We start from the raw sequence: 143,486 nt of genomic DNA on the forward strand, positions 1-143,486 counted from the left end.
CTAGATGACTGATGAAACTAAGTGAGCATCCTGTGTGTGTGTCTGACTAACACACCTCTGATCAGTTAAAGCTGCTGGTTAACCACAGTGTGCTGAGAGGATAAAGGATGCCAGGCTTCTTTTTATTTCTGTTTCTGCTGTCATGGGCAAAGTGCATCAGAGAGATTAATTATTTTACTGTCAGTGAGCTGCAGTGTGTTTCCTGTTTCTAGAGGCAATGATTCAGACGTTATTTATTTCACTAAAACTATCTACATGCATTTTCACATAATTTTGGACTATTGCAGTATAAATACAATAACAATAATAATTAGAAGAATTTGAATTGTGATTTTCTCAACCTCTCATTTAAAGATATCAGTACTTGTTTATAACATCTGTATAGACAAATTAAATATAATATGCATAAATATAAAATATATAACTTCTATACCTTTGCTGTCTTTCACAAAATGGATAGTCAAACTGAATAAAAGCACAAATACATTTAAATACATGATTTCTGTATCTTTTTTTAAACTTTATTATTAGCACTATGAATAATAAAGGTCAGATAATGAATCAGCACCATGGAGCAAATCCGCGTCGATACAGTTTATGTATGGAAAAGGTATGAAATTTAAAAACAAGGTCCCCAGGAAGAGAAGCCACAGTCAAGTCTCTAATGGTGATCTAAATTCAGCTTTAAAATAATAACTGGAAGGACTTGATGGTGGCCATATGAGGGTTTGAACCACTGACCTGATCAGTAGTCCAGAGTCTTAACCATTGTGCCACTGGTTCTACGTTATATTCTAAGTGAATACGGGTTCCTACAATTCAGCTGGAATTGTCAGGTATGTTTCTGTACAGTGGTTCAAACTGGTGCTCCATGTGCCACCTTTAAACTTTGAGCACCTGTCCCTCCAAAGGCTTCTGCACGGCCCTGCTCCTCTCTGCTCACTACCCCTCACACCAGAGATCAGGTGTCATCGTTGACCAAACCTTCTCCTTCAACCAACGCATCAAGCACACCCTTAAAAAATCATTCTACCACCTTAAAAACATGGCTGGTCTCCATCCGTCCACCTTAAAAACATGGCAAAGATAACTGTATACTAACTGGAGCTATGCTAACCGTCTATCGGTAAGCTATAAGGACTCAGAAGCCAACTTGCTAACTTAACTGTAATGCTAACTTCATCATAAGATAATTAGAAGCTAGCTATATTCAAAGCTAGCTTTAAGCCACATGGACCTCAGAGGCTCTCAGCCACATAATTTTTAGCTTGTGGATGAGGCTACCGTTAGCAGCTACATGACAGATTTTAAGGTCAGTGATTGGGTAGTCAATATGTGGAGATAAAGAGGAGCTAATCAGCTATCTGAACCCAGCATTTAAAGGGACCAAAAAATAATTGCATTCTAACTGGAACTGGGAACTAAGCTAAACAAACAAAAACATACTATCTGTAAGCTATTTGTACCCAGAAGCTAACTTAATACAGAAGTTAATGCTATGTTCACCAGCACTAGATATTAAATAGAACCTAAGCTAATGTTATACTATTTGGGTATGGATGCTAACTAGATTTTAGCCTAATTCACTGCTAACTGGTTCCATATGTCAGCTAGTTCTTTATCAAAGCTATGCTACCTGTATTAAAACATTAATGAGATCTTGATCTAACTCGATGCTAACTGGGCCCATATGCTAACTAGATCTAAAGTTAACACCATGTTAAATAGGTCTAGATGTTCCCTAGATCTTGAGCTAACTCTGTGTTAACTGGTTCCAAATAATAAGCAAGTCTTAAGCTAAGTCTATGCTAAGTGGGTCCAGATAAAAACTATGTCCTAAGCTAACTCTGTGCTATTTGGGTTAAGATGCTACCTATATCCTAAACTAACTCTGTGCTAACTGGGTGAAGATGCTACCTATGTCCTAAGCTAACTCTATGCTCACCTGATTTAACTCCATTAAACGGTGACGTTCTGTATTCTGATAATGAACTGCTGTTTATCTAAACATGCTCAAAGAAAATAAAATCTGGTACATTTTTATTATATCTCAGTTTAATCTCATAAACACAGTATCATTTAATAAACATGGAGGAAAACAATCAATTTTTATTGATGATGTGCCTTAAAGGTCAAAGGTCATGCAGACAGCAAATGCTTCACTTCCTGTTCTCAGTCGTCGCTACCAGTTTTACCTCTCTGGATAGCCTAGCTTAACACAAAGTCAAACAGGCTGTGAGCTAATAAGCTAAAGTGCATCCTGTAGTCAGTGGGTTTTACTTGACTGGACAACAAGTTAGCTCTATGTTAACATGCTAATGAAGCTAATGCTAAGTTAAATGCAGCCAGAAATTAAATGGACCTGAAGCTTTTCGATGCTAAATGGGTCTAGAATCTTAATCCTAAACTAACTTTAAGTGGACCTGAAGTAACTCTAAGCTAACTGGACCTAGAAGTTAAAAGAGCCTAAAGTTATATCTGCAAAGTGGATCTAAAATCCTAATGGAAGTGGATTGAACCTGAAGCGAACTCTAAGCTAACAGGACCTGAGACTAACTCTAAGCTAACAGGACTGTTTCCAGTGTTTGTGACTGTTTCCAGTGTTTGCTTTGAACTAGGCTAACTCCAGAAAGGATTCTGGTGTTGAGGTTGTAATACAATCTGATTGTTCCTTTAACAGATTGAGACATTTCATGAATTGTGACGACAGAAATCGTTTCATAGAGTTTCCATGTTGCTGTCTTTGTTTTTCTTCCCTTCTTTCTTTAAGACCTTATCAGACCTGAACATACTCAAGAATGTTTTTGTCAGTTCGTTTTTTTTAGACATTTCTCACATTGTGTTTGTGCTACATTTTCAGTTGTAAAAACATGTTTTTTGTGCTTTACTTCAACTGGAATTTGGTTGACTTTTCAGCATCTTTAAAAAAAATGTTGAAACAAACGCTAACTTGATACTAGTTCAAAGAAAACTAGACTGAGATGCAAACTGTAAGCTATATCTAACCCACATGGACCTAGATGCTAATTCTAAGCTAACTGTATCTTGATGCTAAGTAGACCAGAAGATAGCTAACTGTAAGTGGATCTTCAGCTTTCACTCTAACTCCAGAATAAGAACACAACATTTGAATTGAAGCTAACAGAAACCAAATCTGATTGGAGCAAAATGGTCCTATTAGCTAAGCTGAACACAAATCAAACAGCACTAAATGGACCTACAGGCTAATTATAAGTAAACTGAATATAGAGGTTAACCAAGCCTAAAACTGACTCAGAGCTAAATGGGCCTAGAAGTTCATTCTTAGCTAACTGGACTCAAAGGTTAGCGTAACCCAATGCCAACTCACACCTAAATGGGCTTTAAGCTAAAACTAAGCTAACTAAAGCCAGACATTTATTAGATCTTAGAGTAACCCTAATCTACCTGGCTTTAGAAGCTAACAAGTTAAGTGAACTCAAACCTAATTCTGTGCAAAGATGGCCTATAAGATAGCTCAACAGAACTAGAGCCAGGTGTTTGACAGCTTCATAGTTCTTTAGATTTCAGTACTGGGAACGTTTGTAGACATGTTTGCAGAACATGTTCCTTTGTAGTTGTTAGCTTGTAGCTGTTTGAACTCATTTCCCAGGCTAAACTGCTCTTTGCTGATGGTTGTCTCCAGTAGGGACTTGTGGTTTTGCAACAAGAGCAACAGAACATCTGCTCCGCCATGCTGACACTGGAGTCAAGAAATAATGTAAAGATGGGAAGGAAGTTCATTCAGAGGCAAAACATGAAGCAGGAGGACTGGATGTCTGGAATGGCCTTATTTCTCATTTAGTTCAGCGTCTCTACATTTTCTTTCATGAAAGCAAAGGAGAAACCAAAGACGTTTTATTCTGATAAACGGACACTTATTTATCGGATTGTGAAACTGAATCCTACGTTCCTCCATTTGGTGCTGAAGAACTTCTCATGTAAAACCATAGAGCTGGAATAACGGCTTCAACTGGAAGACACTAGAATTAAAACTAACAAGTTAGGGTTCTTGAATTTTGATACATGTCTTAGAAGAATGAGATTATTGAGGAGTTTCTTTGTCTTCTCTGTGGTGATGATGATAAAGAGATCAGGAGGAAGTGAAGAAGTGAAGGCCAAACGTCCCTGAAGAAGGAAGAAGGAGGAAGTGAAGTGACAAAAGCAACAAGATCAATCAGAAATAGAAATATTTGATTGATCCTGAGTAGAAATTATTCCCATTCAAAGTCTCACAAATATAAACAGGACAAAATATAAAGAGAAACCTCTGTAGAAAATATGTCCTAAAAAGATAAACTGAGGCACAAAGAGAATAAACGTAAATGTAAAATGTGCATTTTCGAAGGCAAAAAGGAATTAAACAGTATAATAGATAGTGTTAATGCTCAGGGAGGAAGCTTTAATGAGACAGTAGAGCAACTCCTGTTTGTTGTCATTTTCCATTGTTGTTGCTTTATCTGCTGTTTTCTATTGTTGTTGTTTTATGTTGTTGTTGTTGTTGTTTTATGCTGTTGTTTATGTTGTTGTTTTATGTTGTTGTTTTATGGTGTTTTTTATGATGTTGTTTTATGTTGTTGTTTTATGATGTTGTTTTATGTTGTTGTTTTATGCTGCTGTTTTATGATGTTGTTTTGAGCTGCTGTTTTCTATTGCTGTTGTTTTATGTTGTTGTTGTTTTATGCTGTTGTTGTTGTTTTGTGCTGTTTTGTTTTATGTTGTTGTTGTTTTATGTTGTTGTTGTTGTTTTATGATGTTGTTGTTTTGAGCTTCTGTTTTCTATTGTTGTTGTTTTATGCTGTTGTTGTTGTTTTATGTTGTTGTTGTTTTATGCTGTTTTTGTTTTATGTTGTTGTTTTATGCTGTTGTTGTTGTTTTATGTTGTTGTTTTATGATGTTGTTTTATGTTGTTGTTTTATGTTGTTTTATGCTGCTGTTTTATGATGTTGTTTTGAGCTGCTGTTTTCTATTGTTGTTGTTTTATGTTGTTGTTGTTTTATGCTGTTTTTGTTTTACGTTGTTGTTGTTTTATGTTGTTGTTGTTGTTTATGCTGTTGTTGTTTTATGTTGTTGTTGTTGTTGTTTTATGCTGTTGTTGTTGTTGTTTTATGCTGTTTTTGTTTTATGTTGTTGTTGTTTTATGTTGTTGTTGTTGTTTTATGCTGTTGTTGTTTTATGTTGTTGTTGTTGTTGTTGTTTTATGCTGTTTTTGTTTTATGTTGTTGTTTTATGCTGTTGTTTACTGTTGCTGTTTTATGCTGTTGTTGTTGTTTTATGTTGTTGTTGTTTTATGTTGTTGTTTTATGCTGCTGTTTTATGATGTTGTTTTGAGCTGCTGTTTTCTATTGTTGTTTTATGTTGTTGTTGTTTTATGCTGTTGTTGTTGTTTTATGCTGTTTTTGTTTTATGTTGTTGTTGTTGTTTTATGTTGCTGTTGTTTTATGATGTTGTTGTTTTGAGCTTCTGTTTTCTATTGTTGTTGTTTTATGCTGTTGTTGTTGTTTTATGTTGTTGTTGTTTATGCTGTTTTTGTTTTATGTTGTTTTATGCTGTTGTTGTTGTTTTATGTTGTTTTTTTATGATGTTGTTGTTTTATGTTGTTGTTTTATGTTGTTTTATGCTGCTGTTTTATGATGTTGTTTTGAGCTGCTGTTTTCTATTGTTGTTGTTTTATGTTGTTGTTGTTGTTGTTGTTTTATGCTGTTTTTGTTTTATGTTGTTGTTGTTTTATGTTGTTGTTGTTGTTTTATGCTGTTGTTGTTTTACATTGTTGTTGTTGTTGTTGTTGTTTTATGCTGTTTTTTATGTTGTTGTTTTATGCTGTTGTTTTATGATGTTGCTTTGAGCTGCTGTTTTCTATTGTTGTTTTATGCTGTTGTTGTTGTTTTATGCTGTTGTTGTTGTTTTATGCTGTTTTTGTTTTATGTTGTTGTTGTTGTTGTTTTATGTTGTTGTTGTTGTTTTATGATGTTGTTGTTGTTTTATGATGTTGTTGTTTTGAGCTTCTGTTTTCTATTGTTGTTTTATGCTGTTGTTGTTGTTTTATGTTGTTGTTGTTTATGCTGTTTTGTTTTATGTTGTTGTTTTATGCTGTTGTTGTTGTTTTATGTTGTTGTTGTTTATGCTGTTTTTGTTTTATGTTGTTGTTTTATGCTGTTGTTGTTATATGTTGTTTTTTATGATGTTGTTGTTTTATGTTGTTGTTTTATGTTGTTTTATGCTGTTTTTGTTTTATGCTGTTGTTGTTTTACATTGTTGTTGTTGTTGTTGTTGTTTTATGCTGTTTTTTATGTTGTTGTTTTATGCTGTTGTTTTATGATGTTGTTTTGAGCTGCTGTTTTCTATTGTTGTTTTATGCTGTTGTTGTTGTTTTATGCTGTTGTTGTTGTTTTATGCTGTTTTTGTTTTATGTTGTTGTTGTTGTTTTATGTTGTTGTTGTTGTTTTATGATGTTGTTGTTGTTTTATGATGTTGTTGTTTTGAGCTTCTGTTTTCTATTGTTGTTTTATGCTGTTGTTGTTGTTTTATGTTGTTGTTGTTTATGCTGTTTTTGTTTTATGTTGTTGTTTTATGCTGTTGTTGTTATATGTTGTTTTTTTATGATGTTGTTGTTTTATGTTGTTGTTTTATGTTGTTTTATGCTGTTTTGTTTTATGTTGTTGTTGTTGTTGTTTTATGCTGTTGTTGTTTTATGTTGTTGTTGTTGTTTTATGCTGTTTTTGTTTTATGTTGTTGTTTTATGCTGTTGTTGTTGTTTTATGTTGTTTTTTTATGATGTTGTTGTTTTATGTTGTTGTTTTATGTTGTTTTATGCTGTTTTGTTTTATGTTGTTGTTGTTTTATGTTGTTGTTGTTGTTTTATGCTGTTGTTGTTTTATGTTGTTGTTGTTGTTTTATGCTGTTTTTGTTTTATGTTGTTGTTTTATGCTGTTGTTTACTGTTGCTGTTTTATGCTGTTGTTGTTGTTTTATGTTGTTGTTGTTTTATGTTGTTGTTTTATGTTGTTGTTGTTGTTTTATGCTGTTGTTGTTGTTTTATGTTGTTGTTTTATGCTGTTTTGTTTTATGTTGTTGTTTTATGCTGCTGTTTTATGCTGTTGTTTTGAGCTGCTGTTTTCTATTGTTGTTGTTTTATGTTGTTGTTGTTTTATGCTGTTTTTGTTTTATGTTGTTGTTGTTGTTTTATGCTGTTGTTGTTGTTTTATGTTGTTGTTTTATGCTGTTTTGTTTTATGTTGTTGTTTTATGTTGTTGTTGTTTTATGTTGTTTTTTTATGATGTTGTTGTTTTATGTTGTTGTTTTATGTTGTTTTATGCTGCTGTTTTATGATGTTGTTTTGAGCTGCTGTTTTCTATTGTTGTTGTTTTATGTTGTTGTTGTTTTATGCTGTTTTCTTTTACGTTGTTGTTGTTGTTGTTGTTGTTTTATGCTGTTTTTGTTTTATGTTGTTGTTGTTGTTGTTTTATGTTGTTGTTGTTGTTGTTTTATGCTGTTGTTTTATGTTGTTGTTGTTGTTGTTTTATGCTGTTGTTGTTTTATGTTGTTGTTTTATGCTGTTGTTTACTGTTGCTGTTTTATGCTGTTGTTGTTGTTTTATGTTGTTGTTGTTTTATGATGTTGTTTTGAGCTTCTGTTTTCTATTGTTGTTGTTTTATGCTGTTGTTGTTGTTTTATGTTGTTGTTGTTTTATGTTGTTTTTTTATGATGTTGTTTTATGTTGTTGTTTTATGTTGTTTTATGCTGCTGTTTTATGATGTTGTTTTGAGCTGCTGTTTTCTATTGTTGTTGTTTTATGTTGTTGTTGTTTTATGCTGTTTTTGTTTTACGTTGTTGTTGTTGTTGTTTTATGCTGTTGTTGTTGTTGTTTATGCTGTTTTTGTTTTATGTTGTTGTTGTTGTTTTATGTTGTTGTTGTTGTTTTATGCTGTTGTTGTTTTACGTTGTTGTTGTTGTTGTTGTTGTTTATGCTGTTTTTGTTTTATGTTGTTGTTGTTGTTTTATGTTGTTGTTGTTGTTTTATGCTGTTTTTGTTTTACGTTGTTGTTGTTGTTGTTGTTGTTTTATGCTGTTGTTGTTGTTGTTTATGCTGTTTTTGTTTTATGTTGTTGTTGTTGTTTTATGTTGTTGTTGTTGTTTTATGCTGTTGTTGTTTTATGTTGTTTTATGTTGTTGTTGTTTTATGCTGTTTTGTTTTATGTTGTTGTTTTATGCTGTTGTTTACTGTTGCTGTTTTATGCTGTTGTTGTTGTTTTATGATGTTGTTGTTTTGAGCTTCTGTTTTCTATTTTTGTTGTTTTATGCTGTTGTTGTTGTTTTATGTTGTTGTTGTTGTTTTATGCTGTTTTTGTTTTATGTTGCTGTTTTATGCTGTTGTTGTCTCCGTTTCTGTTGATTTCTGTCAGAGTTTCTGTCATTTTCTGCTATAGTTGTATAATATCTGTTGGTGCTTCTGCTGCTGTTTTTATTTGTTTCTGTTATTATTTGTTTCTGTCCCTGTTTTTGTCAACCTCTACAGAGTCAGACTACATAAAGCAGCCGGACCAGACAACATGTCTCGGGTCAGTTCATGTTTTGAAGGACTCTGTGAAGGAAGAATGTCCTCCCTGACATCTCTAGCGTCTCTCTGAGTCCAGCTGGAGGTCCCATGTCTCAAACCAGCCCACCCATCCAGCTGCTAACCCTAACCCTGGCACCATCATCACAAGAAGTTCTGAGAGGCTGGTCATCCATCCATCCATCCATCCATCCATCCATCCATCCATCCATCCATCCATCCATCCATCCCCTAGACACCTGTTATTTTCTTCATATTTTATTTTGATCCTTTTTTTTAAATGTATGGCGCTAATATAAAGGTGAGAGAGAAACATCTTTTCAGTTCCTCTGCATGTCCTGGATATAGAGAGGACTTGACAATAAAAATATTCTATTCTATTGGTATTTTCTGTGACAGTTTCTGTCTTCTACTGTTTCTGTTGTGTTCTGAGGCTGTTCCTTATTGTTCTCTGATACTGTTCTCCATTGTTTTCTGTCAGTTTCTGTAGTTTGTGTCGCTGTTTTTTTATATTTAGATTTTTGTTGCACAGTTTCCTGTCATTTCTGGTCACTGTGTTCTGTTGGTGTCATTAGCTATGCTGTGACAATGTTGTCCGTTGTCTATTTCGTCTGTCTTACTCGGTAATGGTTCTCTGATATTTTCTTTCACTATTTTCTGTTATTTCACTGCTATTTTCAGTCGTTGCTTTCTGTCATTCTCCATCACTGTCTCTGTTGTTTCCTCTTGGATTTTTCTGTCTTTCCTGGTGATAACAACGGATGAAATGTCAGTGATGGGGTAGGACAGGATGTATTCTGGATGTAGATCTCTAAAGCAGATTACTAATGTCTGTTCCAGGCAGCTGATTTCTGTTTTGCTTCAGTCAGATTGAAAGACAAACATATTTCGTGGAAAAATATTTTTCATGAAGAAGAAGGGACTCACCAGGTCTTCATGCCGTCATCAGCAGACCCGTGGTCACTGCACAAACAGAGCCGGTGTTTAACTGAAGTTCAGCATTTAGTGGAGTTATCTATCAGCCACCTCATTTCTTACCGTCCTGGGAATCTGGCGGCAGCAGCGCATCCTGTCTGTTGGCCAGGACAAAGGCCAGCGTGGCCAAGATGGCATAATCAAGAACTCCCAGGATGGCCAGGATGTAGGCCCAGTGCACCGAACAGTTACCTGGAGAGAAACTGCCCACCTGAGGACAGTCAGGATGGAGAAGCATCATAGTACAGAAAGAGCAGGGGAGAAGGTCACTCATGATCTGATCATGTTTCTACTGGATCTCATCTGATACAGTCGCTAGCAGCGTCTGGAACATGTTACTGGGATTAAAGGAACTTTGTTCATGTTAATGAGGATTCTTCCACCAGAGTTAGTTGTGGAGTTCCTAAGGGTTCTGTGATAGAACCAGTATTATTTACTTCAAACATGCTCTCCTTAGACAGAATTATTAGGAAACACTCCATAAATATCCATTGTTATGCAGATGACACCCAGTTCTATTTATCTGTGGAACACCAACATGTCTGAAGGACATGAAGACCTGGAGGATCTGGAACTTTGTTCATTTAAGTCCAGAAAAACTGAAGTTCTTGTGTTTGAAACACTCCATCTAACCAGATAGTTCCTCTAGATGGGGCTGCCTCCAGTTCTCCTGTAGAGAACCTTGGAGTTCTCTCTGACCAAGATCTGTCCTTCAACATCTAAACCAGTCTGTACGAAGCTTTCTATCATCTAATGTTGTAAAATCAGGAACATCTGGTCTCAGAGTGATGCTGAGGAACTAGTCCATGCATTTAGAACTTCTAGGCTGGACTACTGTAGTTCCCGATGATCAGGAGGTCCCAATAATTCTCCTAAAAACCTCCAGCCAGAGTTCTGACAGAAACCAGGAACAGAGATCAGAGTTCTCCTGCTAGCTTCTCTTCATGGCTCACTGTAAAATCCAGGATAGAATCTAAAATCCTTCTTCTAACATCTGAACTCTGAATGAGCAGCTCCATCGTATCTTAAAGACCTGATTGGTCCAGATCATCCTATCGAAACCGTTCCCTCTCAGACTGCAGCTTCACTGCTGGTTCCAGAGGTTCCAGAAGCAGAACTGTAATATACGTTGTGTACGACGCCATGTCTGGTGATCAACAGGTCTTATTTTATTCTGTGGTCTCACAACACAGTAAGAACATGAACAAGCTACAGTGCCATCTAGGGGACAAACCGAATATTGCAGCTCTTATAATGAATACACTACATCTCCCTTTCTCAAGATAATGTTCCCCTTCCTGTAGAATAATGCTGTAACCGTTGTGAACCAGGTAAATAACTATATCACCCAAAAGTACTCAAACGTTCTACCGTCTACACATTTCCCGCGTATCGTAAAAACAATAAACTTCAACCCAACACTCCATATTTCAATTCTAACAGAACATAACTTATCCTCAAAGTCATGACAAAATCACATCATTACAATCAGTATACAGCAGTTAAATACCAACCTTTGTGTTTTTTCGTTTCTTTTAAAAAAAATATATATATATATATATACGCATACACATCTTTATTCAAACCGTGAACCAAACCATAACAGTCAGTAAGTTAGCCTATTTTAATTATTCCAAATAACGTTTTGGCACTCTTACTGGTCTTCCACAGCGTGTTGTAGTTACAGGGCTATTTACAGTCTCATCAGTCACTACTCTTGGACTGGGTGGTGCAGTGTAACAGTCAGGTGTAGGACTGGGTGTATCAGCACTTGGCAAAGTGCCTTGTCCCACATCGCCTGAGTGCTCTGATAGTGTGTCATCAGGTGTCCCTGGGAAAGATGTCTCTTTAGTTTTGAGCAAGTGTCTGCGATTCCTTCTGTACACTTGTCCTTCCGTCATTTTGACTATGTAGGATCTTGGCAAGTCATGTTTCTGTATCACTGTAGCTGATTCCCACTTGCTGCCTTGTCTAATCCTCACATGCTCACCAACCTGGAGATGAGGCAGTGTCCTGGTTCCTCGATCAAAGTAATGTTTCTGTCTTTGTTGTCTGTTAACAAGGTTGCTCCTAACATTGTCATAGAGAGCTGGCTGCAGCAATGTTTTTTGTCACCGGTAATTTTGACTTGAGCCTTCTCCCCAAGAGCATCTGAGCAGGTGAGAGGCCAAACCCGCTCAGTGGCGTGTTCCGGTATTCCAGCAGGGCCAAGTATGGGTCTCCAGAGCTGTCCTGTGCTTTTCTCAACAGGTTTTTCACTGTCTGAACAGCTCTCTCAACTTGCCCATTTGACTGTGGAAACGTCGGACTGGAGGTGGTGTGTTTAAACCCCAGTCGGTGCTGAAGTCCACCATCTCCTGACTCACGAGCTGTCTACCATTGTCTGAAAATAACTCATCTGGCACACCATGCCTTGCAAAGATAGACTTGAGTGCAACGATTACATGTTTGCTTGAGGTTCCACTCAGCTTCACAATCTCTGGAAACTTCGAAAAATAATCCACACACAAAGAAACTCTGCATCATTGAAATGAAACAAATCCACACCTATCTTTTCCCACGCTCTCTCAGGCACTGCATGTAACATGAGTGGCTCTTTAGGATTCTCATTTTTGTGTGCATTGCATACAGTACACTGAGATACAACTTCCTCTATCTGTTTTGCCATACCTGGCCAGTACAGTATGTCACGGGCTCTCTCTTTACACTTAACTATACCCATGTGTGACTCGTGGATTTTTCTGAGCATTTCACTTCTCAGTGTGTTTGGAACTACTAACCTTGAGTTGTTGAATATTAGTCCATCAATATAACACAGTTCTTCTCTGAATGTCCAGTATTGTTTGATTTTGTCTGGAAGCAGTCTCTGTTTATCCGGCCATCCTTTCAGAATTGCATTCGCGACCAGTCCCAACTTTGCATCTTCTTCCGTGGCCTTTCTGAATTCCTGCAACTTTTCCTCTGATACTGGAAGTTGCTGGCTGACAGAGTTAACTTCCAGCTCGTCATCAAGAAGTTTCTCATTTTGTTCTTTCAGAAACTCTCTGCTTAGAGCATCAGCGATACGCATTTCCTTGCCTGGTTTGTATTTGACTTCAAGACTGTACTTTTGAAACCTCAAGAGCATTCTTTGAAGCCTGGCTGGGGCGCTGAGAAGTGACTTTTTAAATATCACTTCCATTGGTTTATGATCACTTTCTACATGTACATGTATTCCATATAGATACTGGTGAAACTTCTCACAGCCAAATACAATTGCAAGCAGCTCTTTCTCAATTTGTGCATAACGTTTTTGACAGTCGGTTAACGCTCTGGAGCCATATGCCACTGGATGTCCCTCTTGAAGTAGCACAGCTCCCAAACCCTCAGAACTCGCATCAACAGACAATGTTACTGGCTTGTCGACATCATAGTACTTGAGTACTGGTGCTCGGCTTACAAGAACTTTTAGTTTGTCAAAACTTTGTTGTTGTTCTGTCCCCCAGTGCCATTCTGCATTTCCTTCCAGCTTCCTCAGAGGGGCGCTGATATCCGAGAGGTTAGGGATGAACTTGGAGAGGTATTGAAGTAACCCAGTGAACCTCTGGAGCGCAGCTTTATCTTCTGGTGCAGGCATGTCTTGAATCGCTCTGATCTTTTCAGGATCAGGCTTGAGTCCTTCCTCACTGAGCACATGTCCAATGTAAGTGATTTCAGTCATTCTTATTTTACACTTACTTTTGTTCAGTTTCAGATTAATGCTTCTGAGGCGATCTAGCAGTTGCCTCAAACGAATGTCATGCTGCTCTATGCTCTCTCCCCAAACTAGAATATCATCCATTACATTGACTACACCTTCTAGCCCTTCTAGGTGTCTGGCCATGCACCTCTGGAACACCTCTGGTGCTGATGATATACCAAATGGAAGCTTTTTAAATCGATATCTCCCAAATGGTGTATTGAAGGTACACAGGTATCTAGTTGGATTTGCCAAAATCCATGATTTGCATCCAAAACTGAAAAGCATTTGGCATTTCAGCTACCACTCCTTCTATTGTGCATAGTGGGTGGTGTTCTCTCTTAATGGCTTTATTGAGGTCTTGTGGGTCAATACAGATCCGGACTTTGTTAGGTTTTGTTACAGTCACCATCCCCAGATAGCAAACTATGGGTGAATCAATGTTGAATCTATGTTGAGACCTAATGTAGAAATTATACAGAAAGCGCAAGGTTGATAAAATGTTGAGTCAACGTTTGCTTACATAGATTACATGTTTGCAAACATAGATTCAACATTAATTAAACATTGACCTGTCAAACATTTTAATTAAACCAAAATACAACGTAGATTCAATGGAATCTTTTAAACACAAACTTCAATGTTGACAAAATGTTGTTGAATCAACGTTGATCCAACCATCAGTCTTCAACCGTAACCACAATTCAACCTTCTTAACCCTAATTCAACATTGATTTAACATCTTTTGCTATCTGGGTAAAGTGTGATTTATGGTTGAAAAGCAAACGTTGACTCAACATTTTATCAACCTTGCGCTTTCTCTATAATTTCTACGTTAGGTCTCAACATAGATTCAACATTGATTCACCCATAGTTTGCTATCTGGGTACTGTTTACCCAATCTGTAGGTTCAGTTTGTTTGGTTATCACCCCTAAACTTTCCATTCTCTTCTGTTGTGTCTCAGTCTTGTCTTTTAGTGCGACAGGAACTTTCCTGGGTGCATGAACAACTGGAGTAAGATCTGGATTCGTCTTGATGTGGTGCACACCTGGTATGCAGCCTAATCCCGTGAACAAGTCCTCATATTCACTAAGAATGTCACTCTCTATTTTAAGTACATGTAGTCTTTTGACAAGACCCATTTCTTCACATGACTGTCCTCCCAGGATTGCAGGTGCCTTGTTCTTTATTACTTCAAATTCCACATCATACTTGTTATCTTTGTACTGACAGGTCAGCATGATTCTTCCTTTAGCTTGAATTTTGTGACCTGCATATGCAACAAGCTTGGAATGTGATTTGCTCATCTTTTTGTCCAATCTCAGCTTTCTGAGGTCACTCACAGAATGACGTTACAGTCAGCTCCTGTATCCAGCCTGAATTTCAAAACTTTCTGGTTGACAATCAAATTTTCTTGCCACTTTTCTTTCTTTGTATCCACAGTATTGATCTGTGAGACTGGGTTGTCATGTTTTTCTGCTCGGATTGAGCCAATAAAGAGTTCATCATCGGCCTCTGCTTTGTTTATCTGTTGCACTTTATGGTTATCTATGTGTCTTCTTGAATTACACATTTTTGCATAGTGATTCTTTCTGTGGCAGGCTTTGCACATTTGTCCGTAGGCAGGACATTTCCTTGGCTCATGTCTGAATCCACATCTGGTGCAGTTTCCTTGATTTTTCATCTTTGTACTCTGTGATGTGGCACCTTTAGCTTGCTGTCTGTCACGCTGTTTTTGCTTGGAGACTTTGTGAACCGGAACTTCAACCTCTTCATGTAGACTTTTGAGCTGAGTCTTGGATAGCTCACTGGCTCTACAAATATCTATTGCTTTATTCAGCGTGAGGTCAGGTTCTCTTAGAAGTCGTCCTCTAACTTGATCATTTGTGATGCCACACACAATTCGATCCCGAATCAGTGAGTCTGCGAGATGCTCAAACTCACAGTCTCTTGCCTTATTCTTCAAATCTGTCACATATGCATCAATACCTTCAGACTTTCCTTGTACTCGTGTGAAGAATAAATGTCTTAAATATGTTACATTTTTCCGTGGCTCACAATGTCGGCGAAACAGCTCTTTCAAAACGTCGTAGTCATCCACGTTTTCATCGAAGTCAAGCGTATTAAAAACTTTAATTGCTTCGTCCCCGGCCACGTGCAGGAATGTGGCTCTTTTCACTTCGTCAGACTTTTCATTAACTCCACTGGCAACAAGAAAAAGTTCAAACCTCTGGATCCAGATCCTCCAATTTTCCGCTAGATTTCCTACTAGACTTCGTGAGGTCGGGAGTTTCATCTGCTCCATGTCCTCTTCTCTGCCTCAGTTTCTAGATTCATTCTGACACCATGTAATATACGTTGTGTACGACGCCATGTCTGGTGATCAACAGGTCTCATTTTATTCTGTGGTCTCACAACACAGTAACAACATGAACAAGCTACAGTGCCATCTCGGGGACAAACCGAATATTGCAGCTCTTATAATGAATACGCTACAAGAACCTTCAGTTATCAGCTCCTCTGTGGTGGAACCAGCTCCTAGTTTGGGTTCTGGAGGCAGACAGCCTCTCTACTCTAAGATCAGGATTAGAACGTTCCTCTGTAGTTGAGCTGCTCAGGATCAGCTGATCTGTCCCTCACTTCTACTGCTGTAGATTCCCATGATGCACTGGGCTCCTCTCCATACAAGTAGATCTCACCTTTACATCCACTGACTCTGTTCTCTGGTCCTCCAGAAAGTTCACAGTTCTACTAGTACTGTTTGTTCTCCGTCTGTTTTCCATCTGTTCTTCGACTGCCCCCCCCCCACCCCCACCCCCCCCGCAGATGTCCTCCTTCCCTGAACCTGGTTCTGAAGTTGTTTTTGTCCCCCTGCCCGTCTGCTGCTCATAGGGAGTCCAAAGGCAGCTCTGAATAGTTGGGTTCTCTGTTCTCTGTTTAAGTTGTGGAATGTTTATGAATAAAACTGAACAGAGTCATCAGTGAACCTTTAACCACTAACACTGTTCCAGGCTGTAACTCCTTCAGATCTCAGTTCCTCAGACTGTTTAACATGTGCTGCTGCTAGAACCATACAATCCTTGTTTATCAACTGTTTCTGTATGAAGACTGTGTTTTAATACTAACATGAACTTTATCTGTTCCCCAACATTCAGCCCTCACAGTGTTTGTCCTCACCGAGTCACCACAAAGAGCTCTCATCTCTGGACTCTCCCACGAGTCTGGAAACAGGAGGCAGGCCAGCGCCAGGCAGAACCCTGCAGAGAGAGAGGAACCATGCTGAGAACCAGCTAGCTGCAGAGAGCCAACTACATGCAGAGAGCCAGCTACATGCAGAGAGCCAGCTACATGCAGAGAGCCAGCTACATGCAGAGAGCCAGCTACATGCAGAGAGCCAGCTAGCTGCAGAGAACCAGCTCGCTGCAGAGAACCAGCTCGCTGCAGAGAACCAGCTAGCTGGGTCATATCGACACTGTCTTTAAACTCTGGAAGATCGTGCATTAAACCTGCTGAGGTGTTGGGAAGCAGCACTGACCTGCAGTCAGCTGCAGCCAGGCGCAGATCTTGTAGACGGTTGCAGCGCTGCAGAACCTGAAGAGACAGAGACAGAGGACGCTGGTCCACACCGCCCACAGAGACACACCCACCAACACTGCCACCGACTGGAAGGACGGCAGAGGAGACAGACTGGACAGACCGCCACGACAGTCTGGGACCGGCCAATCAGACTCCAGACATACCTGACAACACACAAGTATACAGATACATGTATGCACACAGATACATGTATGCACACAAGGACATTTATGCACACAAGGACATGTATGTACACAGATACATGTATGTACACAAGGACATGTATGCACACAAGGACATGTATGTACACAAGGACATGTATGTACACAAGGACATGTATGTACACAAGGACATTTATGCACACAAGGACATGTATGCACACAAGGACATGTATGTACACAGATACATGTATGTACACAAGGACATGTATGTACACAAGGACATTTATGCACACAAGGACATGTATGTACACAAGGACATGTATGTACACAAGGACATGTATGTACACAAGGACATGTATGTACACAGATACATGTATGTACACAAGGACATGTATGTACACAAGGACATGTATGCACACAAGGACATGTATGTACACAGATACATGTATGTACACAGATACATGTATGTACACAAGGACATTTATGCACACAAGGACATGTATGTACACAAGGACATGTATGTACACAAGGACATTTATGCACACAAGGACATGTATGCACACAAGGACATGTATGTACACAGATACATGTATGTACACAAGGACATGTATGTACACAAGGACATGTATGCACACAAGGACATGTATGTACACAGATACATGTATGTACACAAGGACATGTATGTACACAAGGACATGTATGCACACAAGGACATGTATGCACACAAGGACATGTATGTACACAGACACATGTATGTACACAAGGACATTTATGCACACAAGGACATGTATGCACACAAGGACATGTATGTACACAGATACATGTATGTACACAAGGACATGTATGCACACAAGGACATGTATGCACACAAGGACATGTATGTACACAAGGACATGTATGCACACAAGGACATGTATGCATACAGGGACATGTATGTACACAGGGACATGTATGTACACAGGAACATATGTACACAGGGACATGTATGTACACAGGGACATGTATGCACACAAGGACATGTATGCACACAATGACATGTATGGACACAAGGACATGCATGCACACAATGACATGTATGGACACAGGGACATGTATGTACACAAGGACATGTATGTACACAGGGACATGGATGGACACAGGGACATTTATGCACACAAGGACATGTATGTACACAGGGACATATGTACACAGGGACATGTATGCACACAAGGACATGTATGTACACAAGGACATGTATGTACACAGGGACATGTATGTACACAGGGACATATGTACACAGGGATATGTATGCACAGGGACATGTATGCACACAAGGACATGTATGTACACAAGGACATGTATGTACACAAGGACATGTATGCACACAAGGACATGTATGCACACAAGGACATGTATGTACACAAGGACATGTATGCACACAAGGACATGTATGCACACAAGGACATGTATGCACACAAGGACATGTATGCACACAAGGACATGTATGCACACAAGGACATGTATGCACACAGGGACATGTATGCACACAGGGACATGTATGCACATAGGGACATGTATGTACACAAGGACATGTATGCACACAAGGACATGTATGGACACAGGGACATGTATGTACACAAGAACATGTATGTACACAAGGACATGTATGGACACATGGGAAATGTATGTACACAAGGACATGTATGTACACAAGGACATGTATGCACACAGGGACATGTATGTACACAATGACATGTATGCACACAGGGACATGTATGTACACAAGGACATGTATGTACACAAGGACATGTATGGACACATGGGAAATGTATGTACACAAGGACATGTATGTACACAGGGACATGTATGCACGCAGGGACATGTATGCACAAAAGGACATGTATCCACAGAAGGACATGTATGCACACAAGGACATGTATGGACACAGGAACATGTATGTACACAAGGACATGTATGCACAGAGGGACATGTATGTACACAACGACATGTATGCACACAGGGACATGTATGCACAAAAGGACATGTATCCACACAAGGACATGTATGCACACAGGGACATGTATGGACACAGGGACATGTATGTACACAAGGACATGTATGCACAGAAGGACATGTATGCACACAGGGACATGTATGCACATAAGGACATGTATGCACATAGGGACATGTATGTACACAATACATGTATGCACAAAAGGACATGTATCCACACAAGGACATGTATGCACAGAAGGACATGTATGCACACAGGGACATGTATGCACAAAAGGACATGTATCCACAGAAGGACATGTATGCACACAGGGACATGTATGGACACAGGGACATGTATGTACACAAGGACATGTATGCACAGAGGGACATGTATGTACACAATGACATGTATGCACACAGGGACATGTATGCACAAAAGGACATGTATCCACACAAGGACATGTATGCACACAGGGACATGTATGGACACAGGGACATGTATGTACACAATACATGTATGCACACAAGGACATGTATGCACACAAGGACATGTATGGACACAGGGACATGTATGCACATAGGGACATGTATGTACACAATACATGTATGCACACAAGGACATGTATGGACACAAGGACATGTATGCACACAAGGACATGTATGCACACAGGGACATGTATGCACACAGGGACATGTATGCACACAAGGACATGTATGCACACAAGGACATGTATGTATTCAAGGACATGTATGTACACGGACATACAGAGACATGTAAGAACAGAAGTACAGAGGGACACGTCAGTGATTTTCCCTGAGGTGTTTCAGGTTTAACCAACTGCTGCTGGAAGTCAGCTGTGATTGGTCAGTCACAGGTGAGGGGCGGGGTTTGTCACCTCAAACAATCCCAGGGTGCCGCTGGGCTGCGGAGGCCGGACGTCCGCGGTGCCGATCCAGGACGGCTGCACCAGGATGACCACCTGGATGATGGCGAAGCAGAGCGAGCAGACGGCCCAGAGGACGCCCACGGCTCTGGCACTGCGAACAAACTCCGTCTGGTAGAGGCGGGAAAGGTCGGAGAGGGCGGGAGACGCCGACATCACTGGGAAGGAGGAAGGAAGATGACATTTTACTGGAATCTGGAAAACATCTTCACAGACTGAACGATCAATAAGTGGAGAACCTGATCAGCATATCGATCAATAATCATGAACATCTGTGGGAAACTACAGCAGACACATTCTCTACGGCATTCTGAACTGTGTTTATCTGCACCGACAAACACAACAATAAACAACAACACAACGATAAACACAAACAACGCAATGATAAACACAGAAAGACAACAATATTTGCCCACAACCTCAGCAAGCACAGCAATAAAAAATAGTGAGTAAACAACAACAACAGACCGATAGTAAACAGTTAGCAGTAAACAACAACAGAGGAAATCAGAAGCTCCAGATGTTCTGCAGGTGTTTCATGACGTTAAGGAGCGGCAGCATCAGACTGATCCACAGCCAATCAGCAGCTGATAAACATCAAAGAGCACCGACAGATCGACGTCACACCGGGAGCTTCGAGATTTTTTTTTTAAAGAAACTGCATCCGCGTTCATCCGGTAAAACAAAAACAAAAACAAAAACAACTGAAAAACAACCGACCTGCAGCCGGAGGAGTCCGTCCGTCTGTCTGACCGTCCGTCTGACGGTCTGCGGCTGGAGGAGGACGAGGAGGACGAAGATGATGGAGGAGGAAGGATGATGGAGGGTGGAGGAGGAGGATCGAAGTCTCTGTTGCTGCTCTAATCAATAATCTGAGGATCAATAACCGAAGGTTCGATGATCTGACGGAGAAGCAGAAGAATCAGATGAAACCTGCAGCTCGTTTAGATCAGAGCTCAATGTTGCAGCAGCTCCGCCTGCAGGAGGACAGAGGAACTGCAGGAGTAGCTCTGGTACTACGAACAGTACTAGCAGTAGTACTACTGACAGTACTATGAGCTGAGTGCTACAACAAATGAACGTGTACATTTATAGAAATACTATTATTATTATTTATGAGTCTATTTGACATGAGCAGGTCCCACGAGAGTGAAACTGATCCTTAATCAATCAGATGATCAAAGATTCACAGCATCTGAACACTAGGGCTGGCCCGAATAGCAGTTTCTGGGCTCCGGATATTCAAGTCCAGCTCTACTGAACACTTTAAGCCTCCTGTTGTCCTCATTTACGGGCACCAAAAACTATTTCTTTGTCTGAAAAACAAAACAAAAATTCAGCAAAAAATTCCCCGAATTTCTGAAAATTTGCAAAACCTTCAGGAAGAAAATTCCAATAACTCCTTAAAAGTTACATTTAAAAAAAAATCCCCCAAATTTGGCAAGAAAAATCGTGAAAATATTTTCTAAAAATTAGTAAAATCTTAAAAAAATCCTAAAAATATCTAAAGTTATTACTTATATATCAGTAAAACTTCTAATATTCTCTTTAAGAACATTCACATAAAAATCAACCAAAAATTTCTCCGGATTTTGGTTGAATGTGAATGTTCTTTTTTTTTTTCTACCAAATTTTTTTTTGAAGATTTCCCAAAACTGTTGAAAATGTGAAATCAGAAGTTTCACTGTGAAAATATCTGTATTTTTTTCCACATTTTCAAACTTTAAAACGGATCAGTTTTGACCTGCGGGACGATGCCAGAGTTAACTACATGAACCTGAAGTACTTCTACATTACTTTATGCTGCATTACTGCTTATTTTACTGCAGCATTTTGTTTTACTGTTTTCAGGTAATAAAATATAAATGACAACACATTCAACAGTTATCCAGCTTTTTACTGCAGTATTTTTACTTCCCAGTACTTTAAACAACTCTGCATGTTGCTGTCATTAACTACATTACCCATAATGCCCTTCAAGCAACCTGTTCACTAAAACACCTGGAGACAGAAATGGACAGCAGGTTACCATGGAAACAGGCAGCAGCTCCATCCACTGGCGTCCCAGGAAGAGAAACATACCTCAGTCACATCCTGGTCTTCATCAGAGGACAGGAAACTCATCAATAATCAATGAAATGTAGATTTTCTCTGTACTGAACCCTCAGAGACAATTATTGATCAGGTGATCAATCACAACCAGTTTAAGAGAAACGATACAAACATTCTGACTCTTATGGCACCGAGCTCCTTTAATCAATACCAACACCAATCAATCAATGATTTATTGGATGGAATCAGCTCTTCAACATTTCAGAACCAACATAAGGACGATCAATAAACCTGCTTCCTGCTGATCAACTGATCGCTGCAGGATTTTATTATTGGAGAACAAGTTTTAAAAATGTTTCAACTTCTATAAAATTCTCTTTTTGTTTGTTCCACACAAATGTGGAGTTTTAAGCCTCGTTTCAGGAAAATGAAAATTCAGTTTGTTTCTTCACGTTAAACACAGACAGCAGCATTTGTTGTTGTTGTTGTTGTTGTTTGTTTGTTTGTTGTCCTTCTGCTGGTGATTCGTCACATTTTCTGTCAAACTGATGATGAGGAGATAAAGACCGGTTTTTAACAGGAGTGTTTTGGCAGCTGTGGGACGGCGTACGACGTCGCTGGATTTCCCACGAAGCACCGCTGATGCTGGTATCCATGGCAACGCCCTGAACCATCTATCACCGTGGAGACGGCGAGGCTTCAGCTCCACGTTGGAATCTCTTCTCCAAACTTGGCACAGTGAGCAGCGTTTTTAGCCTCCAACAGGATCTGAGCAGAAGAAACGGATCCACATGAGAATAAAGATCTAAACATCATCAGGGTGGTCCTGGACCTCCATGGAGGCTGACTGAGGGGATATTATGGGATGGGATGATGTGTGATAGAGCATCATCTACTCTTGGATAAACTTGAACTTTATTTCAGACAGCAGAACCAGGACAGACGATAGAACATCAGCAGCAGCTCAGAGGAAACAGTCCAGGCAGGCGAACTCACCTGGTTTCAGGTAAAAGTGACATCACTGTCAGGATTAGTAGATCAGTTTCTACTGATCTCTAGGAGACGACTGGTTTAAAGCTGCTGATCTTCTGATCAATACGACTGATTGTCATCAATATTCAGCAGAAACAGCTGACACCGGGTCAGACTGTTCATTTATTGATCTACTGATCAATTTATTTACTGATCTATTGATTGAAAATGATTCTGGTCTTACAAGATGAAGAATGTTTGACCTGAATAATGGAAAATCCTCAGAAGCTCCTGAGAACATCTGGTTCTTCATCTGCAGGAAATTCATCAATGACCAGAGTTCTACCTTCAGACTGGGAATATTTCCAGAGTTCCATAGAGTTGGGTCCAGATTTATCACTTTTTCAGAACTTCATCAGACCAGCAGATAGAACCATGACATTTAGGAGGAGAAACATCTGAGTTCTGGTAAAACCTGACTCTGGATCAGTTTAAATCCATCCAGGTGTCTCAGTCTGAAGAATAAATCTGGTTTCTGTTGAGTTTCTCTATAACCAGCTGTGATCATCAGTATTATGGGATGTATCCTAGTGTGATCATCAGTATTATGGGATGTATCCTGGTGTGATCATCAGTATTATGGGATGTATCCTGTTGATCATCAGTATTATGGGATGTATCCTGGTGTGATCATCAGTATTATGGGATGTATCCTGTTGATCATCAGTATTATGGGATGTATCCTAGTGATCATCAGTATTATGGGATGTATCCTAGTGTGATCATCAGTATTATGGGATGTATCCTGGTGTGATCATCAGTATTATGGGATGTATCCTGTTGATCATCAGTATTATGGGATGTATCCTAGTGACCATCAGTATTATGGGATGTATCCTGGTGTGATCATCAGTATTATGGGATGTATCCTAGTGTGACCATCAGTATTATGGGATGTATCCTTCTGTGATCATCAGTATTATGGGATGTATCCTAGTGTGATCATCAGTATTATGGGATGTATCCTAGTGATCATCAGTATTATGGGATGTATCCTGGTGTGATCATCAGTATTATGGGATGTATCCTAGTGATCATCAGTATTATGGGATGTATCCTGGTGTGATCATCAGTATTATGGGATGTATCCTAGTGACCATCAGTATTATGGGATGTATCCTGGTGTGACCATCAGTATTATGGGATGTATCCTAGTGTGATCATTAGTATTATGGGATGTATCCTAGTGACCATCAGTATTATGGGATGTATCCTGGTGTGATCATCAGTATTATGGGATGTATCCTAGTGTGATCATTAGTATTATGGGATGCATCCTAGTGACCATCAGTATTATGGGATGTATCCTGGTGTGACCATCAGTATTATGGGATGTATCCTAGTGACCATCAGTATTATGGGATGTATCCTAGTGACCATCAGTATTATGGGATGTATCCTGGTGTGATCATCAGTATTATGGGATGTATCCTAGTGTGACCATCAGTATTATGGGATGTATCCTAGTGACCATCAGTATTATGGGATGTATCCTAGTGATCATCAGTATTATGGGATGTATCCTTCTGTGACCATCAGTATTATGGGATGTATCCTAGTGATCATCAGTATTATGGGATGTATCCTGGTGTGATCATCAGTATTATGGGATGTATCCTAGTGATCATCAGTATTATGGGATGTATCCTGGTGTGATCATCAGTATTATGGGATGTATCCTAGTGTGATCATCAGTATTATGGGATGTATCCTAGTGATCATCAGTATTATGGGATGTATCCTTCTGTGATCATCAGTATTATGGGATGTATCCTTCTGTGACCATCAGTATTATGGGATGTATCCGAGTGATCATCAGTATTATGGGATGTATCCTTCTGTGACCATCAGTATTATGGGATGTATCCTAGTGTGATCATCAGTATTATGGGATGTATCCTTCTGTGATCATCAGTATTATGGGATGTATCCTAGTGACCATCAGTATTATGGGATGTATCCTTCTGTGATCATCAGTATTATGGGATGTATCCTAGTGACCATCAGTATTATGGGATGTATCCTTCTGTGATCATCAGTATTATGGGATGTATCCTAGTGACCATCAGTATTATGGGATGTATCCTAGTGTGATCATCAGTATTATGGGATGTGTCCTAGTGACCATCAGTATTATGGGATGTATCCTAGTGTGATCATCAGTATTATGGGATGTATCCTAGTGACCATCAGTATTATGGGATGTATCCTAGTGTGATCATCAGTATTATGGGATGTATCCTAGTGACCATCAGTATTATGGGATGTATCCTTCTGTGATCATCAGTATTATGGGATGTATCCTAGTGACCATCAGTATTATGGGATGTATCCTAGTGTGATCATCAGTATTATGGGATGTATCCTAGTGTGACCATCAGTATTATGGGATGTATCCTAGTGTGATCATCAGTATTATGGGATGTGTCCTAGTGACCATCAGTATTATGGGATGTATCCTAGTGTGATCATCAGTATTATGGGATGTATCCTAGTGACCATCAGTATTATGGGATGTATCCTGGTGTGATCATCAGTATTATGGGATGTATCCTAGTGTGACCATCAGTATTATGGGATGTATCCTAGTGTGATCATCAGTATTATGGGATGTATCCTTCTGTGACCATCAGTATTATGGGATGTATCCTGGTGTGATCATCAGTATTATGGGATGTATCCTAGTGATCATCAGTATTATGGGATGTATCCTAGTGATCATCAGTATTATGGGATGTATCCTGGTGTGATCATCAGTATTATGGGATGTATCCTAGTGTGACCATCAGTATTATGGGATGTATCCTAGTGACCATCAGTATTATGGGATGTATCCTGGTGTGATCATCAGTATTATGGGATGTATCCTGGTGTGATCATCAGTATTATGGGATGTATCCTGGTGATCATCAGTATTATGGGATGTATCCTCGTGTGATCATCAGTATTATGGGATGTATCCTTCTGTGACCATCAGTATTATGGGATGTATCCGAGTGATCATCAGTATTATGGGATGTATCTTTCTGTGACCATCAGTATTATGGGATGTATCCTAGTGTGATCATCAGTATTATGGGATGTATCCTTCTGTGATCATCAGTATTATGGGATGTATCCTAGTGACCATCAGTATTATGGGATGTATCCTTCTGTGATCATCAGTATTATGGGATGTATCCTAGTGACCATCAGTATTATGGGATGTATCCTTCTGTGATCATCAGTATTATGGGATGTATCCTAGTGTGATCATCAGTATTATGGGATGTGTCCTAGTGACCATCAGTATTATGGGATGTATCCTAGTGTGATCATCAGTATTATGGGATGTATCCTAGTGACCATCAGTATTATGGGATGTATCCTAGTGTGATCATCAGTATTATGGGATGTATCCTAGTGACCATCAGTATTATGGGATGTATCCTTCTGTGATCATCAGTATTATGGGATGTATCCTAGTGTGATCATCAGTATTATGGGATGTATCCTAGTGACCATCAGTATTATGGGATGTATCCTAGTGTGATCATCAGTATTATGGGATGTGTCCTAGTGACCATCAGTATTATGGGATGTATCCTAGTGTGATCATCAGTATTATGGGATGTATCCTAGTGACCATCAGTATTATGGGATGTATCCTAGTGTGATCATCAGTATTATGGGATGTATCCTAGTGTGATCATCAGTATTATGGGATGTATCCTAGTGATCATCAGTATTATGGGATGTATCCTAGTGATCATCAGTATTATGGGATGTATCCTAGTGTGATCATCAGTATTATGGGATGTATCCTAGTGATCATCAGTATTATGGGATGTATCCTAGTGACCATCAGTATTATGGGATGTATCCTAGTGTGATCATCAGTATTATGGGATGTATCCTGGTGATCATCAGTATTATGGGATGTATCCTTCTGTGATCATCAGTATTATGGGATGTATCCTAGTGTGATCATCAGTATTATGGGATGTATCCTAGTGACCATCAGTATTATGGGATGTATCCTAGTGTGACCATCAGTATTATGGGATGTATCCTTCTGTGATCATCAGTATTATGGGATGTATCCTAGTGTGATCATCAGTATTATGGGATGTATCCTAGTGATCATCAGTATTATGGGATGTATCCTAGTGACCATCAGTATTATGGGATGTATCCTAGTGTGATCATCAGTATTATGGGATGTATCCTAGTGATCATCAGTATTATGGGATGTATCCTAGTGACCATCAGTATTATGGGATGTATCCTAGTGTGATCATCAGTATTATGGGATGTATCCTGGTGATCATCAGTATTATGGGATGTATCCTTCTGTGATCATCAGTATTATGGGATGTATCCTAGTGTGATCATCAGTATTATGGGATGTATCCTAGTGATCATCAGTATTATGGGATGTATCCTAGTGACCATCAGTATTATGGGATGTATCCTAGTGTGATCATCAGTATTATGGGATGTATCCTAGTGATCATCAGTATTATGGGATGTATCCTGGTGATCATCAGTATTATGGGATGTATCCTGGTGATCATCAGTATTATGGGATGTATCCTAGTGTGATCATCAGTATTATGGGATGTGTCCTAGTGACCATCAGTATTATGGGATGTATCCTAGTGATCATCAGTATTATGGGATGTATCCTAGTGATCATCAGTATTATGGGATGTATCCTAGTGACCATCAGTATTATGGGATGTATCCTAGTGTGATCATCAGTATTATGGGATGTATCCTAGTGATCATCAGTATTATGGGATGTATCCTAGTGACCATCAGTATTATGGGATGTATCCTAGTGTGATCATCAGTATTATGGGATGTATCCTAGTGACCATCAGTATTATGGGATGTATCCTAGTGTGATCATCAGTATTATGGGATGTGTCCTAGTGACCATCAGTATTATGGGATGTATCCTAGTGATCATCAGTATTATGGGATGTATCCTAGTGATCATCAGTATTATGGGATGTATCCTAGTGACCATCAGTATTATGGGATGTATCCTAGTGTGACCATCAGTATTATGGGATGTATCCTAGTGTGATCATCAGTATTATGGGATGTATCCTAGTGATCATCAGTATTATGGGATGTATCCTAGTGACCATCAGTATTATGGGATGTATCCTAGTGTGATCATCAGTATTATGGGATGTATCCTAGTGTGATCATCAGTATTATGGGATGTATCCTAGTGTGATCATCAGTATTATGGGATGTGTCCTAGTGACCATCAGTATTATGGGATGTATCCTAGTGATCATCAGTATTATGGGATGTATCCTAGTGTGATCATCAGTATTATGGGATGTATCCTAGTGACCATCAGTATTATGGGATGTATCCTGGTGATCATCAGTATTATGGGATGTATCCTGGTGATCATCAGTATTATGGGATGTATCCTAGTGTGATCATCAGTATTATGGGATGTGTCCTAGTGACCATCAGTATTATGGGATGTATCCTAGTGATCATCAGTATTATGGGATGTATCCTAGTGATCATCAGTATTATGGGATGTATCCTAGTGTGATCATCAGTATTATGGGATGTATCCTAGTGACCATCAGTATTATGGGATGTATCCTAGTGTGATCATCAGTATTATGGGATGTATCCTAGTGACCATCAGTATTATGGGATGTATCCTAGTGATCATCAGTATTATGGGATGTATCCTGCTGATCATCAGTATTATGGGATGTATCCTAGTGATCATCAGTATTATGGGATGTATCCTAGTGACCATCAGTATTATGGGATGTATCCTGGTGATCATCAGTATTATGGGATGTATCCTAGTGTGATCATCAGTATTATGGGATGTGTCCTAGTGACCATCAGTATTATGGGATGTATCCTAGTGATCATCAGTATTATGGGATGTATCCTGGTGATCATCAGTATTATGGGATGTGTCCTAGTGACCATCAGTATTATGGGATGTATCCTAGTGATCATCAGTATTATGGGATGTATCCTAGTGATCATCAGTATTATGGGATGTATCCTAGTGTGATCATCAGTATTATGGGATGTATCCTAGTGACCATCAGTATTATGGGATGTATCCTAGTGTGATCATCAGTATTATGGGATGTATCCTAGTGACCATCAGTATTATGGGATGTATCCTAGTGTGATCATCAGTATTATGGGATGTATCCTAGTGACCATCAGTATTATGGGATGTATCCTAGTGTGATCATCAGTATTATGGGATGTATCCTAGTGACCATCAGTATTATGGGATGTATCCTAGTGTGACCATCAGTATTATGGGATGTATCCTAGTGATCATCAGTATTATGGGATGTATCCTAGTGATCATCAGTATTATGGGATGTATCCTAGTGTGACCATCAGTATTATGGGATGTATCCTGGTGTGATCATCAGTATTATGGGATGTATCCTGGTGATCATCAGTATTATGGGATGTATCCTAGTGATCATCAGTATTATGGGATGTATCCTAGTGTGATCATCAGTATTATGGGATGTATCCTAGTGACCATCAGTATTATGGGATGTATCCTAGTGTGATCATCAGTATTATGGGATGTATCCTGGTGATCATCAGTATTATGGGATGTATCCTAGTGTGACCATCAGTATTATGGGATGTATCCTAGTGATCATCAGTATTATGGGATGTATCCTAGTGATCATCAGTATTATGGGATGTATCCTAGTGTGACCATCAGTATTATGGGATGTATCCTGGTGTGATCATCAGTATTATGGGATGTATCCTAGTGTGATCATCAGTATTATGGGATGTATCCTAGTGATCATCAGTATTATGGGATGTATCCTGGTGATCATCAGTATTATGGGATGTATCCTAGTGTGACCATCAGTATTATGGGATGTATCCTGGTGATCATCAGTATTATGGGATGTATCCTAGTGATCATCAGTATTATGGGATGTATCCTAGTGATCATCAGTATTATGGGATGTATCCTAGTGTGATCATCAGTATTATGGGATGTGTCCTAGTGACCATCAGTATTATGGGATGTATCCTAGTGATCATCAGTATTATGGGATGGATCCTAGTGATCATCAGTATTATGGGATGTATCCTAGTGATCATCAGTATTATGGGATGTATCCTGGTGATCATCAGTATTATGGGATGTATCCTAGTGTGACCATCAGTATTACGGGATGTATCCTAGTGATCATCAGTATTATGGGATGTATCCTGGTGATCATCAGTATTATGGGATGTATCCTAGTGATCATCAGTATTATGGGATGTTTCCTGGTGATCATCAGTATTATGGGATGTATCCTAGTGTGAACATCAGTATTATGGGATGTATCCTAGTGTGAACATCAGTATTATGGGATGTATCCTAGTCTGACCATCAGTATTATGGGATGTATCCTAGTGTGAATATTTCAGAGTCCCAGGAACAATTATTGGTTCCTGGTTCTGGTTTATGAAAGTCATTCTGAACTTTAAGGTTCCTTCAGGAACGTAAAACAATCTGTTCTATTAAAAGGAATATGAATATGAAATGAATCTTCTGATCCATGAAGACCCTCCTCCAGTTCACTACTTATGCTACACAGCCAGGTAACAGGTAGTTGTGTTACCTGTGTGTTACCTGGTTGTGTTACCTGTGTGTTACCTGGTTGTATTACCCAATTGTGTTACCTGTGTGTGATACCTGTGTTACCTGGTTGTGTTATCTGTGTGTTACCTGGTTGTGTTACCTGTGTGTTACCTGTGTGTTACCTGGTTGTGTTACCTGATTGTGTTACCTGGTTGTGTTACCTGTGTGTTACCTGGCTGTGTTACCTGTGTGTTACCTGTGTGTTACCTGTGTGTTACCTGGTTGTGTTACCTGTGTGTTACCTGGTTGTGTTACCTGTGTGTTACCTGGTTGTGTTACCTGTGTGTTACCTGGTTGTGTTACCTGTGTGTTACCTGATTGTGTTACCTGTGTGTGATACCTGTGTTACCTGGTTGTGTTATCTGTGTGTTACCTGGTTGTGTTACCTGTGTGTTACCTGTGTGTTACCTGATTGTGTTACCTGGTTGTGTTACCTGGTTGTGTTACCTGTGTGTTACCTGTGTGTTACCTGGTTGTGTTACCTGTGTGTTACCTGGTTGTGTTACCTGTGTGTTACCTGGTTGTGTTATCTGTGTGTGATACCTGTGTTAACTGGTTGTGTTATCTGTGTGTTACCTGATTGTGTTACCTGGTTGTGTTACCTGTGTGTGACACCTGTGTTACCTGGTTGTGTTATCTGTGTGTTACCTGATTGTGTTACCTGTGTGTGATACCTGTGTTACCTGATTGTGTTACCTGTGTGTGATACCTGTGTTACCTGGCTGTGTTATCTGTGTGTTACCTGATTGTGTTACCTGATTGTGTTACCTGTGTGTTACCTGGTTGTGTTCCCTGGTTGTGTTACCTGATTGTGTTATCTGTGTGTTACCTGATTGTGTTACCTGTGTGTTACCTGGGTGTGTTACCTGGTTGATACCTGATTGTGTTACCTGTGTGTGTTACCTGTGTGTGTTACCTGGTTGTGTTACCTGTGTGTGTTACCTGTGTGTTACCTTGTTGTGTTACATGTGTGTTACCTATGTGCTAACTGTGTGTTACCTGTGTGTTACCTGGTTGTGTTACCTGTGTGTTACATGGTTGTGTTACCTGGTTGTGTTATCTGTGTGTTACCTGGTTGTGTAACCTGTGTTACCTGGTTGTGTTACATGTGTGTTACCTGTGTGTTACCTGGTTGTGTAAACTGTGTGTTACCTGGTTGTGTTACATGTGTGTTACCTGTGTGTTTCCTGGTTGTGTTACCTGTGTGTTACCTGGTTGTGTTACCTTTGTGTTTCCTGTGTGTTAACTGTGTGTTACCTGTGTGTTTCCTGTGTGTTAACTGTGTGTTAACTGTGTGTTTCCTGGTTGTGTTACCTGTGTGTTACCTGTGTGTTACCTGGGTGTGTTACCTGGTTGATACCTGATTGTGTTACCTGTGTGTGTTACCTGTGTGTTACCTGTGTGTGTTACCTGGTTGTGTTACCTGTGTGTGCTACCTGTGTGTTACCTTGTTGTGTTACATGTGTGTTACCTATGTGCTACCTGTGTGTTACCTGTGTGTTACCTGGTTGTGTTACCTGTGTGTTACATGGTTGTGTTACCTGGTTGTGTTATCTGTGTGTTACCTGGTTGTGTAACCTGTGTTACCTGGTTGTGTTACATGTGTGTTACCTGTGTGTTACCTGGTTGTGTAAACTGTGTGTTACCTGGTTGTGTTACATGTGTGTTACCTGTGTGTTACCTGGTTGTGTTACATGTGTGTTTCCTGGATGTGTTACCTGTGTGTTACCTGGTTGTGTTACCTGTGTGTTTCCTGTGTGTTAACTGTGTTTTAACTGTGTGTTTCCTGTGTGTTTCCTGTGTGTTACCTGTGTGTTTCCTGTGTGTTACCTGTGTGTTACCTGTGTGTTTCCTGGTTGTGTTACCTGTGTGTTTCCTGTGTGTTAACTGTGTGTTACCTGTGTGTTTCCTGGTTGTGTTACCTGTGTGTTACCTGGTTGTGTTACCTGTGTGTTACCTAGTTGTGTTACCTAGTTGTGTTACCTGGTTGTGGACGTACGCCTCACACAGGTAGCACCACACTGACAGATCAGAGAAGCTCAGCACCATTGGGTGTTGGGAGACGACGCCGTGAGACACCATGTGCTCGTTGACGTAGCGACCACAGAACACCTGAGGACACGTCGTTGACAGCTGAGACACTTCATGGGTCAGGGTTAGAGGGTGTGCGACAGTTGAGACGGACTACCTGGTAACAGGTGAGACAGATCCAGTTCTCAGCATCAGAGCCGCAGTCCTCACACGGCAGGAGGACATCCACACCTGAAGGTGGGAGGGGCTTCACGGCGTCCAGGTGAGGACACCACGGCAGGGGGTCGACCACATACAGAGTGGACTGCAGAGAGACAGACAGGTGGACATCAGTTCTTTATCGATGAGTGATGTCAATATTAAGCTTTCTGACACCGCCCACCAGCTCCAGAGATGTCTGAGGCTTCGACCAACCACAAGCTCCCTCTGTCTCTGGCTCCGCCCCCTCTCCTTCTGCAGCTTTGTCTCCAGCAGCGACTAACTGTGGCGTTGTCACGGTGATCTTCTGCGAATGATAGACAACATAAATCAGGAAGAGGTCAGAGTCACCAAGGGGGCGGGGTTCATCTGATGGCTCACCTGAGGTAGCTCTGCTGATTGGCTGAGCTCAGGTGTGACATCACCAGGCTCCCCTTCCGGGCTCAAGCGGACCTTTGGCCTGGCCCCGCCCACCGGCGTGGACGTAGCTGAGATCTGACTGATGTCCAAACAGGCTAATCCCTGCGTGAGCTGCTCCAGACTGCACTGCGCCTGATTGGACAAAACAGCCACACTTACGGGGTCACCTGTTCTCTGATGGGAAGCTCCGTGTGTTACCATGGCGTCTGCAGACGGCGGTCTGTTGGCGGCGTTCTGCTCCGACTTCCTGCTGGTTCCTTTCGAACTACGTTTCCCACGATGCTTTGGGGACGGCAGAGCGGCTAGCACCGACTGTGGAACTGAACAGAACGTAACATCAGCAGATGGAAACGAGTCCGACAGGACCAGAACATTGTTTCAGTAAAAATTAAAACAGGAAAAAGCTTGAAATCTTTATCAAATTTATGCTAATTCATCTCAAAAATTAAGTAAAATATTTTTACAAACAAATCAATTAATTAAAATAATAAAAATTTCATCAAAAATAACAAAAAGTAAAAACTAAAGAAACATATAAATAAAATTTATATGTAAATAAAATCTCCCTCTCTCTCCCTCTCCTGCTCAGTGTGCCACATGTTTAGTTATTCCTCTGCCTCCTTTAGTGATAACGATATGTGTAATAAGTGCAGCCTTTTTGTAGTTCTGGAGGCGAGGCTCTCTGAATTGGAATCGCGGCTCCGCACCATGGAAAATAACCCGCAAGCAGCTAGCCAGGGCCCCTTAGCCGGTGCGGACCGCAATAGCTTAGCTGCTAGTGTAGCATCTGTTAGCCGTCCCTTAGCAGCGCCCGAACAGCCGGGTGGATGGGTGACAGTTTGTAGGAAAAACAGTCCTAAACTCAAGCCTGCTGTCCCGGCTCACCACAAACCGCTTCATGTTTCTAATCGTTTTTCCCCGCTCAGCGACACACCCGCTGAGAAACCAACTGTGATCATTGGCAGCTCCATAGTCAGAAACGTGAAGCTAGCGACACCAGCGACCATAGTTAAATGCCTCCCAGGGGCCAGAGCGGGCGACATGGAAGCAAATTTGAAACTGCTGGCTAAAGATAATCATAAATATAGTAAGATTGTTATTCACGTCGGCGGTAACGACACCCGGTTACGCCAATCGGAGGTCACCAAAATTAGCGTGGCATCGGTGTGTACTTTCGCCAAAACCATGTCGGACTCCGTAGTTTTCTCTGGACCCTTGCCTGATCTGACCAGCGATGACATGTTTAGCCGCATGCCGTCGTTTCGCCGCTGGTTGTCTATGTGGTGTCCATCAAACGACGTGGGCTTTATTGATAATTGGAGCTCTTTTTGGGGAAAACCTGGTCTGATTAGGAGAGACGGCATCCATCCCACTTTGGCTGGTGCAGCTGTGGGGAATATTCATTTCAACCTATCTATCAAACAATCATGTTTTAATTCTATCTTTAGTTATAATCCATTTAATCATAAATCATCATTTGATCACATCATGTAACCAATTGTATATCAGTGTGCTTGCAACTTGTATTAACCCTATAATCAAGTATATTAGAGAGCTAATGAAAATGTTTAAGCTTCAACTTCTAACCTAAAGGAAAACGTTGACTTAAGGTAAATACTTCACGTTCTATTTAGCAAAAGGCCTGCGGTTTCATATGACTTTAAGAATAGTGCTGAGGGGAAAATTACTCGCATTCCATCCTCACCTCATCTTGACAAGCTGACACAAAAATAAGACACAGGCTGACGGTTTTAAGAGAAAAAGGTAGAACACCCGTTAAACCGGATGGAGCACCTTGAAGAACGGGGGGGCTTCTGTGGTTACAGAGATGTGCTGAGTAGGCACAGAGGACAAAGAAAGGGCTGAAAGGTTCAAACAAAGGCCAGTTGCTCAAACAAGAATAAAAGTTAAAGTATTAAACCATAAACAATATTGGGGAATTAAGATTAGAATATAATGTTCATAAGAAAAATACTTAAAAGAAAATGCAATCAACAATGTCTTAAATTAACAGTAAATTGGGGACAGGCATAGAAATCTTATATTAACCTATGAGGATCCTAGATTAAAATAGGGATCAAATCAGATTAATCTGCCTTATACAAATAATTAAATTATTGATATTGTTGTACTATTATTAAATATTAGGGGTGGGACGGTTCACAAAATACACGGTTCGGTTCATATCACGGTTTTGTGGTCACGGTTTTCGGTTCGGTACACATTAATTGTTTCAAAAGTCAATTATGTCTTTATAGTAATGTTAAAACTTAAAGAATGAGGCAGCCTGACATTTGATACATTATTGTGACAGTCTTAGGTTAAAGGGAAGTGAGATTCTGGCCCTGAAAGCTGAGACATTGGTAGTTCCAACACGCTTTTCATTTATTTGGAAAACAATATATCTAAAAAAAAAAAAGAATCTTACAAGTCAGACGGTTGAATTTGTGCATAATATGAAAGAACTTTACATTGCTGTTTTTACAACTCAGATTATACCGTCAATGTAAAGCATAAGCCCTATCATACTTAGGTTCCTTTGAAATCACCACAAAAATAACATTTTCTTCGAACACTAACCACTTGAAATTAAAGTGCAGTATTTGAAATACAATCAAACAAATGAGGCTGGAATGTTTATCAAACTTAAAGTGTCACTGTGTTATGTAAGGTAACATAAAATAAATGATCCAAATGAAGAGGTCAATAACATGAAATGCAGCGTAAACCAAACAGATACTCTACTGCACTCCCTCACACAGCTCTGCTCATTCTATTATCAAATTCTTCTGCAAGAAGATCAGCTTGTCCACGTTCTCGGCCAAGAGACGGGATCTACTTGCAGTGACAATGTCCCCTGCAGTGGAGAAAACTCTCTCACTTGGCACCGATGTACCTTGAACTGTGAGGTAACATTGTGCCAATTTAGCAATGTGAGGATATTTATGTTCATTGTCCTTCCACCATGCAAGTGGGTCTGCATCCACAGGGATGCAGCCTGTGACCCTGTATGACATGACCTCCTCCTCAGTGGTCTGGGACAGAGTTTTGGTGGTTTCCTTCTCTGTTGGAAAAAATTCCCCCAAAAATTCTGCCATGGCAGATTTTTTCTTGGGAGATGACGTCCCTGACGTCCCTGGCTCTCCAGCTGAGGATGAACTATCCACCTGGACTTCTCTGGGTTGACCCTGCATGATAAAATGACAAATAACATAGTATTTTTAGTAGTAGTAAACAGCAAGTAATAGTAAAGATGATAAAATAGATTACATTTATTAACAATTGCAAAAATAAAAACAGCAATACCTGCTCTTTAATTTCCGTGATTTCCCTGATAACATCACTGTAGATTCTCTCAACAGAGGCTTCTTCCAAGTAGGGCAGGGACTTAAATCTTGGATCCAGGGCTGCTGTTCTGTGCAGATAGTCCTGAAGCTCAGGGTTCCCGTATCTGACTTCCAGGTCTTTGGTGACGGCTGCCTTAGCATCTTTGATGGTGGAGCTGTCCTCTTCACTTGTTGTCATGGATTTTAATATCATCTTCTGCAGAGGGATGATCATCGACACTGAGGGAGATGTTTCTGTGCTCATGAGGGTTGTCACATTCTTCAGGGGTTTAAGAATCTTAATCAGATCCTCTGCCAGTTTTGCCTCACCATCATTCAAAACAGAGATGTCCTTGAGATGTTTCTTAACATCCTTCTCCATCAGAGCAGAGTAGATGGCAGCCTGCTGTTCCAAATAACGCTCCAGCATGTCATATGTTGTGTTCCAGCGGGTGGAGACATCGTGTATTAGTTTATGAGCTGGCAATTCCAGCATCCTCTGTTTGGTTTTTAGGACATGGCTGGCTGTTGTGCTGCGATGGAAGAATGTCACCACCTTCCTAATCTTCCCCAGCAGTCGCGATACCTGACTTATTGAAACTGCATTCTTAGCTGCCAGATTAACTGTATGTGCAAAGCAGCCAATTTGTGGACCCAGTCCAGCTGTTGCATTTACTGCATTCACCATATTCTTTGCATTGTCTGTAGTAACAGGGATTGTGCTGCTGTCCCTCTGCAACTTCCATTCGGTCACTGCTTCTGTCAGTGCTTCAGAGAGCTGCTCACTGGTGTGGCTCTCATAAAGGGGGCGTGTCTGTAAAACAGAACTTTTCATCTTCCACTCTGAGGGAATGTAATGGACAGTCACAGTAAGGAAACTTTCAGTTGCCCTGGATGTCCATCCATCCGTAGTAAGAGCAACACAAGCTGTGTCAGACAACTCGTTCACAAGTCTCCGCCGGGTCTCTTCATAAAGTGCGGGAATTACCGTGCAGCTGAAGTGTTTGCGGGAGGGGATTTTATATCGCGGCTCCAGTGCCTTTATCATGCACTGAAATCCTGCACCCTCAACCACGGCAAAAGGTTGCATGTCTTTAGTGATGAAACACCCCAGTGCTTTCGTTATAAATGGTAAATGGTTGTATTTATATTGCGCTTTTATCCAAAGCGCTTTACATGATATGTCACATTCACCCATTCACACACTGATGGTGGGAGCTGCCACGCAAGGCTCTAACCACAACCCACCAGGAGCAGTTAGGGGTTAGGGGTCTTGCTCAGGGACACCTCAACATGAGCACAACGGGCCGAGGATTGAACCAGCAACCTTCCAGTTACAAGACAGCCACTCTACCCACTGATCCATGCCGCCCCTTTCGTCTTGTCTGACTGGTCTTTGTACATTTGTTTAAAAGGGGAGGAGACTTTGTGCAGCCCTGGCCGGCTCCTTGCCTAGCTCTCCACCCCTCCTGCTTGCGCTGCATGTCACCGTGGGGTGATGTCTCCGCAGATGAGCCGACATGTTAGATGTGTTTCCGCTAGCGTAAGTGACACGCGTTGCACAGTGCTTGCACACTGTCGCACTTTTGTCCACAACTTTCTTACCGCTTTCGTGGGTCACCCTGAATGCAAAGTGGTCCCACACACCAGACCTATATAACGCTGCTGACGCATCTTCCAGCTCCAAGTCTTCTCCGCTCGCCATGTTCGCACCTTCTCTTCAATTGATTTCCCGGGACACACCCAAAGTTGAGCATGAGTGTGAACCGAACGGTACGCATGCGCCCCGAACCGAGACAGCCGTCCCGAACGGTTCGGGTCCGTTTCATAAACCGTCCCATCCCTATTAAATATAAATTTAATAAGCTGATTCAAAGCTCAGCATAAAGTGAGCAAGAAGCTCAGACCTGTTGTCTGCAGAGAGCCGAGTTGTCGTCTGTGCAAAGCTCACAGGAAGTCACACCTCAGGCAGCCACATACACACACATGCAAAGTACTCTGATTACAGGGTGAAGACGGCTCGGATTGGACGAAGACTGAAGACATCCGGCAGTGTGAACCAATCAGAAGACAACACCTTCTTAGTTAAAAACTCATGTAATAGTTTAGAATTCACTCTCTGTTGCGAACAGCTGCATGCAGAGGAATATTGTCTTAGTTTAGAGTCTGTCAGCTAGAACAACAGAGAGTCTGCATGCATGCATTTCTGTACTATCCAATGCGTTTTTACTAAATATTCTTAAATGAATATTTTGACTCTGAGTCATCCTTGTCTCCGAGTGTTATTCCTCATTAACAGTACCAAAGAATCCGCTCTCACACAGCTCTCATTTCTAGGAATATGGCTGATTTTATTAGTACTCCTAAAGCATGACAACCCAGAGTTAAGACCAGGATGCAGAGCTGTAGTCTTACACACCTCTCTGCAGTTTCCTCACAGCTGTCACCCTCCAGTAATTCAGTTAACTTTATTGAGACTGTGTCTGTCCCCCGACCACCAAAATTCAATAAATTAAACAAATCAAAAATATACAAAAGAAATAGTAACCACAAAAATTTAATAAAAATTAATACCACTATTTCAACAGAGCAAAGAGACAGGAAAATTAAATGTGGTCTGTTAAATATTAGATCTCTCTCGTCTAAATCTCTGCTAGTAAATGAGTTGATAACTGATCACCAGATTGATTTGTTCTGTTTGACTGAAACCTGGTTGCAGCAGGAAGAATTTGTTAGCCTAAACGAATCAACTCCCCCTCGTCATATTAACTGTCATATTCCTGGAATCACAGGCCGAGGAGGAGGAGTAGCAGCAATCTACCATTCTAGTTTAAAATTGAACCAGAGGCCTAAACCTGATTACAGCTCATTGGAAAATCTCACTCTTAGTCTCTCTCATCCAGATTTGAAAGCTCAGAAACCAGTTTTATTTGTTGTTATATATCGTCCTCCTGCTCCTTATTCTGAGTTTTTATCTCAATTCTCAGACTTTTTATCTGAATTAGTGCTCAGTTCAGACAAAGTTATTATTGTGGGTGACTTTAACATTCATGTTGACATAGACAGCGACAGCCTTACAACAGCTTTTAATTCATTATTAGACTCAACATGTAAATAAACCAACTCATAGTTTTAATCACACTCTTGACCTTGTCCTGACTTATGGCTTAGAAATTGAAGAGTTAACAGTATTTCCCCAGAACCCTCTTCTTTCTGACCATTTTATGATAACATTTCAATTTAAAGTAAAGGATTGTTTAGCAGCTGAGAACAAATATCATTACAGTAGGTGTTTGTCTGACAATTCAGTATCTAAATTTAAGGAAATAATACCCTCACTGTTTACTTCAGCAACATTTACTGATAAATCAGAAGGCAATTATTATTATTTTACCCCCACAGAAGTGGATTATTATGTTAATAATGCTTCAGCCTCACTGCGTACAACTCTTGATAGTGTTGCACCTGTAAAAAAGAAAGTTATATCTCAGAGAAGACTTGCTCCTTGGTATAATTCCAGCTGTGGACTTTAAAGCTGGAAAGAAAGTGGTATTCCACTAATTCAGAGGAAGTGTATGTGGCTTGGAAAAATAGTCTAGTAATCTATAAAAAAGCTCTTCGTAATGCCAGGACAACTTATTATTCATCTTTAATAGATGAGAACAAGAACAACCCTAGGTTTCTCTTTAGCACTGTAGCCAGGCTGACAAAGAGTCAGAGCTCTGTTGAACCTTGTATTCCTTTAGCTTTAACCAGTAACGACTTCATGAGCTTCTTTACACATAAAATAGTTCTGATTAGAGATAAAATTAATCTGGCCCTTCCTACAAATGTCACAGATGCTTTTGAATTGGCTGTTAGACCTGATGAATCTTTAGAATTCTTCACTCCTATATGTCTCTCTGAACTAATTTCAACAGTTTCTACATCCAAACCATCAACATGTCTTTTAGATCCTATCCCAACTAGACTCTTCAAGGAGATTTTACCTTTAATTAATTCTTCAATGTTAGATCTGATTAATCTCTCTCTAGTAACAGGCTATGTACCACAGGCTTTTAAGGTTGCTGTCATCAAACCTTTGCTTAAAAAGCCCACTTTAGATCCAGATGTGTTAGCTAACTATAGACCGATATCCAACCTACCATTTCTCTCTAAAATTCTGGAAAGAACAGTTGCAAATCAATTATGTGAACACTTACAAAGGAATAATTAGTTTGAAATGTTTCAGTCAGGCTTCAGAGTGCATCATAGCACAGAAACAGCTCTGGCGAAAGTTACTAATGACCTTCTCATAGCATCAGATAATGGACTAGTCTCTATACTTGTTTTGTTAGATCTTAGTGCAGCGTTTGACACAATCGACCACAACATTTTATTACAGCGTCTAGAACATTCAATTGGCATTAAAGGGACAGCACTGGACTGGTTTAAATCCTACTTATCAGATAGGTTCCAGTTTGTGCATGTCAACAATAACTCTTCTGAGCATACTAAAGTTAATCATGGAGTTCCTCAGGGTTCTGTCTTAGGACCGATACTTTTCACATTATACATGCTTCCTTTAGGCAATATTATTAGGAAGCATTGTATTAACTTCCATTGTTATGCAGATGACACACAATTGTATTTATCTATGAAGCCAGATGAAACTGATCAGTTAGCTAGACTGCAAGATTGTCTTAAGGACATTAAAACCTGGATGACTTTTAACTTCCTACTGCTAAATTCAGACAAAACTGAAGTCATTGTATTTGGCCCCAAACATCTTAGAAACTCGCTTTCAAAGCAAATAGTTACTCTGGATGGCATCACGTTGGCCTCCAGTACTACTGTGAGGAATCTTGGAGTTATTTTTGACCAGGACATGTCCTTTAACCCTTTACGCTTCAGTGCGTCGTAGGTGTACCGCCGGCGGTACACCTACTAATTTGCATAGGAATTTCAAGAATGTCCGACTGCATTCACGATTATACAAACACTATACGCCGATGGAAAGCTTAGATTCTCATGAATCCGCCGGTATAAACCACTTTCAGATGCGATTACTACAGCGGGTGAGAAAAACACATTTGTCCGACAAAAACAAATATCCATCCATCCGTTCTCTATACACGGCTTCAACGCACACAGCGAGACTCACATTTCCGGGTTCATTACTACACACAAAAAAAAGATTCCACAAAAAACGGCCATAATCCAACCTTTTACATCCAGACGACACAAGCCAGGAAACTATTTTGTCCAAAACATGTCCTGAAGTCGTATAAAATCCCCGAATCGGTCATTTTCAAGGAAATGCACCTCGTGATGCCCGTCCAATATTCCCCGTATTTTTCGTAATTTTTTTTATTTAAAAATAGAATATTAGCGATTTTTTGCACTGAAAACGGCTGGAATTGACTGAAGCTTAAAGGTTAACTCCCACATAATGCAAGTCTGTAGGACTTCCTTTTTTCACCTGCGTAATATTGTAAAAATCAGGAACATTCTGTCTCAGAGTGATGCAGAAAAACTAGTTCATGCTTTTGTTACTTCCAGGCTTGACTATTGCAATTCCTTATTATCGGGTTGTCCAAATAGCTCTCTCAAACATCTACAGTTGATCCAAAATGCTGCTGCCAGAGTACTGACAGGAGTTAGCAAAAGAGATCATATTTCCCCTATACTTGCTTCTCTTCACTGGCTTCCTGTTAAATCCAGAATAGAATTTAAAATCCTTCTTCTGACATATAAAGCTCTTAATAACCAATCTCCATCATATCTTAAAGATCTGATAGTACCTTATTATCCTAGTAGAACTCTTCGCTCTCAAGCTGCAGGCTTACTTGTTGTTCCTAGAATCTCTAAAAGTAGAATGGGAGGCAGAGCCTTCAGTTATCAGCTCCTCTCCTGTGGAACCTGCTCCCAGTTTGGGTTCTGGAGGCAGATACCCTCTCTGTTTTTAAGACCAGGCTTAAAACGTTCCTTTTTGACAAATCTTATAGTTGGGGCTGACTGGGTGACCCACAGGGGTTCGGCTTGTGTCTTCATTGCACAGCTGACTCCCTCTTGGACGTCCCTTCGTTCTGCCTCTAGTCATGCTGCTATAGGCCTATAGGCTGCTGGGGGACTTTTCTTGACGCACTGAGCCCTTCTCTATCTACCTTTACATTTAATATGTATACCGTTATTGCAGTACATTCACTCTGTTTCCCCCTGTGCTATTTCTCTGAGTGTCCCTGGTCCCAGAGCTGGATGCTTCAGATCTGCGGTTGATGTTCCACCAGCTGGTCCAGTCTCCATCATGTCCACTGTGGGATGCTGCTGCTGACCTTCCTCCAGCCCTCTGCTTCCAGCTCCCCTTTTCCACCAGTCAACTCTGCATCGCCTTCACTATCCTGTTATGCTAACTTACATACTGTTTGAATTTTACTGCTAGCTATATATGGAGTATGTTTAATGTCAGAGCCGTACATCATCAGAGTAAACTATGAGTCAGTTTTCAATGTTAGCTTATACTTTGTCTGTGTCACATATCCTGTCATGCATGTATCCAAATGTGTGTTGTGTTTTCCTTGCTTTCCCACCCCTCCCTCTTCTCCCATCCCTCCCCCTTGCCCTCCTCTGTCCCTCTCAACCCCCCGGCCAGCAGGCAGATGGGTCCCCCCTATATAGAGCCGGGTTCTGCTCGAGGTTTCTTCCCTGTTAAAAGGCTGTTTTCCTGCCACTGTCTCCTTTGGGCTGCTCTGGGGGTCAGGCATATGGGTTCTGTAAAGCGTCTTGAGACGATTTGACTGTAATTGACGCTATATAAATAAAATTGAATTGAATTGAATTAAATTAAATGAATTGAAATGAATAACACATTAGCCAAAAGTTCAAAAATAAAGAATAAAAGACAGTAAAAAAATGAAATCAGTGTCACTGACTGTGTATCTTCAGGGTCCTCCAGTAGGGAGCGTGATGACGGATGACCTCGTTGATCGTTGCCACGGCGCTGCGGTGAGGAGGGAGGAGGGGCCGTGCTAAAGATGGAGGAGGGTCTCCAAGCAACACACTGGTGCACATCGTCATGGAGTCCGAGATGGACGACAAGTTATAGCCTCCCTGGAGAGATGTCACATGACCTCATGACATCGCTAACAGTCACATGACCTCATGACATCGCTAACAGTCACATGACCTCATGACATCGCTAACAGTCACATGACCTCATGACATCGCTAACAGTCACATGACCTCATGACATCGCTAACAGTCACATGACCTCATGACATCGCTTACAGTCACATGACCTCATGACATCGCTAACAGTCACATGACCTCATGACATCGCTAACAGTCACATGACCTCATGACATCCCTAACAGTCACATGACCTCATGACATCGCTAACAGTCACATGACCTCATGACATCGCTAACAGTCACATGACCTCATGACATCACTAACAGTCACATGACCTCATGACATCGCTAACAGTCACATGACCTCATGACATCGCTAACAGTCACATGACCTCATGACATCGCTTACAGTCACATGACATCGCTAACAGTCACATGACCTCATGACATCGCTTACAGTCACATGACCTCCTGACATCACTAACAGTCACATGACCTCATGACATCGCTTACAGTCACATGACCTCATGACATCACTAACAGTCACATGACCTCATGACATCGCTTACAGTCACATGACCTCATGACATCGCTTACAGTCACATGACCTCATGACATCGCTTACAGTCACATGACCTCATGACATCGCTTACAGTCACATGACCTCATGACATCGCTTACAGTCACATGACCTCATGACATCACTAACAGTCACATGACTTCATGACATCGCTTACAGTCACATGACCTCATGACATCGCTTACAGTCACATGACCTCATGACATCGCTAACAGTCACATGACCTCATGACATCGCTTACAGTCACATGACCTCATGACATCCCTAACAGTCACATGACTTCATGACATCCCTAACAGTCACATGACCTCATGACATCCCTAACAGTCACATGACCTCATGACATCGCTAACAGTCACATGACCTCATGACATCGCTAACAGTCACATGACCTCATGACATCGCTTACAGTCACATGACCTCATGACATCGCTAACAGTCACATGACCTCATGACATCGCTAACAGTCACATGACCTCATGACATCGCTTACAGTCACATGACCTCATGACATCGCTTACAGTCACATGACATCGCTAACAGTCACATGACCTCATGACATCGCTAACAGTCACATGACCTCATGACATTGCTAACAGTCACATGACCTCATGACATCGCTAACAGTCACATGACCTCATGACATCGCTTACAGTCACATGACCCTCATGACATCGCTTACAGTCACATGACCCTCATGACATCGCTTACAGTCACATGACATCGCTAACAGTCACATGACCTCATGACATCGCTAACAGTCACATGACCTCATGACATCGCTAACAGTCACATGACCTCATGACATCGCTAACAGTCACATGACCTCATTAGGTCAGACCACATCAAATGATCATCAGTGATTGGTTGATCAGCTCACCTCCAGGATGAGCAGGAGACGCCCTCCGGCCAGTGACATCAGCATGTGTGTGAGGTGGGCGTATCCCTCTGGGGTCACAAGATATCCACCCAACGGGTCGCCCCGAGCAGCATCAAACCCAGCCGACACCAGAACCAGACCGGGGTCAAACTACAGAGACGGCAAATCAGAGGGCTGCATTAGATCAGAACAACCAATCAGAGGACAGTGTGAGGTCAGATGTTTAACTTTGACTCTTTGGATTGACTGATTGCTGCGTGTTCTTGGTCGTTACCTCGGTAGCAATCGGCATGACAATGTGGTGGAAAGCAGCCAGATAGTCGGAATCGCCCATCCGCCCTCCACTCCATGCCACGTTGACATTAAACCCCGCCCCCTTAGCCACACCCACCCTGTCAACAGCGGCATCCTCTGAAGACGGGAAGAAAGTAGCATTGTCGTAGCGATGGAGGGAAACGTACAGAACGCTAAAGACAGACAGACAGACATCAGTTCACTCATCTGCAAGAGGGAAGACGTTAAGCTCCACCCCTTTATTACCTGTCATCGTCCTCAAACATGTGCTGAGTCCCGTTGCCATGGTGAACGTCCCAGTCCAGGATCAGGACTCGCAGCAGAGGATCATGGGAGATTTTCTGGGCGTAGCGAGCGGCGAGTGCCGCTGTGTTGAAAAAACAGAACCCACAGGGAGCATCCGTCTCAGCGTGGTGACCAGGTGGACGGACAATGGCCACGCCGTTACTCACCTGCACAGGTAAACATCCAATCACTTCATCTGAACAGGTAACAGAGCAGTTCTACCATTCTAGAGTTTCATTTATCAGACCATAGGCGTCAGTTTAGGGGGGGACGGTGGGGACGTGTCCCCCCCACTTTTTGTCAGGGGTCATTTTGTCTCCAACACATTCAAATTCTTCACATGTAAGCCGTTGTAAACCTAGTTATTTTCAGCAGTATAGAAAATTCCGACGCTCCTGAATGCACCATCCGCACTCGGCCGAGAGTTGCACAGACATGCAGCACACCTTCGTGAGGTTAAAAAAAACAAAACAAAAAAAAACCCCGCGCAGATGCTAAATTTGCGCCTGTGCCAAGTGGAAGCTCCGACCCGAGGCGTGCAGGGGCAAAATTTCGGCCTGGGAGAATTAGTACTATAGCGGCCCACAGACGCCTCTTCCCGTATGTACCGATAGATCAACAGCTTGAGCCTCCGCCTTTGGTGTGGTGGTTGTGAGTTCGAGCCCAGCTTGTGGCATTTTGCCGCCGTTCTTCGACATTTTCTCAAAGTGCTGTGGTCTCCGTCCCCCCACTTTTAAAAACAAACTGACGCCCTTGTATCAGACGCTTTTATCCAAAGACGTCCATCTGACAGCAGATCCACCACATCAAGGATCTAGTCAGGAGAAACCAACTTGGAGAAGATGGAGCTCTCAGGTGTGATAACAGGACCGTGGAGTGTACAGGAAGCGTGGGAGGTGATAGGAACTGATTTTTCCAGTTTTTTGCATTCGATGAAGTGTAAAGGTGTTCAGTGAAGATCTTGTTTTGGTCTCCTTAAGACGGAGAAGGACTCTGGAGATGGAACAGAGTTTGGGAACTGGCTCCACCATGGAGTACCACAGAGAAGAGTCCAGCTGTTGAGGAGGTTGGATCAGGAACCTTTGGTTGGAGGGAGTGGAGACCTGGGGGAGAGAGTTCTGGGAGGAGAAGATGTTTTCTAGTTCTGAATGCAAGAGTCAGAGTTTGAATTTTTTTTCACTAACTGGAATCCAGGGCAGTGATTTGATCAGCGGGGTGACATGAGATATTTCTGGATGGAAACCAGATGTTCTGCTGCATTCTGGATCATCTGCAGAGGTTTGACCTCCATGAAGGGAGGCCTCCAGTAAGGAGCTGATATTAGAGACCTGGACCAGGAGCTGCATGTTCACACAGGTAGGTCTGATCTTCCTGATGTGCTACAGGATGAACCAACACCACCGAGCAGCAGAGGACTCATGAACCCTGAAGGTTAGATGGTCATCCATCATGATGCCCAAGTTCCTGGAGGACTTTGTGGGTCTGAGATGATTCCAGCTGGATGTTGGTTTCTTGTTGAATAAAGGGACTAGCTGGGAGGACAAGGAGCTCAGTCTGGGAGAGATGGAACTGAAGGTGGAGTTTGTTCATCCAGATATCTGCAAGGATGATGAGATCCATGTGGTCTTTTGAGGGAACGTTAGGAAGAGCTCGGTGTCATCGGTCTCATGGGTTTGAGAAACCAACTATTCAAAGTCAGAGAGTGAATCCAGGAAGTGCTCTGTACAAAGCGTGACTACCTGATGACAGGTCCTGATCACACTCAGAAACACTCAGCAGGTAAATGCTAACTCCTCTGTTCTACATCTCAGGTTGATCTTGCAGTTTTATCGCCCACACAGACAAGAAAAGCACTCAGAGAGCAGTGCTCCGCCAAGACGGTTCATTGCTCAATGTGTGTGTTCAGAAATCACAGCAACATAGAATCTCATACCTGCCAACTACTCTGGTTTTGCTGTAATGATTACGGTTTTCATGATCCCACTCCGGGTTACGGTTTTATTATTCAAAATACGGATTTTCACATAGCAATCAATCAAAAAACATCCAAAAACATGAAACGCATTCACGAGATCGCTAAGAACCGTATCTAAATTTAGAACAGAAACAATTGGCACTGCATGCTGCTAATATTACTTCCTGTATCTGTATTGCGCATGTGCGACAGGTCAGCCTTTTTTTACACTGGAATCGAGAAGGACTTAGGTCAGCTTAGTATGCGATTTCATCATGGAATCTGCCGGAGAAAAATTACAATCGAGCACAAAACCTAAACGAAAGTTACAGTCCTTTCATGAGGATTACTCTAAGGCATTTCCAGGAATTATTATTCGTTCAAGAAAAGGTGAAAATTACGCAAACTGCACTTTATGCCGACAAGATTTTTCGATTGGACACGGAGGAATCAGCGATGTGAAAGACCACGTGGGAACGAAAAACACAAGTCAAATGCCAATGCCTGTGACACCAGCAGCAAACTTTCTACGTTCTTCATCGCTCCATCAGATTCTTTGGAAGTCATCAATGCAGAAGTTTTATTCACGGAGGCAGTTATTGAACATGGAGCTCCAATCGCAATGGCCGATCACATGGGACAGTTGTTTAGAAGAATGTTTCCGGATTCGAAGATCGCTAAAAAATATGGATGTGGCCAAACGAAAACCTCGAACATTATTCAGTGTCTTGGCGCAGAATCATCGAAGAAAATCGCTGATGTAACTAGGAAAGCACTTGGGAGAGCGTAGACCTCCGCCAGGCCATCCTTCAATTGAGAGATAGCAGCCATCTCTCAATTGTACAGAGTCCTTCAAAAAAATCCTGGATCCAGATGGTGATCCGGATCACCTCCAAAATCTAATCGATTGTTACATTTGCTCTTCCGGACATCCTGTAAAAATTTGGTGAAAATCCGTCCATGACTTTTTGAGTTATGCTGTTTACAAACAAACTCTGATGATTACATGACCTCCGCTGGCGGAGGTAATAAAACAGAACCTTTCAGCATGTCGACTGACGGAAGTACGGACTATGATGATGTAAAACTCTACCCCATTTGTGTTCGCTATTTTGATAACGAACTTGGAAAAGTGTTGTCAGTGCTTCTTTCATTGAGAGAATGTAACACAGCATCCACGGGGGAAAATATTTTCAAAATTCTTGAGGAAGAAATGGACTCAAATGACATACCTTGGCAGAATTTAGTTTGTTTTGCAGCCGACAATGCCTCTGTGATGTTGGGATCTAAGAAAGGAGTTGCTTCGTTCATCAATGAAATATCTCCATCTACTTACATTGCAGGTATGTTTCTTTTTACGTGAATAATATTTAATTACCAGATTTGTAGGGAATAATATTGACTAGCGTTCTATTGATGACACTGTGCCAATGGGAAGTTGAAAGTAAAAAGAGTGGATTAATAAGTAAATTGTCCACATATTTTTAAAATTATTTGTAATAGTGTAACAAAAATAGCTTAATAATTTAATCTATTATTGATTGCATTCATGTACATAATTATTCTTTTTACTTTACAAAACATTAGATGAATATTTGGCAAATTTGACTTGTATTTTCATTTCAGATGGTCTATTTGTTGTGATAATTGAAGACATAATATAAACATTAATCATATAATTTACATAATATTTATAATAAATATAAAAGTCATGATAAAATTTGAAGACTAGAGTAATTGGTAGGCACTTTATTTTTCTTAACATTTATTTTTTTTCTTGATTTCTGTTTGTATGACAATGCAAAGATGATGCTTTATTTCACTTCATTTAAAGCATCAAGCGTGCGATGCTTTATCCTCTTTTAGGTAAAACAAAATATTTGATTAGAGTTACTAAAGAGACCTATTATAATCAATTTCTATCCTACATTGTTTTAACCATTTCAACAGATTTCATTTCAATTTCATTGATATTTCCATGGAAGAAAGAATACATTATCAACGAATACATCATTTTATTGGAAGTTGCTTTTGAGTATTATTTCCAGTTAACATATACTTAGGTCTATGAGACTAATAGTTTGTTATTTCACATAGATAAACGGGTTTTGTTTTGTATTTGCAGGTTGTTCCTGCCACCTGATACACTTGGCTGTGCAGAAAGGATCTAAGCAACTGCCTGTGAAGTTGGACGACTTGCTGGTCGATATCTTCTACTACCTGGAGAAGAGCAGCAAACGGAAGCAAGCTCTAAAAGCCTTTCAGGAGGAAGGAGGTTTGCCTCAAGTAAAGATCCTGAAACATGTTTCTACACGATGGTTTTCCTTGGAACACTGCTTGGAGAGACTCCTCCAACAGTGGGCAGCACTGTCCAAGTTCTTCAAGGCTGAGGTGGCAAGGGAAAAGAAAGACAAACCAAGCAGAGGAATTAAACAGTCACTTACTCAAGATGTCGAAGAGAAATCCCAAAAAGAAACAAAGAAAAGGAAGCTGAAGCATGACATTTGCAGTGACAAACCCCCTACTGCATGTGACATGAAGAAAACAAACATCCAAGCCAACTCCACGTCGAAAGAATTCAACTTGGCAAGTTATATGTTCAAGGAGAAGGAGTTGGGGGAGACGGTTAAGAAACAGAAGGAGGCCAAGGCAGCAGAAAAGAGCACACTGGACACGAATAGCAACAGCAAAGCAAGTATAATCGTTGCCAAGATGGACGATGCCAACAGCTTGTTATTTGCAAATTTCTTGATGGCAATATTACCAATTTTTAATGAGACAAACACCTTTCTACAGAAAGACGAACCCTGTATCCATCTTGTTCATCATGTGCTATGTGGTCAGTTCAGCAAGCTGGCCATGAGATTTGTGAAGCCACATGTCATCACAAGTGCATCTGACATCACGAAGATTGACTTCACTAACACAGAGAACCAGAAAGAGAATGAAGATCTCTTCGTTGGAGCAGACTGCAGGGACTACTTGGAACAACATGGGGAGAACTGTGACCTGCCTACATTCTTTTCCAGTGTGAGGAAGTTCTACAGCAGCACATGCAGCTATATGCTTGCTGCATTTCCATTTGGAGACCCTGTTCTGGTAAATGCCAGAATACTCGACATAGAGCACAGACAGCAGTGTAAGTTCAGCCAAGTGAGGTTCTTTGCTGAGAGGTACCCTCACTTCCTTACCAGGGACGACAAGAGAAGACTTGAGGAAGAATTTCTCTTGTATCAGTGTGATCCCCTCAGTCCTGCTGTCATCCAAGCAGACAGAGTTGACAAGGCTTGGCATGAACTCTCCAGACTGAAGGAGCCAGCTACAGGAAAGCCCAAGTATGAAGCACTTGTCAAGGTAGCTAAGTCTGTGTTGGTCATGTACCACAGCAATGCAGACTGTGAGCGCACATTCAGTCATGTTAACAAGAACAAAACTTAGTTCAGTACTAAAGTTCTGGGCAACTTGATGACAAGGAAAATGATGATGACAGCTTCAGGTAACAAGTGCCAGTGTGTCCCATTCAAAAGAACAACTGAAGAAAGCCAAGAGATGCACCATGGAAAATAATAATGCTTGAGAGTTGAGACTGGACTCATCCGATAAGAAGAGACTACTTCAGTTCATAGTAACTGGTCTAGTTGTGAAAAATGTGCTGACTCTACTGTTGATGTGTGCAGACTCTTTGTGAATGTTAGGCTTTGAAATGACAAGACTTATTTTACATACAGTGAGGTATTTTTGATAAGTCAATAATGTTGTTATTGGGTATAAGGATTCAAGTTATAACTTCCAAACATATCTTTTAATGAACAGAAGTAGGTAATATTTCCTAATGACTTTATGGTAAATGAAACATCAAAAAATTGTTTATTAGAATGAGAAATGTCATCACAATATTGAAAAATGTGATCTGGATGCCTGTGATATTTTGAGTTTAGTACCTGTCAAATTAAAGGAACATTCTGACAGGCTATATATTATTAAGTTTGTCCTTGATCTTTTCCATCAGCATTTATGAATTGACAGTTTAAGTAACATGGAAACATGATTCTTAGCCACATTCTAAGTTGATTTAATGCTAAAAATCATTTGGCATCGTGAACGTCCTGAACCCCCCACCAGGACTCTGTATGTTTCATAAAGATCGACCCACAAACTAAATAAATAAATACTAAATTACCTTAGGTGAGCACAGGCGTGTGTTGTACATGCGTAAGTTATGTAGTATTGATACCAAACTGCATGACCTAAATATGTAACGGGCCGAGTGAATTGTTGCAGGTAACGGACACAGCGTTCAGTAGTTGTCATGGTTACGGTGACGCCATGTCGGCCGCTACATCTCACAATGGAAAATCTTTAACAAATCCTTGGATCCAGACTATAAGCTGCATCAATGCCAAAATCTGATGAGGTGGTCCGAGTGTCATTTCTGACTTTCTCTGGAAATTTCATCCAAATCCCTTAGTCTGTTTTAGAAAAATGTTGCTGACAGACAGACAGACGTACACTGATCGTCACATAACTCCACTGCGTTCCTTGTCGGAGTAATAAATGACCAGTTCTATTGGCTGTACACCTTTGATTCCATTTCATCGTGAATCAAGCTGTTGTTAGCCTGTTAGCTGTGATTAGCCTGTCAGCTATGCTTCGCCTGTCAGCTATGCTTAGCCTGTTAGCTGTTATTAGCCTGTCAGCTATGCTTAGCCTATTAGCCTGTCAGCTATGCTTAGCCTGTTAGCTGTGATTAGCCTGTTAGCATGTTGGCCTGTCAGCTATGCTTAGCCTGTGAGCTGTGGTTAGCCTGTTAGCAGCTATTAGCCTGTCAGCTATGCTTAGCCTATTAGCCTGTCAGCTATGCTTAGCCTGTTAGCTGTGATTAGCCTGTTAGCATGTTGGCCTGTCAGCTATGCTTAGCCTGTGAGCTGTGATTAGCCTGTTAGCAGCTATTAGCCTGTCAGCTATGCTTAGCCTGTTAGCTGTGATTAGCCTGTCAGCTATGCTTAGCCTGTGAGCTGTGATTAGCCTGTTAGCAGCTATTAGCCTGTCAGCTATGCTTAGCCTGTGAGCTGTGATTAGCCTGTCAGATTTGGTAGCTCTAACAGGTGTGTCTCATCAGGACGCTGTCCTATGTTACCTGTCCACAGGTGTTACCTGTCCTCCCAGGATGCTGTCCACGGCGCTGAAGCAACCCCCAGCAGCCAGCTGGGCAGACTGGAAGCTCTGGTTGTTGATGTAGATGGAGTTGAACTCGTCCCCCAGTTTGTGCAGCTCTCTGGGCTTCATGGCCGCCGTGGCCTTCATCTGCTTGATGTGCTGCATGCTGAAAACACACAAACCATCTCTGTGAGGACCAGGACAGGTAAGATACAAACAACCCTGAGCACGTGCGTACCTGTGACACATGGACAGTTCCTCCTCTGTCGCCAAGCGGGCTGGTATCCGCCGGCAACGATCAACTAAGCCCAGCTGCTGATGTTTGGAGAAGATCTTAGAGATTCTCTGAGGCTGTTCAGGGTGATGTCTGCAACACATAATTACATCGCCATGGCGATATCAGAACATTAGAACCTGATCACATCACAGTGTTGACAGACTGGGGCCCCTCCTGGAGCGAGGATCGGGATTGGAGGAAACCAGTGTGAGTGACATGGCTGAACCCCATGTGGGGTCTCTGGGGGTGGGACTTGGGGGTCACTTGCTGTGCTGATTGGGCAGCGGCCAGGAGTAGGCACCTCGGCATGCTGCCCCCTGGTGGAGTAGACTAGATGTGGGGATGTGGAACATCTCCTCACCGGCAGGGAAGAAACCTCAGCTGGGGCAGGAAATGGACCAGTCCAAACTAGATTTACAGCGCCATGCAAAAGTGTTTGCCCCCTACAGAAATCTTCTATTTTTGCTTATTTGTCACACTTAACAGATCATCAAACAATATTTAATTCAATTCAATTCAATTCAATTCAATTTTATTTATATAGCGTCAATTACAGTCAAATCGTCTCAAGACGCTTTACAGAACCCATATGCCTGACCCCCAGAGCAAGCCCAAAGGCGACAGTGGCAAGGAAAAACACCCTTTTAACAGGGAAGAAACCTCGAGCAGAACCCGGCTCTAAATAGGGGGGACCCATCTGCCTGCTGGCCGGGCGGGTTGAGAAGGACAGAAGAGGGCAAGGGGGAGGGATGGGAGAAGAGGGAGGGGTGAGAAAGCAAGGAAAACACAACACACATTTGAATACATGCATGACAGGATATGTGACACAGACAAAGTATAAGCTAACATTGAAAACTGACTCATAGTTTACTCTTATGATGTACGGCTCTGACATTAAACATACTCCTTATATAGCTAGCAGTAAAATTCAAACAGTATGTAAGTTAGCATAACAGTATATTGAAGGCGATGCAGAGTTGACTCGTGGAAAAAGGGAATTGGAAGCAGAGGGCTGGTGGAAGGTCAGTAGCAGCATCCCACAGTGGACATGGTGGAGACTGGACCAGCTGGTGGAACATCGACCGCAGATCTGAAGCATCCAGCTCTGGGACCAGGGACACTCGGAGAAATAGCACAGGGGGAAACAGAGTGAATGTACTGCAATAACGGTATACATATTAAATGTAAAGGTAGATAGAGAAGGGCTCAGTGCGTCAAGAAAAGTCCCCCAGCAGCCTAGGCCTATAGCAGCATGACTAGGGGCAGAACGAAGGGACGTCCAAGAAGGAGTCAGCTGTACAATGAAGACACAAGCCGAACCTCTGTGGGTCACCCAGTCAGCCCCAACTATAAGATTTGTCAAAAAGGAACGCTTTAAGCCTGGTCTTAAAAATAGAGAGGGTGTCTGCCTCCCGAACCCAAACTGGGAGCAGGTTCCACAGGAGAGGCGCCTGATAACTGAAGGCTCTGCCTCCCATTCTACTTTTAGAAATTCTAGGAACAACAAGTAAGCCTGCAGTTTGAGAGCGAAGAGTTCTACTAGGATAATAAGGTACTATCAGATCTTTAAGATATGATGGAGATTGGTTATTAAGAGCTTTATATGTCAGAAGAAGGATTTTAAATTCTATTCTGGATTTAACAGGAAGCCAGTGAAGAGAAGCAAGTATAGGGGAAATATGATCTCTTTTGCTAACTCCTGTCAGTACTCTCGCAGCAGCGTTTTGGATCAACTGTAGATGTTTGAGAGAGCTATTTGGACAACCCGATAATAAGGAATTGCAATAGTCAAGCCTGGAAGTAACAAAAGCATGAACTAATTTTTCTGCATCACTCTGAGACAGAATGTTCCTGATTTTTACAATATTACGCAGGTGAAAAAAGGAAGTCCTACAGACTTGCTTTATGTGTGAGTTAAAGGACATGTCCTGGTCAAAAATAACTCCAAGATTCCTCACAGTAGTACTGGAGGCCAATGTGATGCCATCCAGAGTAACTATTTGCTTTGAAAGCGAGTTTCTAAGATGTTTGGGGCCAAATACAATGACTTCAGTTTTGTCTGAATTTAGCAGTAGGAAGTTAAAAGTCATCCAGGTTTTAATGTCCTTAAGACAATCTTGCAGTCTAGCTAACTGATCAGTTTCATCTGGCTTCATAGATAAATACAATTGTGTGTCATCTGCATAACAATGGAAGTTAATACAATGCTTCCTAATAATATTGCCTAAAGGAAGCATGTATAATGTGAAAAGTATCGGTCCTAAGACAGAACCCTGAGGAACTCCGTGATTAACTTTAGTCTGCTCAGAAGAGTTATTGTTGACATGCACAAACTGGAACCTATCTGATAAGTAGGATTTAAACCAATCCAGTGCTGTCCCTTTAATGCCAATTGAATATTCTAGACGCTGTAATAAAATTTTGTGGTCGATTGTGTCAAACGCTGCACTAAGATCTAACAAAACAAGTATAGAGACTAGTCCATTATCTGATGCTATGAGAAGGTCATTAGTAACTTTCACTAGAGCTGTTTCTGTGCTATGATGCACTCTGAAGCCTGACTGAAACATTTCAAACAAATTATTCCTTTGTAGGTGTTCACATAATTGATTTGCAACTGTTCTTTCCAGAATTTTAGAGAGAAATGGTAGGTTGGATATCGGTCTATAGTTAGCTAACACATCTGGATCTAAAGTGGGCTTTTTAAGCAAAGGTTTGATGACAGCAACCTTAAAAGCCTGTGGTACATAGCCTGTTACTAGAGAGAGATTAATCAGATCTAACATTGAAGAATTAATTAAAGGTAAAATCTCCTTGAAGAGTCTAGTTGGGATAGGATCTAAAAGACATGTTGATGGTTTGGATGTAGAAACTGTTGAAATTAGTTCAGAGAGACATATAGGAGTGAAGAATTCTAAAGATTCATCAGGTCTAACAGCCAATTCAAAAGCATCTGTGACATTTGTAGGAAGGGCCAGATTAATTTTATCTCTAATCATAACTATTTTCTGTGTAAAGAAGCTCATGAAGTCGTTACTGGTTAAAGCTAAAGGAATACAAGGTTCAACAGAGCTCTGACTCTTTGTCAGCCTGGCTACAGTGCTAAAGAGAAACCTAGGGTTGTTCTTGTTCTCATCTATTAAAGATGAATAATAAGTTGTCCTGGCATTATGAAGAGCTTTTTTATAGATTACTAGACTATTTTTCCAAGCCACATACACTACCTCTGAATTAGTGGAATACCACTTTCTTTCCAGCTTTCGGGATGCCTGCTTTAAAGTCCGCAGCTGGGAATTATACCAAGGAGCAAGTCTTCTCTGAGATATAACTTTCTTTTTTACAGGTGCAACACTATCAAGAGTTGTACGCAGTGAGGCTGAAGCATTATTAACATAATAATCCACTTCTGTGGGGGTAAAATAATAATATTTGCCTTCTGATTTATCAGTAAATGTTGCTGAAGTAAACAGTGAGGGTATTATTTCCTTAAATTTAGATACTGAATTGTCAGACAAACACCTACTGTAATGATATTTGTTCTCAGCTGCTAAACAATCCTTTACTTTAAATTGAAATGTTATCATAAAATGGTCAGAAAGAAGAGGGTTCTGGGGAAATACTGTTAACTCTTCAATTTCTAAGCCATAAGTCAGGACAAGGTCAAGAGTGTGATTAAAACTATGAGTTGGTTTATTTACATGTTGAGAAAACCCAATTGAGTCTAATAATGAATTAAAAGCTGTTGTAAGGCTGTCGCTGTCTACGTCAACATGAATGTTAAAGTCACCCACAATAATAACTTTGTCTGAACTGAGCACTAATTCAGATAAAAAGTCTGAGAATTGAGATAAAAACTCAGAATAAGGAGCAGGAGGACGATATATAACAACAAATAAAACTGGTTTCTGAGCTTTCAAATTTGGATGAGAGAGACTAAGAATGAGATTTTCAAATGAGCTGTAATCAGGTTTAGGCCTCTGGTTCAATTTTAAACTAGAATGGTAGATTGCTGCTACTCCTCCTCCTCGGCCTGTGATTCGAGGAATATGACAGTTAATATGACTAGGGGGAGTTGATTCGTTTAGGCTAACAAATTCTTCCTGCTGCAACCAGGTTTCAGTCAAACAGAACAAATCAATCTGGTGATCAGTTATCAACTCATTTACTAGCAGAGATTTAGACAAGAGAGATCTAATATTTAACAGACCACATTTAATTTTCCTGTCTCTTTGCTCTGTTGAAATAGAGGTATTAATTTTTATTAAATTTTTGTGGTTACTATTTCTTTTGTATATTTTTGATTTGATTAATTTATTGAATTTTGGTGGTCGGGGGACAGACACAGTCTCAATAAAATTAACTGAATTAACTGAATTACTGGAGGGTGACAGCTGTGAGGAAACTGCAGAGAGGTGTGTAAGACTACAGCTCTGCATCCTGGTCTTAACTCTGGGTTGTCATGCTTTAGGAGTACTAATAAAATCAGCCATATTCCTAGAAATGAGAGCTGCACCAGCCAAAGTGGGATGGATGCCGTCTCTCCTAATCAGACCAGGTTTTCCCCAAAAAGAGCTCCAATTATCAATAAAGCCCACGTCGTTTGATGGACACCACATAGACAACCAGCGGCGAAACGACGACATGCGGCTAAACATGTCATCGCTGGTCAGATCAGGCAAGGGTCCAGAGAAAACTACAGAGTCCGACATGGTTTTGGCGAAAGTACACACCGATGCCACGCTAATTTTGGTGACCTCCGATTGGCGTAACCGGGTGTCGTTACCGCCGACGTGAATAACAATCTTACTATATTTACGATTATCTTTAGCCAGCAGTTTCAAATTTGCTTCTATGTCGCCCGCTCTGGCCCCTGGGAGGCATTTAACTATGGTCGCTGGTGTCGCTAGCTTCACGTTTCTGACTATGGAGCTGCCAATGATCAGAGTTGGTTTCTCAGCGGGTGTGTCGCTGAGCGGGGAAAAACGATTAGAAACATGAAGCGGTTTGTGGTGAGCCGGGACAGCAGGCTTGAGTTTAGGACTGTTTTTCCTACGAACTGTCACCCATCCACCCGGCTGTTCGGGCGCTGCTAAGGGACGGCTAACAGATGCTACACAAGCTAAGCTATTGCGGTCCGCACCGGCTAAGGGGGCCTGGCTAGCTGCTAGCGGGTTATTTTCCATGGTGCGGAGCCGCGATTCCAATTCGGAGAGCCTCGCCTCCAGAACTACAAAAAGGCTGCACTTATTACATATATCGTTATCACTAAAGGAGGCAGAGGAATAACTAAACATGTGGCACACTGAGCAGGAGAAAGAGAGAGAGGGAGAGGGAGAGGAAGAAGCAGAAGCCATGCTAACACCACAACACAGTGCTGAAACAGGAACAGGAAATGACGCAATACGCTCACCGTAACGTCAGACGTCCAGGGAAGAGGGGAAGACAAAGACAACCCAAGAAAACACAAAACGCAGTTTTTAATGATGATTTAATTTATTGAAAGAAAAGTGATGTCCAGCCCACACTGCCCTATGCCAAAAAGTAATTGCCCCCCTAACTACCAATCCACAAAAAACATTTGTCAGCTGGGGTCAGTTTCTCCATCCACACCCACATATGATGACCAGGCTGGTTGGATCTAAATATCACTAGATAGAACCTGTCTTCATTGTGAAGCAGCTAAAGCAGGGGTGTTGAACTCCGTTCCTGGAGGGCCACTATCCTGCATGTTTTAGATGTTTCCCTCTTCCAACACACCTGATTCAAATCATCAGGCTCGTTATCAGGCTTCTGCTGAGCTTGATGATAAGCTGATCATTTGAATCAGGTGTGTTGGAAGAGGGAAACATCTAAAACATGCAGGATAGTGGCCCTCCAGGCACTGAGTTTGACACCCCTGAGCTAAAGGGTCTCAGAAAGCAGAACATGATGCCAAGTTCTACAGAGATTCAAGAACAGATGAGTAGTTGTTGACATCCATCAATCTGGAGGGCTATAAATCCACTGTTGAAGCTCTGCGTCTCCAGACACCCCAGGGAGAGATATTATCCACAAATGGAGAAACATGGAACTAGGCATGGGCCGGTTACCGGTTTTAAGGTATACCACAGTATGAAAAAGTCACGGTTTCAAAACCACTAAAATTTTCCGTCATACCGTTCCTGCGGTATGAGCTTTTTTTTTAATGTGACGTCTCATCAGGGAGAAAGTAGAGGTCCCTCACGCTGTGTGAAGCTGCAGCCTATAGCGCCCCTCCCCCCGCTCACCTGCGTTTGTTGTGAGTGACAAGCAGGCAGCTCTGCAGGCTGTGTGATGGCTGAAGGAGGCGAGCCCCCGGAACTTTTTCCGCCGTCCAAGCGGACTAAGTCGGCTGTTTGGGAATACTTCGGCTACCGTAAAAAGCCAGACGGCCACGGCTTGGAGGAAGAAGGTCGCCCGACGTGCAAAACATGCTTGAGGACAGTGGCAGCCCGAGGAGGCAATACATCGAATATGATAGCGCATCTACAGGAGCACCACCCATCGCTGTATGCTAAATTAAAGGTGCTGTCTTGAAATGAACGAGCGTATTAGCATCTGACATTAGTGAAATGAGCTTGTTACCGAGGCAGATATGGTAACTACCATATCTTATCTTTTCTTCATCTCTATCTTTTAGTAACTTTTTTTATATTTTAACTGAGGCAGATATGGTAACTAGCTTGCTAAGGATTTATCTTAGCATGCTAGTTACCATATCTGCCTTAGTAAAAAAAAAAAAGTTATCCACAACTTTTTTCTTTCATCAATCTTTATTGCTAAGATGGATAACAACAGCTAGTTTACTCTCTAACATTTTAGAGCTGCAATCATAATACCGTGAAACCGTGAAATTTTTGCCTAAGGTTATCATACCGTCAGAATCTCATACCGGCCCATGCCTACATGGAACAGTGGAGAACCTTCAAGGAGCAGGCCAACGACCAACATTTCTCCAAGAGCACCTCAATATCTAATCCAAGAGGTCACAAGACAACCCAGACAAACATCTAAAGATCTGCAGATCTCACTTAAGGTCTGTCTACACCAGGGGTGGGCAAACTTTTTGGCTCAGGGACCACATTGACTTTTGAAATTCGACAGACGGTCCAGACCAGCATCAGATGGTTGGAGACTGTGCAAACTAATATGAATTACATGTTAGAGACAATACTGATAAATTAAAGAATACCCACATTCAGTTTCAGTGGGAACTGTGCTGTTGGTCACCCGTTTTTACCAGTGCATCAAAGTCTGGTGTCAATTTGGTTGTGGCAATTCTCAGGATGGATCTGTGGTGTGCTTTGTTGATGTTCATCACACTAAACGTCTGCTCACACACGTAGGTAGATCCGAACAACACCAGCATCCTCTGTGCCATCTTCCAAATGTTTGGAAACTTGGCTTCACTAAATGAAGCGTAAAAGTCATTCAGTTTAAGGGAGCTGAACTTCTCCTTTAAGACCGAGTCACTTTGAAGATCGATCGGTTCCAACTGCAACTCCTGAGGTGCTGTTTCTGGGTCTTGTGATGAGGGACGTGATACCAGCTGAAGTGTCATGTCAATTTTTTCAAAATTTCATCATGTCGACTGGCCTTTGTCAGCGTCGCCAGATAGATAGATTAAACCTGTATTAGTCCCACAGTGGGGAAATTTACAGTTTACAGCAGCAAATAGAACATTTTGAATAAAAAAAAAAGAGTGGAGCACACAATGCACACAGTGCATATATATATAAATAAAATATTTGCTTCAGAAGAAAAAAAAAGCAGTATTTACAGCAAAATTTCTATGAAATTGCACAGCATCATTTGCATTTTTATTGCACAGTTTGTAAATGGGTGAACTGAACTACTGGGAGCTTGATTGTAAAGTGTGACTGCAGCAGGAAGGAAGGACCTGCGGTATCTCTGCTTTAGACACCGCGGATGAAGCAGTCTGCCACTGAAGGAGCTGCCCACTGATCTTACTGTTTCCTGCGGGGGGGGGGTCCTCCATGATAGACAACAGCTTTGTCATCATCCTCCTGTCTCCCACCACCTCCACAGGATCAAGGGGGCAGCCCAGGACAGAACTGGCTTTCTTTACCAGTTTGTTTAGTCTCCTCCTGTCTGCAGCCGTGATGCTGCTGCTCCAGCAGACCACTCCATACATGATGGCTGATGCCACCACAGAGTCATAAAAGGTCTTCAGAAGTGCTCCCTGCACCCTGAAGGACTTCAGTTTTCTGAGCAGTGGAGTCTGCTCTGACCTTTCTTGTAAAGTGCGCTGGTGTTAGTAGTCCAGTCCAGGTTCTTGTTTAAGTGAACACCCAGGTACCTGTAGGAGTCCACAATCTCAATGTCCGTTCTCTGGATGTTCACTGGTGTAGGAGAAGTGTGTCTGTTCCTGCTAAAGTCCACCACCAGTTCCTTGGTTTTCACCGCATTGATCTGGAGGCTGTTCATCAGGAACCAGTCCACAAAGTCCCGGTAAAGTTCTCTGTACTCCTACTCATCTCTGTCATTGATGAGGCCGACGATGGCAGAGTCGTCAGAGAACTTCTGAAGGTGGCAGTTTGTGGTGTGATGGGAGAAGTCTGCAGTGTAGAGGATGAAAAGAAAGGGGGCAAGGACAGTCCCCTGTGGGCCCCCATACTGCAGACCACAGTGTGGGGCAAGGACAGTCCCCTGTGGGCCCCCATACTGCAGACCACAGTGTCGGACAAACAGTCCCCTGTGGGCCCCCATACTGCAGACCACAGTGTCGGACAAACAGTCCCCTGTGGGCCCCCATACTGCAGACCACAGTGTCGGACAAACAGTCCACGATTCTCACAGTGCTCTTCGTCTTCTCCAGGTGAGAGAGGCATCTGTGTGCAGGAGGTAGATCACTGCATCATCAACCCCGATGCCGGGCTGGTAGGCAAACTGCAGCGGGTCCAATGATGAGCTCACCAGGGGTCGCAGATGACAAAGGACCAACCTCTCCAGGGTCTTCATCAGGTGGGATGTTAGTGCCACCGGCCTGTAGTGGTTGAGGTCCTTGGGGTGCGATATCTTCGGCACCGGTACCACGCAGGATGTCTTCCACAGCTGAGGTACTCTCCCCAGCTTCAGGCTCAGGTTGAAAATATGTTCCACAATCCTGCTCAGCTGATCTGTGCAGGAATTGAGGCGCCTGGAGCTGATGCCATCTGGACCCGTAGTCTTCCTGATCTTCAGTCTGCTCAGTTCTCTCTGTGCAGATCTCATCTCCTCCTTGTCTTCTGACCTAAAAGTCCTCCGTTTGTTCTTTAGGAGAGCCTTTATATCAGGAGTAATCCAGGGTTTGCTGTTGGCAAAACAGCGTACAGTCCTGGTGGGCACAGTGTAATCCACACAGAAGTTCATGTAGTCTGTGATGCAGTGAGTGAGTTTGTCGATGTCCTCCCCATGATCCTCACAGAACACTTCCCACATAGTCGTGTCTAAACAGTCCCTGAGAGCCTCCTCAGCTTCCTCAGACCATCTCTTGACCATGCGGGTGACAGCTGGCTGTCTGTGTATCAGAGGTTTGTACACAGGAAGGAGGTGAACCAGGTTATGGTCAGATTTACCAAGTGGTGGAAGAGGAGATGATGTGTATGCCTCCTCGGTGTTGGCATAGAAAAGGTCCAGTATTTTATTGTCTCTGGTGTGGCAGGTGATATATTGTGTGAAGATGGATAGTGTGGACGACGGAGAGGCATGCTTAAAGTCCCCAGTAATAAGGAAGAGGGTCTGTGGGTGCTGTGTCTGCAGCTTGCTTGTTACTGAGTGTAGCAGATCACAAGCAGCATTAGCGTTAGCAGAGGGAGGAACGCATGCAGCTATCGCAATAACATGCGAGAATTCCCTCGGCAGGTAGTATGGTCTCATGCTAACAGCTAACAGTTCAATGTCCTTGCTGCAAAGTTTTTCCTTAATAGTGATGTGTCCAGGGTTACACCATCTATCATTAACAAACACAGTCAGTCCCCCTCCTTTCCTCTTACCGCTCTCCTTCGTCCTGTCTGCCTGCAGCAGCTGAAAGCCGTCCAACACAGCATTAGAGTCCGCTGTTACCTCCGTTAGCCAGGTCTCAGTGAATAGCATGATGCTGCACTGCGGGTATTCCCGCTGGTGTCGTGTCAGCGCCGTAAGTTCATCCATCTTGTTGCAGATGGATCTTACGTTCCCGGTGATGACTGAGGGGAGGACGGGTTTGTACCGTCTCCTCCTGTTTCGGCGTTCTGCCCCTGCACGGCTTCCCCTTCTCCTCCTCTTAAGCTCGCGGGGGACATCAGGCTTCTCACTGGTTAGCCTCGCAGTGCTATGGAGGGCTAACAGCTGGTCTCAAGAGTAAACAACGGGGTCACCGCTGCGCGCTGGGTCTGCTATCACAGATGCGGACAGTAGATACAAAAACAGAAGAAAAATCCAAGCAAACTGCGCTAATTCCATGTCCATTATTGACACTGATTACTAGTGCAACTTCCAAAAAAGAAAAAAACACAAGAGAAAGCAAGAGGAAAAGAAAGTAAACAGAAAAAGATTACTTGACGAGGGAGAGCTGCTGTAACTAGCTGCCACTAGAGCGGCGCCATTTTGGAAGATCAGTGTAGGGAAATCAGCGAAGGATTTTTTTTACTTTTGTCTTGAGAATAAAGTCAGTTTGGCTTTGAAGGTTGTCACATTTGTGTACATTTTGTGCACAAATTGATCTTTCCCTTGCAGCTTCACATTCAGCTCATTCATGTGCGTCAGTATGTCCACGGCAAAAGCTAAATCACAGCCAATCTCTGTGGCACAGCTCAGGAAAATCATCGGTTTACCCGGTTAACTCCAAAAATGAGCTATTCTCGCCTTTGAACTCCCACACTCGCTGACATACTTTCCCCAAACTTAACCAGCAGACATGAGAGTGGTAAAGCAAGTCCTGGTGATCAGCATCAGTTTCTTCAAGAAACTTAATGAACTGACGATGCTGAAGCCCTCTGGCTCCTATAAAGTTAACGAGTTTCATGACTGGCTTCACGACATAATCAAGATGCAAAACAGACTTACAGAGCGCTTCTTGATGGATTATGCAGTGTAGGAAAATCACATCAAGCTCAGGGTTTTCCTCCTTCACCGTGGTGACATTGGCGAGTTTCCACCGCAGCAGCTTCATCCTCTGGATGACCCCAGACACCCTGTCCTACAGTCCTCTCCTCATGTTTTCCCCTTCATGGATTCTATGGTCACATATCCCTCCATTGTCTCAAAATGTTCATTAATCCCTCTAATAAAAATTAAAAGCTGAGCAGTGTCTTTTATGTCATTACTTTCGTCCAGTGCTAATGAATGTAGCTTGAAGGACTCCGCTTTCTCGTTCAGTGAGCTGGCTAAGTCTTCTGCGATTAGTTCAACATGGCGAGTAACTGTCCTGTGTGATAAACTAATTTTTTCAAATTTTTTTTTGCTCTCTGGACACAGGAGACCTGCTGTCTCTACCATGCATTCTTTCAAAAACTCCTCTTCAGAGAAAGGCTTGCTAGCCTTTGCTATTTTGAATGCTAGCAAATAACTGGCATTCGTGCTTGACTCTTGAATAATATTTTGCAGAAAAAAACGTATTTTGCCGAGTCTGTAAACTGGCTGCCAGTCTCTGAGCCGTAGCTGTCCATTCTTGCGCTTACTGGTTGCTAGCGTAGTTAGCATGCTTCGTGGAAAAGTGCTGGCTGATATTGTATTCTTTAAAAACCGCAATGGTTCCATTGCAAATAAGACATACAGCCTTTGAACGGCCTTAAGTGAAAACATATTTAATAGTCTGCTCCTTCTGAAACACTCAACACTCACTGTCGACTTTTCTTTTCTTTGATCCACTCATTATTATGGCAGGAATCAATGCAGTTGCAAAGTAGAAGAAGAGAAAATAAACCAACAAAGGTCACTTGTGTCTGGAGTGCGCCATCCAATGGGGTCAACAGAAATGTCAGGTACTGCAGGGGAAGGCCAAATGAATGCGGTCTTCCCTATAATTTCATCAATTCTAATATTGATAAAATTATTTCGCGGGCCGGATTGAAAAGCCCAACGGGCCGTATGTGGCCCGGGGGCTGTAGTTTGCCCATGCCTGATCTACACAGTTCCACAATAAGGAAGACTCTGGCGGAAATGGATCCATGGAGAGTTAAAGATCAAACCACTGCTGATGTAAAATAACATAAAGGTTCGTTTGGTGTTATAATAAAATATATCTGGATGCTCTCCAAGACTTTAGGAGAACATCCTGTAGACTGATAACTCAAAGGTAGAACTTTTTGGAAGACATGGGTCCGTTATATCTGTGTTCCACAAGAAGCAGTGAAACATGGTGGTAGCCGTGTGATGGTTGGAGGACCTGGATGTCATCACTGATGGAGTCATGAATTCTGCTCTCTATCAGAAAGTCCTCCTGGAGAACATCCACCATCAGACCTAAAGCTCAACACTAATGGGTTCTGCAACCCACAGCACACAAACAAGTCCACCTCTGAGTGGTTCAACAAGAGCTAAATGAAGGCTCTGGAGCAGATGAGTCAAAGTCCAGACTCCAATAGAGATGCTGTGGTAGGACCATAAAGGACAGGTCATGATCCAAAAGAGAAGAGTGGACCAACGTTCCTCCATGGATGTAAAAGATGAGCACAAGCTGGAACAAACATTTAACTGTTGCTGCCAAGAGACCAACCAGTTACTAGGTTCAGGGGGGCAATAGTTTTTCACTGGGGTGATTCATGTTTTCAATCATTCTTTGTGTTTAGTGGGTTATCGCTATAATATTCAATATAAATATTAGCTTGATGATCTGGAACATTTAAATGTGACAAATATGCAAAACAGAAGATTTCTGTAGTTGGACAACTTCATTTAGCAGACGCTTCTATCCAAAGCAGCGTACATCTGAGAGGAGATCCAGGGTCCTCACTGGAACCAGAAGTAACCCTAACCCTGACTGAGCTATCCAGCTGAACCTCGATGCACAGCAAAGGTTCTGGAAGTCCTGCAGAGGGGCTGGACTCTCCTTTTGCAGGGCTGCCGAGGATTAGAGGGTGTGGGGATGCTCACTAGCATCCAGCTAAGCGTCACATGTCTGGAGTCTGCATAGTTCTCCTGGAGGACTTCAAAGCTCCCATAGGGTGCTGCTCCTTCACCTATAAAGGAGCCAGTTGAGGTGGTTCTGATCTGATCAGGATGCCTCCGGGAGACTTCCTTTGGAGGTTGTCTGAGCACCTCTGCCTGGAAGGAGACTGAAGGGTAGACCCAGTACTGGAGAGAATATAGACCTCGTCTGGACTGGAAACGGCTTGGCGTCCCCCAGGGAGAACTGGAAAGCATTGCTCAAGAGAGGGACATCGGGAACGTCGGATACAAACCAGAACTTTGGAGCGTTACTGTTGTCGTTGTACATTAGCCTGTTGATATCGGAACGTTAATACATCGTACACTGGTGCAGTGGTTCTCCCTGTGGCCGCACTGCTAGAACGTTATGGTTTGAATCTGGTTCTGGGGTCTTTCTGAGTGGAGTCTCCATGTTCTCCCTGCTGGGTTCTCCAGGTTCTCCAGCTTCCTCCCATAGTCCAAAGACCTGCTGAGGTTAATTAGTGATTCTAAACTGCCTTGTGGTAGACTGTTACCTGTCCAGGTGAACCTTCACCCTAAGCAATGTACAGATGATGGACATAAAAATACATGGAAAGCATTATTTTACTCACATTAGAATATTAGCACATTCTCCTGTTTACAGGTAGCTCACCTGTCCCACATGTTCAAGTGTTCCATCATCCTCTCATCATAAACCAGACCTGTTACCACAGCAACAGAGGAAGCAAGACCAGGCTTCTTATCCATCTCCTTGGTAGTTTCTCTGATGACATGTCCCTCCGCCAATGGGTTGCATTCTGCCAAGAAATCAGAAATGGTGTTAACATTAATGGGGGTTAGACAGCACTAACATCTTGGAGCTAACTGTGTTACTGTTCACCTGTGTTATCATTAAAGCTGCTGTCCGGAGTTTGAATCGCAGCGTCTCCCAAAACACTGTTGGTCCCTCCCTCTGATTTCGCCCCTTTATTTGTGCACGAGTGCAGTACATGAGAGAAGTGCCCGGAGTGCTGCAGCATCTCGCCTGTTTTGCTGTTTTCCCCTCTTCTGCATTTAGTACATTTAGTAAATAATAAAGGAATTACGTTAGAATGCTGTATTGAGTCTAACTTGTCCTAATACCAAAATAACATGAATCTGCTAGGACGAACGAGTAAAGTTTCAATATGTGATTACACTCGTGTATCCCTCTCGATGACGTTGTTTATCAAACTTAGTGCATTTACGCGTGTATATGTGTTACATTGTTTATTTATTTCTATCTAGAGTTCAGAATTACATGACTCCTCTGACGAAGAGTATGTCCCAGACGCCCCAACATCTTCCTCCAGAGGTCGGGCATCTAAACGAAGCCGTCAGGCGGGCTATGGAGGCCGTGGTCGGGGAGCGACGCGAGCACCCCGAGCCAAAAAACGTCCTGCAGTCTCTTGGCCTGACAAGCCGTGGGATTGGTAACTTTTCTGGAAGTTGCTGATCCCTGATGCTCTCTCCTCCACAAGCAAAACAAATGTGCGCGCGGTTGCGTAGTGCGTAGCTCGTCCACCTCTGCATGGGCTTGCTTGCTGTGCGCGTAACCGTTGATTGACAGCATGACAAAGCTGAAGCTCGAACTTGATTGGTCGGCAGCGACCGGCGCTTTTTGGAATAACATGGGGGTCTATGAGAGGAAGGCGGAGCTCAGGAATACATTTTCATATCGCGTTATACTAACTTTATATTATAGTATCGAACTAGACTAACACATTTAAGCTTTGTTAAAAAATGATACATAAATGGAAAACAAACGGAAACTCCGGACAGCAGCTTTAATGCTAACATGTGGCTCTGTGTCATCATTAATGCTAACAGGTGGGGCTAACTGTGCGATCATCAATGCTAACGTGTGGGGCTAACTGTGTTATCATTAATGCTAACATGTGGCTCTAATTGTGTTATCATGAATGCTAACAGGTGGGACTAACTGTGCGATCATTAATGCTAACAGGTGGGGCTAACTGTGTTATCATCAATGCTAACGTGTGGGGCTAACTGTGTTATCATTAATGCTAACATGTGGCTCTAATTGTGTTATCATGAATGCTAACATGTGGCTCTAACTGTGTCATCATGAATGCTAACAGGTGGGGCTAACTGTGCGATAATTAATGCTAACAGGTGGGGCTAACTGTGTTATCATCAATGCTAATGTGTGGGGCTAAATGTGTTATTATTAATGGTAACATGTGGCTCTAACTGTGCTATCATTAATGCTAATTGTGGCGCTAACAGTGTTATCATTAATGCTAACGTGTGGAGTTAACTGTGTTTTTATTAATGGTAACGTGTGGGGCTAACTGTGTTATCTTTAATGCTTATATGTGAGGCTAACTGTGTTAATGCTAACGTGTTGGGCTAACTGTGGTATCAATAATGCTAATATGTGAGGCTAACTGTGTTATTGCTAATGTGTGGGGCTAACTGCATTCTCGTTAATGCTAACATGTGGGGCTAACTATGTTAATGCTAACATGTTGACTGTAGCTGTTACCATGGACTTGTAGGGAGGCCCAGTGTGGATACAGAGCCGTGACCGTCTGAGAGATGGACTGCAGAGCGCTAACAGACACACGTTATTCATCAGTTAGTCACACACAAGAACAGTTCTGGTCATCGATTACTCGTCTGAATCATCGGCACAGGTGTGTATGTCAGGTGAGTCTCAGCTATTACCTGTCAGACGGAGCAGTGTGTGGATTCAGTTGAGGACAAGCTCCGCCCAGCAGAGCTGCAACACAGGCTGCAGCGCCCTCTGCTGTAGCCTGCAGGTTATAACCTCCCTACACACACAGGAACATACGTGTCAAACATGCTATAGTCCCGATACAGCGGTCATGGGTCCGACCCACGGCCATTTACTGCATGTCTCTCTCCACTGTGCATTATAATACAGGTTCACTGTGTTGACCATGTGTTCTACATGCGTGTAGCGTGTTCTCCCGTGTCAGAATAAAATGGTTTTACCTCCAGAGCGAGGACCAGTCGACCCTCAGCCAAACTCATCAACATGTGAGTGAGAACATGGAAACACTGAGGACTCACACACATCTCGCCCTGAGAACACACACAGGTAGCGTGTTAGCATGTTAACACACATGTTCCATCTGGCTTCTGTGGGTTCTCACCTTCGGATCTCCAACTGCAGCGTCAAATCCAGCACAGACCAGAACGAGCTGAGGCTGGAACTGTAAACACACACAGACCAACATGGATCAACACGGGTCAACACAGATCAACACGGAATAACACAGGTCAGCACGGTGTTTGTACTGTGTATAGTGTGTACTGTGTAGCACTGTGTAGTAGTGTGTGTAGTAGTGTGTAGTACTGTGTACTACTGTGTAGAACTGAGTAGTACTGTGCAGTTCTGTGTGTTACTTCATAGGCCACTGGCAGCAGGACGTGGTAGAAAGCAGCGATGTAATCAGCATCAGTCATCTCCGTCTGAAACACAAACACACAACATGAAACTACACTGTTGTGTTTTTTTACTGCTGCTTTGTGGGTCTGCTTATGGCTGAGGTTCTGGTTCTGGATCTCCCTCTTCTTCTGGCTCTAACTGTGGTTCTGGTGGTCTCACCTTGTTCCAGGGAACATTGATGTTTCTTCCTTTTGCTCGTCCACTGCCCACAAAATTGCTGTCAGACTCTGACAGGTGAGGCCAGAAAGACCCGAGTTCATACCTGTGGACACTGAAGTATAGGACACTGCAGACAGACAGACAGACAGACTCAGAAATTCTGTGCATAGCACTGGACATAGTGCTGGACATAGTAATGGACATAGTACTGGACACAGTAGTAGGCATAGTACTAGATGGAGTACTGGGGAGAGCTTCTGTATTTTTAACAAAGAACACAGAACCCAACAATCTAAAGTTGATTTGGGTTCCCTGTCAGCAGCAGACAGGAACCATCCATCCTCTTCTTCACATCTGTCTCCCTCTGACTACTACTTCTGGTTCTTCTTCTTCCAGTTCTGGTTCTTCTTCCGGTTCGTCTTCCTCTTCAGAAATATGAATCTTTCAAAAGTCTCCCTCTGGACTCAGTTTATCAGATTTCTCAAAGATGCAGAACATCCTGACAGGTGCAGCACCAACCCTCCATGCACATGATCAGCAGCTCACTTCCTCGTTTTCACCGCTGACTGCTGCGTGATTGGTCAATATCACAGTTGTTGCTTAGTAACAGATCGAAACATTAAGGCTGACACCTGATCCTGAGATTTACCTGGGATCCTCCTGGAACAGGTACTGGATACCCTGACCATGATGGACATCCCAGTCCACGATCAGCACTCTGACAAACGTGTAGGTAGACAGGTAGATGGACAGTTAGTTAAATATGTGGTTCATGGTACAAACAGCTGAAATTGTATGTTGGTTCTCAGTCATCAGGTTCTGTTCAACCTCAGAGCTTCAGTAGAACAAACTGGACTTCTGTCTTTGGTTCCACCTTCTTCCAAGATCATTATTGTGTTCTGACTGCTGTGGTGCTACAGATATCTACCCCCACCTCCTAACCACATGACTCACGGTCCATTAGGAACCCTAGACTCACATGATCCAAGATGTTCATGGAGGTGAACTGCCCAGGAGGGTTCTACAGGAGCATGTAAAGTTAAACATTTTGGACATTCTGGTAAAATGAGCAACGTTCCAGCTTCAGGCGACTAAATCAGAGGAGAACAGTTAGTTTATTGAAATATAAAACCAAAGCAGAAAGCAAGATTTCATTCATAATACACTCAAAATTTAAACTTTTTATTTTTTTTTACTAAAAGCAGGTTTCAGAATGATCCACCCCATCAGGCCGTATCTTCAGCTCCCATCAGGCCGTATCTTCAGCTCCCATCAGGCCGTATCTTCAGCTCCCATCAGGCCGTATCTTCAGCTCCCATCAGGCCGTATCTTCAGCTCCCATCAGGCCGTATCTTCAGGCCCCATCAGGCCGTATCTTCAGGCCCCATCAGGCCGTATCTTCAGGCCCCATCAGGCCGTATCTTCAGGCCCCATCAGGCCGTATCTTCAGCTCCCATCAGGCCGTATCTTCAGCTCCCATCAGGCCGTATCTTCAGCTCCCATCAGGCCGTATCTTCAGCTCCCATCAGGCCGTATCTTCAGGCCCCATCAGGCCGTATCTTCAGCTCCTATGAGGCCGTATCTTCAGCAGCTTTTAGCTCCGATGACCTGCCGTAGACGGAGGTATCGCCTCTAACAAGCTTCAGGCAGCTCCTTGGGAACTTTAGTCCATTCCTCGTGGGCGATGGTCTCCATCTCAGTGATGTTCTCAGGTCTACGTGCTGCAGCAGCTTTCTTTAGAGCCACCACAGGTTCTCCATTGGGTTTCAGTCTGGAGGTAGTGATGTCCACTCTAGAACCTTCCAGACTTTCTTCTCTAACCAGCCTTTGTTGGTTCTGATGTGTATTTGGGGTCGTTGTCTTGCTGGAACATCCAATTATAGCCAAGCTTCAACTTCTTCAAGGACTGAGGGACGTTCTTGTCCAGAACATCCTGGTACTTCCTGAATCCATGGTGGCTTCAACACATTGGAGATTCCTGGTTCCATCAGAAGCAGAACACCCCCACAGCATCCCAGATCCACCACCATGCTTCACAGCAGGCAGGGTGTTCTTCTCCTCGTAGGCCTCGTTCTTCCTCACTGACATTCCTCTGATCCATAGGACCAAAGAGCTCTAGTTTGGTCTCATCAGTCCATAGAACAGTCTCCCAGAACTTCTGTGGCTTTGATAGGTTGGTTCTAGCAGACTGGAGACCATTGTTCTTGTGGTGTGTCTTCAGAAGCGGTGTCCATCTAGGAGATCTGGCATAAAATCCTTCAGCATGGAGTGTGTCCACAGAAACATCAGTTCCTCTTCCAGCCAGATCTTCCTGCAGGTTCTTGGCAGTAAGCTGAGAGTTCTGGTCCACCTGTCTCCAGGAATCTTGATGTGAGAACAAACTACAGGAGAACATGGACCTTTCTATAGGAGAACAAACTACAGCTCCAGAAAGAAGGTTTCAGAGAGTAATAAAGGTGGAACAAGCATGTCTAATCAGATTAATGTTCTAATTATCAGGTTCTCATCATCTGGGGTTCTTAATAGAACAGATAGCTCTTCGAGTTAGCAGCAGACTAAAGAACACTGAGGCTTTACTGGAAATGGACGGTCCTGTGATTTGGAGGTGAGAATAAAGACCACCGTTAGAATGGAAGAAGGTGGAACGTCCATCTCCTTGTTCCTGAAGCTCTGTTGAATAAAACTCGACATTAGAAGTACCTGCTGACTGCATGTTTCCTCTGAGCGTATCGAGCTGCAATCGCTACGCTGTTGAAGATACAGAAACCGTTGGCCTCTTCCATCTGGGCGTGATGACCTGGAGGTCTGAGAGGAGAACATGTAGAAGATCACCAACAGAACATAGATGAAGTAGTTAATACAGAAGAACTAAATATAGAAGAAGAACTATTTATAGGGGCTGCACATTGGACAGTGGTTAGTACTGTCGCCTTGCGGTAGAAGATCCCCGGTTCATGTCCCGGCCGTCCTGGGATCTTCCTACATGGAGTCTCCATGTTCTCCTGTACATGTGTGGCTTTTCTCCAGGTTCTCCAGCTTCCTCCCACAGTCCAGAAACATGCTGAGGTTAACTGGTGATTCTAAACTGTCTGTAGGTGTGAATGTGAGTGTGACTGTCTCTATGTGTAGCCCTGTGATAGACTGTTACCTGTCCAGGTGAACCTGTGATTGACTGTTACCTGTGATTGACTGTTACCTGTGATTGACTGTTACCTGTCCAGGTGAACCTGTGATAGACTGTTACCTGTGATTGGCTGTTACCTGTCCAGGTGAACCTGCGATTGACTGTTACCTGTGATTGACTGTTACCTGTGATTGGCTGTTACCTGTCCAGGTGAACCTGTGATTGACTGTTACCTGTGATTGACTGTTACCTGTGATTGGCTGTTACCTGTGATTGACTGTTACCTGTGATTGACTGTTACCTGTCCAGGTGAACCTGTGATTGACTGTTACCTGTGATTGACTGTTACCTGTGATTGACTGTTACCTGTCCAGGTGAACCTGTGATTGACTGTTACCTGTGATTGACTGTTACCTGTCCAGGTGAACCTGTGATTGACTGTTACCTGTGATTGGCTGTTACCTGTGATTGGCTGTTACCTGTGATTGACTGTTACCTGTCCAGGTGAACCTGTGATTGACTGTTACCTGTGATTGACTGTTACCTGTGATTGACTGTTACCTGTGATTGGCTGTTACCTGTCCAGGTGAACCTGCGATTGACTGTTACCTGTGATTGACTGTTACCTGTGATTGGCTGTTACCTGTCCAGGTGAACCTGTGATTGACTGTTACCTGTGATTGGCTGTTACCTGTGATTGACTGTTACCTGTGATTGACTGTTACCTGTCCAGGTGAACCTGTGATTGACTGTTACCTGTCCAGGTGAACCTGTGATTGACTGTTACCTGTGATTGACTGTTACCTCTCCAGGTGAACCTGTGATAGACTGTTAAGCCTTAAGCATTGTGTAGATGATGGATGGCACTAATCATAGAAGAACTAATTATAGCAGAAGTTCTCCAAACACCAGGAACAAAACATATTCACATAAACAGAAACAGAGGCAGAGCTGATACCTGATAACAGCAAATCCGTTCCTGAGTTCTGAGGTCAGAACCTGATCGACCAGCTGCAGAACCGACCCGACCGCCAGCGCACACACCTGGAAGGAATCCTGACACAGCAGCGGGTCAAACATGTCTGGAAACATTCATACAACCAACAGGACTCCAAAATGTACAAGTGTTGTAAAATAAAGTGTCAGAAATGACTGGAGATAAAACGCAGAATGTGAATAAACTGAGGCCAGATAAAGCTGAATAAAAGAATCAAAGGTTCCTGGAGGTGAAGAGGACCTTCAGTGGACTGGGAGACAGACATGAAGACTTCACCACAGAGATCCTTAACACATAAACACTGGATTAGAACTGTTCAATTCATAACTTCAACTAAAATCTGATTCTCCTCCAGACCTTCTGAGTGAAATATAACCTGTAGTTCTACAAAAACTGGTCTGAACTGTAGCGGAGCCACACAGGGAACAAAGCTCCAGCTGCTGGATGTTCTGACAGGAGATCATCATTGAAGGAAACTACAAGCTCCTGAATGGTTCCTCAGGGTTCTTCTTACAGGATGGAGGTAGACGGAGTCGTATTTGTTGGACAGAGTCTGGAGTTCCGTCTGCGTCATCATCTGAGTCGACCTCATGGTGTCCACGTACCGTTTCCTAGCAACGGGAACATGTTCAGGTTTTACTGCCTGGCTCTGAACCGTCTGTACCACAGAAGAAGAAGACGGTGATGGAACTCACGTGTGAACGAGCAGCAGCTCTTCTTCTGCAGCTTCTCTGGGCTGAAACACAAACAACAACGTCACATTCATCAAGATAAGAGAAGATCTATTATATTCATCAACACGGAGACTTTCGTCACTCAGACGTCCTCACCTGGACCTGGACGCACCGGGACACCAGCTGCCGTCTGTCCAGCTCCGCCATGATGGACGTCACCCGGTCTGGACACTCTGGATGGCTGAGAACCAACACAAGAACATCAGCTGGAATAGAAATCCATTCTTTTAACTGGTTACTATTGGAACCTCCTTTGATGACGTTTGCTGTCACTCTGAAGTCTGACATGGAGAACACTGAGCACGAGAACTTAGAATAAGGTTCTATGGAAGGAAGAGGCTACCATCTAGTACTACATTTACCATCTAGTACTACATCCTACCATCTAGTACTACATCCTACCAGCAGAATACTGATTTCCTAAGAAATCCGATAGTTAAAGAGCTGCTGGTGAATGTTCTGTTGGGTCAGAACCGGTTACCTGGAGTCCCACTGGTTCTGGTGGACGGTGAACTTCTCAGAGTAAACAAGACCAGTTCCAGAACCCACAGCTGAGCTGCTGGACAGATCCTGCAGACAAACAGGAAGACAGACAGAGTAACTGGTAACTAGAACTAGTCAGAGTAACTAGAACTAGTCAGAGTAACTAGCAGTGCTAACCCTGGTCTGTGTTAATTACTTCATGTATGTTTCTACTTTAACATCAAACATGTCAAATATCTGCAGAAAGACGTCTTTAAAAATCAACACTATGAACCAAATCTGAGCTGAAAAACCATTTTATCCTGCAGGTCTCATTTAGAAGTTCACCAGAGGTAAAGTGTCTGCAGTCGATTCTGGAGAACCAGAACCTCCTCCTGGTTCTGGTTCTCCAACAGGGAAACATTCAGAGAGTTTCAGGTTGAACTGCAGTTAGTGTTTCCTCAGCGAGAAAAAAGTCAGCTTGGCTCAGAAACAGTGAACAGAGGAGCAGGTTGTTGGAGACACATTCAGCATGGAGAAACATCTCTACAGCCGATGAACATGCAGATAAGAAGAGTCTCACCAGCGTCTTCAGGTGGTCGCTCAGATCCTCCTCTCTGCTCCTCTCCAGCATCTTCTTTCTCCCTCTCCTCTTGGCCTCCTGCAGGTTGCCTCCTCTTTGCTGCTCAGTTTCACTGTTTACCTGAGAACACAGAGGAGCAGGTAAACACACCTGTCTGACATCTGAGAACATGACGGAGACAAGCTGAGGTCAAAGTCGAGCTCAGCTGAATCATTGACTGGCTCATGTCCATCTCTGACACACAGCATTTAAAGCTTCACCAATGATTGATGGATTGAACTCTTACAAACACCGACGGGATTAAAGTCACCTGAAAGAGCTCCAAACATTTTATCAGATTCACACTTTTCAGGCATTTCATTAATATTTCTGAGACATTTTCTGGATAATTCACGACTCTTTTGCTCTGTTTAATGAAGACAGAAACAATGGACAATAAGAAGACCGATCCTCTGTGGAATAAACACAATCAACTGACACCAACTTATATTGGTCTTCTGAATCTGTGTTTTATTTTTATATAAATGGTTTAAATACTGCTATTAATACATAATTCTATTCTGCTCAGTACATGCATCGTTCAAGATATGCAAAAGCGACAGGAAAAACTGTAGCACCTGCAGAATAAACTGTAACAGAATAAATTGTAACACCTACAGAATAAACTGTAACACCTTTAGAACAAATTGTAACACCTACAGAATAAACTGTAACAGAATAAACTGTAACACCTGCAGAATAAACTGTAACAGAATAAACTGTAACACCTGCAGAATAAACTGTAATGGAATAAACTGTAACACCTACAGATTAAACTGTAACACCTTTAGAACAAACTGCAACACCTACAGAATAAACTGTAACAGAATAAACTGTAACACCTACAGAATAAACTGTAACAGAATAAACTGTAACACCTGCAGAATAAACTGTAACGGAATAAACTGTAACACCTGCAGAATAAACTGTAATGGAATAAACTGTAACACCTACAGATTAAACTGTAACACCTTTAGAACAAACTGTAACACCTACAGAATAAACTGTAACAGAATAAACTGTAACACCTACAGAATAAACTGCAACAGAATAAACTGTTACACCTACAGAATAAACTAACACCTACAGAATAAACTGTAACAGAATAAACTGTAACACCTGTAGAATAAACTGTAACACCTACAGAATAAACTGTAACACCTACAGAATAAACTGTAACACCTTTAGAACAAACTAACACCTACAGAATAATCTGCAACAGAATAAACTGTAACACCTTTAGAACAAACTGTAACACCTACAGAATAAACTGCAACAGAATAAACTGTAACACCTGCAGAATAAACTGTAACAGAATAAACTGTAACACCTGCAGAATAAACTGTAATGGAATAAACTGTAACAGCTACAGAATAAACTGTAACAGAATGAACTGTAACACCTACAGATTAAACTGTAACACCTACAGAATAAACTGTAACAGAATAAACTGTAACAGAATAAACTGTAACACCTTTAGAACAAACTGTAACACCTACAGAATAAACTGTAACAGAATAAACTGTAACACCTACAGATTAAACTGTAACAGAATAAACTGTAACACCTACAGAATAAACTGTAACACCTGCAGAATAAACTGCAACAGAATAAACTGTAACACCTACAGAATAAACTGTAACACCTGCAGAATAAACTGTAACAGAATAAACTGTAACACCTGCAGAATAAACTGTAATGGAATAAACTGTAACAGCTACAGAATAAACTGTAACAGAATAAAGTGTAACACCTACAGATTAAACTGTAACACCTTTAGAACAAACTGTAACACCTACAGAATAAACTGTAACAGAATAAACTGTAACACCTACAGAATAATCTGCAACAGAATAAACTGTAACACCTGTAGAATAAACTGTAACACCTGTAGAACAAACCTGGGGGGACAGACGAGGAGATCTTCTGACAGATTTCGGTCCAGGTTCAGGAGGAACTGATCCAGACTGCATCTCTGATCCACTCAGATCTACCTGAAGCAGAAACACACAGGTGAGACAGCAGAAACATGAGAACATGGAGTCTCCAGACTTAAACCCATGGAGCTGGTTTGGATGAACTGGACAGAAGAGTGAAAGCAAAGAACCTACAAGAACCACACATTTATGGGAACTTCTGCTACAGAGATGGAAGAACTTCCTGAAGAACATCTGGTTTCCATTGAGGACTGAATGAGTGAGTTCAGCTGTTAGATCTGCCTGAGGAGGAACTCTGATGAGTCAGAAGTTTAGAAGACATTTTGGTTTATAAATAGATCTTTTTTTTAACTTCAGGTGTTTATTTGTTCTCTGCTTCATTTCAGAGAACAATCAGACATTAACAAGCAGAACCTGCTGTAGAACACTGGAAACACCGGGATGTTCTAGAACGTCTGACCAGGGGTGCACTGCAAATACACAAAGTTATTCATACCCTGTAAAATACAATAAGGAAGTTCTTATATTTTCAGTTCCTCATCAGTGTTTCACCTCAGATTGGACATAAACAGGACATGTAGACAGGTCTGGAACCAGTTCTGTTCTGTGAAGTAATGCTTTTGAAGGTGTTAAACTTTGATGTCCATAATTCTTCATACCTCAGTGATACCAGACAGGATGTTCCAACAGACCGTTCTCTCTCTGAGGGTCTGAAGGGTGTAATATTGTTTCAGTGTTTCTGAGTTTTTGTTTTTTAACCAGTTTTCTGACTATAAAAGTCGATTTGTTTGTGACATTTCAGTCATTTTCAGATCAAACCAAGACTCCCCACGGCAAAAACCACAGAGCTCAGAGAGGAGTTTACGTTGGAAACAAGAAAAGGAAGGAAAAGGTACAAAAAGCCAAACAATCTCAGGAGTCCTTGGTAATGGAGCAAAGTATCATCAAGAAGCACCAGAAACCTCCGAGGATGAAGTCAGCAGAGTCGCCTCGGCTTCCAGAAAAATCCAGACATTGAAACCGATCCAAGGACTAAACCAATACTGTCCTGAAGGAACCGAGCGAAGTGTTGGAACTCCATCAGATACTGAACCTAAATGGTCTCTGTGGACCAGAAAGACCTCCTGATTCAACCACAGATGAAAAACTCTTCTGACCTTTTTATAGACGGACCTGGAGGAAGACCAAAGCTTCTCGTCATCTGATCTAGGGTCAGATGGAACAAGAATGGAGCTTTATGGGCTCAGAGACATGGCTTTGATCTGGAGAAAGAAGAAGCCAAAGAACACGGTCCTACTGTGAAGGATGGAGGTGGAAGCATCATGCTGTGGTGCTCACAGCTTGGTTAGAGCGGAAGGATCATGAGGGAAGACCAAAATATCTGGAAGAAAACCTCCAGCAGACAGCAGAGAACCTGGGGAGCGGTGGACCAATCAGGACGATGATCTGAAGATTAGAAAAACCTTCTGGAGGTGATGATGAAAAAAATAAGATTTGATTACTGGGTTTTATCTTGGTCTTATTTTTAAAACTATTTGGGGATTTTTCATCACTGTTTTGACATTTTCTTATTATTTCTTACTAATTTCGAGGCAGGATTTTTTTTGAAATGATAATCTGATCACACGCTTCTAGACATTTTAATTTAATTTGTGTTTTTTTTTCGGGTTTGAGTTCAGTATTTCTGATTCTGACCGGTTCTGAACTCAGAGTTCCTCCTGATGCTCATTCTCAGGTTAACCGGGACCAGGACCGGTCTGTGTCTCGGTACTGTCAGGGCAAAAGGAGCATTAGGACCAGAAACAGAACCGGGACCGGGACAGTCATTAGCGGAGTTAGCTGTTAGCCTCCTGCTAAAACGTCAGACTGCGGCAATAATCGTTTAAACGGACTCACGGAAAGTGTGTGGTTCTTTGTGTCGGAGCTGAAAACATCCAAACGCTGAAACTGCAGCAGATACAGTCAGAATATCAGCAGGGAAGGTTCTGGTTCTGAGTGACAACCGAACTCCAACACTGTCGCTCTCAAACTGCGTCACCAAGCAGGGCGCGCGCTTTCGACGTCACAGCGGCACAAAAAGTAAAACAGACTGAGATGGAATAAAGCTAAAAATTCAATAAAACAATATAAAATAAAGCTTCTAAATTAAATAAAGCTTTATAAATGAAACCGTATAAAATACAGCTTAAAAATGTCAAATAAAACTGAACCAAAGCTGCTTCATGTGTTTGTATTGCACTATGTACAGATCTGAAATATATATATTTTAAATGAATGTTTTGTTTTCATTCTTTTTAAATAATAAAACCAACATTAAAAAATAATAATTTAGCTCAAATGAAGATAGCGTAGCTTCATCCCCATTGTACGGTACTACAGTATTATTATACAGTAATATTATTATTGTTCTATCAGGTCAGGCTGTGGTTCCACTGAATGTTCTCCAAGGAACCCGACAGCTGTGTTCCAGCAGCTCCTCATCGCTCCAGACCTGCTGTTTGATGGTTCCTGGTTGACTCCTGACTGTTCTGACCAGTCGTCTCTCAGCAGCAGATGGTAATTTGTTTTCAAGGTTTCAGGTTTATTTATTCTCTCACCAGCACATGAGCTGGACAACAGAAAACGAAGGGAAACTAGCAGCGATATAAATGACACCAGCAGTGGAAACTAGATAAACCTGCGCTAGGAGAGCTCTGTATTACCTGTAATTACCAGGTAGGTTTGTGATGGGTGGAGAGGTTCAATCCTCCATCTAAAAGTTTCTGGAAACCAGATGTGTTTAGGGTGGGTGGTCTCCACAGGCATCCTTCCACTGATGAACCAGCAGTCTCCTGCATCTACTGCTGTGAATGTTTGTGGATGAAATCCAGTGTTCTCTGCTCCACCCCTCCAGATATTCCACCTCCTCTCTGCATTCAGACTCGTGTGTCCCTCCATAGATATATACAAACGCTAGATGTCTCAAGACGGAGTCGGCGGCGTCGTCACTTGGCGGCCATCTTAGGACAGGGGACTGCTCTGACACTGTACTGTAGTCAATGGTAAGGTGGACGATTTCCTCACTTTAACACTCATAACTCGCTCAATTCTTGATTGATTTACAAACGGTTTAGTTTATTACAAACTTTATTAACGTGGCTATGATTCAGGCTCAATTCCGAAATCGCAGCTTTTCGTTTTGAAAAATGCGGCATAGTTGTGTGTCTTTTCTGCCTGGCTACTCACATTGAAGATGGTGTTACTCACAATCTGATTTTCAATTATTAGGTTTTCCTGAGACCAACGTTTTGTGAGAACCTAATCTTTAGGCGAAATTACATTCTTTGTGGTTGTGGTTGTATTTATTTGCTTGTTAAGAGACTTTGATTGAGACCTTAGACTTATTGTTTGTATACATCTATGCCTGGATTAGTTAGCCTGCAGCCGAAATGCATTGTGGGTAATGTAGGCACCAGGTTCATGAAAAGAAAAGACAACATCTCTTTTTGTTGTGCATTGATTTTGGTTGAGCTTTGTTTTTATCTGTGCATTAGAAAGCTGACAGTAATAAAGAAGTGCAATGCTAAATAATAAAATTACATTTACATCCATTTATGCTGAAAAAAGATGATATCTGTGTTCATTATTATATGAATTCAATGGTTTTAATTATTCTTATGTAAGCAGTAAAACAAGTACATCTCTGACGTTTATAACAAACCAAGCTGTTGTAAAATCGGTTGAAAATTGAGCAATCTACAGTGATTTTAAAATCCATGCTCCATTGACTTTAATGTTATGAGTGATCGAGCAGCCCTGTCCCAAGATGGCCGCCATGTGGCGACGTCGCTCCCCATAGGCTGACAGCGCTCATGAGCCATCTAGTGTTTGTATATATCTATGTGTCCCTCCACTACTGTCTTCTGCAGACTCCATGGGACAGTTGAGGTGTCTGATGGAGCAGCCAATCAGCACACAGCACTGGGGGAGGTCTGCTGGTGAGGCAGGACCCAGTTCCCCCTGCTTCAGCAGGACATTGCTCAGTCCAGGAGCTGATAGTTTTTGCACCAGGGTCTGTGGGACAATCGTGCTGAAGGCAGAAGGTGGATGTGTGAACCACTGATGAACCAGCAGTCTGTAGGAGTACTGATGGGGGTCCATGGGGAGTGTTCCACGTGGGCCATGGCCAGCCTCTCCTTCAGGACCATCAGGATTCTGGTTGGTCATTCAGGACCATCAGGATTCTGGTTGGTCTGTCACAAAACAGGAAGAGTGGACTCGAGCAGAGAACCACCACCAAGGCCAAGATGCAGTTTTTATGAATGATTTATTGCAGGGAGAGGAGAAGATCTGGTGGATGGGAAGCCGGAGTCTTGTCAGGGGAGGATGAGGAGTGGTGCCGGGTGGGCGACGTTCTCACCGGGGATCGGCGGCTGCTGGTTCGAGGAGGGGAGGCAGAGTGCGGCGCTGGGTGGTCTGAGGATCCCTGGTGGCAGGAGTAAGGCAGGGAATGAGGGTTGGGCAGACTGGAGAACTCAGACGCTGAGAGATGATTTCGGGGAATAACTGGGTCCAGGAGGGAAACTGGGGAGAAGCAGCTTGCAGGAGTCTGAGCAGCAGGTTCTGGTGAAACAGAGAAAACAGGATTAGAAAATTACTCTCAGGCAGCAAAGCAAGAGGCTAGAGGGTAAACTGACATGCATGTCGAGTCTAACGATCTGGCAGAGTGTTGCTGGAGGAGCCGGAGTTTTATAGTCGGTGTGTAATCAGGAGAATGCTTGTCAGCTGCTCAGACTCTGCCGGAAGTGACTGATTGCATGACCGGTTTCAGCTGCTTCTTGTCACCGCTGCTGACAGGAGAGGGAGAAAAGGCATGAAGAGAGTTAAAGCATTTCAAATTGCAGTGTATGAGGGAAGGGTCCTGACAAAAGCCGGAGGATTTTAAGAATGTTTTATTGTATAGAGATAAGTTATGGAAAGGAATGCAGGGAACCTGAATGCGTGGAGCCGGATGGATACTGAGCGTGTTTGGGTCAGAGTTCTGGAGCCGGGGATCGGCGGTCGTCGTAGGTTTGGAGGGGAACAGAGTGCGACGGCTGATGTTGGCGGATCCTCAGCGGCCGGAGATGGATGCAGACGGAGGGCGGAATGGAGCAGGAGCCGGAGATACAGGGAATGGAGGACGCTGACGATCCGGGGGGGCCAAGTTGGTAATTGGCCAGTCGACAGCGGTCGGGAACTGAAGCAGGAGATCCGGGAGTCGGCGGACACTAACGATCCAGGGGGCCATGTTGGTAGGTGGGCCCATCGCCAGTAATTGTCTCTTATTCCAGGCAGAGTCTGTTTAGAGCCTCGGGCGGATCAGAGGCGGAATGGCCGTAAACTCCGAGGGCAGAGCCGAGCAGGTAATCCAAAACAGAGGAAGCTAACCCAGGACTGGGTTCCAGGCAGGCTGGCTGGAAGCCGAATTATCTGTGGACACGGTTCTGGGCTAGAGAAGCAGGTGAGAACCCGGACGGCAGGATTCTAGACAGAGCAGAGAGAGAGAACGTTAGAAACATTACAAGCACCAGGTAACACTGAGTTGGCTAGACGTGACTGACTGAGTGGTTGAGTACAACAATCTGGCAGAGTGTGGAAGGTTCAGCCGGTCTTTATTGCAGAGGATGTAATCAGTGAGATGAGGCACAGCCGTCTGGGTCTCATGGCGAAGCTGATTACCTGAGTGGAGACAGCTGAGGCCGCGCTCCACCCAGATGCAGCGCTGGGGAGAGACAGAGGCTGAATCCCAAACCGCCCCCTACACACTACCCCTCCGTTTGCGCGTTCCCGTGGAGGGTCCTCCATATTAAGGGCCGTCCCAAACCGCGTAGTGCGGAGGGAGAGTGGACTGTTCAGCCCTTAAATAGCGAGTCTGCATCGATGCTCACTCTGGACAACTTTTTCAGGAAGTACAACGTCGAAATGGAGGAGGAAACAACATATCGATGTGAGTTCCACATGCGTCCTTTATTTCTCCCACGCCCTTTTCACACTGACAGAACATCACAAAGAGTGGTGTAAAAAGATAAAACAAAATAAACAAATCTTCTTCTCTGCTGACGTTTGATTTAATTGTGCACCCCCTGACACCTTAAAATTTGAACACAACTGACAGAATTCATTTATTCATTCATTCATTTGTTGGATTTGAAATGCCAGGTAATAGGATTGGAAAACATGTGAGTGAAAAAAAAAGTGGGATGCTTTCGTCTTCTGGAAGCAGCAGCGATCCTTGTTAGTTGCAACCTGTGCCACAGCGCTACAGCCATGACAGTAGGCGTCTTTGTGTTACCATGGCGATGACGTCTTCCGTTTTCCGGTGAGGCGACAGGGCGTCCCATTCCTGACGATCGTATTTATACCCTCCCCCTTCAATAATAGGTGCCCTCCACAGCTGTGAGTGTGACTTCTTTTGGAGTGACACTCGGTAGTGGAGGGGGAGTGTGTAGGGGGGGTTTGGGATTCAGCCAATAATCTAATGGAATATATCCAGCTCTTTCCATGTGCAGCGCCATCTTGGCTTCTATGTTGACAAAGATGCAGCCACCTTATTGGTGGAGCACGCTCACGTCCCGCACTGTGCAACCTCTTCCTGGCAAAATATTATTCTGCTCAGAGAAAAGTAGTCCGTGATAAAACCAGGCGTAAACTAACCGTGACGTCACCCGTTGGTTTCAGCACCGAGAAAATGAAGCCCGGATTTTGCTACTTCCTGGTCGCCGTTTTGGATTTTTTGGAGCCAGTGACGTAAAAAGCGTCATCAAACAGACTGGACCGGAGAGCAACTAGGGGCAGGATTGGCTGAGGACTCTCTTATCCCGCCCACATTTTACCGCAGAGGCTTCTGTTGCTGTGTATCAAGTATAGCCACGCCCCCTGGCTCCGCCAACTTTAACGATTTATTTAAAATTCAGTATTGATTTATTTTAAGATCGGCCACCTGATCTCTCATTTTGACCATGAAAACTAACGGGAAAAAAATCCTGAGCTGTAGAACATCAGTCTATCAAATTTTATTTTTTCCAAAAATGAATTGGGGTCTATGGAGAAAAAGCTTTTTGGAGCCAACCCTAGCGGACGGCGTGATATTGCAAGTTTTTGACACTTCCGGGTTGGCTTCAATTCTGGAGCCAGATGCTACGTCCATCTTTATATACAGTCTATGGATAAAACTTATCGCCTTTGCCACGATATCAACGACAAAAATAACTGGTAGCTCTGTAAGGCCCCCGCTTTGTTAAGCTGCTGTTTTTATGTAGACTGATGTCAGGGAATGTTTGACTTTGCATCCAATCATAAATGGAAGCCATTGTGTGTAAAGCTTTGAGGTAAAGGTTAATGAGCTGTTCATTCTTTTTTCATGGTTTCTGCAGAGTCGTCTAGCTTTTTGTTTTTGTTGTTCCTTTTTCTTCAACTTTTCTCTACAAATGTTCATTATTTATGTTAACATGTGCTGTCCTTGCTTTGTCCAAAGTCCTGATGATTAAGAGGATCACCTACAGGCCAGATTTGTAAAGCAGTTTTATTTTTGGAGGCCAAGAGCAACCCAACTCTGCAGATTTGTTTGAACAACCGGAAACATCAGGAGATCTTTCAAAATGTAAGGCTAAGGTATTTCTAAGTGTTTATAATTCAAAACATTGTTTTATCAAATTTGAACATTTCTTTTCTCCTGCTTTTATTAGCATGGCAGCCTTCACCAGTTCATTGACTCAGATATCCTGTGAGTTTGTAATGTTATCCTCTTTATTTGTGTTCTTTTTTGTCCAGTTAATACTTAGAATTTAAATGAATTCAAACAATGTACATCTGTGATAATTATGTCTTCCCCAGGCAATTCACCATCCAGTCCAAAAACTATTTTGACCCCCCCCCCCCCCCCCCCCTCTGCATTCCTCTACACCGGGTATAATTTATATGTTTATTATATTCAAATTATTCCCCTGGTTATTAGATCATTTAATGCCGTTTAATGGCCAAAAATAACATTGTTCTCCACTAAGTATTAAACCTGTGTTGGTGAAACAATGATTAGCAGCAGGAGAGGACAAAACACCTAAATGCAATGCTGAATAGAATCATTTTTGTATGTGTCTCTCTCCTAGCAGAGCTCCTAACACCCCAGTAGTATCCTGGAGGGCCTGTGATAGACGGAGCAGTCCTGTGATGACCCCAAAGGACCCCACAGGGTAATCATTCATGTTTATAGCAGCCATTACAATGTTTGCAAATACCATCATTATTGCATTTGCTGCCCCCACCCCTGTGTACATGGTAATTTAATACATTGGAGTAGACATCATAAGATGCAAATTTTGATATTCTGACCTTTTTTAAAGCCTCTACTGAATGTACTGCAAATGACAAACGGTGTGAGTGAAAAGATTTCATTTCAACACGCTAAACAATGATGACATTGCTGTTGATCTAATTGCTGAGGCAATTATGATGTGAAATTAACTTTGTTATGACCCCAAAAGGTGATTGAACTCGTAGGGGAGCATCACAGCAAAGTAAAAATGTATAGTCAGTGTCAGAGTGATATAAATGTTGTTGTTTTAAGTAAGGTGAGTATGTTCCATTTCTCCCTCTGCCAACAGAGACTCCTAGACCTCAGACTGGAGGTCCCCCCACCACCACCCCCGTGGTTCCCAAGGTACAAATTGACCATGGTATTGATATTAAATAGTGATGTTGCTATGATGACTTCTACTTCTCTTTTCTTTGACACACAGCTCATTCCTCTGTAGGTCAGGATTAAAGGTAAATTAAAGCTATTGTGTCAGGTTTAGCAGTGTTTTTTTTCTTTTTTTTCTTTTTTTTTTTGTTCTGTCCGGCAACAGAGCAGGCAGAATGAGGATCTGGCTGCTGCATTGTGCCATACAAGTTTGCTTTTCCAAGGGGAGTTTATAAGTATAAGACTCCCCTTGATACTGTACAGTAATTTATTTAGATTGAATACTTGTTGATTAGTTAAATATACATAAATTTGCCGGACCTGACAGGGGGAAGGCAGGAAGAAAGAAACGAGAAAAGGAGAAAAAAACAACAACAAGAGAGGATAGTGAAGAGAAAAGGAAAAGTGCAAGAATACAATTATCTTTCAATTGAAACCGACACAACAGATAACAAGCTAGTACCCCTTAACAAAGACACACCGGAACGCATCCTACGGGTTTTGTTAGGAAACACAGCTAGTAATTATTCAGATCATCTATGTGAAGCAAACAAACTGAGGAAACATGTCTTTTGATATTCTGGCACCAGGACAAACTTAACACCCCCCAAGACAACATGGTTGCTATGTCCACATGCAGAGTACGGTGCAGTTGTGACTGTGATCATGCAACTATGACCTCTGACCTCCGTGAAGGCCAGAAGCGGGCCCGAGAGCCCACAAGACCCAGGCGAGCCGGCAGTGATCCCAGAGCAGAGATCTGAGCCACCAAACCACGAGGACGACCACGGACCGGCCCGGAAGGGGGCAGAGGGAGAACCCGGCCAGGACCTCCAGCGCCCAGCAGGGCCGGGCCCCAGGCGACCAAGATCGGCGGCCGCCGACCTTGGGGGATGCACAGGACCCCGGGCCCCAGGCAGCCAACAGGCAACCCCCGCCCCCCCAGGCAGAGGGTCAACATCGCCAGGGGAACCAGCCACCCCAGACGGCCACCCGGCATGGGCCGGCGCCCCCGCCACAGCAAAGGATCCAGGGCACCCCACCCCCCCATCCCCTCGACACCCCCCTCCCTACACCCCTCCCTACACCCCCCCCCAACCCCCCCATAACATCCATAATCATTTAACCCACTCACCCACCCACAGTGCCCCATGAGGGCAGCCCCGGAAGGCCAGGGGACACCGGGCCACAGAACCGGGCCTGCACCACCACCCACCCAGATGCGGACAGCCGCGCACCCCCAAAGACCAGCAGGCCCCCAGCCCGCAGCGAGCCATAGACCCCTCGCCCACGGGATACCACCCCCCGCCCCGCCCCGGTGGCGACCAGAAAACAGGGATGTGAAGAACCCCATTACCCTCACCTCCCCTGCACATGAGTGTTGGTGAGATCTGTGTTGTTTGCAATTAAAATTGGGGGGTAGTAGCTAAGCCGTGCCGGGATCGGGGTCATCGGGAGGTCCCGCCTACCAAAGCAACCCCGCCCACCTTACACGGCATGCTGTGTCCCCCAGATGCAGTGTGTGTTATCAGTATTTTGCTGTCTTTAGTGACTAAGTGCAATTAAAACTTGAGAGGTGAGCCATCAGAGGGTGCAGTGGATGGGGCCACTTAGATGGCCCCCACCACCACACCCAGCACAATGAGCACACCTCCCATAGCCCTACATGTGTGTGAATGTGAGCAGAGGAAGTGAGGGGTCCGGGGATGTGGTCTGTAGGGAAGAAAACTTCCCCCCAGAGGGCGAGCCACTAAGGGCAATAGGCACCCCCGTTTCCCAGGCGCCCCCCAGCGCAGGACGAGCCAGGAGCAGCCGCCACCAAGACCGGGGCCCACAGTAACCGCAGCCAGAAACCCGCCGACCAAAGAGGTACGCAGCCGCCACACATCAAAAGGCGGAAAGGTGAGGGAGGACAGAGGGCAGCAGAAGAGCCCAACCCAGGGCCCACCATCCCCAGGCCCACCGCGGCCGCCCCCCAAGGGCACAAGACCCCCCCAGTTAGCAGTGTTTTTTTGGTGCATGTTTTTTTTTTTAAAAGTTGTAAAACAGGCTATGATTTTGTTTAACAGCCAAAGTAAAGCATGACACTCAACTGGTCTTTTGTATCGCATGAAGCAGTAAAGAATGAAGAATCCTTCTGGATAATACTGATTTGAACTAATGCTACCAATGTCAAGTCTTTATTTTTTTGTTGTTGTTTGCAGAGAGTGTTTGCAGTTGGTTTCTAAATACCACAGAAGAACAAGTTGGAGCAGCTCTCTGATCACCTAAAACAGACGCCAGCTCCATGTGGTGGTGGTGGGGGGGCTACAGGAAACGCAGAACTTCCCCCTGCTAATTTTTTTTCTGAAAGCCCCACAAAGTTCTTTAAAAACAAATGTTTTTTAAAACACTGGATGGGGGGGCGCTGGAGGGACACGCACCTCCCTCCGCCTGGCTGGGTGGGGCCCCGTTGGTCGCTCCTCTTAACTCACTTCACTAGCTTTGCACAATGTTCCACAATTCCCCTCCAATTTTAATGCACCACACTACCTGGGGAGTGGGTAGTTATGGGGTGGGGCGTCAGTAGATGGGACAGGCCCCAGTGCAGTGTTGTACTGTGGTCCCCCGTACTGTGGGGGCGGGTGGTCATGGGGGGAGGTGGGGCGCCGTGGGGGTCCGCTATGGCCCGTTCTGCTGCGCGGGCCTTGGGGCTCTGGCTGTGTCGGGGGGGGTCGCTCCGGGCTCCTGGGCTGGGTCTCCGCTTGGTGGCTCCTGCGGGGGGGTTGTGTGGACCTCCTTGGGCTGGAGGGGACAGCTCCCTCCTTTTGGTGGAGGTTTTCATGCATGTCAGACCCACCACACCGGCACCTACCAAAACTCAATAGTTTGTTCCTCCGGTCGCTGAGTCAGTGGAGGTTGCTGGGTTAGTGTCTGTGGATCTCACTCTGCTCTATCTATCCTTCTTGTGGCCTCCTGACATCTTCATGATTGATCCAGTTGGGACTTTGTCGTATTAGGTGTTTGTGAAGGGTCTTAGATTTGTAAATGGTTTTAAGGTGTGAATTAAAGAGCACAAACAAATAAAATGCACCTTTTCTCTTAGAACACTGTCTATGCCTCACCTTTCTGTCTGTCCTGTGTTTGTTTTATGTTTCACTTGGGTGTGCACAGCCCTCAATGGCATAATGTGGGAAACAGCTTGAAATAAACATGATAGGTTAATTTGCCATGAGGGCCGGTGATGGTCACAGTCACAAAGAAGAGAAAAAATGCATGAAGCTTAAGCAATGACACCATGAGTGGTTGGTGTCATTTTTGAGCGGACTTGCAGACAAAAAAAACAAACAAACAAACGTTTTAAATCTATTTTTTTTATTTTCCTTTTCACATTGTGAGGCAAATTTCATAAAACCAGTTCAAAGGTTGTTAAAAGTATTTATATTTATAGTTTTTTTAAACATTTTTTCCACTGTTATAATGTCTAATATTTTGTTCAGTTTATTTTGAATTGTTTTAATTTTTCCAAGTTCAAGGTTTAAATTTATCTTCTATTTGTGTAACATTAAAGAAGTCCATGATTGTAATGGTTGTACTCTGAATGAATAATGTACTGTAATTACAATTAGTCTACTGATGACAAATGTAGATTAGTGTTAAATTATGAAAAAGCATGACATTAGATTAAAACTGTACTGTGAAAGGTCCAGAAAGAGACGCATTGGTGAAATAGTCGGGACATCCTGAGAGCACATCAAGGTAAGAACTGCAGGTAATTTCTCATTTAGGCTTTTTTTTGTGAGAGATTTTTGTCTACAGTACATTTTTTTTTACATTTTTATTGTGAATGTTTTTAATAAATTGACAAATTCTAATTAATTTATTAGAATTTGGGTAAAATATGCATTAATGATTGTCAGTTTATTACAGTATTGATAGGAAACCACTGACTGTTTTTTAGGTCTAATAGACGTCTATTAGACGTGTAGTCTAAAATCGGTATACCACAGGTCTAAAAATGAAAGTTTTTTAAACGTCTAAATTTAGACGGCTAATAAACGTCTAAGTGTATACCTGGGTTTATATTCGGTATAAGCATGAACGTCAAATAAACGTCTAGAATTTAAACGGGTGAATTTAGATGTCTAAAAAACTTTCACTTTTAGACCTCTGATAGACCAATTTTAGACTAGACGTCTAAGGAACATTTAGACGTCTTTTAGACCGAAAACTGCTCGGTGGGTAGAGTCTCTGTGAACGGTGTAACCAGTGAGTGTGAGGCACCAGTTTTGTTTAGTTTGTTTTTTCACTCTTTGTGTTAGTTTTTGTCACTGGTGGTGGGTGTTGCTGATGTATTTAAGTTTAGTTGCTTGGTTTTGGGTTTAGATAAGTTTGGGAAACTCTGTTAGCCTTCGTTCTGTTTTATTCTGTTCTTTGATTTAGCAACACTCACCAGTTTTGTGTTCATTGTTGTCACTTTTATGTTCCATTCACCACTAAGCAGTAAATCCCTTCACCTGAACCAAAAACACTCTTTGTTGCATCCAGACATCCCTAGAGGTTGGATCGTAACAGCATGTTGTTGGACTGTGGGAGGAACCTGGAGAACACAGCAGGGAGAACATGGAGACTCCACCGGGACATGAACCGGGGATCTTCTAGCTGCGAGGCGACGGTGCTGCCCCCAACATAAACCAGTCTAAACATGTATTAAATGAAGCACTGAACGTGTTCAACAGAAAAGACAGTGAGCAGAAATAATAAAAGCATCCGTTTTAATGAATTCAGCAACAAGAAACAGGAAAACACACAATAGAAAAACACATTAGAGTGAAAAGTTTGAGCTGCATTTTGATTAAAGTTTTAATGAAACAAAGGAAGAGGCAGTCAGCTGACAGACTCCACCCCCACAACCAGCTCCGCTCAGCAATCAGGTAATCCTGATTTATTGTTGATTCTGTAGTTTTCTGACATTGATCCCACTTCATAATAATACTAGCAATAACAACAATAATAACAACAATAATATCAATGTGTCACTGAACACTGATTTTACTATTTCTAGAGTTTTATAAAAAGCTCTGAGTGATTTAGAACAAGCTCAGATTTACAAAGTTATTGTTGCATACATTGAGCAGCAGTAACTGATTCTACTATGTATCACAGTAATCAGATTACCTCTCAGTAATAGAGTACTGTCTCTGATGTCAGATTAGTGGTTACATTGAGGCTCCACAGCAGGAACTCAGTGGAACTAAGCTGAGGTTCTTTGGTTCCTCCTTCAGTCCTCCTCATGGAGGAAACCAGAGTCCACTCATTTCTGCTCACATCTTCTGTGTTCTTCAGCTGCTCTCTGCTGGAGGGGTTGTGTTGCTCTACCTTTCTCTGGAGAACACCTCAAAGGTTCTGGTGGGACAACCCAGTCCTTCTGGGAATAATTAGTCATTTTTTTGATCCTCCGTGCTTCACTGTCAGGACCATCCATCCACTGTGGTAGTCCTGGTCAGGTTCTGACTAAACATCTGGACTCCATCTGAGCCCAACTCATTGATCTTCATCTGACCAAAGAATGTTCTCCAGCATCCATCAGGCTTCTTCTCATGTTGTTCATCTAGAAGTTTAGTTCTGAGCAGCAACCAGGTTTAGTTCTGGTCCTCCGTCCATAGAGGTTGATGTTCTGAAGGTTCCTCCACACTGTCTGAGCTTCACACTAACTCTGGTTTCCATGGAGAACCCCTGAACCAAGTCTGAAGCAGCTGATGTCTGTTTTTACAGCTGGATGGAGAAAGTAGTTCACTGTGTGTGGAGTCATTTTAGGAGCTCTGATTAGTGGAACTATGACTCCTTCTAGACCTCCTGATCAGTGGAACTATGACTCCTTCTAGACCTCCTGATTAGTGGAACTATGACTCCTTCTAGACCTCCTGATTAGTGGAACTATGACTCCTTCTAGACCTCCTGATCAGTGGAACTATGACTCCTCCTAGACCTCCTGATTAGTGGAACTATGACTCCTTCTAGACCTCCTGATCAGTGGAACTGTGACTCCTTCTAGACCTCCTGATTAGTGGAACTATGACTCCTTCTAGACCTCCTGATTAGTGGAACTATGACTCCTTCTAGACCTCCTGATTAGTGGAACTATGACTCCTAAACGCTGCAGATGATTTTCTTGGTAGAGTTTTCTACATTTAGTGTTTCATAATCAGATTTACGGTTAAACTGAATGTTTTCAAAGGATTGAACACTGAGCTTAATTCTGAACTCTAAAGATTGTAGGAATGTCTACGACCCGTAGCGTCCTCCACCCGTCTACCGGTCCTTTGCAGAGCGCAGGTCGGTGGTGATTGGGTCGTGCTGGATGGTCTGGTGCAGCATAAGAGCCAACAGTCCAGCTCGGTTGGTCATCGCCGTCCTCAGGTTCCTCTCCTGCTCGAACAGCTCGTCCAGTTTATACCACTGGCAGACAGACAGACAGACAGACAGACGTGTCAGAACAGTTGGTTCCAGAACCTGCAGTGATGACAGTCGGGTCGGTTCTTACCACTCGGACCCGCTCCAGGTCCACCTCTGCTCTCCGCAGCTTCTCCCAGCAGTAATGCTTGTTGCACTTCCTCTTAGAGACCCGGCAGAACTCTCCAGTCGGCTCAAACACGTCTTTGACCAGAGGACAGCCGCACACCTCATCGGCTGGAACCTGAGACAGGAGACAGAGTCCCATCAAGAGACAGACACCTGGAACATCTGGAACACCTGGAACATCAAGAACAGAACCTGCTGGAGAAACCAAGACCAACCTTCGGATCTCTGGAGTGTTCAGGACACAGAACCTGAAGCCGCTTACAGTAGGTCTTACTCTGAGGGTTGTAGACATCACAGAACAGACGGGTGGCCCTGAGGACAGACAGACAGACAGTTACAAGCAGACAGACAGACAGACAGACAGACAGACAGACAGACAGACAGACAGACAGACAGTTACAGTGCCTATCATAAGTATTCACCCCCTTTGATGTTTTACACTTTTATTGCTTTCATAAATCAATCATGGTCAATAAAATTTAACTTGTTTAACAAAAAAATTTATTGGAAAAAACTCTTTAATGTCAAAGTGAAAACAGATTTCTATAAAGTAATGTCAATGAAAGAAAATTATATAAATGAAAATAATTGTTTGCATAATTATTCCCCCCCTTTATAATTTAATGTTCTAATTCAATAGAGGTCCATCAAATTGTTGCCAATAGTCTCACAATTAGTGAAATGAAGATCACCTGAGTGGTGTGGGTGTGTTTCAAGTGATTGAGTTGTAAAACACCTGTCTGAAGGGTCCAGAGAGTGGTTGATCAGTATTCCTGGCTACCATTACACCATGAAGACAGAAGAACACTCTAAGCAACTCAGGGAAAGGGTTATTGAGAAGTACAATTCAGGGGATGGTTACAAAAACATTTCCAAGGCGCTGAACATCCCCCAGAGTTCAGTGAAATCAGTTATCAAGAAACGGAAGGAATATGGCACTTGTGTGAATCTGCCTAGATCAGGCCGCCCTCGTAAACTGAGTGACCTACAAGTAGGAGACTAGTGAGAGAAGCCACCAAGACCCCTACAACTACTCTGAAGGAGTTACAAGCTTCAGCTGCTGAGATGGGAGAGACTGTGCATGTAGCAACTGCTGCCCGGGTTCTTCACCGGTCAAAGCTTTATGGGAGAGTGGCAATGAGAAAGCCACTGTTGAAGAAAAGTCATATTAGATCTGGACTAGAGTTTGCCAAAAAGCACGTGGAAGACTCCATGGTCAAGTGGAAGAAGATTCTTTGGTCTGATGAGACCAAAATTGAGCTTTTTGGCCATCAGACAAGACGTCATGTTTGGAGGAAACCAAACACTGCACATCACCAAAAACACACCATCCCCACTGTGAAGCATGGTGGTGGCAGCATCATGCTGTGGGGATGTTTCTCAGCTACTGGACCTGGAAGGCTTGTAAAGATAGAGGGCAGAATGAATGCTGCAAAATACACTGAAATCCTGGAGGACAATCTTTTTCAGTCTGCAAGAGAACTACGTCTTGGGAGAAGATTTATTTTCCAGCAAGACAATGATCCAAAACATACTGCAAAAGCTACACAGGAATGGTTAAAAAAGAACCAGGTAAATGTTGTGGAGTGGCCGAGTCAAAGCCCAGACCTCAATCCTATAGAGAATTTGTGGCTGGACTTGAAAAGGGCTGTTCATGCCCGATACCCGCACAACCTGACAGAACTTGAGCAGTTTTGCAGAGAATGGAGCAAAATTGCAGTGGTCAGATGTGCAGACTGATTGAGACCTATCCACACAGACTCACTGCTGTGACTGCAGCCAAAGGTGATCTACTAAATACTGACTGGAAGGGGGTGAATAATTATGCAAACAATCATTTTATTTATATAATTTTCTTTCATTAACATTACTTTATAGAAATCTGTTTTCACTTTGACATTAAAGATTGTTTTACAATATTTTTTTTGTAAAACAAGTTAAATTTTATTGACCATGATTGATTTATGAAAGCAATAAAAGTGTAAAACATCAAAGGGGGTGAATACTTATGATAGGTACTGTACATGCAGACAGACAGACAGACAGACAGACAGACAGCTGTCTTACCCCTCTATACGGGTTGGATACATGGAGCCAAATGAAGTCTGACTCTCGTACTGTTGGACAGAAACATGTGATGAGTTCAGACTCCTGCAGGATAACCTCATGTTCTAACTGTTCTAAACCCTGATCCCGTGTTCTCAGCTCTGCTGATGGGCACGTCTCTGGAAACAGACCTTAGCGTAGCATCTCTCCATGTGTCGCAGCGCCACCTTTGGGTTGACAGGATGACTGCAGGAAACACAGAAGATCTGGAGGTCGGTGTCATCACCGTCTCCTTCAGTCACCTGCAGGACAGACAGACAGGCAGACAGTAACAGATAGACAGACAGACAGACAGACAATAACAGACAGACAGACAGACAGTAACAGACAGACAGACAGACAGACAATAACAGACAGACAGACAGTAACAGACAGACAGACAGACAGACAATAACAGACAGACAGACAGACAGACAGTAACAGACAGACAGACAGACAGACAGACAGACAGACAGACAATAACAGACAGACAGACAGACAGACAGACAGACAGACAGTAACAGACAGACAGACAGACAGACAGACAGACAAAGACAGACAGACAGACAGACAGACAGTAACAGACAGACAGACAGACAGACAATAACAGACAGACAGACAATAACAGACAGACAGACAGACAGACAGACATACAATAACAGAGAGACAGACAGACAGTAACAGACAGACAGACAGACAGACAGTAACAGACAGACAGACAGACAGACAGACAATAACAGACAGACAGACAGACAGACAGACAGACAGACAGACAGACAGACAATAACAGACAGACAGACAGTAACAGACAGACAGACAGACAGACAGACAATAACAGACAGACAGACAGACAGACAGTAACAGACAGACAGACAGACAATAACAGACAGACAGACAGTAACAGATAGACAGACAGACAGACAGTAACAGACAGACAGACAGACAGACAGACAGACAGACAGTAACAGACAGACAGACATACAATAACAGACAGACAGACAGACAGTAACAGACAGACAGACAGACAGACAGACAGACAGACAGACAGACAGACAGTAACAGACAGACAGACAGACAATAACAGACAGACAGACAGACAGTAACAGACAGACAGACAGACAATAACAGACAGACAGACAGACAGACAGTAACAGACAGACAGACAGACAATAACAGACAGACAGACAGACAGACAGACAGACAGACAGTAACAGACAGACAGACAATAACAGACAGACAGACAGTAACAGACAGACAGACAGACAGACAATAACAGACAGACAATAACAGACAGACAATAACAGACAGACAGACAGACAGACAGACAGACAGTAACAGATAGACAGACAGACAGACAGTAACAGACAGACAGACAGACAGACAGACAGTAACAGATAGACAGACAGACAGACAATAACAGACAGACAGACAGTAACAGACAGACAGACAGACAGACAATAACAGACAGACAGACAGACAGTAACAGACAGACAGACAGACAGACAGACAGACAGTAACAGACAGACAGACAGACAGTAACAGACAGACAGACAGACAGACAGTAACAGACAGACAGACAGACAGACAATAACAGACAGACAGACAGTAACAGACAGACAGACAGACAGACAATAACAGACAGACAGACAGTAACAGACAGACAGACAGACAGACAGACAATAACAGACAGACAGACAGACAGACAGACAGAGAGACAGACAGTAACAGACAGACAGACAGGCAGACAGACAGAGAGACAGACAGGCAGACAGACAGACAGACAATAACAGACAGACAGACAGACAGACAGAGAGACAGACAGGCAGACAGACAGACAGACAATAACAGACAGACAGACAGACAGACAGACAGTAACAGACAGACAGACAGTCTCACCTCCTCGTGCTGCTGGACCTGCTGCATCTTGGCGTTGGAGATGATTCCTTCCAGTTCATGGAATCGTTTCTCCATCATGGTGAGGCGGAGTCTCGCCGCCTGCTGCTCTCTTCTGATTCGCTCCAGCTGTCTCCGTCCCATCTCCTCGGCAACGCATGGACTCTGCTGCCACTGCTGGATTCTCTGAGGGAGGATCTCATAGATACGACTGAGGGACAGACAGGTGGACAGACAGACAGACAGACAGGTTAAATAGGCCCCTCCCTCCACATGTCCTCCAGGTGTGTTCTACTCACTTGGCAGCAAGTTTCATGCCACAGTCCTCTGAGCAGTACTTGGAGTTGGTCCTCGCCGGTTGGACGCACCCCGGACCGAGACACTGTCTCAGAGCCCCGGACACGTCTTTGGCCCCGCCCTCTGCTCGCTCGCTGTGCCGCACGCGCTCCCTGTGACGCTGCTTCACCTTGTGGCGCCGCGGCCTGGCTTCCTCTCGGGGGGCAGACACGGACTTCTGTTGAGGACAGGTGTTAGTGACATCACCGCTGACATCACCGGTCGGTGATTTCAGCGCCATACCTTCTTCTCTGGCTTTTTTTCCCGTCGCTTTACGTGCTTCACCTTTACCGCCTTCTTTCTCAGAGACTCCGACTCCTCCTCCTCACTGTGCCACACCTGCAGCAGAAACATGTTAGTCACCTGACGGCTGATTGGTCGGTACAGGCTGGGTCTCTGGCAGCTGATTGGTGGAAACACTGACCAGGTCTCTGTATCCGGCAGCCTTGTACTGCTCGTATAGCTCCAGCTCACTCTCGCTGAAGCCTTCCTCATCATCCTCCTCCTCCTCCTCCGTCTGATGCCCCGCCCCTCTCCTCGACAGGCCCCGCCCCCTGGCACCACCACGACTCAGCTCCTCGTCTCGCACGCGAAGCATCTTCTGCTTGAAACAACATGACATTAACCACTGACAGTAAACGGGTTGTACTGTGGTTACCATGGTAACAGAAGCTGGTTAAACCACCTGGTGAACAGGTAACCAGTTTATAGTCCACTGAAGGTCCTCAGCAGCTGTCATGTCTTCTTTTTGTCTGTGCAGTGCATTATGGGAGGCCATGATGCTGCTCCTCCTGTCAAAGTTCAGGGCCGTTACTCAACACATGTTCTCATGTACTCATGAAACGTCATCAGTCAGAGGCTGAGTACAGATCCAATCCAAAGAACGCATCTGAACGAGAACAGAAGTGATACCTGGAAGTGTTCTGGCTCCACCCACATTTATGGAGACTGCATCGGACCAGACTAGTGTGGACTTGGAGCGGCCAAATAACCCAGAATGCATTTAGACCAGCAGGAAAGAAGGAGGAAACTTTCAGAGGTAACAGAAGATTTTCTGGGAGTACAGTGCCTTGTGAAAGTATTCGGCCCCCTTGAACTTTTCAACCTTTCGCCACATTTCAGGCTTCAAACATAAAGATATTAAATTTTATTTTTTTGTCAAGAACCAACAACAAGTGGGACACAATCATGAAGTGGAATGAAATTTATTGGATATTTTGTACTTTTTTAACAAATAAAAACTGAAAAGTGGGGTGTGCAATATTATTGGGTCCCTTTACTTTCAGTGCAGCAAACTCACTCCAGAAGTTCAGTGAGGATCTCTGAATGATCCAATGTTGTCCTAAATGACTGATGATGATAAATAGAATCCACCTGTGTGTAATCAAGTCTCCATATAAATGCACCTGCTCTGTGATAGTCTCAGGGTTCTGTTTAAAGTGCAGAGAGCATCATGAAGACCAAGGAACACACCAGGCAGGTCCCAGATACTGTTGTGGAGAAGTTTAAAGCCGGATTTGGATACAAAAAGATTTCCCAAGCTTTAAACATCTCAAGGAGCACTGTGCAAGCAATCATATTGAAATGGAAGGAGTATCAGACCACTGCACATCTACCAAGACCCGGCCGTCCCTCTAAACTTTCACCTGGAACAAGGAGAAGACTGATCAGAGATGCAGCCAAGAGGCCCATGATCACTCTGGATGAACTGCAGAGATCTACAGCTGAGGTGGGAGAGTCTGTCCATAGGACAACAATCAGTCGTACACTGCACAAATCTGGCCTTTATGGAAGAGTGGCAAGAAGAAAGCCATTTCTCAAAGATATCCATAAAAAGTCTGGTTTGAAGTTTGCCACAAGCCACCTGGGAGACACACCAAACGTGGAAGAAGGTGCTCTGGTCAGATGAAACCAAAATCCAACTTTTTGGCCACAATGCAAAACCATATGTTTGGCGTAAAAGCAACACAGCTCATCACCCTGAACACACCATCCCCACTGTCAAACATGGTGGTGGCAGCCTCATGGTTTGGGCCTGCTTTTCTTCAGCAGGGACAGGGAAGATGGTTCAAATTGATGGGAAGATGAATGGAGCCAAATACAGGAGCATTCTGGAAGAAAACCTGTTGGAGTCTGCAAAAGACCTGAGACTGGGACGGAGATTTATCTTCCAACAGGACAATGATCCAAAACATAAAGCCAAATCTACAATGGAATGGTTGACAAATAAACGTATCCAGGTGTTAGAATGGCCAAGTCAAAGTCCAGACCTGAATCCAATCCAGAATCTGTGGGCAGAGCTGAAGACTGCTGTTCACAAACGCTCTCCATCCAACCTCACTGAGCTCCAGCTGTTTTGCAAGGAAGAATGGGCAAGAATTTCAGTCTCTGGATGTGCAAAACTGATAGAGACATACCCCAAGAGACCTGCAGCTGTAATTGCAGCAAAAGGTGGCGCTACAAAGTATTAATGCAAGGGGGCCCAATAATATTGCACGCCCCACTTTTCAGGTTTTTATTTGTTAAAAAAGTTTAAAATATACAATAAATTTCGTTCCACTTCACGATTGTGTCCCATTTGTTGTTGATTCTTGACAAAAAATTAAAATCACTGCACTGTACTGCTGTTATTATGGTAGAAAATGTGCTTTTCAGTTTGTTTCAGGTGAGAAAGTTGTTATGTAAACGTGAAATATGTGGTCAGTTCATCAGATAAAGTCTGATTAAAAATTCACTCCAACAGTTTGGAGATGTGACCCTAACCCTCTGACCATTCTATAGAGGTTCTCTGACGGTTCTGTAGAGGTTCTCTGACGGTTCTATAGAGGTTCTCTGACGGTCCCTAGAGGTTCTCTGACGGTTCTATAGAGGTTCTCTGACGGTTCTATAGCGGTTCTCTGACGGTTCCGTAGAGGTTCTCTGACGGTTCTACAGAGGTTCTCTGACGGTTCTATAGCGGTTCTCTGACGGTTCTATAGAGGTTCTCTGACGGTTCTGTAGAGGTTCTCTGACGGTTCCGTAGAGGTTCTCTGACGGTTCTATAGAGGTTCTCTGACGGTTCCGTAGAGGTTCTCTGACGGTTATATAGAGGTTCTCTGACGGTTCTATAGGTTCTCTGACGGTTCTATAGGTTCTCTGACGGTTCTATAGAGGTTCTCTGATGGTTCCATAGCGGTTCTATAGCGCTTCCGTAGAGGTTCTCTGACGGTTCCGTAGAGGCTCTCTGACGGTTCTGTAGAGGTTCTCTGACAGTTCTATAGGTTCTCTGACGGTTCTATAGCGGTTCTCTGACGGTTCTATAGGTTCTCTGACGGTTCTATAGAGGTTCTCTGATGGTTCTGTACAGGTTCTCTGACGGTTCTATAGTGGTTCTCTGACGGTTCTATAGAGGTTCTCTGACGGTTCCGTAGAGGTTCTCTGACGGTTATATAGAGGTTCTCTGACGGTTCTATAGAGGTTCTCTGACGGTTCTATAGGTTCTCTGACGGTTCTATAGAGGTTCTCTGATGGTTCCATAGCGGTTCTATAGCGCTTCCGTAGAGGTTCTCTGACGGTTCCGTAGAGGCTCTCTGACGGTTCTGTAGAGGTTCTCTGACGGTTCTATAGGTTCTCTGACGGTTCTATAGCGGTTCTCTGACGGTTCTATAGGTTCTCTGACGGTTCTATAGAGGTTCTCTGATGGTTCCATACAGGTTCTCTGACGGTTCTATAGCGGTTCACTGACGGTTCTATAGCGGTTCTCTGACGGTTCTGTAGAGGTTCTCTGGCGGTTCTATAGAGGTTCTCTGATGGTTCCATACAGGTTCTCTGACGGTTCTGTAGAGGTTCTCTGACGGTTCTGTAGAGGTTCTCTGACGGTTCTATAGAGGTTCTCTGACGGTTCCGTAGAGGTTCTCTGACGGTTCTATAGAGGTTCTCTGACGGTTCTATAGCGGTTCTCTGACGGTTCTATAGAGGTTCTCTGACGGTTCCGTAGAGGTTCTCTGACGGTTCTATAGAGGTTCTCTGACGGTTCTATAGCGGTTCTCTGACGGTTCTATAGAGGTTCTCTGACGGTTCTATAGCGGTTCTCTGACGATTCTATAGAGGTTCTCTGACGGTTCTATAGCGGTTCTCTGACGGTTTCGTAGAGGTTCTCTGACGGTTCTATAGAGGTTCTCTGACGGTTCTGTAGAGGTTCTCTGACGGTTCCGTAGAGGTTCTCTGACGGTTATATGGAGGTTCTCTGACGGTTCTATAGAGGTTCTCTGACGGTTCCGTAGAGGTTCTCTGACGGTTATATAGAGGTTCTCTGACGGTTCTATAGGTTCTCTGACGGTTCTATAGGTTCTCTGACGGTTCTATAGAGGTTCTCTGATGGTTCCATAGCGGTTCTATAGCGCTTCCGTAGAGGTTCTCTGACGGTTCCGTAGAGGCTCTCTGACGGTTCCGTAGAGGTTCTCTGACGGTTCTGTAGAGGTTCTCTGACGGTTCTATAGCGGTTCTCTGACGGTTCTATAGAGGTTCTCTGACGGTTCTGTAGAGGTTCTCTGACGGTTCTATAGAGGTTCTCTGACGGTTCCGTAGAGGTTCTCTGACGGTTATATAGAGGTTCTCTGACGGTTCTATAGGTTCTCTGACGGTTCTATAGGTTCTCTGACGGTTCTATAGAGGTTCTCTGATGGTTCCATAGCGGTTCTATAGCGCTTCCGTAGAGGTTCTCTGACGGTTCCGTAGAGGCTCTCTGACGGTTCTGTAGAGGTTCTCTGACGGTTCCATAGGTTCTCTGACGGTTCTATAGGTTCTCTGACGGTTCCATAGGTTCTCTGACGGTTCTATAGGTTCTCTGACGGTTCTATAGAGGTTCTCTGATGGTTCTGTAGAGGTTCTCTGACGTTTCTGTACAGGTTCTCTGACGGTTCTATAGGTTCTCTGACGGTTCTATAGAGGTTCTCTGATGGTTCTGTACAGGTTCTCTGACGGTTCTATAGAGGTTCTCTGACGGTTCTGTAGAGGTTCTCTGACGGTTCTGTACAGGTTCTCTGACGGTTCTATAGAGGTTCTCTGACGGTTCTATAGGTTCTCTGACGGTTCTATAGGTTCTCTGACGGTTCTATAGAGGTTCTCTGATGGTTCTGTACAGGTTCTCTGACGGTTCTATAGAGGTTCTCTGACGGTTCTGTAGAGGTTCTCTGACGGTTCTATAGAGGTTCTCTGACGGTTCCATAGGTTCTCTGACGGTTCTATAGGTTCTCTGACGGTTCTATAGAGGTTCTCTGATGGTTCTGTAGAGGTTCTCTGACGTTTCTGTACAGGTTCTCTGACGGTTCTATAGGTTCTCTGACGGTTCTATAGAGGTTCTCTGATGGTTCTGTACAGGTTCTCTGACGGTTCTATAGAGGTTCTCTGACGGTTCTGTAGAGGTTCTCTGACGGTTCTGTACAGGTTCTCTGACGGTTCTATAGAGGTTCTCTGACGGTTCTATAGGTTCTCTGACGGTTCTATAGAGGTTCTCTGATGGTTCTGTACAGGTTCTCTGACGGTTCTATAGAGGTTCTCTGACGGTTCTGTAGAGGTTCTCTGACGGTTCTATAGAGGTTCTCTGATGGTTCTGTACAGGTTCTCTGACGGTTCTATAGAGGTTCTCTGACGGTTCTATAGAGGTTCTCTGACGGTTCTATAGAGGTTCTCTGACGGTTCTATACAGGTTCTCTGACGGTTCTGTAGAGGTTCTCTGACGGTTCTGTACAGGTTCTCTGACGGTTCTGTAGAGGTTCTCTGACGGTTCTGTACAGGTTCTCTGACGGTTCTGTACAGGTTCTCTGACGGTTCTGTAGAGGTTCTCTGACGGTTCTGTACAGGTTCTCTGACGGTTCTGTAGAGGTTCTCTGACGGTTCTGTACAGGTTCTCTGACGGTTCTATAGAGGTTCTCTGACGGTTCTGTAGAGGTTCTCTGACGGTTCTATAGAGGTTCTCTGACGGTTCTGTACAGGTTCTCTGACGGTTCTATAGAGGTTCTCTGACGGTTCTATAGAGGTTCTCTGACGGTTCTGTAGAGGTTCTCTGACGGTTCTGTACAGGTTCTCTGACGGTTCTATAGAGGTTCTCTGACGGTTCTATAGGGTTAAACGGGGATATAAGTCGTTTTTCTAACGGTCACACTTCGGCCTCAGTGTATTTTTTATTGTTCAGAGAAAAACTGGTTTGAAACAAGTTAAAGTTAATATTCATGAGATCATATTTTAATGTTTTACTCCATCGCTGACTGTGTGCTTCTGAATTATTATCTTCATTACCTGTAGTACGACTTTGTTCTATTCCTCTGACTGTTACTGTGCATTAAAAATAACAGTTAATAATATTTTATTGCAGGGACGTGAAGAAAGCAGATCCTCTGCAGCATCTGGACCAGCAGGATGCTGCTCATGGAGACTGGAGGATAAAAAATGCTGAATTGTATTTAAGCATTTTGTAATTCAGTAAAATTAAACTGTTCAAAATATGAATTGAATTGTTGAAGCCAGAAGTAAATGTTCCTCTCATCAGACCTGTTTGATCAGATGCTGCTGATGTTTGAAAAGGTTTTTGTTTTGTTACCTGGCAGACAGAAGAAGAGCTCACCTGTGTTCAGGTTGTGAGTAAAGTCATTGACATGAAATATTCTCTCATTAATCAGCAGAGGTGGGTAGTAACGAGTTACATTTACTCCGTCTCATTTATTTACGTAACTTAAAAAAAAAACACTTCTGAGAGCAGTTTCTCTCTGCCATACTTTTTACTTGAGTAGATCTGTGAAGAAGAAACGCTGCTATGACTCTGTTACACCGGGCTACACTCCACTCATTACTTTTCATTTACCACATTAGATCTGCTTTATTTTGCTGGAGAGATGCCCCCAGTAGATCTACCACATGACCGTGATTCACCAATCAGACGCAGCAACAAGAATCACGTGACTCCGTTTCACCAGACGTCATCCTGTGGTCACATCAGCGGCACAAACTCTTCACACGTTGCAGACAGGGAATGAAAAAACGGGGGTGTTTTCTACAAGTTTGACTTGCATCGGAGTCCGATATGAGCATAGATATGTGTGTCTTCTGCTTTTGTCTTCTGTTTACTAACACAGGCTAAGTGAAGCGTGACGTCAGGCTTGATAGGTCCATGTGGGTGGGGGGTTAGGATATTCAGGTCCAGCCATAGTTCTAAGGTTATTTTCTCTCTACTGAGCCTGGGCCATTTGGAGGGAAGTGAAACACAGTATGTGTTGTCACTGGAAGTAGTTTTCACTGTTCAAACATACAAACATGACCTTACTACAGGTATTTGTTTCAAAGCTTTATGTTGTGAAAAACTGAGATTTGGAAATTTGTGTTTCTTGTGCCTTAACTTGTCATTTTGTAAAGATGTTGTTTATTTTTGCTATTTTTTTTTTTTGGTTTTATTATTTGGAAATACCAGAACTTTGACATTATTTTACATTTTTGTCTGTCTGATCTCATCATTTCTAAAAAAACAAATCAGACATTACAATCAAACAGTTACTCAGTACTTTCAGTACTCGAGTAGTCTTCTCACCAAATACTTTACTCTTACTTGAGTGACATTATTTTGAAGTAACGTTACCCTTACTAAAGTACAGTGTTTGGCTACTCTACCCGTCTCTGTCATTCAGTGATGATGTTCAGCATCCAGAAGTCCTGCTGAGTGTAGTTCAGTCAATAATAAAAGTGTAAACCATCCATCCTGTTTATGAGGTGTCCTCCTGAAGGTTTACTATTTTTCAGTGATCAGTTTCTGAAAAGTTTTTGTGGATCCACTGACAGAACTGAGAATGAGACGGTTCAGTTCATCACAAACTACAGCTGTCAATAGATCAGCGGCTCTAAAACATTAAAAAAAAAACATGAACATCCAAAGCTGTGTTATTTTATCTATTCCATTTGGTTGTTTTTCACAGTAAAAAGAACCGGAGCAGAAGAACCAAGACGATGATGTCATCGAGTACTCTGGTGTTCCAAATAGACTTTAGCCTCGATGCGTTCTCACCAAGTACACGAGTACGGATCTATGTACGCAGAATTTAGAAACGGCCCGGTCTTTATGGAAATCAGATCTGTGACACCGTCAGGAACTCCTGAGAACCTGATGGTTCCCTGATGTTCCCTGATGGTTCCCTGATGGTTCCCTGATGTTCCCTGATGGTTCCCTGATGTTCCCTGATGGTTCCCTGATGTTCCCTGATGTTCCCTGATGGTTCCCTGATGTTCCCTGATGTTCCCTGATGTTCCCTGATGGTTCCCTGATGGTTCCCTGATGTTCCCTGATGTTCCTTGATGGTTCCCTGATGTTCCCTGATGTTCCCTGATGTTCCCTGATGGTTCCCTGATGTTCCCTGATGTTCCCTGATGGTTCCCTGATGTTCCCTGATGTTCCCTGATGGTTCCCTGATGGTTCCCTGATGTTCCCTGATGTTCCCTGATGTTCCCTGATGTTCCTTGATGGTTCCCTGATGTTCCCTGATGTTCCCTGATGTTCCCTGATGGTTCCCTGATGTTCCCTGATGTTCCCTGATGGTTCCCTGATGTTCCCTGATGTTCCCTGATGGTTCCCTGATGGTTCCCTGATGTTCCCTGATGTTCCCTGATGGTTCCCTGATGTTCCCTAGTGTTGGGATGCTTCTGGTTCTAACCTGTTCACTTTTCACGTGCACAAATTAATTCATTATTTCTGTTATCCAGCGGTGCTGCTGTTGTGTTTAACGCTCTTAGTAACTCTGGCAGCCTTTTTTGTTAATTTTGTCACAATGAACCAAATCAAGCACACTCGGGTTCTGTCGTTGTTTCTCGCTCAGTCTGACAGTCAACTAAAGGAAACAGACTCAGCAGCTGGTCTCACGAACATCTGGATAAACTGATGAGGTGTCGTCTTCGCTTGAAATCCAGGATTGCCCAGAAATGAATGACTCGTCCAATCAGATGCAACTGTGGAGGGCGGAGTCTGTGATGTCTTTCCTGTCACTCACCTAGCTCACTGCTAACACACAGCTAACTGCTAACACACAACTGACTGCTAACACACAGCTAACTGCTAACACACAGCTAACTGCTAACACACAGCTGACTGCTAACACACAGCTAACTGCTAACACACAGCTGACTGCTAACACACAGCTAACACACTGCTAACACACAGCTGACTGCTAACACACAGCTAACACACTTCTAACCCACAGCTAACTACTAACCCACAGCTGACTGCTAACACACAGCTAACTGCTAACCCACAGCTGACTGCTAACACACAGCTAACACACTGCTAACACACAGCTGACTGCTAACACACAGCTAACTGCTAACCCACAGCTGACTGCTAACACACAGCTAACACACTGCTAACACACAGCTGACTGCTAACACACAGCTAACACACTGCTAACACACAGCTGACTGCTAACACACAACTGACTGCTAACACACAGCTAACACACTTCTAACCCACAGCTAACTGCTAACACACAGCTGACTGCTAACACACAGCTAACACACAGCTGACTGCTAACACACAGCTAACACACTGCTAACACACAGCTGACTGCTAACACACAACTAACTGCTAACACACAGCTAACACACTTCTAACCCACAGCTAACTGCTAACACAAAGCTGACTGCTAACACACAGCTAACACACTTCTAACCCACAGCTAATGGCTAACCCACAGCTGACTGCTAACACACAGCTAACACAAAGCTAACCCACAACTGACTGCTAACACAAAGCTAACTGCTAACACAAAGCTAACTGCTAACACACAGCTGACTGCTAACACACAACTGACTGCTAACACAAAACTAACTGAAAACACACAGCTGACTGCTAACACACAGCTAACTGCTAACACACAGCTGACTGCTAACACACAGCTGACTGCTAACACAAAGCTGACTGCTAACACAAAGCTGACTGCTAACACACAACTGACTGCTAACACACAGCTAACTGCTAACACACAGCTGACTGCTAACACACAGCTGACTGCTAACACGCAGCTAACTGCTAACACGCAGCTAACTGCTAACACGCAGCTAACTGCTAACACAAAGCTGACTGCTAACACACAGCTAACTGCTAACACAAAGCTGACTGCTAACACACAGCTGACTGCTAACACACAGCTAACTGCTAACCCACAGCTGACTGCTAACACACAGCTAACACACTGCTAACCCACAGCTGACTGCTAACACACAGCTAACACACTGCTAACACACAGCTAACACACTGCTAACACACAGCTAACACACTTCTAACCCACAGCTAACTGCTAACACAAAGCTGACTGCTAACACACAGCTAACACACTTCTAACCCACAGCTGACTGCTAACACACAGCTAACACACTGCTAACACACAGCTAACACACTGCTAACACACAGCTAACACACTTCTAACCCACAGCTAACTGCTAACACAAAGCTGACTGCTAACACAAAGTTGACTGCTAACACACAGCTAACACACTTCTAACCCACAGCTAACTGCTAACTCACAGCTGACTGCTAACACACAGCTAACACACTGCTAACACACAGCTAACTGCTAACACACAGCTGACTGCTAACACACAGCTAACACACAGCTAACTGCTAACACACAGCTAACTGCTAATGGCTAACTGTATCTACTGATCTTTATTCTAACTGGTTACCATGACTACGTACCCGGGCTCGGACCTCACACTGCCTCAGCCGACACTTCTGTCGGATCTTGTTCGGACCTCCGAACTTCTTCATGTCTTTGCAAAAGTCGCACTGAGCGCAGTCCTCTGTCCTCAGACAGGCGTCACATTCTCCACACATCCGGGCCGAACGCTTGATCTGAACACAAACACAAATAAACAAACACTGATAAACACAAACATTAATAAACACAAACACTAATAAACACAAACACAAATAAACAAACACTGATAAACACAAACATTAATAAACACAAACACTAATAAACACAAACACTGATAAACAAACACTAATAAACACAAACATTAATAAACACAAACACTGATAAACAAACACAGGAGTGTGTAAACAAACGTTCAGGGGGGTATTCCATGAAGCTGGCTAAAACAGGCTGGGCTTACGCCGGTAAGCGTGGCTTGAATAAGCGGCAACTTTAATCTCAGCTGCAATTAGTTCCACCAACGAGGCTCAGCTGTTTTTCAGAGACGCTTATTCAAGCCAGGCTGATCCAAGCTGCGGCTGAGCGCGAGTCCGGGGAGATAAAAGCTCCGACGTGTCGATCGTCGAAATGATGATATTATGTCTAAAAACAGAGAGGACACTTTCTCTTCGGAGTTGTAGGAGGACTACAGGGAGATTATCACAAGAAAAGGCAACACGGTTGATAAATAAAGCTCCAGACGCTGCCTGGCAAAGCATTGCCGACCGTTTAAATGCGTGTTTATTTTAATGAAGCACTTAGTCTGAGCGTACACACGCACACGTCTGAAAATTTAATTTTCAGAGGGCAAGTTTTTGACACTGATTAGGGATAACCCACAGCTGCAGTGGTTGATGACTTTTTTTTCCTCACCCTGAAGTTTGTCACACTACTGTGGCCCAGAGGAGATCAATCTGATGAAATAAAGCTTTTAAAACCCATTGAAGACATTTTTATGTGTGTATAAACATCTATATATATGAGAGAAAGAGGCTACAGCCTGGTTTTGTGTAATGTGATGGTGGTTTTCACTTTTTACTCTGGTAGGCCTAATTCATGTTCTTGATGTGACAAATATATATCCACCATAGATGAATAAAGCAGCAGGTAACACCTAAAACCAAAGGAGGAATACTTTGGAAAAAAGGGGCAACTTCATGTGGAGATGTTTCATCAAACACTCAAACTTTGAATGAAAAAGCAGAAAAAAACATGTAGGCCTACAGAGGAGATGTCATTTTTATCAGAGATGATAGTGCTACTGTGGCCTACATTTAAATAAGGGAGAAGACACAAATGAGCTGTACACTAAATAGTTCTCTCATCATTTGGCCTCACCTTTGGATTCTCATCATGATCAGATTGGACCGCTGGTAAAAGGAAGGTATTCTTTATGGAAAACTGTGGCTGTTGTGTCCTGCTTATTTTAACACAATATGTGCCTGTTCCTGTTACGTGTTGACTGCACTTTGAGGGTGAAAGAAGAAAGAAAATCAGATATTTCCAAGTATTTACCGCTGGTGGATTCCAACCCACGGCGCAATGAAAAGTAAAACCACATTTAATCTACTTAACTACACTCTAACCACTGAGCCACAGTTACACACTGTGACAAAATGTGTAATATGATAGAGTTTATTTATTTAAAAAAGGTCTCAATGTATGTCACCGAACAAGAACATCACTGATTACAGATCAAGATGAATTTAATGTGTAACATGCGGTTCACAGGCGTCTTTCTGAAGCTCGTCAGAACCTTCTCTGACATGGAGCTAAAGTAAGCTTGACTGTTAGCCTGCCCCGGACCAGGCTTGTCGCTCTGGCTGAGTTACCATGGTTACCAAGCCAGGCTAGCCCTAAGCCTTGTTGGTGGAACTAAACTCTCACTAAAGTTAGCGAAGCTGACCGAAATAAGCCAGGCTTAGACCTAAGCCAGCTTCAAGGAATACCCCCAGGTGTAATGTGTGAGCAGGGGCCTGTTTCACGAAGCAGGTTTTACAAACTCTGAGTTTCTTCCTCAACTCTGAGTTGATCTACTCTGAGATAGAAAACTCTGAGTTTTCGGTTTCACAACGGCTGATATGAGTTGGTTTAATTAACTCGGAGTAGTTTGACCCGGAGTTACGCGCGTGCACCGCAACTCTGAAAAGACAGCATCAATGGAACCCCGATTCGACGAGTCACCATGGAAACGGGGAAGCGAAAGGCTGCGTTTTTGAACTGGAAGTTTTTAACGCGCTCATATGGCGAGTTTGAACACGTTTTTAGAAAGAAGTGCAACACCGCTGCAGCTGTAAAAGAGAGAGAGACGGCGTGGAGAACAGCCCGGATCAATGCGTAAGTTTAAATGTAGTCCTTTGTAATCGTAATAATATTACAGGGAATAACTGTCTGAATGGTAGAATATGAAGTTATTTCATTTAGGGGAAATCTGGGAAGAAGCTTAAGATGAAATATAAAACATTGTTCAAACAGGTCAGACCTCGGCATTATCTCATGGAGGTACTTCATGTTGATCATGTTTTACATTGTAAAGTAGCCTAAATATTAAGTGGCTGTTTGACTGTGCAGTTGTTTTATCCACACACAGCCTAAATGTCTGCATCCATATCATGTCCTGTTAAATAATTAAGACTATTTAAACTAATATAGACTTCTGCTCAGCCAACAGAAAGAAAGCAGATGTCTGTAAAACGGTGGAATAAAAGGTCATGGATGCATATATATATACATATATATATATATATATACATATATATATATATATATATATATATATATGTATATATATATATATATATATATATATATATATATATACATATATATGTATATATATATATACATATATATATATACCTTGTATTTGTAAGTAGTCAACACTCCACAGATTTCTCCAAATGGTAGTTTAAGTTTACTGAAACATGTCACTGATCTAGGATGAAACTGTGTCTGCTGCCTTTACAGAGGGGGATCCAGAAAGGCATACAGAGCTATGTTACTGATAGTTCTCTTCTCATTCACATTCTGGGTGGAATATAGAGTGTGACATTTAGCCTACACTGAAGTATTGCACATTCTCATCCTTTTAACAGAGCATGGCTGGACAGCAGCAGGATGGTTCCTCAGCTTCCACTGCACAGACTGACACAGTGAGATGGATGTTCAGGAAACACCAGAGCTTCATTCTGTGGAATTCATGTGCAACTGTAGAATTGAATGTCCTCTATGTATTCCCAGTTATCAGTAAAACAGATTTACAAACTGCATTTGCTGAGAAAAATCCAAAAAACAGATTAGGAGGGCAGATCTGGAAACTGAAATACTGGAGCACAAGTTAGAGGTGGTGATGGTCACAGGAGAATTATGTTAACTACTGGAACATGAACTGAACTATCTTTTATTTGTAGGAAATAAAGAAGAGCAAATGAAATGTGTTTCATGTCTTTATTTGCTGTGGTGGTGATGATGGAGACTTAAACTCTAAAGTGATTGTTGCATACGGTGTCTCTGACTGCTCTGCTGTCCTGGATAGCTGCAGGTGGATGGGCTCATCATCTGGGTCTTCAGTTTGTAGGGCAGGGTGTTGCTCTCCTCTAATAGTGGTAATATTATGAAGAACAACACATGCCACAGTAATATCACAGGCCCTCTCAGGGGTCACCCTGAGGAGACGTAGGCTCTGGAAACGGGCTTTCAGCAGGCCTATGGTCATCTCCACCCGGGCTCTGGTCCTGCAGTGAGTCCGGTTGAAGTTCTGTTGGGGGCCTGGTTCAGGGTCAGGGTATGAGGTCATCAGCCTGGGTTGTCATGGTAACCCCTGTCACCCAGCAGAAGGCCATCAAACTCTCCTGTAATGTATAGTGGATACATCAGAGCATATTAAAGGAGGGAGACAAGAGAATTCTATGGTGAAAATCTTTATGCTGCTGACCACGCTGCAGTCTGTTGCTCAGGTTAGACTCTCCATAAATCCTGGAGTCATGAACAGACCCAGACCACGTGGCCTCCACATTAGAAATGATGTATGCAGCATCACATATGATCTGGACAGTGCAGAGAATGACAGATGTTGAACTATGATGCAGTCTTTAACATTTAGAAACAGTAGTCAGTCTACCTGTAGCCTACCTGCACATTTATGCTGTGAATGGACTTCCTGTTCATGATGTGAGGGAGCTGTGATGGGGATGTGTGTGCATCTATGCAGCCAATCACACTGGGAAATCCTAAAAGAAATTAAAATGACTGATCCCAGTCTGAGGCTGCAGCACAATGTCATTAACAGAATATGATTTAAAATGAATGTAACAGATCTCTACATCATTCACCTGTAATCCTGTGGATCCTCCTTGATCTTCTGACAGGTTTATGTCCAGGAAAACCACAATGATGAGTCAAAGCCGTTTCAGGATCAGGAAAACTTTTCTGACTGTCCTCCATACAGTTGTCTTACTCTGCATCTCTGACATCATATAAAAACTTCCATTTGCAAAGAACCGCAGCAACACACAATATCTGCTGGATGTGAGAGCATGACTGGTTGGTAATGTAAATGTAAGGACGGATTAGGTTGTTTATGTAGATTATGGACTTGAAACGATTACAAACGGTACCGCTCAAACCGATAACTGTCCGGAAATGCGAGAACATTTATGCTCGGTCTGATAACAATCTACAGACGAATATTTAATGATCTGTGCAGTAATGCTGCTCCTTTATCCACTGGATCGTTAATAAAAGCTGTTCTACGCCAAAACTCGCTCGCTTACTGACTGAATGAATGAGGAAATGAAACAGCGTGTGGCTGAAAGAGGGCGGAGACGGAGAGAAACTGGAGGTTTTCTCAGATAAACCTGCTGGTGACCAGGTTAGAGTCATAGAGTCTGTTACTGTGGTAACTGACCGAGAGTTGAAGTTACCCCTCTTTGTGAAACAGGCTAGAGTTACCCCTCTGTCTCAGGGTTAAGTTACCTCGCTTCGTGAAACGGAAAACTCTGAGTTTCCCTCATTTCAGGGTTAAGAAACTCAGAGTTTTCAATGAACCTGCTTCGTGAAATAGGCCCCAGGTTAGTAACCGCTGGAAGGCTCTGTTCCTTGATATGTAAACGCTGATTGTAAGCCCCGCCTCTCTGGGTGTGGTTGCCTGGTTACCTGTGAGCCACGCCTCCTGTCAGCCCTGAGCTGGGGGGTGGAGCTTCCATCTCCGTCAGTTTTGTCGTCTCTCTCTGAGTCCGCCTCCTTCTCCTCCTTCTCCCTTGTCTTCTTCAGGCGGTATTTAATCTCCAGAGACGGATCTCTGTCTGCAGACGACACAAAGCTAGCTGCTAACACAAAGCTAGCTGCTAATACAAAGCTAGCTGCTAACACAAAGCTAGCTGCTAACACAAAGCTGGCTGCTAACACAAAGATGGCTGTTAACACAAAGCTGGCTGCTAACACAAAGATGGCTGTTAACACAAAGCTGGCTGCTAACACAAAGCTGGCTGCTAACACAAAGCTGGCTGCTAACACAAAGCTAGCTGCTAACACAAAGATGGCTGCTCACACAAAGCTGGCTGTTAACACAAAGCTAGCTGCTAACACAAAGCTGGCTTTAACACAAAGCTGGCTGCTAACACAAAGCTGGCTGCTAACACAAAGCTGGCTGCTAACACAAAGCTGGCTGCTAACACAAAGCTGGCTGCTAACATAAAGCTGGCTGCTAACACAAAGCTGGCTGCTAACACAAAGCTGGCTGCTAACACAAAGCTGGCTGCTAACACAAAGCTAGCTGCTAACACAAAGCTGGCTGCTCACACAAAGCTGGCTGCTAACACAAAGCTGGCTGCCAACACAAAGCTGGCTGCTAACACAAAGCTAGCTGCTCACACAAAGCTGGCTGCTAACATAAAGCTGGCTGCTAACACAAAGCTGGCTGCTAACACAAAGCTAGCTGCTAACACAAAGCTGGCTGCTAACACAAAGCTAGCTGCTAACACAAAGCTGGCTGCTAACACAAAGATGGCTGCTCACACAAAGCTGGCTGTTAACACAAAGCTAGCTGCTAACACAAAGCTGGCTGTTAACACAAAGCTGGCTGCTAACACAAAGCTAGCTGCTAACACAAAGCTGGCTGTTAACACAAAGCTGGCTGCTAACACAAAGCTAGCTGCTAACACAAAGCTGGCTGCTAACACAAAGCTGGCTGTTAACACAAAGCTAGCTGCTAACACAAAGCTGGCTGTTAACACAAAGATGGCTGCTAACACAAAGCTGGCTGCTAACACAAAGCTGGCTGCTAACACAAAGCTGGCTGCTAACATAAAGCTGGCTGCTAACACAAAGCTGGCTGCTAACACAAAGCTAGCTGCTCACACAAAGCTGGCTGCTAACATAAAGCTGGCTGCTAACACAAAGCTGGCTGCTAACACAAAGCTAGCTGCTAACACAAAGCTGGCTGCTAACACAAAGCTAGCTGCTAACACAAAGCTAGCTGCTAACACAAAGATGGCTGCTCACACAAAGCTGGCTGTTAACACAAAGATGGCTGCTCACACAAAGCTAGCTGCTAACACAAAGCTAGCTGCTAACACAAAGATGGCTGCTCACACAAAGTTAGCTGCTAACACAAAGCTAGCTGCTCACACAAAGCTAGCTGTTAACACAAAGCTAGCTGCTAACACAAAGCTAGCTGCTAACACAAAGCTAGCTGCTAACACAAAGCTGGCTGCTAACACAAAGCTGGCTGTTAACACAAAGATAGTTGCTAACACCAAGCTAACTGCTAACACAGTGCATGTTTTAATGTGAGTTTAATGTATGTTTTCAGTATGTAGCATCATGCTAGCATGCTACCTACCTCTGCAGGATGGACAGTACCACACTCTGATGGCTTTGGCTGCTTTCTCTGAAACTCCGATACAGTCACCATGAAACCACTCAGTGCAGCTGTCACAGCCTCTGGAGGACAGACAGACAGACAGACAGACAAATGGAAAGATGGACAGACAGACAGGTGAGTGTCAGCTGCTGCGTTAGTTAGTTGATTGGTTAATTAACTGTTTACAGGTAAACCAGGTGAGTTACATCATGAAACAGTTGATGTCTGGTTTCCTGCAGATGCAGTAAACTGGAGCATTGGGTGTTTCCATGGTAACCTTTCCTCCTCCTCCTCCATCTTCATCCTCCGGCCGCTCAGCTGCTGCAGCCTCCGACTGACAAACAACAAACAAACAAAACAAACAAACAGATCAGAACCAGGAAGCAGGTCCAGCAGATCCAGACCTTCTCTGTCAGCAGCTGAACTAAAGCTGAACTCCAGTCAGACATCAGGAGGTGGTTCTACCTGGATCTGGTCTCCAGGTGTTCTTCTTCACTCTGTTCACATTAAAGCAGGTTAAGGAGTCATGTGACTCTTCTGCAGTAAACGGACCAATCAGGTTGCTCCTTCAGTCAGCAGGTAGTTTTAATGTAGAGCGAGGAGGAAAATAAAATGAGGACTTTAAAGTTGTGCTGCTGTAAATGATGCAGGACAGGAATGCTGCTAGAAAACTGCTCATCATGTTAATATATTGATTTTACTGATCAATACAGCTGATTATTGATCAGTGACACATCAGAGCTGTTAAACTTTAACTCCATAGATTAAACATGATGTTTGTTAAAGTGTATTCAGGTCTGACTCCATCCCATAATGCAGGAAATCACTTTAACTTGAACCAAACCAAAATAAATGAATGTTATTGATTGAATAAATACCAATAGATGATCAATGATCTATCAGCTGCAGGACCAGCAGAGTGAACAGACAAAAACATTAAAACACATTTATGGGATGTCTGCATCAGCAGCTGGATACATGCAGGTTTCCATGGTAACAGGATGCATCCAATGTGTGATGCTGTAACGGATTCATTCAGAGGTTTTAGGAACGTTCAGACCGTTCAGCATCAGTTACCATGGAGATCGAGCTCCTCAGCATCAGTTACCATGGAGATCTAGCTCCTCAGCATCAGTTACCATGGAGATGTAGCTCCTCAGCATCAGTTACCATGGAGATGTAGCTCCTCAGCATCAGTTACCATGGAGATGTAGCTCCTCATCATCAGTTACCATGGAGATCTAACTCCTCATCATCAGTTACCATGAAGAGCTATCTTCTTACTTCAGTTCTCCTCAGAACAACCTCCAGAGTTTGTTTCAGGAACCAGACTGAAGAACTCTCTTCATTCCAAGTCTGGACGTTTTGAACAGGAACTGCCACACAGACCAGAGCAGAGCCATCTAAAACCTGGAGAACCTGGTTCTGCACTAAACGCTCCAGCAGCTGAAACAAACGGACTCGATTCGGGTGTTTCTGCTGCTGGAGGTTCGCTTTTGGTTTGTTTTTGGTTGATCTCTGTGTTTCAGCTCCGTTCTATGTTCTGCTGCTGTTCTCTTTATCCTGTCAGAACCACACACTCACCATGAGGCTGTTCAGATCCGCCACGAACACAGAGGAGTCACACTTCCGGATCGATCAGCTGATCAGTCCAGATCGATCAGCAGCGCATCGCTCTGTGCTCCATCTTCACAGAAATCTGCAGGAATCTCTTTGTTTCTGCTGCATCTTCTTCTTCTCTGGTTCTAACGGCGGGAAACAAAGGGAGGATGAAGCTGAGTGGCGCCACCTGCCGACCGGAAGCAACGTCACCAGAAACCCGTCCTGTCGAACCCGCATGGTTCTGGTTCTGGTTCTGGTTCTGGTTCTGGTTCTGGTTCTGGTTCTGGTTCTGGTTCTGGCTCCGGCTCTGCCTCTGGTTCTGGTTCTGGTTTCGCTGCAGGCTGAATTCTCCTCAGTCTGGATCCAGTAGAACCAGGTCGCTGGTTCCAGATGAACGTCAGAGTTATTCTCTGAGCGTCCAGCAGGAGGCAGCAGCTGCTAAACAAACATCTGGAGCAGCTGAGAGCCAAAATACTGAGAACCGAAAACAGGAAATCAGTCATTTATTTTTAAATATGGAAAGAACGAATATTAAATGAATAATATATAACAATATATCAGTGATATATTTATAAATAAGTGTGTGTGTGTGTGTGTGTGTGTGTGTGTGTGTGTGTGTGTGTGTGTGTGTGTGTGTGTGTGTGTGTGTGTGTGTGTGTCTGCAGGAAGAGGAGGATCTTTGTTGGACAGAAACTGAGCAGGATTCAGACAGAAGCAGCTACAGGTGAGAAAAGTTTCTATTTATTCTTTAACTTCAGTTTATTAATGTTTTATTCTATTTATTAACTTCAGTTTATTAATGTTTTATTCTATTTACTAACTTCAGTTTATTAATGTTTTATTCTATTTATTAACTTCAGTTTATTAATGTTTTATTCTATTTATTAACTTCAGTTTATTAATGTTTTATTCTATTTATTAACTTCAGTTTATTAATGTTTTATTCTATTTATTAACTTCAGTTTATTAATGTTTTATTCTATTTATTAACTTCAGTTTATTAATGTTTTATTCTATTTACTAACTTCAGTTTATTAATGTTTTATTCTATTTATTAACTTCAGTTTATTAATGTTTTATTCTATTTACTAACTTCAGTTTATTAATGTTTTATTCTATTTATTAACTTCAGTTTATTAATGTTTTATTCTATTTATTAACTTCAGTTTATTAATGTTTTATTCTATTTACTAACTTCAGTTTATTAATGTTTTATTCTATTTACTAACTTCAGTTTATTAATGTTTTATTCTATTTATTAACTTCAGTTTATTAATGTTTTATTCTATTTACTAACTTCAGTTTATTAATGTTTTATTCTATTTACTAACTTCAGTTTATTAATGTTTTATTCTATTTATTAACTTCAGTTTATTAATGTTTATTCTATTTATTAACTTCAGTTTATTAATGTTTAAATTCTATGTAATGTTGAACTTTTTCTGTTTGTGTTCTTAAAGTTTTACTGAAGTCTAAAAATCCAGTTAAAAGCAGAAATCCTGCACTACATCTAAAATTATTATTAATAGAAAAATGTCCTTAAAAGGTCAAAGTTACAGAAAATACAGACAGAATTATTAAAAAGTTTAACAGTTATAATATGAGTCATGTTTGAATCTCTGTTTATTTAACATTTAGCTTTAATATTAAACCTGATTTATTCACTGATATGCAGTACAACTACCCTAAAGTACTTTAGATATTACTGTAGTACAACTACCTTAAAGTACTTTAGATATTACTGCAGTACAACTACCCTAAAGTACTTTAGATATTACTGTAGTACAACTACCCTAAAGTACTTTAGATATTACTGTAGTACAACTACCTTAAAGTACTTTAGATATTACTGCAGTACAACTACCCTAAAGTACTTTAGATATTACTGTAGTACAACTACCCTAAAGTACTTTAGATATTACTGTAGTACAACTACCCTAAAGTACTTTAGATATTACTGCAGTACAACTACCCTAAAGTACTTTAGATATTACTGTAGTACAACTACCTTAAAGTACTTTAGATATTACTGCAGTACAACTACCCTAAAGTACTTTAGATATTACTGCAGTACAACTACCCTAAAGTACTTTAGATATTACTGCAGTACAACTACCTTAAAGTACTTTAGATATTACTGCAGTACAACTACCTTAAAGTACTTTAGATATTACTGCAGTACAACTACCCTAAAGTACTTTAGATATTACTGCAGTACAACTACCTTAAAGTACTTTAGATATTACTGCAGTACAACTACCCTAAAGTACTTTAGATATTACTGTAGTACAACTACCTTAAAGTACTTTAGATATTACTGCAGTACAACTACCTTAAAGTACTTTAGATATTACTGCAGTACAACTACCCTAAAGTACTTTAGATATTACTGCAGTACAACTACCCTAAAGTACTTTAGATATTACTGTAGTACAACTACCTTAAAGTACTTTAGATATTACTGCAGTACAACTACCTTAAAGTACTTTAGATATTACTGCAGTACAACTACCTTAAAGTACTTTAGATATTACTGCAGTACAACTACCTTAAAGTACTTTAGATATTACTGTAGTACAACTACCTTAAAGTACTTTAGATATTACTGCAGTACAACTACCCTAAAGTACTTTAGATATTACTGCAGTACAACTACCTTAAAGTACTTTAGATATTACTGCAGTACAACTACCCTAAAGTACTTTAGATATTACTGCAGTACAACTACCTTAAAGTACTTTAGATATTACTGCAGTACAACTACCTTAAAGTACTTTAGATATTACTGTAGTACAACTACCCTAAAGTACTTTAGATATTACTGTAGTACAACTACCTTAAAGTACTTTAGATATTACTGTAGTACAACTACCTTAAAGTACTTTAGATATTACTGCAGTACAACTACCCTAAAGTACTTTAGATATTACTGCAGTACAACTACCCTAAAGTACTTTAGATATTACTGTAGTACAACTACCTTAAAGTACTTTAGATATTACTGCAGTACAACTACCTTAAAGTACTTTAGATATTACTGTAGTACAACTACCCTAAAGTACTTTAGATATTACTGTAGTACAACTACCTTAAAGTACTTTAGATATTACTGTAGTACAACTACCTTAAAGTACTTTAGATATTACTGCAGTACAACTACCCTAAAGTACTTTAGATATTACTGCAGTACAACTACCCTAAAGTACTTTAGATATTACTGTAGTACAACTACCTTAAAGTACTTTAGATATTACTGCAGTACAACTACCTTAAAGTACTTTAGATATTACTGCAGTACAACTACCCTAAAGTACTTTAGATATTACTGTAGTACAACTACCTTAAAGTACTTTAGATATTACTGCAGTACAACTACCTTAAAGTACTTTAGATATTACTGTAGTACAACTACCTTAAAGTACTTTAGATATTACTGCAGTACAACTACCCTAAAGTACTTTAGATATTACTGCAGTACAACTACCCTAAAGTACTTTAGATATTACTGCAGTACAACTACCCTAAAGTACTTTAGATATTACTGCAGTACAACTACCTTAAAGTACTTTAGATATTACTGCAGTACAACTACCCTAAAGTACTTTAGATATTACTGTAGTACAACTACCTTAAAGTACTTTAGATATTACTGCAGTACAACTACCTTAAAGTACTTTAGATATTACTGTAGTACAACTACCTTAAAGTACTTTAGATATTACTGCAGTACAACTACCCTAAAGTACTTTAGATATTACTGCAGTACAACTACCCTAAAGTACTTTAGATATTACTGTAGTACAACTACCCTAAAGTACTTTAGATATTACTGCAGTACAACTACCCTAAAGTACTTTAGATATTACTGCAGTACAACTACCCTAAAGTACTTTAGATATTACTGCAGTACAACTACCCTAAAGTACTTTAGATATTACTGTAGTACAACTACCCTAAAGTACTTTAGATATTACTGCAGTACAACTACCTTAAAGTACTTTAGATATTACTGCAGTACAACTACCCTAAAGTACTTTAGATATTACTGTAGTACAACTACCTTAAAGTACTTTAGATATTACTGCAGTACAACTACCTTAAAGTACTTTAGATATTACTGCAGTACAACTACCCTAAAGTACTTTAGATATTACTGCAGTACAACTACCTTAAAGTACTTTAGATATTACTGCAGTACAACTACCCTAAAGTACTTTAGATATTACTGCAGTACAACTACCTTAAAGTACTTTAGATATTACTGTAGTACAACTACCCTAAAGTACTTTAGATATTACTGCAGTACAACTACCTTAAAGTACTTTAGATATTACTGCAGTACAACTACCCTAAAGTACTTTAGATATTACTGCAGTACAACTACCTTAAAGTACTTTAGATATTACTGTAGTACAACTACCTTAAAGTACTTTAGATATTACTGTAGTACAACTACCTTAAAGTACTTTAGATATTACTGCAGTACAACTACCCTAAAGTACTTTAGATATTACTGCAGTACAACTACCTTAAAGTACTTTAGATATTACTGTAGTACAACTACCTTAAAGTACTTTAGATATTACTGTAGTACAACTACCCTAAAGTACTTTAGATATTACTGCAGTACAACTACCCTAAAGTACTTTAGATATTACTGCAGTACAACTACCCTAAAGTACTTTAGATATTACTGCAGTACAACTACCTTAAAGTACTTTAGATATTACTGTAGTACAACTACCCTAAAGTACTTTAGATATTACTGCAGTACAACTACCTTAAAGTACTTTAGATATTACTGCAGTACAACTACCCTAAAGTACTTTAGATATTACTGCAGTACAACTACCTTAAAGTACTTTAGATATTACTGTAGTACAACTACCTTAAAGTACTTTAGATATTACTGCAGTACAACTACCCTAAAGTACTTTAGATATTACTGCAGTACAACTACCTTAAAGTACTTTAGATATTACTGTAGTACAACTACCTTAAAGTACTTTAGATATTACTGTAGTACAACTACCCTAAAGTACTTTAGATATTACTGCAGTACAACTACCCTAAAGTACTTTAGATATTACTGCAGTACAACTACCCTAAAGTACTTTAGATATTACTGCAGTACAACTACCTTAAAGTACTTTAGATATTACTGTAGTACAACTACCCTAAAGTACTTTAGATATTACTGTAGTACAACTACCTTAAAGTACTTTAGATATTACTGCAGTACAACTACCCTAAAGTACTTTAGATATTACTGCAGTACAACTACCCTAAAGTACTTTAGATATTACTGCAGTACAACTACCTTAAAGTACTTTAGATATTACTGTAGTACAACTACCCTAAAGTACTTTAGATATTACTGTAGTACAACTACCCTAAAGTACTTCAGACTGTACTGCAGTAAATCACTCAGTAGATTTACTGATTATTTCCTGATCGATCAGACTTTAGACTCCTGAGGGGATGGAAGTGGCATCACACTGCAGTGCCTCTGATGTCACTGAAGTCAACAAGGACCCCAACCAATCAGAGTGCATCGTCAGCCAGCCAACAGCCAATGGGACGATCACGCATCACGCTACAGGTGAGAGGAAAAGTTCTCAGGTGAGAGAAGACACAATGTGACGGGAGGAGACACTAAAATAATGAGGTGAGACAGGTGAGGACAGGAGGACAGGTGAGGACAGGAGGACAGGTAAGGGTTTTAAACATTATTGTTCCTTCTCGAACCTTCTGCTGATGATGTCATTTTATTGAGTGAAGTTTTAGTTTGATCTATTTTAAATCTAATAAGTTCCATTTGACAGATCAAACTGAAGTTTTGTTTAAATTTGTTACATTTAAATGATTCCAGATGAAAACAGTGAAATATTTAATAACTTCTGAATAAACTGAGGCTCCAACAAACAATGATTTAAACCCTGGAGGAAGAAATCCTCCAGAGTTTCAGATAAAAGCCGCTTTTATTTTGGCTACGAGGAAACAGAGACTGAGAACCGATTATTAGTTTACAGCTGAGTCCTGTTTACCTTCTAACCTCTGACCTCCTGACCTTCTGACCACAGCTTCGGCTGAGGCAGGTGAGGACAGGTGTGTCTTCTTTTCCTCCTCCTCCTTCTGTTTCTTCTTCTTCTCTTCTTCTTCTTTGAAGTTCGAAGAAGAACAAAAGATGATTTTTTCTTTTTTATCCAAAAGTTCCATAATTGATGAGATGATTAATGAAGTGATTTTAGGAAAGTCACCTGGACTGTAAAGGGGAGGAGGTAGAACTGGGCCTTCACTGGTTCTCCTGTTTAGAATGATGGAGAACCAGCTGGGAGGAAGTAGGTTAGGGTTGTAAACTCCAGAACCTTTGCTAGTTCTGAAGGAGGTAGGGTAAGGGTTGTAACGATGGAGAACCAGCCGATGCCATCTTGCTTCTGCTCTTCTTGCAGAAGAGGCTCCGCCCCCTCTCTCTCATAGGCTGGAGGATGACAGCAGTGACGACTCTTTGACAGACAGCTCCTACACCAATGACATCTCTCGACTTCTGCCTGCCCCGCCCACCTTTGCACTCCGCAAACAGAGAGGTGGCATATCTGAATGAACCTGAATGTCCCTGAATGTCCCTGAATGTCCCTGCATGCACCTGAATGCACCTGAATGCACCTGAATGTCCCTGAATGCACCTGAATGCACCTGAATGTACCTGAATGTCCCTGAATGTCCATGAATGCACCCGAATGTCCTTGAATGCACCTGAATGTCCCTGAATGTCCCTGAATGTCCATGAATGCACCTGAATGTCCCTGAATGTCCCTGAATGAATCTGAATGTCCCTGAATGCACCTGAATGTCCCTGAATGTCCCTGAATGTCCCCGAATATCCCCGAATGCACCTGAATGCACCTGAATGTCCTTGAATGTCCCCGAATGTCCCCGAATGTCCATGAATGCACCAGAATGTCCCCGAATGTCCCCGAATGTCCATGAATGCACCTGAATGTCCCTGAATGTCCTTGAATGTCCCCGAATGTCCCCGAATGTCCCCGAATGTCCTTGAATGTCCCCGAATGTCCCCGAATGTCCCCGAATGTCCATGAATGCACCTGAATGTCCCTGAATGTCCTTGAATGTCCCCGAATGTCCCCGAATGTCCCCGAATGTCCATGAATGCACCTGAATGTCCCTGAATGTCCCCGAATGTCCCCGAATGTCCCCGAATGTCCTTGAATGTCCCCGAATGTCCCCGAATGTCCATGAATGTCCATGAATGCACCTGAATGTCCTTGAATGTCCTTGAATGTCCCCAAATGTCCCCGAATGTCCCTGAATGTCCCTGAATGTCCTTGAATGCACCTGACTGTCCCTGAACGCACCTGAATGTCCTTGAATGCACCTGAATGTCCCTGAATGCACCTGAATGTCCCTGAATGTCCTTGAATGTCCCTGAATGTCCCTGAATGTCCTTGAATGTCCCCGAATGTCCCCGAATGTCCTTGAATGTCCCCGAATGTCCCCGAATGTCCCCGAATGTCCATGAATGTCCATGAATGCACCTGAATGTCCCTGAATGTCCTTGAATGTCCCCAAATGTCCCTGAATGTCCCTGAATGTCCTTGAATGCACCTGACTGTCCCTGAACGCACCTGAATGTCCTTGAATGCACCTGAATGTCCCTGAATGCACCTGAATGTCCCTGAATGTCCTTGAATGTCCCTGAATGTCCCTGAATGCACCTGAATGCCCCTGAATGTCCCTGAATGTCCCTGAATGCACCTGAATGTCCCTGAATGCACCTGAATGTCCCTGAATGTCCATGAATGCACCCGAATGTCCTTGAATGTCCCTGAATGCACCTGAATGTCCCTGAATGTCCCTGAATGTCCCTGAATGTCCCTGAGTGCACCTCATCAACAATGTGATGTCATCACTTAGTCATGTGTGATGTTATCTCAGGTGTGGATGGATCATCAGTGTCACCTGTCTGCACTCCTCCGTCTTCATCCACCTGTAGTAGACATCATGAGAGCACCAATCAGAAGCAGCTATCTTCTACCAAAAGCCACACCTCCTTTAAGACCGACGCCGCCCACATTAAGGAGGTTGCCGGAGATGGTGAGCCAATCAGCTTCATCGTTCTGCTGCTGAGTTACTAGAGAACTTCAGGGAGCTCCAGGTTTCCACAGTGCTTAGATGTTCTCCTGATGTTCTAAAAGGGGTTCCTCTTTATGGACCAGATGTTTTTCATGTTCCACTTGAAGGTTCTAAAAGGTTTTAAAGGCATCTGAAGTGTCCAAATAGTGTTTTAGTTCATCTGACCTTTAGTCTGCCTTCACTGTTCCCATGGTTATAGTCTCTGGGTTCCTATTGGCCACACCCATCATTCACTCCTTTAGTTTCCAGGACAACAATTTGTTTTTCTTAATGTTACTTTTTTTTAATGTTTTGCCTTTTTTAAATAAAAGAAACATGGTGAGAAGAGTCTAAATGACCACGGGTTGGACTCGAACCCATGACCGCTGCTCAGGACTATAGACCTGTTTATGTGTTAGTAGAGATAGTAGAGTTAGTAGGGTTAGTGGAGTTAGTAGAGTTGGTGTTAGTAGAGTTAGTAGGGTTATTACAGGTTGTAAAGTTGTCACAAGTTGAGGTAACAAAGATTCTTCCTGCTCTCTGGTTATCATGTTGCACTGGAGCTGCTTATTGCCTTTGTGCCGTCTGTGTTGGCGTTTTCCTTCACCACAGGATAGAAGTATGGGTGCGGCCGTCAGTCTCTGCTGGTGGTCGTAGTGCAGCAGCTTGTCCAGCAGGTCCAGAGCCTCTGGACTCACCAGGTGCTGGTTCTCTGGCTGGATGAACTGCTCCCAGCACTTGGGGCGGCTGTGGATCAGGTGGTAGAGCGGGTCGTCCAATGATCAAAGGGTCGGTGGTTCGATTCCCGCTCTCGCCTAGTCATGTGCCGTTGTGTCCTTGGGCAAGACACTTAACCCCCCTTGCCTCCAGTGTTCTCACAACGTTGTATGAATGTGTGTGAATGTTGGTGGTGGTCAGAGGGGCTGTAGGCGCGGATGGGCTGCCACGCTTCCATCAGTCTGCCCCAGGACAGCTGTGGCTACAAATGTAGCTTACCACCACCAGAGTGAGAATGTGTGAGTGAATGAATAATGGATCCATTGTAAAGCGCTTTGGGTGTCTTGAAAAGCGCTATTTAAATGTAACCATTATTATTAGGGTTAGTAGGGATAATAGCGTTAGTAGGTTTAGTAGGGTTAGTAGGATTAGTAGAGTTAGTAGGGATCATAGAGTTAGTAGGGTTAGTAGAGTTAGAGTTCGTAGGGTTAGTAGAGTTAGTAGATTTATTAAAGTTAGTAGAGGTAGGGTTAGTAGGGTTAGTGGCGTTGTTTTTTGAATATGTTCAGTGTTGTCAGGGTGTTTTCAGAATGCTTTATTGATCCTGTTTCTATAGTGTTTTTAGAGTTTTTAGAGGATTTTGAGAGTATTTCAGAGTATTTAAACTGCCATCAAATTGAGAGGAAAACCTGCAGTTTCTGGTAGAAGTGCTGCTGCAATTCGACCTTGAACTCTAAACAGAAACACTTCAACCTCCTGCCGAGTTTATCATTCAGCAGCTGGACGGTTTGTTATCTCTGCAGAGCACACAGGGCCACTCCCAGCCCTCCCAGTCCTCCCAGTCCATCAGCTGCTCTCGTTTTCACCACAAACAGCAGCAGTTCAGTCTGAGGCTGAACTTTAAAGAGTCAAAAAGAACAAAAAGTTTGACCCATTAAGTCCAAATAAGTCAGAAAACATGTTCAATGAATAAACAGAAAGGAGGTCAAACGAAAACGGTAAAAGATAAAGTTGTAGAGATTATTTTGTAGTTCTAGTTTTATCATGAAATATGTTTGAGGAACGTAAATCATAATTTCACACGAGAGATGAAGTTATTACTAAAAAAAGAAATTACATTTCTAATTTTCCAGTCATAATTGGCAAAATGGTAGTGTCTACAGATACGGACCCGTACGCGAGTCTCGCAAGTCAAGAAGCTGCTAACCACTGCAAACTGTTGAAAGGTAAGCAAAGGTTAAGGTCAGCGTTAGCAGAGCCGGCTCTACCCAATGTGGCGCCCTAGGCGAGCTTTTAGATCGCGCCCCCCCATCGGCAATTTATATGTTTACAAAAGAAATCGAATACCATTGTCTTTAATTTACAAGATGTCCCCCAATTTATTTGCTTAACAAATTCCAAATAAATCACTCAGAAGCAAGTTATAAAGTAAATCTGAAATAAAATATAAATACCTTACGACAAAATAAAGATCCTGTAAATAAGTGAATAAATAATAATAGCAATAAATTATAAGTACAACAGTCAACATCAAAGAACTTAAATAACCACAGTTTGCCCACAATAACTAAACATAAGCTACATTTACACTGTGCAATAACTATATACAAAACTAAATAAAATAACTATACAACTATATGTAAAACTATGTACAAAAAAGGCATATAGACCTCGTGGTGATTATTACTGCATCCACTAGCGTGATGCCAGTGCCACCACCTGCTCAACCTCACCTCTCTTGCTAGAACTGTACTTTCCTAGATTTTTTCCAGCAAAGTCATCTATTATTATTATTGAAAGTCCACAGAGACGAGTTTGCATCATTAAAAGCAGGAGAAACGTGAGCGAGCCAGATGTAAATAAAACAAATAATAAACTGTAGGTCAGGCTCATGTAGAACCTACTGAGAAGGTTTAACCTTTACCAATGATCCAGAACAGTAAAGACCCTTCCATGCAGTCCAGATACACAAATATGAAAGTGATTAGCAGTTGTTAGCAACTGTGGCTAATCGCTCAGAAGCAAGTTATCAATTTAACAGTAGACTGCAGAACAGCTGAGGCAGTACACCTGACGGCTGCTTCATGTCATCACTGTATCTTTACTTTACCTCTTTCTTTCTCCCGTTTTTTCTCCTCTTCTTTTCTTTTTTTCTTCCTTGTGCTCCGGACAGCTTTGGTCGTTTCGACATATTTACAAACTTTGGGGTCACGTCAATAAATCTGCCCCTCCCCCCACACAGAGAGCGAGCAGGTACCATCAGCTAGCGGAGGAGGGGGGTTTGTGGGAGGGGGCATTACTAAATATTTGAATCTATGTCAGCCTTTCTATTTTAAGAGTTAATATTAATAACTACTAACTAGTTTTAATAATATTGAAGGTATAAAGAAGTAGCGGTTAGGAGAAAATGGATAAATGGATGGATGGATTTTTCCCCCCTAATTTTGTGGCGCCCCCCGGAGGCCACGGCGCCCTTAGCATTTGCCTATATTGCCTATTGGGCGAGCCGGCTCTGAGTGTTAGGGTCAGGTTTAGGCTCCGTACCTGTAGTACCGATGCTACGGGTCCGTACCTCCAGCGTCTACCGGGAGTCACGTGACCAGATCTCGCGTATCTGATTGGCAAATGGAAAGTACAGGTCCGTACCTCCAGCAACTACCTTGCAAAATAATGTAAGAAGAAAAGCCCTCAGAGAGCAGTCCTCCTCCAAGGCTGCTCAGTCGTTGGATCATTTCTGACAGATTAAATCTTTGACAAGAAAATTATCTTGCGCTGTGTACAGGCGTGTGTTCTGCATGTGTACGTTATGTATGGAAACTGGATATCCGGTTATCTGGATATGTAGCAGGCGGCAGGAATTGATGGGACCCACAATTCAATCAGCTGTTCCTTGGATCATTTCTGATGGATAAGTCCTGATAAGTCCTCAGAGGTGGAGTTGTAGTAGGATCACAATCATGTGGTCATATAGTGTTCATTTGTTGTCATGGTTACAGTGATGCTGTGCCGCTGTCTGGCAATGATACTGATTGATTGATCAGTCTGATTGATTGATTGATTGATTGATTGATTGATTGATTAGTCTGATTGATTGATTGATTGATTGATTGATTGATTGATTGATTGATTGATTGATTGGTCTGATTGATTGATTGATTGATTGATTGATTGATTGATTAGTCTGATTGATTGATTGATTGATTGATTGATTGATTGGTCTGATTGATTGATTGGTCTGATTGATTGATTGATTGATTGATTGATTAGTCTGATTGATTGATTGATTGATTGATTAGTCTGATTGATTGATTGATTGATTGATTGATTGATTGATTGATCGATCGGTTGATTGATTGATTGATTAGTCTGATTGATTGATTAGTCTGATTGATTGATTGATTGATTGATTGATTGATTGATTGATTGATTGCCTTACAGACTGCTGTGCCCACTGCCTCCTGGCCTGCCTGTTCTGTGAGCTGCTGTCCATGTGCTCAGCAGTGGGGGAGTGTCTGTCATGTGGAGTGGGTGGAATTAGCTGCTGTGATGCTGCCATTGGCTGCTGCTGCTGCGTGGAGGTGGCGGGGGAGGCGGCGTGCACAGAGGAGGCGTGTCAAGCCGTGTTGGATTGTGGGATACTGGAGGACTGCTGCGGTTCGTCGGACTGCCTGGAGATCTGCCTGGAGTGCTGCTCCATCTGCTTCCCTTCATAGCAGGCAATCAGAGGAGGACCGCGACGTGATGTCACAGAAGAGAGGATGCTGGGAGGATGAGGACGATGCAGGAATAAGGCAGTGGAATCACCTGGGGAGGGAGTTCTGGACTGCAGACTTTGTAGAGTCAGTGTTGTACCTTTAAATGTGGATTTAATCCTAAACACTAAAACCTCTAAAACCTGTTGACTTTGGAAGATCCAATCAGAGCAGATGAATGGTTTACGGATGTCTTTATATTGATCCTTTCCATGCTTTAATGGCTGACAGAGAATGTGAGATCTCTGAATCGTCATGAAAACACGTTGACTTCTATTCATTGTACTTTAGTTCTACAATTGAAGGATTAAAGAGAACGTAGAACCAGAAAACTTCATCTGAGCAGCAGATGTTCTGATCAAACTTCTCAGTCTGATCACATTTAATCCTTGTGTTGGTCCAGGTGTACTCAGGTGTTGGTTCAGGATTATAATTTGTACCTCTCTCTACACCTGTCCTTGTCTGTGATTGGTCGTCTGCTGCCAGCTCCGCCCCTCTCCAATGAACTAACTAGTTACTAACCAGCTTCATGTGAATCCAGAGAACCACGGACATCCTGGATCTTTAGAACCTCCAGACCTCAGGTTCTGGTTCTGGTTCAGGTTCTGGTTCTGAAAATGATTTTTTTATTCAATGATCCACCAGAACATTAAAAGTGAAAAAACCCAAAGTGTTTTTCATTCTTGGTGCCAACTGCAGGATTCAGGAAGCAGAAGAAAAATATCTTTAAACCTCTGATGGAACTTTAAATAAAATCAGAGAACGTCAGCTGATCATTAAAGTGATAGAAAAATCAATCTGCAGTCGGTTTGAATCACAGCTGAAGGGATTTAGGGAAACATGTTTAAGAATTTTCTGATGAAAGATGTTTGAATGAGTTTGTTCATATTTCAGTAAAATAGAGACAGGGTCATCAAGGTTCCTGCAGGGAAACATTACAGGAACGTTCTCTGGAAGTTTCTGACTGAACATCACACACTGATGGCTCAGAGGGGGCGGAACAGGAAGTGGTCCTGCAGGGACAGGAAGTGTGTGTTGGGCAAAGCTGATGTCAGGACATCCAAACAGGAAATCACTGAAAAGACCCAGCAGGTGACCTCTGACCTCTAGGTCCTCACTTCACATAAAGAGGACATAAGAGGACAACGTCTCCACAAACCAGCTGCACCAACACACACACTGGGAGCTAAACCAGTGGTGGGATTTATTTCGTTCAGATTTTTGCAGATTTTCTATTGATATCAGTTTCTTCTTATCTCAGTCCTTCCATACGTCTCTTTCCCAGAGAGGCTGAACTTAGACCCTCTTTAAAAACGGAACCTCCTGCTGCAGTGAGGCCTTCAACACGGTCCAGTCAGACTCCACGTCCAGAGCTTGGCCACCAGGATGCAGGAGAGGTCCTCAGATATGAGAACTGTTTGTTGTTGTCATGAGGAGTGAACATGAGTAAAGGAGTGAAATATAGTTTTAAAGCATAATTCAGAATAAACCAGACATAACTGTGATGTTTTCTTCTTCATCAGATCCAGTTGGCAGACATGAAGACAAACTAAAGGTCTGGAGATGATCTGATTCTAAACAGGTCCGACTGCAGTTATTAGGAAGAAGGAAATGATTGTTGATGAATTTAAAAAGAGTCCTGAGACTTCATCAAGACTTATAAAAACTGTTGATTCTGAAAAAAAAACAGTCTTCAGTAAAACAGAGAATTCAGAACTTTTGATCAAGATTCTTGGATAAAAACTGAACTGAATCCAGCATTCTACCTGCTGCCTGTCCATTTTTTCTCCTCCTGTTCATTTGTAGATAGTTCTTCTGAATAATTCACTCCTTTCCTAAAACAGTAATCAGTGTAGGAGCAGCTGTCAGAGCAGGGTAAGACTGAGCTCATTTATCCAGGAACAGTTCTACTGACGGACGTTTTTACTGAATTCTTTGTCTCACTCACTCTGGAGATCTGAACACCAGAAGTTTAATCTGTGTTTAGTCTGTCTGTAGAATCATCCTCCATTGATGAGTTCCACTGATGATCTGCTCCTCAACGTTCAGGTACATTTCTGGATCTGAGTGGGTGGAAGGTCATTTCCTGTGCAGTTTGCTGGGGAATAAGAAAACTGAAGAGAAGTAAAATGAAAGTAAACATAGACAGGATTAATGATGAGGAGTGAAACGTTCAGCAGCATGAAGGAGCTGCTAGTCTTCCTTCAATAATGTCCCAGAAACCAGGTTTAACTAAATTCAATTAAATTAGATTCCTGTTGAAGCAGCAGCTGGAGGCTCCAGGTCCGCCGGTTTCAGAATGATTCTAGAAATAACGTAGATCAGCCACAACAAAGTTTTATTAAACAATGAGAAGTTTTTCTGTTTTTCTCTCATTTCTGACGCCTAAATGATTTTAGATGGATTCATAAAGACTGCGGCACAGCGCCTCCTGCTGGACGTCTTCAGAACTTCATGTTTATCAGGAGATAAGGGTCCTAATGAGGGCAGCATGGTGGTTCTCATGGTGACCTCACAGCTAGAAGGTTCTGGTTAGAGTCCACATGTTCTCCCTGCTGGGTTCTCCAGGTTCCTCCCACAATCCAAAGACCTGCTGAGGTTCCCTGGAGGTTCTGAACTGTCTGTAGGTGTCTGTGTCTCATATGTTTATTGGCATGTATACATCAAACAATGAATACATTTTGGTATAAATGATCATCACATATGTGTACATCTTTTCTCAATTTTTTAAGTCTCCAAAAAGCAAAACAAATAAAATAAATAAATACATTTCAATAAAAGAAAAGAAAATTACAAAACAGAGCACAAACAAAACATAATAAAAAAACTCACAGGAAGAGTTTTGGAGTGTGGGTCTAACTAATGTTAAAAAATAAAATGAATGGTTGCCACTTCGTGTTAAATTTGTTCAAATTACCTTGTCTGGAGTACCTTATTTTCTCTAGTCTTCAGAAAGACATGACTTCACTCATCCAGAGTGTTTGTAGATTTCCAATTTAGGAGGAGATGACGTCTCACAATTAAAGATGTAAAAGCTAAGACTTCTTTTTGAACAGATGTAAAGTTATCATAGTCTTTGGGGAGACCAAAAATTGCAATGTGGGGAGAAATGTCAATGGATTTTTGAAGAACTTTGGACATTGTATCAAAATAAATCTGCCAAATATTTGTTAATTTTGGGCAAAAGAAAAACGTGTGTGAGATTACAAAGTGATCCAGAGCATCTGTCACAGATGTCAGCTGTGTTTGGAAAAAATTGTGCCAGTCGAGTTTTAGAATAGTGACATCTGAACAGAACTTTAAATTGTATTAGAGTCAAGCGGGCACAAATGGAGGTCTTATGGATAACAATCAGTGCCGGTTCCCACCAGGAATCTTCCAAAGTTAAGCCCAACTCATGCTCCCAGGCCTCCTTTATACTAGTGGTTCAGTAACCATCATAAGACTGAATTATGCCATAAACCTTTGAAATTATAGACCTCTGTAATGGATTCAATTGCAAAAGTGCATCACATTTTTGCTCAGGTGGGATTTGAGGGAAATTTGGAAATAGTGATTTTACACAATTCCTGACTTGAAAATACCAAAAAAGATGAGAAGAAGGGAGATCGTATTCCCTAGTTAATTCTATAAAAGAGCAAAAAATTCCATCCTTATAGAGATCTTTGAATGATTTGAGACCCTTATTGTGCCATATTTTGAAAACAGAATCTGTGAGGGCAGGTTTGAATACATGATTTCTCAGTAATGGAGTTAATGCAGTAGGGTCAGTAAATTTAAACTGTTTCCTAAATTGAAACCATATCTTTAATGTAGAGATCACCACAGGGTTGCTAGTGAAGCCAGAAGGGTTGACTGATACTGAGCCTGTCATCAAGGCTCGTAGAGAAGATGAGGAACGGGACTGTTTCCAGTTGACACCAGGGTCAGTCCATCAGTTTCAGCCAGCATAGTGCTTTGGTTATATTTACTGCCCAGTAATAGAATTTAAAATTTGGTAAAGTAAGACCACCATCAAATTTGTAATTTTAAAGAATTTTCAGCCTCACCCTGGGTGTCTTGCCATTCCACAGAAATTCAGAAATCATCGAGTCAATATTTTTGAAAACACTTTTTGATAAGAATACAGGCAAACATTGAAACAGAAATAAAAATTTAGGTAGAACATTCATTTTAACTACGTTAATTCTTCCGATCAATGACAAAGAAAGAGAACCCCATCTTTGAAAATCAGTCTTTGTCTGATGGACCGTTACCTGTCCAGGTGAACCTTCCCCCTCAGTCAGCTGGGATAGGCTCCACCCCCTACAGAGGACAGCTAACGGATGAACTATCCTGTGTGATAAATGTTCTGTAGAAGTTCATTTGTGTCATTTTCTGTGTGTTTCATGAATAATGAGCTGCTGTGAACTTTTCAACCTTCAGCTGAACATTTAGTCACTTATTAGAATTATTATTATTAAATTGCTCTTATTAAAAGCCATCACAGTGGATGATGGAACTTGATCTGAATCCATCTTAAAAACACCTGACACCTTACTGAACTCTGTTCTCTAAGAACCTTCTTCATTTTGCTTTTATGTTTCTCCTCATTAAACCTGAAGTTGTTGCCATGGAAACAGGCGGTGTGGAAATAAAACAAATCAACATGCTCTTCAGCTTCAGGATTTATTTCTATAAAATGTGACAAATCTATAAAAAATAAACAGGAATACAACAGATCATGAATAAAGACAAACAGAAATCCCTTTTAGAACTCTGGTCAGGCTGTCTCCATGGTAACTGCTCAGACTGAAGTTAGTTTTGGTGAAAAACGATGACCTGACAAAGTGAAACCCCACAGCAGATCTGGTAATATTGCCTCACAGTAATCTGATTACCTCCAAGCTGAAGAACATGAGAAGAAGCCTGATGGATGCTGGAGAACATTCTTTGGTCAGATGAAGATCAATAAGTTGGGCTCAGATGGAGTCCAGATGTTTGGTGAGAACCTGACCAGGACTACCCCAGTGGATGCATGGTCCTGACAGTGAAGCACGGAGGATCAAAAATACTTTATTTCCAGAAGGAGTGGGTTGTCCCAGCAGGACCTGGACAGTGTAAGTCCTGAAGCCACCAGAACCTCTGAAGTGTTCTCCAGAGAAAGGTAGAGCAACACAACCCCTCCAGCAGAGAGCAGCTGAAGAACACAGAAGATGTGAGCAGAAATGAGTGGACTCTGGTTTCCTCCATGAGGAGGACTGAAGGAGGAACCAAAGAACCTCAGCTTAGTTCCACTGAGTTCCTGCTGTGGAGCCTCAATGTAACCACTAATCTGACATCAGAGACAGTACTCTATTACTGAGAGGTAATCTGATTACTGTGAGGGATACAGGGTAAAATCATTTCTGTGATACTGATGCTGTGTACTGGAACACTGAGCTAAACCTGACAGTTAACTAGTAATTTTTAGACCAGCTAACTGTCAGCTGGTCATTTTTAGACTAGCTAACTGTCAACCAGTCATTTTTAGACTAGCTAACTGTCAGCTAGTCATTTTTAGACCAGCTAACTGTCAGCTAGTCATTTTTAGACCAGCTAACTGTCAGCTAGTCATTTTTAGACTAGCTAACTGTCAACCAGTCATTTTTAGACTAGCTAACTGTCAGCTAGTCATTTTTAGACCAGCTAACTGTCAGCTAGTCATTTTTAGACTAGCTAACTGTCAGCTAGTCATTTTTAGACCAGCTAACTGTCAGCTAGTCATTTTTAGACTAGCTAACTGTCAGCTAGTCATTTTTAGACTAGCTAACTGTCAGCTAGTCATTTTTAGACCAGCTAACTGTCAGCTAGTCATTTTTAGACTAGCTAACTGTCAACCTGTCATTTTTAGACTAGCTAACTGTCAGCTAGTCATTTTTAGACTAGCTAACTGTCAACCAGTCATTTTTAGACTAGCTAACTGTCAACCAGTCATTTTTAGACCAGCTAACTGTCAACCAGTCATTTTTAGACTAGCTAACTGTCAGCTAGTCATTTTTAGACCAGCTAACTGTCAGCTAGTCATTTTTAGACTAGCTAACTGTCAACCAGTCATTTTTAGACCAGCTAACTGTCAGCTAGTCATTTTTAGACTAGCTAACTGTCAACCAGTCATTTTTAGACTAGCTAACTGTCAGCTAGTCATTTTTAGACTTGCTAACTGTCAACCAGTCATTTTTAGACTAGCTAAGCTTGCAGTTGGCCACAAACTAGTAAATGAGAACAGCAACAACAGTGAGCTAGCTCTGTTCAATGCTTGAAATAGGTTACATTACACAGTTTGTACACACTTTAGCTGTTAGCTCTTACAGTTTATCTCTGGGTGAATAAAATACATTTAACAGATGAGAAAGCTTCAGCTGGGTGATTACTGACTGAGCCACTGAACTAAATCAAGCCTATAAAGCTAACGGCTAGCTCAGCTAACAGCTAGCTCAGTTAATGGTTAGTTCAGCTAATGGCTAGCTTAGTAAGCAGCGGACTGCAAGCAGTCACTGTGTGCTAATCCAGAGGCTGCATCCTTTAATGGCTGAATTCAAACAATCCCGTTTTATTTCCCATCAGGTCAGGTGATCTCAGGTCATCATATCAGGTGATCTAAGTATGTCGTTGATCTGATGGCTGGAAGCACCTAGCATGGAAGTTCTGCCACCAATGGTGTGTGGAATGTGTATATGATTGATTGATTGATTGATTGATTGATTGATTGATTACAAATTGTACAGCGCTTTGCGTACCATTAAGGTAGAACGGCACCATATCAGTGTTGACCATTTACCTCCAAACTACAGAACTCATGGAGTTACTGAGAAAGGATGACTCAGAATGACAGTGAAACTTTGTGGGAAAATACCTGAGGACTGGAAGAACCTGATCAGTGTTGGAGACCTTCTTCCTTCACTCCTCAAAATGCCTGCCCAGAATGTGAACCATGAAGCTGAACATCACGACAAACAACATTTGGTTTGAACTCTGAGTCCTTAAAGAATGCAGCTGTAGATATGAGTTAGCCTGCTATCAGCTTCAGCTAACACTTACCCTGCTATCAGCTGTAGCTATGAGTTAGCCTCCTATCAGCTTCAGCTAACACTTACCCTGCTCTCAGCTGTAGCTATGAGTTAGCATGTTATTAGCTTCAGCTAACACTTACCCTGCTATCAGCTGTAGCTATGAGTTAGCATGTTATTAGCTTCAGCTAACACTTACCCTGCTAACAGTGATGGCTAACAGTGAGCTCACTTAGCGATGGGTGATGCTAACAGTGAGCTAAGTTGGCGGTGGGTGATGCTAACAGCGGGGTAAGTTAGCGGTGGGTGATGGCTAACAGAGAGCTAGCTTCTTCACCAGTAACAACAATAAAATGCTAGCTGTGACCAAACTGGAACCAGTAGAATGAAACCTGTCCAAACTGGTGGCAGCGTGTGGAGATGGAACCGTTTCCCTTAAGGTCGACTCTTTGTTCTGTCAGTTTGTTTCAGGTCTACAGTCTGAGCGTCCAGGTGAGATCACACCTGCAGCTTCTCAGCGGATGAAACCAGCTCAGCCAATCACCTGCAAGCTTGTTCATCAGCAGCCAATCAGTGCCCAGCTGTCTCTGTTTCTTGTTTTCATGATGATGCAGAACTCAACAGTCACCACACAGTGGTTACCATGGTAACTGATGGGAACACAGGAGGACACTGCTGTGGTTAGCATGGTGACAGTCTCAGGGACAATGCAGAAAATGAACAGTCACCATGGATACTGTAGACAGGGGTTATCATGGCAACACTTTTGGGGCACACTGTGGTAACCATGGTGACGTCATGGTTACAAGCAAGGACCCAGTCATTGTCGTGACAACTTTACAGGACACCTAGCATCCAGGAAGATGTGCAGTGGTTACCATGGCGACACGGCATCATGCTGGGCACAGATTGTTTGGATGATGTCACGGGTTAAAATAGAAGATAAAAAAGGCGGAGTCCCGTCTCCAGCTCAGCCAATCAGATCTCACCGTGCTGAAGTCATCAGAGGTCCTCGTCCATGCTAAAGCTGCTCCTCCGGCTGCTCGTCTTCGAGGCCCCGCAGGACAGCAGCGGGTCGGACATCACACCGTCCTCCATCAGCAGGACGCCCTGCAGCTCCGCCTCCGGCAGCAACTCCGAGGAGAAGACCGCGGACGCCCCCGAGGGTCCTCCAGGTCCACAAAGCTCAGAGCGTCCAGACCCAGGGGAGGAGTCACCAGGGGGGAGGAGGGGGAAGAGAAGGGAGGGAGGGGAGAGGACAGAAGGGTGGGTGGGGCCAGAGGGGAGGAGGAGGGAGGGGGGGGGGCAGACGAGGACAAACCGTGAAGCCGAGCCTGGACCTCCAGTTCCTGGAGAACACCAAGAAACACCAAGAGGTCAGACAGGAGAACCAGATAGTTCACCAGCAAGGTCTAAACAACAACAAACACCAGGAAGTACTAAACAACAAAAAACACCAGGAAGGTCTAAACAACAACAAACACCAGGAAGTACTAAACAACAACAACCATCTGGGGGGTATTCCTTGAAGCTGGCTTAGGTCTAAGCCTGGCTTATTTCGGTCAGCTTCGCTAACTTTAGTGAGAGTTTAGTTCCACCAACAAGGCTTAGGGCTAGCCTGGCTTGGTAACCATGGTAACTCAGCCAGAGCGACAAGCCTGGTCCGGGGCAGGCTAACAGTCAAGCTTACTTTAGCTCCATGTCAGAGAAGGTTCTGACGAGCTTCAGAAAGACGCCTGTGAACCGCATGTTACACATTAAATTCATCTTGATCTGTAATCAGTGATGTTCTTGTTCGGTGACATACATTGAGACCTTTTTTAAATAAATAAACTCTATCATATTACACATTTTGTCACAGTGTGTAACTGTGGGTCAGTGGTTAGAGTGTAGTTAAGTAGATTAAATGTGGTTTTACTTTTCATTGCGCCGTGGGTTTGAATCCACCAGCGGTAAATACTTGGAAATATCTGATTTTCTGTCTTCTTTCACCCTCAAAGTTCAGTCAGCACGTAACAGGAACAGGCACAGATTGTGTTAAAATAAGCAGGACACAACAGCCACAGTTTTCCATAAAGAATACCTTCCTTTGACCAGCGGTCCAATCTGATCATGATGAGAATCCAAAGGTGAGGCCAAATGATGAGAGAACTATTTAGTGTACAGCTCATTTGTGTCTTCTCCCTTATTTAAATGTAGGCCACAGCAGCACTATCATCTCTGATAAAAATGACATCTCCTCTGTAGGCCTACATGTTTTTTTCTGCTTTTTCATTCAAAGTTTGAGTGTTTGATGAAACATCTCCACATGAAGTTGCCCCTTTTTTCCAAAGTATTCCTACTTTGGTTTTAGGTGTTACCTGCTGCTTTATTCATCTATGGTGGATATATATTTGTCACATCAAGAACATGAATTAGGCCTACCAGAGTAAAAAGTGAAAACCACCATCACATTACACAAAACCAGGCTGTAGCCTCTTTCTCTCATATATATAGATGTTTATACACACATAAAAAATGTCTTCAATGGGTTTTAAAAGCTTTATTTCATCAGATTGATCTCCTCTGGGCCACAGTAGTGTGACAAACTTCAGGGTGAGGAAAAAAAAGTCATCAACCACTGCAGCTGTGGGTTATCCCTAATCAGTGTCAAAAACTTGCCCTCTGAAAATTAAATTTTCAGACGTGTGCGTGTGTACGCTCAGACTAAGTGCTTCATTAAAAAGAAAATAAACACGCATTTAAACGGTCGGCAATGCTTTGCCAGGCAGCGTCTGGAGCTTTATTTATCAACCGTGTTGCCTTTTCTTGTGATAATCTCCCTGTAGTCCTCCTACAACTCCGAAGAGAAAGTGTCCTCTCTGTTTTTAGACATAATATCATCATTTCGACGATCGACACGTCGGAGCTTTTTATCTCCCCGGACTCGCGCTCAGCCGCAGCTTGGATCAGCCTGGCTTGAATAAGCGTCTCTGAAAAACAGCTGAGCCTCGTTGGTGGAACTAATTGCAGCTGAGATTAAAGTTGCCGCTTATTCAAGCCACGCTTACCGGCGTAAGCCCAGCCTGTTTTAGCCAGCTTCATGGAATACCCCCCTGGAAATTCTAAACAACAACAAACACCAGCAATTTTTAAACAACAACAACAAAAACAGGAAATACTAAACAACAAACACCAGAAAGGTCTAAACAACAACAAACTACAGGAAGTTCTACATAAAAAACATGAAGCAAATACTAAACAACAACAAACATCAGGACATTATAAACAACAAACACCAGCAAGTTTTAAACAACAACAAAGAAAAACAGGAAATTATAAACAACAAACACCAGCGAGTTCCAAACAGCAACAACAACAAACGACAGAAAGTTATAAACAACAACTTGATCAGAAACACCAGGTAGTTGTCCAGTCAAAGCTGTTCTGTCCCCCATCCTCACCTGTATCCTCAGCCCTGATTGGATGTTCTCCTCACCTGTATCCTCAGCCCTGATTGGATGTTCTCCTCACCTGTATCCTCAGCCCTGATTGGATGTTCTCCTCATCTGTATCCTCAGCCCTGATTGGATGTTCTCCTCACCTGTATCCTCAGCCCTGATTGGTTGTTCTCCTCACCTGTATCCTCAGCCCTGATTGGTTGTTCTCCTCACCTGTATCCTCAGCCCTGATTGGTTGTTCTCCTCACCTGTATCTTCAGCCCTGATTGGATGTTCTCCTCACCTGTATCCTCAGCCCTGATTGGATGTTCTCCTCATCTGTATCCTCAGCCCTGATTGGATGTTCTCCTCACCTGTATCCTCAGCCCTGATTGGTTGTTCTCCTCACCTGTATCCTCAGCCCTGATTGGTTGTTCTCCTCACCTGTATCCTCAGCCCTGATTGGTTGTTCTCCTCACCTGTATCTTCAGCCCTGATTGGTTGTTCTCCTCACCTGTATCCTCAGCCCTGATTGGTTGTTCTCCTCACCTGTATCTTCAGCCCTGATTGGTTGTTCTCCTCACCTGTATCCTCAGCCCTGATTGGTTGTTCTCCTCACCTGTATCCTCAGCCCTGATTGGTTGTTCTCCTCACCTGTATCTTCAGCCCTGATTGGATGTTCTCCTCACCTGTATCCTCAGCCCTGATTGGTTGTTCTCCTCACCTGTATCTTCAGCCCTGATTGGATGTTCTCCTCACCTGTATCCTCAGCCCTGATTGGATGTTCTCCTCACCTGTATCCTCAGCCCTGATTGGTTGTTCTCCTCACCTGTATCCTCAGCCCTGATTGGTTGTTCTCCTCACCTGTATCCTCAGCCCTGATTGGATGTTCTCCTCACCTGTATCCTCAGCCCTGATTGGTTGTTCTCCTCACCTGTATCCTCAGCCCTGATTGGATGTTCTCCTCACCTGTATCCTCAGCCCTGATTGGTTGTTCTCCTCACCTGTATCTTCAGCCCTGATTGGATGTTCTCCTCACCTGTATCCTCAGCAGCAGTGATCGGTTGGTGTTCTCCAGCCTCCTCTGTCTCTCTTCCATCTCTCGGGTTCTCTGCTGTTCTTTCTGCAGTTTGCGGATGTAATCCACCGACGCTTTCAGGATGGTTCCTTTGTTCCACCTGGTCTCCCTGACAGACCAATCACATGAATTATTTCTGTGTTTTACGTTCCTGTGTCTCTGGCTGGTACTAAGTACTGATGAAGTGTCAGTAACAGCAGTGTTATCAGTAGTAGTATCTGCAGTGTGTACTGACGGGTCTGAGGATTTGGGGATCAGAGCTCCGAGTTCTTTGATGCGATCGTTGATGTTGAAGCGTCTCCTCCTCTCGACTGAAACAGAAACAGCAGAATCATGAAGATGAATCCTGACTTAGATGTCCTTCATGAATATCCGTTTCACTGTTCAGATATTAAGACTTCCGTTTCAGTTAGCATCCCGCTTTACCAGTCAGAAAGAGTCTGACCAGGTGTTACCTCACAGCGTACTGACCAATAGGGGTGCAGCTCTGTGTAGCCCCACCCACTCACTGCTTCCAGGTGAACCAATCAGAATGACAGCAGGTTTATTTACTGTCTACTATCTGATAAACTCTACATGTCTGAAGCTGTTAGAGCGAACATAGGAGTCTCCATGCACTGATAACACCCAGATTACTGATGGCCCTCACAATTACAGGAGGATCCTGAGTATTATCACACTGTAACATTAACATAGCTAATGTTAGCATTAGCCACAACAATAAGAAATGCTTTGTATTTGTGCTGCTAATGCGGCTAACTATGCTCTAATGCTGAACAAATCAGACAGAAGAGCATCCTCTCTGAATTTTACTGGATCACTGAGAAATGATCTGTGCTCTCTGAACATCTGCATGCGTGTCAGATTGACATAATTTTTCAACTATTATACTAGTACTACTATAGAAGTGCTACTGTTTGGCTTCTTGTTTGTTTGAATACTAGTTCTTTGTATCTGATATTCTCCTGGGTTCGTCGCTGGTCCATCAGGAAGCACAAGGTCTCACGATGGTGTCGTTTTGTGTACTGTGTAGTTTTCTTGTCTTCAGAGTGTCAGAATAGGTGAGTAGTTAAAATATACATCAGTGAGATAATCTGTTAGCTTCTGTTAGCTTCTCTCCTGCTCTCTGTGCTCATTAAACTGCATCTTAATCCATCTGAACTACAATAAAGCTGCTCTCATTTCCAGATATTTCTGTTGTCAGACAGCAGAATCAGGATGAAACAGAGAAGCTCATCCAGACCGCATGCTAACATGCTAACCAGCGTTAGCTTCATTTAAAGACTAATTTTATAGCTTCATCTGACAACAAACACAGCAGTTAAAAACATTCACACAGATTTATTGAGACAAAGTTAGATGATAGAAAGTCTGATTCATCTGTCAGACAGGGGAAGTCTTCTTCCTGAAGGGGGCGGGGCCAGCAGCAGCTTGTTTAAAGCTACAGACACTGAAAGGGTTTAGAGCTAAACCAGGACTATAATCACCATACTGCAGGTATTCTGATGAAGGAATACTGCAGTAACTGATATAGTACTTTGTACTCACTCAGGTTGTGATTGTCCTTCTTCTGTCTCTCTTTCATCAGCGCTTTGGCCTCAACATCTGCAACAACAACAACAGAACCACCTCCATCAGTAACAACAACAGAACCAACTTCATCACGAACAACTACAACAACAATAATAGCAACACTGTAGGTGCGTGTCCACCAGATGTGATTTTCCCACACAGCAACGCACTGCATCTGAAAATCACTCTGACAGTGGGCGGTCACTAGCGGACCACAGCATGGTCACATGACAGCGTTCGAGCAACAGCGGGCCTCTATGTGGTCACGTGACCGAGCTTTCAGCTTGACTGTCCAGCAGGCATGTCGGATAAACACAGCGGCTCGGCCGCAAACTTTCTCTTTTACTTCGAAAACACTTCAGCGAAAAATATTTAAAGTAGAAGTCCGGTCTACTTTATGTAAATGAGCTCCAGGTAAACACACTGGATCACAGCTGGAAACACAGCGCAACCGGACCAGAATGCCACACCCGGTGTGTTTCCATCTGTGATCCAGTTCATTTACATAAAGTAGACTGGACTTCTACTTTATGTAAATTCGATGCGGTATGCAGAGATCCCATGCATCCCATGACGGATTCCAGCAATTCTACAATTCTACAGTTTCATTATCAGACGCTTTTGTCCAAAGCGACGTACAACACAAGCAAGAATTCAGACATAAGGAAAAACCTGTAGTAAGTGCAAAAGTGCTTCAAGTGTGATTGGTGGTTTGTTGGGTTGGAACAGAGGAGCTAGCTGTTGGAGATACCCTACCTGTCCAAAAACAAGTGTCCACCTGGATTTAACTGAGCCAAGAGATAAGATCCTTCTGCTGGGTAATTACTGCAGTGATGAAACAACTTTTTTAACCCTTGCTGATTCTCATTTCTAAACAACTGTGTTGGAAGACATACAGTATCCTGTGGTCATGAAAGGATGTTAATCTGTCTCAGAAGGGTCAAATTATTGGCCTGCATCAAGCAAAGAAAACAACTAAGGAGATGAAACTATGAAAATCAGGTTAAGAACCGTCCAACACATCATTAGAACCTGAAGTATAGTGGAGAACCATCACCTTCAGGAACAAACTCTTGATGATTGTAGGAACCCAACAGTAGAACTCGTGGCTGTTTAATAGTAAAAGTAAGAACATTTCCTCATGAAGGGAACTCAAGGGATTGGGACTAAACAGCTGTAGCTCTAAGAAAACCACTGATCAGTGAGGATGATCAGAATAAAAGGCTTCAGTTTACTAGGTAGCATAAAG

General features: G+C 42.6%; 5 protein-coding genes and 3 long non-coding RNA genes across 126 annotated transcripts in view; 3 read left to right on the forward strand and 5 right to left on the reverse strand.

Annotated features, from left to right (window-relative positions):
• Positions 1-2,023: 2,023 nt before the first annotated feature.
• Positions 2,024-21,396, reverse strand: LOC110969844 (LHFPL tetraspan subfamily member 3 protein-like). 3 transcript variants are annotated; one of them, XM_051946884.1, is made up of 7 exons: positions 20,641-21,396; positions 19,873-20,078; positions 16,801-17,005; positions 16,392-16,522; positions 9,610-9,757; positions 9,499-9,534; positions 2,024-4,146 (listed from the first exon to the last, which is right to left on the reverse strand). In XM_051946884.1, the coding sequence occupies exons 2-6, from the start codon at positions 20,074-20,076 to the stop codon at positions 9,506-9,508; spliced, it is 717 nt and encodes a 238-aa protein (XP_051802844.1). In that variant the 5' UTR covers positions 20,077-20,078; positions 20,641-21,396; the 3' UTR covers positions 2,024-4,146; positions 9,499-9,505. The 3 variants fall into 3 exon arrangements, with proteins under 3 accessions (XP_051802844.1, XP_051802846.1, XP_051802845.1); XM_051946886.1 differs by having other exon boundaries at positions 16,443-16,522; positions 20,641-21,387; XM_051946885.1 differs by lacking the exon at positions 20,641-21,396 and adding an exon at positions 20,389-20,519.
• Positions 21,397-22,152: 756 nt separating this feature from the next.
• Positions 22,153-79,853, reverse strand: LOC110972592 (histone deacetylase 6-like). 18 transcript variants are annotated; one of them, XM_051946873.1, is made up of 28 exons: positions 79,695-79,853; positions 77,763-77,855; positions 75,823-75,942; positions 75,259-75,347; positions 74,874-74,958; positions 74,739-74,779; positions 74,558-74,654; positions 74,005-74,102; positions 72,623-72,727; positions 70,572-70,640; positions 69,923-70,049; positions 69,721-69,786; positions 69,468-69,527; positions 69,307-69,396; positions 69,016-69,122; positions 68,834-68,901; positions 66,959-67,103; positions 53,140-53,268; positions 52,899-53,067; positions 45,752-45,957; positions 45,486-45,678; positions 45,212-45,361; positions 43,554-43,731; positions 33,278-33,636; positions 33,081-33,203; positions 32,856-33,002; positions 32,651-32,779; positions 22,153-22,740 (listed from the first exon to the last, which is right to left on the reverse strand). In XM_051946873.1, the coding sequence occupies exons 2-28, from the start codon at positions 77,832-77,834 to the stop codon at positions 22,672-22,674; spliced, it is 3,291 nt and encodes a 1,096-aa protein (XP_051802833.1). In that variant the 5' UTR covers positions 77,835-77,855; positions 79,695-79,853; the 3' UTR covers positions 22,153-22,671. The 18 variants fall into 18 exon arrangements, with proteins under 18 accessions (XP_051802833.1, XP_051802824.1, XP_051802811.1 ...); XM_051946864.1 differs by lacking the exons at positions 74,005-74,102; positions 74,558-74,654; positions 74,739-74,779; ... (3 more) ...; positions 77,763-77,855; positions 79,695-79,853 and adding exons at positions 73,444-73,491; positions 73,704-73,923 and having other exon boundaries at positions 72,623-73,313; XM_051946851.1 differs by lacking the exons at positions 74,005-74,102; positions 74,558-74,654; positions 74,739-74,779; ... (3 more) ...; positions 77,763-77,855; positions 79,695-79,853 and adding exons at positions 73,444-73,491; positions 73,704-73,923 and having other exon boundaries at positions 72,623-73,361.
• On the reverse strand, positions 26,345-32,644 carry LOC127533569 (uncharacterized). 11 transcript variants are annotated; one of them, XR_007941316.1, is made up of 3 exons: positions 31,329-32,644; positions 30,899-31,269; positions 26,345-30,863 (listed from the first exon to the last, which is right to left on the reverse strand). It is a non-coding gene; the product is annotated as an uncharacterized LOC127533569 (long non-coding RNA). The 11 variants fall into 11 exon arrangements; XR_007941324.1 differs by having other exon boundaries at positions 30,899-31,040; positions 31,102-32,644; XR_007941320.1 differs by having other exon boundaries at positions 30,899-30,933; positions 31,017-32,644.
• Positions 79,854-84,004: 4,151 nt separating the features above from the next.
• On the forward strand, positions 84,005-87,544 carry LOC127533580 (uncharacterized). The gene is made up of 5 exons (XR_007941339.1): positions 84,005-85,419; positions 85,505-85,542; positions 85,653-86,008; positions 86,420-86,475; positions 87,087-87,544. It is a non-coding gene; the product is annotated as an uncharacterized LOC127533580 (long non-coding RNA).
• A 3,689-nt stretch (positions 87,545-91,233) lies between these two features.
• LOC110970800 (CXXC-type zinc finger protein 1-like) lies at positions 91,234-116,706 on the reverse strand. 37 transcript variants are annotated; one of them, XR_007941587.1, is made up of 16 exons: positions 116,521-116,706; positions 115,143-115,270; positions 114,916-115,016; positions 113,229-113,377; positions 108,077-108,232; positions 97,796-97,972; positions 97,615-97,710; positions 97,335-97,549; positions 97,039-97,246; positions 95,295-95,405; positions 95,125-95,174; positions 93,273-93,369; positions 93,020-93,172; positions 92,567-92,934; positions 92,431-92,464; positions 91,234-92,362 (listed from the first exon to the last, which is right to left on the reverse strand). XR_007941587.1 is itself a non-coding variant. In XM_051947706.1 (14 exons), exons 1-14 carry the CDS (start codon positions 116,521-116,523, stop codon positions 92,788-92,790), a joined length of 1,791 nt encoding a protein of 596 aa, XP_051803666.1. In that variant the 5' UTR covers positions 116,524-116,706; the 3' UTR covers positions 91,234-92,787. The 37 variants fall into 37 exon arrangements, 2 of the variants coding, with proteins under 2 accessions (XP_051803666.1, XP_051803667.1); XR_007941586.1 differs by lacking the exon at positions 92,431-92,464 and adding an exon at positions 92,499-92,532; XR_007941572.1 differs by adding an exon at positions 92,499-92,532 and having other exon boundaries at positions 91,234-92,464.
• On the forward strand, positions 100,146-103,506 carry LOC127533773 (uncharacterized). Of its 50 annotated transcripts, XR_007941629.1 has the most exons (14): positions 100,188-100,263; positions 100,374-100,461; positions 100,612-100,631; positions 100,828-100,977; positions 101,194-101,217; positions 101,262-101,393; positions 101,526-101,657; positions 101,982-102,171; positions 102,258-102,409; positions 102,450-102,559; positions 102,686-102,817; positions 102,926-103,035; positions 103,234-103,365; positions 103,410-103,506. It is a non-coding gene; the product is annotated as an uncharacterized LOC127533773 (long non-coding RNA). The 50 variants fall into 50 exon arrangements; XR_007941622.1 differs by lacking the exons at positions 100,374-100,461; positions 100,612-100,631 and adding an exon at positions 101,808-101,939 and having other exon boundaries at positions 100,235-100,373; positions 100,762-100,913; positions 101,174-101,415; positions 101,460-101,569; XR_007941607.1 differs by lacking the exons at positions 100,374-100,461; positions 100,612-100,631 and having other exon boundaries at positions 100,236-100,373; positions 100,762-100,913; positions 101,174-101,415; positions 101,460-101,547; positions 101,592-101,657.
• A 436-nt stretch (positions 116,707-117,142) lies between the features above and the next one.
• On the forward strand, positions 117,143-133,939 carry LOC110966540 (uncharacterized). 5 transcript variants are annotated; one of them, XR_007941593.1, is made up of 7 exons: positions 117,143-117,262; positions 122,001-122,140; positions 122,991-123,125; positions 124,495-124,653; positions 128,827-130,337; positions 130,426-130,537; positions 130,664-133,939. XR_007941593.1 is itself a non-coding variant. In XM_051947709.1 (5 exons), the coding sequence occupies exons 2-5, from the start codon at positions 122,020-122,022 to the stop codon at positions 131,674-131,676; spliced, it is 552 nt and encodes a 183-aa protein (XP_051803669.1). In that variant the 5' UTR covers positions 117,160-117,262; positions 122,001-122,019; the 3' UTR covers positions 131,677-133,939. The 5 variants fall into 5 exon arrangements, 2 of the variants coding, with proteins under 2 accessions (XP_051803669.1, XP_051803668.1); XR_007941591.1 differs by having other exon boundaries at positions 128,827-130,537; XR_007941592.1 differs by having other exon boundaries at positions 117,145-117,262; positions 130,426-133,939.
• A 1,066-nt stretch (positions 133,940-135,005) lies between these two features.
• Positions 135,006-143,486, reverse strand: part of LOC127533772 (transcription factor E3-like) — a 36,217-nt gene continuing 27,736 nt past the window's right edge. Inside the window, 5 exon segments of the mRNA XM_051947710.1 lie at positions 135,006-137,319; positions 137,322-137,517; positions 140,627-140,774; positions 140,901-140,976; positions 142,214-142,270. Coding sequence (XP_051803670.1) covers positions 137,171-137,319; positions 137,322-137,517; positions 140,627-140,774; positions 140,901-140,976; positions 142,214-142,270 — 626 coding nt within the window. The 3' untranslated portion in view covers positions 135,006-137,170.

This window comes from Acanthochromis polyacanthus, chromosome 4, assembly GCF_021347895.1.
Source record: "Acanthochromis polyacanthus isolate Apoly-LR-REF ecotype Palm Island chromosome 4, KAUST_Apoly_ChrSc, whole genome shotgun sequence".
Classification (NCBI taxonomy): Eukaryota; Metazoa; Chordata; class Actinopteri; family Pomacentridae; genus Acanthochromis; species Acanthochromis polyacanthus.

Bases quoted from the DNA above. Each gene is read 5' to 3' on its own strand.
- LOC110972592 (XM_051946873.1), bottom strand. From the start codon at position 77,834: ATGCAGTCTGGATCAGTTCCTCCTGAACCTGGACCGAAATCTGTCAGA. The intron at 69,397-69,467 runs GTGAGAACCCAC...GTGTGTTCTCAG, and splicing joins CTGCAGTTGGAGATCCGAAG to GGCGAGATGTGTGTGAGTCC. The intron at 45,958-52,898 runs GTAACACCTGTG...TTACCTGTGCAG, and splicing joins ACAGCATCCTGGGAGGACAG to GTGAGTAACGGCGTGGCCAT.
- LOC110969844 (XM_051946884.1), bottom strand. From the start codon at position 20,076: ATGTCGGCGTCTCCCGCCCTCTCCGACCTTTCCCGCCTCTACCAGACG. The intron at 9,758-16,391 runs GTTAGTATTAAA...GACTGTCCTCAG, and splicing joins GGGGAACAGATAAAGTTCAT to GTGGGCAGTTTCTCTCCAGG. The intron at 9,535-9,609 runs GTAAGAAATGAG...CTGTTTGTGCAG, and splicing joins GCCGCCAGATTCCCAGGACG to TGACCACGGGTCTGCTGATG.
- LOC110966540 (XM_051947708.1), top strand. From the start codon at position 122,020: ATGGAAGTGGCATCACACTGCAGTGCCTCTGATGTCACTGAAGTCAAC. The intron at 122,141-122,990 runs GTGAGAGGAAAA...CTCTTCTTGCAG, and splicing joins GATCACGCATCACGCTACAG to AAGAGGCTCCGCCCCCTCTC. The intron at 124,654-128,826 runs GTGAGCCAATCA...ATTGCCTTACAG, and splicing joins TAAGGAGGTTGCCGGAGATG to ACTGCTGTGCCCACTGCCTC.
- LOC110970800 (XM_051947706.1), bottom strand. The intron at 108,233-113,228 runs GTAACCAGGCAA...GTTTGTGTTCAG, and splicing joins ACAGGAGGCGTGGCTCACAG to ATCAAGCGTTCGGCCCGGAT. The intron at 92,935-93,019 runs GTAAGAACCGAC...TCTGTCTGCCAG, and splicing joins ACCTGGAGCGGGTCCGAGTG to TGGTATAAACTGGACGAGCT.